Genomic DNA, 144179 nt, shown 5'->3' with positions numbered 1-144179 from the left:
GGCATAAAAAGTTGCCATCCATGCATGCTATGGAAGTTACATGAGAACTGACAGACTGTGTCACATCTCCACTACATCTGTCATGTTACTGTGGTCCTTTTAAAAGTCCATAAACATGTGTGGAAAGTGTACACTTTTGTTTCACTTTAGATTTGTTTAATCCCACCAAGAAACACCTGATTTATCCAACAGCATTAATTAATAAGATGGGTAGACAATGAATCTGTTTAAGTCATAAGTAAAGACCATTCATTAAGAGGCTGTCATGATTGACTGTGGCACATATTTAACACGTATTACTTGTTACAGAAGAATACTGTTGTACATTGAATATCCATTCATCCCTGTCACACCTTTATGTGTTGGCTCTCCATGTCTGTACATAGTGTGAAATGAGTTTCCCTAAAGTTATTGCACCCTAAACCTGAATCTGAAATTACCTTTAGGATCTATCTACTTTGGGGTTCTAATCTCATGTTGAAAGCTTGAAATGTACACAATGCGAAGGGACCTTGCTTCTAACACCCCATGCGGAGACACACACACACACACACACACACACACACACACACACACACACACACACACACACACACACACACACACACACACACACACACACACACACACACACACACAAACAATCCCCCTCCCAGACATCCCTGCCTATAGACAACAACCCTAAGGGCAATAACATAGGGGGTGTGGGGCCATTCTCTTTCAAATGTTCAAACACAGACCCCCCAGTTCAACCAGGTCCCTACACATCAGTCATCATGACAACTTCAAAGGAATATGCATCATTTCACACACCCTCTAAGGCGTGAGACCAGGAACAGGATGTCCTGACCGGATGCCCAAATATGGGCATGCACACGTCAGCCTGACATAGGGTCATAAATCATACGTTTGACGTGTGCCGTCTACTTTATTCTCTCTAACATGTAGTCTCTTCTCCTGCTGCTCTCTGACTCATTCTGACCTATGGTAGGCTGGATGAGTCTGGCTAAGCAGTGATTTGTCTGCTCTGATGGAGGGTTGACCACACATGCACCTAAGCAATGCACACACTCCGGGAGGTTGCCTCAACACTTCAACACAACTATACAGATCATGTGATATTGTCAACAAACAGCTTGCTTTGTCATGTGTGACAACTTGGCGGAAATAGAGCATAAACCATCCAGGCCTTAGTTAGACCCTCACATGGTGCTCAGCTGAGTCTGACTCAGTGACAGCTGACACAATGGACAGCCTGACTGCAGGCTACATTCTCTCTCCAGTACTCTGCACGAAGATGCTATCGCCAGATAGCACAGTACAGTACTGTGCGCTCAGTCAATATGACGGTGTGTAGCATCATAGAGCTCTACCTCAATTTGAATCAAAGAAAAATAGAGAAGTCTCAACCAAATCTCCTCATAGCATACCCAGAAAGATTATCCGTTATACGTAAGACCAGTGATAAATACCAGGTTTTGAAAAGGGCAGTGGTGCACACATCCAACATGATGTTGAAGATGGCTTGACTTCAAGAACACCCTGACCTGTGTTTGACCCTGCACTGCTGGGACCTGCGTCACGCCAAACACACTCTCAGACTCAGGACCCTCAGCTCTCAGGCCCTAAACTTGTCCGCATGGAGCAGGGATTATCCACTGCTGTCTGGTGGCCTCTCAAACACTAATGAAGTGCTCCCCTTAGTTCCCCTGAACACACACACGCACGCACACACACACACACACACACACACACACACACACACACACACACACACACACACACACACACACACACACACACACACACACACACACACACACACACACACACACACACACACACACACAACCTCAAGGGAAACCCAGGGGAGGCTCCTGGATAGGTGCTATATAAATGCAAATGTGGCAGGACACATTGCTCCTCCATTTGCTCTTCATTGAGGGAGGAGAGAACAAGAGAAGGTAGGAAGAAAGCCCTGTACTGACACTGCCATTACATAAAAATAAACCTTTAATTTTCCATGGACTTGTAAAGATTGCAGCCCTTCAAGGTTGCTGCCCTACACAGTCATCTCTGGGGGAGAGTGTAAGGATCCTTTATTAAAGCAGTCAGACACTAACAAACGACTGCTATACACTTCACTCCACACTGCATGAATTCATCAGAGGAAAAGGTCTCTTTGTGCCCTCTTTGTCTCTGCCAGAGTAGAGGAAAGGCTCATTAAAGATTCGAAGTGAGGAACACCTTGTTTATGATTCTCTGTTGGGCTCTGAAAGGAATCCACAGAGAGCTACTTGCCACACTGGTATACTGTACCAATTGATATCTCTTTGTTCAAATGCGGGAGCTGTCCTCCTGTAAGTAGCAGTTACAGCTAAAAAAAGTTTGAGATGAACGTACCCTACCTGATTCGAATGTTAACCATTAGGTGTTCCACATGGTAACTGTACCTAGTCAGCATGCTTTGCGTCTGGTGAGGGCATACATCAGACAAAAATAACTGGTTTAGTCTAATGGTGTGCTGGATCATATCACAGAGAAGGGAAATAAATAATTGGAATTATAAATGGCAATCAGGTTTACTGTTTTTACTGTTTTATTGACCTTTTTTACTGTTTCATTTACTGTTTTTACTGCCCCATTTACTGTTTTTACTGCCCCATTTATTGTTTTTACTGCCCCATTTACTGTTTTTACTGCCCCATTTACTGTTTTTACTGCCCCATTTACTGTTTTTACTGAACCATTTACTGTTTTTACTGCCCCATTTACTGTTTTTACTGACCCATTTACTGTTTTTACTGCCACATTTACTGTTTTTACTGCCACATTTACTGTTTTTACTGCCCCATTTACTGTTTTTACTGCCCCATTTACTGTTTTTACTGCTTCATTTACTGTTTTTACTGCCCCATTAACTGTTTTTACTGCCCATTTACTGTTTTTATTGCCCCATTTACTGTTTTTACTGTTTTATTTATAGATTTTACTGTTTCGTTTACTGTTTTTACTGCCCCATTTACTGATTTTACTGCCCCATTTACTGTTTTTACTGCCTTCATTTACTGTTTTTACTGTTTTATTTACTGTTTTTACTGCTTCATTTACTGTTTTTACTGCTTCATTTACTGTTTTTACTATTTTATTTACTGGTTTTACTGATTCATTTACTGTTTTTACTGTTTTATTTGACTGTTTTACTGTTTTTACTGTTCAGAAGACAAATCATATAGACACTACAGGTGACTAATTGACAACCATTGTCACGACTTCTACCGAAGTCGATGCCTCTCCTTGTTCGGGGGCGTTGGCGGTCGACGTCGCCGGTTTTCTAGCCATCGTCGATCCATTTTTCATTTTCCATTTATATTGTTTCGTTTTCCTACACACCTGGATTTCATTACTAGTCATGATTTAACCCTCTGTTTCCCCCATGTTTTTGTGTGTGATTGTTTATTGTTAAGGTCGGTAAGTTTCCGGCTGTTTTTTTCTGGGTGCTTTGTGGCAACCATTATTGGAATTTGTTTACCTTAGTGCTATTGTCTTCAGTAAATTGTGTTGTTCACTCATCTCTGCTCTCCTGCGCCTGACTTCATGCATCAGCTACACCCACCGCCTGACAGAATCACACACCACTATTGTCATGGAATCAGCAGGACCAGGTACCCCTGTTATTGGGGTCGAGGAGCGCATCCAGGAGCAAGCAGCGATGCTCCATCATCTCGGCGCCACCATGGCGCCCCACAGACTATAGATCTCGGCGCCACCATTGCGCCCTACAGACTATGGATTGTTGGCAGAGAAATGGAAGTCCTCCAGCGCCTCCGCCAGCGCAACCAAGGTCTCCACTACTCACCCCTCTTTCACCCGGTCCCAGTGGGATTCGTCTGGACCTCCCTAGGGAGTATGATGGGACGGTTGCACAATGTCAGGGTTTCCTATTACAACTGGAGCTCTACCTAGCAACCCTTCACCCGGCGCCTTCGGACTGAGAGAGGGTGTTCGCCCTCGTCTCATGCCTCTCACGGAGAGTCTGGACTTCCGGAGCCTGGCCGCTGGCGTGGGATGGAACGACAGGGCCCTGATCGACCACTATCGTTGCAGTTTGCGCAAGGACATCTGTCGGGAAATGGCCTGCAGGGACACCACCCTCACTTTCGATCATCTGGAGGACTTTTGGTCCATTTGGTTGGATAACCTGCTGGCTACCCATGGACGTCCAGATCAGGGTCTGTCGGTTCCATTCCCCAGCACCACCGCTCCGACGCCCATGGAGCTGGGAGGTGTTGCCCTTAGGGAGACCAGAGGAGGTTCCGTTTCATGCACTATCTGTGGCCGCAGAGGGCACACTGCCAGTCGGTGCTGGGAGGTTCTTCTGGGAGTCGAGGCAGCAGGCAGGGCACTCTCGCGTCACCCCAGATGAGCTGGCACCATGCTAACCCAGAGCTCTCTGTTGCCCACGTGTTTTTGAACGTTACTTTTCCTGAGTTTTCATTTACATTTACATTTACATTTAAGTCATTTAGCAGACGCTCTTATCCCCGCATTCCCAACATAAGGCACTCGTCGATTCAGGCGCAGCTGGGATTTTCATTGACAGATCATTTGCCCATAGATTAGGGATCCCCATTGTTCCTAGACAGTCAACCATTAGGTCCGGGTTGATTAGGGAAGCCACTGCGCCCCTGGGCATGGTGAGGAAGGAGGGTCATAAGGAGAGAATCAGTCTCTTCCTTATTGATTCTCCTGCGTTTCCTGTGGTTCTAGGCCTACCCTGGTTAGTCTGTCATGATCCCACTGTTTCATGGCAACGGAGGGCTCTCACGGGGTGGTCACGGGAGTGCTCAGGGAGGTTTTTAGGGGTTTCTGTTGGTGCTACTATGGTGGAAATTCAAGACCAGGTCTCCACCATGCGCGTTCCCCCTGAATATGTCGATTTGGCTCTCGTCTTCTCGAAGAAGAAGGTGACTCAATTACCACCCCATCGATAGGGGGATTGTGTGATACATCTCCTGGTAGACGCCGCACTTCCCAGTAGTCACGTGTATCCCCTGTCACAAGCGGAGATGGCGGCTATGGAGCAATATGTCTCCGAATCCCTGCGTCAGGGGTACATTCGGTCTTCCACTTCACCCGCCTCCTTATTTTTTGTGAAGAAGAAGGAGGGAGGTCTGTGCCCGTGTATTGACTATCGAGGTCTAAATCAAATCACTGTGAGGTAAAGTTACCCACTACCTCTCATTGCCACAGCGATTGAGTCAATGCACAGGGCGTGTTTCTTCACGAAACTAGATCTCAGGAGCGCGTACAACCTGGTGCGTATTCAGGAGGGAGACGAGTGGAAGACAGCGTTCAGTATCACCTCAAGGCATTATGAGTACCTCGTCATGCCTTACGGGTTGATGAATGCTCCATCAGTTTTCCTAGCCTTTGTAGATGAGATTTTCACCCTGCACGGGCAGGGTGTAGTGGTGTATATTGATGACATTCTGATATACTCCGCTACATGTGCCAAGCATGTGTCCCTGGCTCGCAGGGTGCTTGGACAATTGTTGGAGCATGACCTGTATGTCAAGCCAGCGAAATGCCTGTTCTTTCAGCAGGCCATCTCCTTTGCAGGGTAACCCATTTCCACATCAGGGGTGGAGATGGAGAGTGACCACATTTCAGCCGTGCATAATTGGCGGTACCACGGTAAAGGAGGTGCAGCAAGTTCTAGGGTTTGCCAATTACTACCGGAGGTTTATCCATTTGGCCAGGTGGTGGCTCCCATTACCTCACTGCTGAAGGGGGGACCTGTACGTTTGCAGTGGTCGGCTGAGGCAGACAGGGCTTTTGGTAACCTAAGGGCTCTGTTTACCTTGGCTCTAGTGCTGGCCCATCGGGATCCTTCTTTGGCATTCATAGTGGAGGTGGACGCATCCGAGGCTGGGATCGGAGCTTTGCTCTCATGATTTTTACCCATGGTCGGACAGTGCATTGTCTTAGTGGGAAGTACTGGTGGCTGACTTTGGCTAAGGACATGAGGGTTGTTGATTCCTCCTGCTCGGTGTGGGCCCGGTGCAAGGGTTCTAGGCACCAGCCCAGAGGTAAGTTACAACCCTTACCCGTTCCACAACGGCCATGGTTGCACCTGTCGGTAGATTTCATGACCAATCTTCCTCCCTCACAGGGTAACACCACGATCCTGTTCGTTGTGGATCATTTTTCTAAGTCCTGTCGTCTCCTCCCTTTGCCCGGTCTCCCTACGGCCCCAGACTACGCAGGCCTTGTTTACACACGTCTTCCGGCACTGCGGGGTGTCTGGGGATATAGTGTCTGATCAGGGTCCCCAGTTCAAGTCGAGGGTCTGGAGGGCATTCATGGAACATCTGGGGGTCTCAGACAGCCTTACCTCAGGTTTTCACCCTGAGAGTAACGGGCAGGTGGAGAGAGTTAACCAGGATGTGGTTAGGTTTCTGAGGTCCTATTGCCAGGACAGGCCTGGGGAGTGGGCAGCGTTCGGGCCCTGGGCAGAGATGGCCCAGAACTCGCTCAGCCACTCCTCCACTAACCTCTCCCCCTTCCAGTGTGTATTGGGGTATCAGCCGGTTCTGGCTCCTTTGCATCAGAGTCAGACCGAGGCTCCTGCGGTGGACGACTGGTTCCGGCACACGGAGGAAACATGGGACGCCCTCAGCGTGCCGTGCTGTGCCAGAATGTTGCCGCAGACCGTGACCGCAGTGAGGCCCTGGTGTTCACACCAAGGGACCAGGTCTGGCTCTCAACCCGAAACCTGCCCCTCCGCCTGCCCTGTCGGAAGCTTGATCCGCAGTGTGTGGGGCCATTTAAAGTCCTGAGGAGAGTGAACAAGGTTTGTTACAGGTTACAGCTTCCCCCCGATTACCGCATTAACCCCTCGTTCCATGTGTCTCTCATCAGGCCGGTGGTTGCTGGCCCACTCCAGGAGTCTGAGGAACGAGAGGTTCCTCCGCCCCCTCTGGACATCGAGGGGGCCCTGGCGTACTCCGTTCGTTCCATATTGGATTCGAGACATCGGACGGGGGACCTTCAGTACCTTGTGGACTGGGAGGGGTATGGTCCGGTGGAAAGATGCTAGGTTCCGGTGTAGGACATGTTGGATCCTTCAATGCTGCAAGAGTTCCACCGTCTCCATCCGGATCGCCCTGCACCTCGCCCTCCGAGTCATCCCCGAGGCCGGTGTCGATGTGCTGCTGGAGCCGCGCGTCAGGCGGGGGAGGTACTGTCACGACTTCTGTCGTAGTTGATGCCTCTCCTTGTCCGGGCAGTGTTCGGCGGTCAACGTTGCCGGTCTTCTAGCCATCGCCGATCCATTTTTCATTTTTGTCTTGTTTTCCCACACACCTGGTTTTTATTTCATTTTCTTTAGTAAAGTACGTTGTTCACACATCTCTGCTCTCCTGCGCCTGACTTCATGCACCAGCTACACAACGCCTGACAACCATCCTTAACCTCTCTGGCCCACCCGACACGCTAGCGTCCCACCTTGCCAACAATAAATGCAAATGCGCTACGCCAAATGCTAATAGCACTCGTTAAAACTCAAACGTTCATTAAAACTCACATGCAGGGTACTCAATTCAAGCTACACTCATTGTGAATCTACCCAACGAGTCAGATTTGTAAAATGCTTTACGGCGAAAGCATGAGAAGCTATTATCTGATAGCATGCAACACCCCGAAATACCAGAAGGGGACGTAAACAAAAGAATTAGCGTAGCCGGCGCTACACAAAACGCAGAAATAAAATATAAAACATTCATTACCTTTGACGAGCTTCTTTGTTGGCACTCCTATATGTCCCATAAACATCACAATTGGGTCTTTTTGTCGATTAAATCGGTCCTTGTATACCCAAAATGTCCATTTATGAAGACCGTAAGATCCAGGAAAAACACCGTTTTTAAACGCAACTTTATTTTTTTAAATTAAAAAAGTTGCCTATAAACTTTGACAAAACACTAGGTATTAGTAAACGTTAATAAATGATCAAATTGATCACGGAGCGATCTGTATTCAATAGGCACAAGTTTGGAAAACGTAGCCAACTTTTCCGGTTCCATTTCCACAGCTGTGGACCTGAAAACCGGATGTGGCATTTACTCAGATGACCAAGGATTTAGTTGAATCGAAATCACAACACTGGCAACATCGTGTGGAAGCTGTAGGAACTGTAATCCCATCCTTAAGTATTTTTCCTTCCAATAGACAATACAGAGACTGGCGGATTGATTTTTTCTCAGTCGATTTCCTTGCGATTTTGACCAAGGAACTCGTTCTGTTATAGTCACAGACACCATTGAACCAGTTCTAGAAACTTCAGAGTGAGAGAACTATGAGAGAACTATGGTGTTGAACGCTGAGCTGTAGTCAATGAATAGCATTCTCACATAGGTGTTCCTTTTGTCTTGGTGGGAAAGGGCAGTGTGGAGTGCAATAGAGACTGCATCATCTGTGGATCTGTTGGAGCAGTATGCAAATTGGAGTGGGTCAAAGGTTTGTGGGATGATGTGAGCCATGACCAGCCTTTCAAAGCACTTCATGGCTACAGACGTGAGTGCTGCGGGTCGGTAGTCATTTAGGCAGGTTACCTTAGTGTTCTTGGGCACAGGCTCTATGGTGGTCTGCTTAACCTGTTGCGTCGCGCAATCCCGGATCCGGGATTCTATTTATAGCCTCAAGCTCATTAGCATAACGCAACGTTAACTATTCATGAAAATCGCAAATGAAATGAAATAAATATATTTGCTCTCAAGCTTAGACTTTTGTTAACAACACTGTAATCTCAGATTTTCAAAATATGCTTTTGAACCATCGCTATTCACTAATTTGTGTAAGAGTATGCTAAACTAGCTTAGCATTTTGAGTAGCATTTAGCACGCAACATTTTCACAAAAACCAGATAACCAAATAAATAAAATCATTTACCTTTGAAGAGCTTCGGATGTTTTCAATGAGGAGACTCTCAGTTAGATAGCAAATGTTCAGTTTTTCAAAAAAATATTATTTGTGTAGGACAAATCGCTCCGTTTTGTTCACGTTTGGCTATGAAAAAAACCTGTATACAGTTATAGCCTCAAGCTCATTAGCATAATGTAACGTTAACGATTTCTGAAAATCGCAAATAAAATGAAAATAATGCGCCTGCTCTAAAGCTTAGCCTTTTCTTTACAACACTGTCATCTCAGATTTTCAAAATATGCTTTTGAACCATCGCTATTCACTAATTTGTGTAAGAGTATGCTAAGCTAGCTTAGCATTTTGAGTAGCATTTAGCACGCAACATTTTCACAAAAACCAGATAACCAAATAAATAAAATCATTTACCTTTGAAGAGCTTCGGATGTTTTCAATGAGGAGACTCTCAGTAACATAGCAAATGTTCAGTTTTTCCTGATAGTATCTTTGTGTAGGAGAAATTGCTCCGTTTTGTACATCACATTTGGCTACCGAAACTAACCGAAAATTCAGTCACCAACACGTCAAACTTTTTCCGAATTAACTCCATAATATCGACCGAAACATGGCAAACGTTGTTTGGAATCAATCCTCAAGGTGTTTTTTCACATATCTCTTCATTGATATATCGTTCGTGGAAGCCTGCTTTCTTCTCTGAATTCCATGGAAAAATACTTGCAGCTGAGGTTTGCGCACCAATTTCGGCGCAGGACACCGGGCGGACACTTGGTAAATGTGGTCTCTTATGGTCAATCTTCCAATGATATGCCTACAAATACGTCACAATGCTGCAGACACCTTGGGGAAACGACAGAAAGGGCAGACTCATTCCTCTCGCATTCACAGCCATATAAGGAGACAATGGAAAACGGAGCCTCAAAAATCCTGCTCATTTCCTGGATGCCGTTTCATCTTGGTTTTGCCTGTAGCTCACGTTCTAGAGCACACACAGAAAATATCTTTGCAGTTCTGGAAACGTCAGAGTGTTTTCTTTCCAAAGCTACCAATTATATGCATAGTCGAGCATCTTTTTGTGACAAAATATTGTGCTTAAAACGGGCACGTCTTTTTATCCAAAAATGATATAGCGCCCCTAGAGTTTCAAGAGGTTAAAACATGTTGCTAATACAGACTCGGACAAGGGAGAGGTTATAAATGTCAGTGAAGACACTTGCTAGTTGGTCACCGCATGCTCGCAGTACACGTCCTGGTAATCCGTCTGCGGCCCTGCGGCCTTGTGGAATGTTGACCTGTTTAAAGGTCTTACTCACGGCTGCGGAGAGCGTGATCACACAGTCTTCCGGAACAGCTGGTGCTCTCATGCATGTTTCAATGTTATTTGCCTCGAAGCGAGCATAGAAGTCATTTAGCTCGTCCGGTAGGCTCGTGTCACTGGGCAGCTCTCGGCTGTACTTTCCTTTGTCGTCTGTAATGGTTTTCAAGCCTTGCCTCATCCAAGGAGTGTCAGAGCCAGTGTAGTACGACTCTTAGTCCTGTATTGATGCTTTGCCTGGTTCATCGGAGGGCATAGCGGGATTTCTTATAAGCTTCCGGGTTAGAGTCCCGCTCCTTGAATTCGGCAGCTCTAGCCTTTAGCTCAGTATGGATGTTGCCTGTAATCCATGGCTTCTGGTTAGGGTATGTACGTATGGTCATTGTGAGGAAGACGTCGCCGATGCACTTATTGATGAAGCCAATGACAGATGTGGTGTACTCCTCAATGCCATTGGAGGAATCCCGGAACATATTTCAGTCTGTTCTAACAAAACAGTCCTGTAGCTTAGCATCTGCTTCATCTGACCACTGTCATTGATACTATTCTTGCGTCATGTGTTAATCTAATTTCATTCACCCAAAACTTTGCCTCACAGAAAAACACATGTTCAGTAGTAATGACCACAACAAATTAAGAAATGCTATGACATTTTCTTGTTGATGTCTATAAGTACAGATCTAATAGATTATTTTTAAGTTCCTCTTTTTTGGGAAACTGACTATACACGTATACTCAGCGAAATGACGTTTCCCCGAGCAGCACCGGAGATATTGAGATAAGCAAGATGCAAAACTTCGCTCTCACAAAGGCACACACATTATCTGCGCATGCACACAGGTTCGCTTCACACTGTGTACAGCGTGGTAGCCAGGGCATCAACACAGCAGAAAAATTGAGCATTGCGCTTCAACGCAAGTTGTTGTGGAAATTGACCAACTATGCTGTTTACTGTCTACATCTACGTCACATCGCTGAGTCTACCTTTAAAGCTTTGGTATACCACCTTGGTGTCAGAAGAAGGGAAGGAAAAAAGTAGTTGAGTGTCATCCGCATAGCAATGATAGTAGAGACCATGTGACAATATGACTGTGACAAGTGATTTGGTGTATAGAGAGAAGAGGGTCTAGGACTGGGCCCTGGAAGCACCAGTAGGGAAAGTACGTGGTGCAGACACAGATCCTCTCCAAGCCACCTAGAAGGAGCGGCCTGCCAGGTAGGATGCAGAGCGTGAGATGCTCAGCCCCGAGTGTGTGGAGAGGAGAATCTGATGGTTAACGGTGTCGAAGGCAGAAGATGGATCTAGTAGGATGAGAACAGAGGTGAAAGAGTCAGCTTTGGAAGTGCAGTGAACCTCCGTGACACAGAGGAGAGCAGTCTCGGTTGAGTGTCCCGTCTTGAAGCCTGACTGGTTAGGGTCAATAAGATTGATCTGAGAGAGATAGCGAGAGAGTTGTTTTGGAAAGAAAAGAAAGAAGGGACACCGGTCTGTAGTTTTTGAGTCGACTGATGGTTTCTTGTGGAGGGGAGCGACTCAGGAAGTGAAGAATTGGAGAAGGTCTCCAGAGATGGTCTGGAGAAGGGAAGAGGGGGTGGGGTCGAGTGGGCAGGTTATGGGCGGCCGGAGAAAAGGGGAGAAAGAGATCACAATGTAGGGTAGTTCTGTGTGAGTGGGACCAGTGGACTCAATAGGCTGAGTGAATGAGGAGCAGATGTCGTCAGCCTTCTTTTCAAAGTGGATAAGGCCCTCTCACCGTGACTGATATGGAGAAGTTAACGACCTGTAGGAGGGTGGAGGGCGAACGGTGGATAGGCTGTCTCCTGAACTGGAAGCATGACAGACGTCTACAAATGAGACATGTTCTCCACATGTTCTCGTTTTTAAACAATCACAGACAGTGTATATGGCAAGGAAGGGGAACTGGACTGCTCACTTTTCTCCATTGCTGCCTCAGTGGTTATTTTAAGTCTTTTTTATCAACCAGGTGATTCATCAAGACTGTTCCCTGGATAGACAACCATAGATTCAACCAAGTCATCATCATTTATGTACATGTATTGTAGGCCTACAAGATCTTCTGTGAAGTGGTCTATGACTCATGGATTCCTGTAGTCTTCCTCTGAATGTAGGCCCATGTTCAAACAATCACCACTGTCTCTTTAACTGTATTTATGTTATGCAGGTGCATAGTGTGTTGTGAGAATGTTCTAGAGCCCTCTGGGAAATAACCAAATCCAGGGACTAAAAGGTGACCAGTAGTGTTAAGTACATATCACCACAGCACAGGAGATACAGGAGGCACTGTGGGTCACTCAAACCAAAATATTCCAAGATTTCATTTTAGTGAGAAACATGGTCTGAGCATTTTGTATTATGTAAATTCTGGACACTATTTAGTATGTTTTGGTACAGGGTATGTTATTATGGTACAGGGCAGGTTTCAGACATAGGTGGTTGCTTAGGGCTCCCGGCCACTACGCGGCCCTTGACTGAAAAAATTACAATAAATAGAATACACCAGGTGCAATTGTAAAATTGGGTTGTGTATTATTAGTTTATGTTATTATGTCAGTCACTGACAGTCACTCAATTAGCCATGTCAGCTAACAAACACTGAATGTCAAGCTGACAGGCACATCTTCCCCTTCCTGGAATAGAAACACCTCATTGTGCAAAAACTGGTTAAATCAACATTGTTTCCATGTCATTTCAACCCACAAAAATCTATGTGATGGAAAATTCATTGGATTTAGAAAGATTCATTAACATACTGGAAATATAATTTTTTTCAACCCACTTTTAACCAAAATCCCTGGACATGGTGAAATTCACACTCAACCAAATGTAAATCAAAACTAGACGTTGAACTGATGTCTGTTGTAACGGCTGTTTGAAGAAGAGGACCAAGGTGCAGCGTGATAAGTGGTCATAATTTATTAATAGAACTGAACACTGAATAACAAAAACAACAAAGAGAATGAACGAAACCGAAACAGTTCTGTCTGGTGCAGACACAAAAACCGAAAACAACAACCCACAAACCACAGGTGGGAAAAGGCTACCTAAGTATGGTTCTCAGAGACAACGATAGACAGCTGCCTCTCCGCGGCTCTGGTGCGGGAATTGGACCCCTTAGGCTTGGCCCACTTAGGTGGCACCTCTGGAGCGGGGAGCCTTGCTGCGGGCTCCGGACAGGAGGGCGACTCTGGCAGCGCCGGACAGGAGGGCGACTCTGGCAGCGCCGGACAGGAGGGCGACTCTGGCAGCGCCGGACAGGAGGGCGACTCTGGCAGCGCCGGACAGGAGGGCGACTCTGGCAGCGCCGGACAGGAGGGCGACTCTGGCAGCCCCGGACAGGAGGGCGACTCTGGCAGCGCCGGATAGGAGGGCGACTCTGGCAGCGCCGGACAGGAGGGCGACACTGGCAGCGCCGGACAGGAGGGCGACTCTGGCAGCGCCGGACAGGAGGGCGACTCTGGCAGCGCCGGACAGGAGGGCGACTCTGGCAGCGCCGGACAGGAGGGCGACTCTGGCAGCCCCGGACAGGAGGGCGACTCTGTGAATGCTCGGCCGACACAGTGTGCATCACCCCATTGCACGGGGCCTGACCAGTCACATGCTCGCCCTGGTAAGCGGGCTCAGTTCTCCAATCTAACTCCGCCACACTCCCAATGTGCCCCCCAAAATATTTTTGGGGCTGCCTCTCGGGCTTCCTTGCTAGCCGTGTTCCCTCATACCACTGGTTTCTTTCTCCTGCTGCCTCCGCTCTCCTGCCTGCCTCCACCTGTTCCCATGGGAGCCGATCCCTTCCAGCCAGGATCACCTCCCATCTGTAGGATCCCTTGCCGTCCAGAATGTCCTCCCATGTCCAGTCCTCTCTTCCACGCTGCTTGGTCCTTTGGCAGTGGGTAGTTCTGTAATGGCTGGTTGAATAAGAGGACCAAGGTGCTGCGTGGTCAGTGGTCATGATTTATTAATAGAACTGAACACTGAATAACAAAAACAACAAAGAGAATGAACGAAACCGAAACAGTGCTGTCTGGTGCAGACACAAAAACAGAATATAACTACCCACAAACCACAGGTGGGAAAAGGCTACCTAAGTATGTTTCTCAATCAGAGACAATAATAGACAGTTCTCTGATTGAGAACCACACACACACACACACACACACGGCCAAACACACAGAAATAGAAAACATAGAACCCAAAACATAGAATGCCCACCCCAACTCACGCCCTGACCAAACCAAAATAAAGACATAAAAAGGATCTCTAAGGTCAGGGCGTGACATCTGTGTCCAGTGGGACTTCTCATAATCTCTGTAGCTACATGCTGTATTTTGCTGAAGGACTAGACTACTGAAAGTGTGTCAATATAGCAGCAGACTAATTGCACAGTTAAGTCAGGCCAGAAATGAGTATCTTCAAGGGAAGAAAATTATCCAACAGAAATGAGAGGTGCAAGCTGATAGTTTTCAAGTAAACAGGTGAAGAATTCATCACAGACTTGGTGGCAATGGTACATTGGAATTCAATGCTGTTCTTATACAAGAAGTTAACATCATTTTCACAATTATAGATCTTTGCCTTAGTTGGGCTCTTATCAAAAGCCAAGGGCAGTCAGTCTCATTACCCTTCTGGTATTTAGCTGCTATGGTCCAACTATTTTGTAATAACATGGGGAACACAACGGCTTTTGAATTACTGAACAAAAGACATCTCAAGTGTCTCAAGCCATGCTGCCTCAATATACTGAAGGGTAATTTAGCGTCTCAATTGAACTAATGAATCAAATGCTGGCTTTAAATATACCACGTCTTTGAAACCCGCTGCATTTTCAAAGCACACATTAATAAAGAAAGGGAAGTATGCAACAGAAAGCTTTTACTAGCAGGACAGAGTGACACTAAGCTTAATGTGGAGACATAAAGAAAGAAATAACCTTTTTTAGTTGACGAAAATCCTACAGGAACAGTTGTGTGATCCAAGGAGAGGGAGGATCCTGAAAGCTCCCCAGAGGATTTGTGTTGCATGGTCTTTAAATGGGCGGCAGGTAGCCCAGTGGTTAAGAGCATTGGATCAGTTAACGGAAGGTTGCTGATTTGATTCCCCGAGCCGACTAACTGATTAAAAAAAATGTATTGTCCGATGTGCCCTTGAGCAAGGCATTTAACCATAACTGCTCCTATAAGTCGACTCAAATGTAATGTACTGTATATCAAGATCATTCATTGTGCTTTCCCATTGCATCTGCACAGGAGTTCTTATCTTGCCTCATTTACCCATCAATATCTGTTTGATCAGCATCATGTATGCAACTTAAAAGTGCTTTTGAGGCCACAGAACTAGGGAACATTTTTAAGCACATAAGACTATTCGTCATTACCCTTTTCATTCCATCTAATTAGTTAACTGGAAAGACATGTGTGAAGCATCTAGAACACATTTGTGTTCCCAATTGGATTCTGTGTGTTGCTAGTGCCATGTCAATTGCTTCCAGCCTCGTTTGAGCAATTAGAAGGAATACTATTTTGCCGTACCTCTATTTTCATTCTGTGTGTGATTCGTCAGCCGTGCTCACTCAATCTTTAATGACAAACTGTCAGGGAGTTATCCTCATCTCTCGTGAACAGAAATAAATGTTGCTACAGTGTCTTGACATTGAGAATTCACCAGGCTTGTGTACACTTAAACAGTCCAGGCAGGTAGTGTATACCACAACCAATACAATATCTAATTGTGGCTTTTACTTTTCCTACCCACAGTGAATCATTTCACCCCTCCCGCTCCTGTTCGCATTTTAATACCTCAAAGTATTTCATATGGATTTTGTCATAAGCTCCAATCAATACCCCTACACTGATTTGTGGCTACTGTTTAAGTCGAACAACAGGCCCAGCTGACAGTAAGAACATGCAGTAGGACTGCAGGGATACATGATGAATTACTAATATTTTGTTAGTTAAGCTTACAGTCCCAGTCAAAAGTTTGAACACATCTACTCATTCAAGGGGTTTCCTTTATTTGAAATATTTTCAACATTCTAGAATAATAGTGAAGACATCAAAACTATGAAATAAAACATTTGGAATCATGCAGTAACCAAAAAATCTAAATGTATTTTATATTTGAGATTCTTCAAAGTGACCTTCCTTTGCCTTGATGACAGCTTTGCACACTCTTGGCATTCTCTCAACCAGCTTAACCTGGAATGCTTTTCTAACAGTCTTGAAGAAGTTCCCACATATGCTGACTGCTTTTCCTTCACTCTGCGGTCCAACTCATCCCAAACCATCTCAATTAGTTTGAGGTCGGGTGATTGTGGAGGACAGGTGCTGCAGCACTTCATCGCAGGTAGCCTAGGTGTTAGAGCATTGGGCCAGTAAATGAAAGGTTGCTGTATCGAATCCCAGAGCTGACAAGATGAAAATCTGTCATGCCCCTGAGCAAGGCAGTTAACCCACTGTTCCCTGGGCGCCGAAGACGCTCCCTGCATCTCTCTGATTCAGAGGTTGGGTTAAATGTGGAAGACACATTTCAGTTGAGGGCATTCAGTTGTACAACTGACTAATTTTCCAGTTTTCCATCACTCTTCTTCTTGGTGAAGTAGCCCTTACACAGCCTGGAGGTGTGCTGGGTCCTGTTGAAAAAAACACATATATTTCCAATAAGCACAAAGCTGATGGGATGGGGTATTGTTGAACAATGCTGTGGTTGCCATGCTGGTTAAGTGTGCCTGGAATTCTAAAGAAACCACTAAGAGTGTCACCAGCAAAGCACCCCCATACCATCACACCTCCTCCTCCATGCTTCACAGTGGGAACCACACATGCGGAGATCATCCGTTCACCTACTCAGCGTCTTACAAAGACAAGGCGGTTGGAACCAAAAATCTAAAAATTTGGTCTCATCAGATCAAAGGACAGATTTCCACCTGTGTAATTTTCACCTGTGTAATTTCCACCATTGCCCGTGTTCATTGGACCAAGAAAGTCTCTTCTTCTTATTGGTGCCCTTTAGTATTGGTTTCTTTTCAGTAATTCGACCATGAAGGCCCGATTCACACAGTCTCCTCTGAACAGTTGATGTTGAGATGTGTCTGTTACTTGAGCTCTGTGAAGCATTTATTTGGGCTACAATTTCTGAGACTGGTAACTCTAATGAATGTATCCTCTGCAGCACAGGTATCTCTGGGTCTTCCTTTCCTGTGGCGGTCCTCATGAGAGCCAGTTTCATCATAGCGCTTGACGTTTTTTACGACTGCGCTTGCAGTCTCTGCCTGGCCGGTTCCCCTTATTCCACGGTGATTCTCTGCCTCTAACCCTATTACAGGGGCTGAGTCACTGGCTTACTAGGGCTCTTTCATACCGTCTCTAGGAGGTGTGCGTCACTTGAGTGGGTTGAGTCACTGATGTGATCTTTCTGTCTGGGTTGGCAACACCAATTGGGTTGTGCCGTGGCTAAGATCTTTGTGGGCTATACTCGGCCTTGTTTCAGGGTGGTAAGTTGGTGGTTGAAGATATCCCTCTCGTGGTGTGGGGCTGTGCTTTGGCAAAGTGGGTGGGGTTATATCCTTCCTGTTTGGCCCTGTCCGGGGGTGTCCTCGGATGGGGCCACAATGTCTCCTAACCCCTCCTGTCTCAGCCTCCAGTATTTATGCTGCAGTAGTTTATGTGTCAGGGGGCTAGGCTCAGTTTGTTATATCTGGAGTACTTCTCCTGTCCTATCCTGTGTCCTGTGTGAATTTAAGTATGCTCTGTCTAATAATCTCTTTCTCTCTTTCTTTCTCTCTCTCGGAGGACCTGAGCCCTAGGACCACGCCTCAGGACTACCTGACATGATGACTCCTTGCTGTCCCCAGTCCACCTGGCCGTGCTGCTGTTCCAGTTTCAACTGTTCTGCCTGTGATTATTATTATTTGACCATGCTGGTCATTTATGAACATTTGAACCTCTTGGCCATTTCTGTTACAATCTCCACCCGGCACAGCCAGAAGAGGACTGGCCACCCCACATAGCCTGCTTCCTCTCTAGGTTTCTTCCTAGGTTTTGGCCTTTCTAGGGAGTTTTTCCTAGCCACCGTGCTTCTACACCTGCATTGCTTGCTGTTTGGGGTTTTAGGCTGGGTTTCTGTACTTTGAGATATCAGCTGATGCACAAAGGGCTATATAAATACATTTGATTTGATTTGATGGTGGCTACTTAAGGAATCTTAAATATAACATACATTTTTATTTGTTTAACACTTGTTTGGTTACTGCATGATTCCATATGTGTTATTTCATGGTTTTGATTTATTCATTATTATTCTACAATGTAGAAAAGAGTAAACATAAAGAAAAACCCTTGAATGAGAAGGTGTGTTCAAACTTATGACTGGTACTGTATATCTGATGGCTGTTAGCCAGTATGTTAACCCCTCGAGGCCCTTGCGGGGTGAAAAAACTCATTAATTTCACGTGAATACATTTGAAGTGTTCCAAAAACATGTTTCCATGTGATCACGTCATCTTATTTGAACATAAAACTACACATTAAATTCACATGAAAACGTGAAAACGTGAAGTATTTCAAAAATATGTTTTCAAGTGAAATTTCATGTGAAATCATGTGATTTTCCACATGTGAAAGCATGTGTTTTTTCTGTAAGGGGGAAACAATGCTCAAGAAAGCATATGAATTTAATGTAAAGATGTGTATCTTTTTGTTCTGTTTGCCTACTAAGTCCTGTGACAGTAAATCACATAATTTCTATCACCTGAATACATTGTGCAGTAGGGTTAAAATACATATATCGTCAGGTTCGTATTTAAAACTATTTATTCTCTATACCAGAGCTCTGTCGAGAATGTTAGTATTTCTCAGAAGCAATCAGGGGTAGCTAGGAAATGCATTGTGGGAGAAAGTGACACCCCAATTACCTGCTGGAGGCTATAGGGGCAGCTCTTCGATGCGTCCTTTTAGCTCCCCTCAGATTTACTGGAATCAGTGGTTGCTGCTGAGCAGGGCACTTTATAAATACATCTCCTCTCAATTACTGTGTCCGTCTGCCCTGGGCGGCCAAGTGGAGCCGGGATGGCTTCATCCCCTGGGACTCGGTGCTATAGATCAGCCCCCCGAATGGCTACCTAACCCCTTCAATCTCCGTTATCGCCCACGCAAGGGACACACAAGACATGTTCCCATCTAATCAGCGCAGTGCCGATCACTGGGCGGTAGCAACACAGAAACAAATGCTTTTTATCCCTTGCTTTCAGGTTGATGAGCAGTACAGGGGAAAGTGGATCTGGTATTTTATTGTATTTTTTTATTTAAAAAAGGTAATGTAATCATATAATCCACTGAAATGAAAGATATCTAATACATGTTAGCTTAGTTAGTACTTATAGCATGCACATAGATCTGTTATTAGCATGCATTCAGACTTTATAAACATGCATGCAGCCTTTAAACGCATGCAATGTCACACCCTGATCTGTTTCTCCTCTCTTTGTGATTGTCTCCACCTCCCTCCAGGTGTAGCCCATCTTCCCAATTATCCCCTGGGTATTTATGTCTATGTTCTCTGTTTGTCTGTTGCCAGTTCGTCAAGTTAACAAGTGTTTTTGTTCTCATCTCCTGCTTTTACCAGTCTTACCGTCATACCTGATAGTATGAACTGGTCATGACTCAGCAGACCCTGGCCAGCTGTGGGGTTACCACCCGCGGAATTGCTCCAGCAGCATGTCCAGCACCCGCTCATGGCGCTCTGCCAACGTTTGGACCCCTCCATAAGACCAAGAAGCAATTCCTCGTGCCAAGCAATGGAGGCTCCTTCAGAGGAGATGGCACAGACCGCCCCTCAGTACCTCAACGGTTAGCAGCGCTGCCCCACCGGCCACTCCACCTTCCTGGGAGCCCCGGTTACCTCCTCTGAAACACTTTCATGGAGAGCCGAGCACCTGTCGGGTGTATTTAGCTCAGTGTGCTCTCATTTTTGAGATTCAGCCCTCCTCCTCCCCTCAGATCGCTCCAATATAGCCTACCACTTCACGCTGATGTCTGAGAGGGCTATCACCTGGGCTACCGCCGAATGGGATCACTGGCGGCCATGTGGGTGAGTCTGGAAGGGTTTGTGGGATAGGTGAGGAAGGTTTTTGATATCCCATTCTCCGGGAGATAAGCTGCCTGGAAGCTAATTCAGGTCCGGCAGGATTTCCGCAGAGTGGCCGACTATGCGGTTGATTTCTGCACGTTGGCAGCGCAGAGGGCATGGAACCAGGAAACACTGTTTGACATGGTCCTGCACGGCGTCTCGGAGGTGATGAAGGACAAACTTGCTGCTTGGGAGTTACGCATGGATCTTGACTCCCTCATCGCTTTCACCATCAGCATCGATGGGCGATTGCGGAAATGACGGCTGGACAGGAAATTTGATTTCGCTTGCATGTCCAGGGATTCCACCTCGCTTCTGGGTCATCCCGGAAGTCCTCGACGGTTCTATTGCCGAGATTACCCGAGGTTTCCCGAACATCCTCGAGAGTCACTGAAGATGGCCGAGGCACTGTTTCCTGAGCCCATGCAACTAGACAGAGCTGGTCTGAATGGAAACACAGGATTAACACAAGGAGCTGTCTGTATTGTGGGACTTTTGGTCATTTTGTGTCCTCTTGCCTAGTAAAAGACCAGGCTCACCAGTAGGAGCGAGCACTCTGGTGGGCCATATGGACAACTTTTCGGTTTCCCTTACTCACACCCCTTTTCATCTCATTCTGCGATGGGTAAACCAGTCCAAATTTCTCCAGGACCTCATTGACTCTGGGGCCGATGAGAGCTGAACATCCCCACTCAGCCCCTCTCCATTCCCATGGATGTTAGAGCGCTGGACGGGTGCTTCATAGTTCGGGTCACACATAACACCACTCCCATCAACCTACACAGCGAGATTTAATTCCTGCTCATTTTATTCCTGCTCATCAAGTCCCCCAGAATCCCGTGGTTTTGAGATTCTCCTGGCTCCAGCAACACAATCACCTCATCAACAGGTCTATGGGTGCTGTCATGGGATGCAGTCCGTTCTGCCACGCCCATTGTCAGGAAGTTGGCGCAACCTGCCCGGGGAGGTCTTCCTGGGGGCTCGAAAGTTGCTCCGTACCTCTCCAACACCCCGGGGATGACAGCACTCTCTGTCGGGACCAAAGACCAAGGCTATGGAGACCTACATTTGGGATTCCCTAGCTACAGGATTTATCCGTCCCTTTTCCTCTCCCGCAGGTGCAGGGTTTTTTTTCGTGTGGAAAAAGGACAAGACCCTGCACCCGTGCATTGACTACCGGGGACTCATTGACATTACTGTGATGAACCGTTATCCACTATCACTCATTTCCTCGGCCTTCTTGCTGCTCCAGGGGGCCACTGTTTTCTCTAAGCTGGATCTACGAAATGCCTACCACCTGGTGCGGATACGAGAGGGGGACTAGTAGAAGACCGCCTTCAACACGGCCAGCGGACACTGCAAATATCTGGTCATGCCATTTGGCCTCACTAACACCCCTGCCGTGTTCCAGGCTCTGGTGAATGACGTTTTCCGTGAGATGTTGAACCGGTTCATCTTCATCTACATTGATAAAATCCTCGTCTTTCCCCGCTCCCCCCAAGAAGACGTGCTCCACGTCCGACAGGTTCTCCATCGCCTTCTGGGGAACCAGTTGTTTGTTAAGGCAGATAAAGTGTGACTTCTATTGCTCCACCATTCCCTTTCTGGGCTGCATAATCTCTGCTGGGAGTGTCCAGATGGATCCCTAGAAGATGAGCATGGTGATGGATTGGCCTCAGCCTACGTCCAGGGTGCAGCTGCAACGCTTCCTGGGGTTCGACAACTTTATCACCGCTTTAACCGGGGTTACAGCACCATTGCCCCGCACCTGTCTGCACCCACCTCTACCAAGGTTCCGTTCACGTGGTCCTCTGCCACTGACCGGGCATTCTGGGACCTGACCCTTCCCGTCAGTTTGTGGTGGAGGCCGATGCTTTGTATTTTGGAGTGGTGGCTGTCCTGTCCCAACGTTCTGCCCTGGAGCTTAAACTGCATCCCTGAACCTTCTTCTCCCACTGCCTCAATGCTATAGAAAGGAACTACGATGTGGGGAATCGGGAGCTTCTCCTTGAGAAGATGGCATTGGAGGAATGGAGACACTGGCTAGAGGGGGCAGAACATCCGTTCATTGTGTGGACCGACCACAAAAACCTGGAGTGTCTCCACATCGCCAAGCTCCTCAACCGGCAAGCGAGATTGGCCCTGCTGTTTACCCGGTTCAACTTTTCCCTCCTTCCAGCCGGAGTCCAAGAACGTCGAGCCAGTTGCCCTGTCTCACCGCTATAACCCCACGGTTAACTCCCCGGGGCTCGAGACCGTCCTTCCCACCTCGTGGGACCAGATGTTTGTGCCTGACGCTGTCCACTTCGCAGTCCTGGAGTGGTCCCATTTCTCCAGGCCTGCCTATCACCCGGGCTCTCAACGCTTTTGGTGGCCTACTATGGTTCCGGATGTCGCCGCGTTTGTTGCCGCCTGCATGGTCTGCACACAGAACAAGACTCCACGGCAAGCTCCGGCTGGTTTTCTCCAACCAACTGGTATGGGTTGAATACGCCCGCAACACCCTTCCTTGCTCTGCCACGGGTCTCTCGCCCATTGAGTGTTCCTTGGGATAACTGACTCCGCTCTTCTCCGAGCAAGAGGAGGAAGTCAGCAATCCCTCGGCCCAGACGGTCATCCGCCACTGTAGCCGTAACTGAAAGAGAGCCCGGGCCGCTCTGTTGAAGACCACTTCCAGGTATTGGCAACAAGCGGATCGCCACCGGACCACTGCTCCACTCTATCGGCTCGTGCAGAGGATACGGCTCTCCACCCGGGACCTGCCCCTCCGGGTGGAATCCCGTAAACTTTCCCCTCATTTCATTGGCCCATTCCCATCTCTAGAGTCATTAGCCCCACTGCTGTTCATCTTTTGTTATCCCATACCATCCATTTTCACCCTACTTTCCATGCATGTGTCTAGGATTAAGCCTGTGTTTCACAGCCCTTTGTCTTCTGTTTCCAGGTCCACCCTTCCTCCCCATGTCATCGATGGCCATCCGGCATACACGGTGAGACACGTCCTGAGTGTTTGACCATGGGGCAGGGATTTCCAGTACCTGGTTGACTGGGAGGGTTATGACGCAGAGGAGAGGTGCTGGGTCCCCGCTAGAGAGATCCTGGACCCAGCCCTCATCGAGACTTCCACCACAGGCATCCCAGTCAACTAGGTATGCACCCAGGTAGGACGCCAGGTGGCGCCCCTAGAGGGGGGGTACTGTCACACCCTGATCTGTTTCACCTGTCTTTGAGATTGCCTCCACCCCCCTCCGGGTGTCGCCCATCTTCCACATTGTCCCCTGGATATGTATACCTGTGTTCTATGTTTGACCTGTCTTTTGTCTGCCCCTGTTGGATTATTAAACCGTTGTTAATTCGACGTGTCTGCATCTGGGTCTTACTTTCATACCTGATATGCATACAGCCTTAATACGACGTTAGAAAGTGCCCCGTTTATGGGATCTGCATGTTTCTGGAATCATTGCGACCAAAAGTTCTCCTGCAACAGTGTGATCAAATTAAGATCCTACATCTGTAATGGTTAAAATGTGATATGATGATGATGATAATTGAACTGGTTATGCCTGTATGACTGAAACCATGTGTTGCTTGACATCACTGAAGCCAGTGAACCGATAGCAGCATAAAGAGCATGCAAGGTGTATTCATGTTACCACAGTATGATCTCATTTATGATTTCCAAATTGATTTTGTCAGCTGCTCTGTGTTTCTCATTAACCTCTATGTTGTGTCAACTATTAACCTGAAAGGTTTTCAACAAGAAACCCTGTACACACAGCTTAGGAAAGTTTTTCAAACTGCATTGCACTCTATGCATAGTTGGGGAACATGTATTTGAAGATTAAACTCTTCAACTTTACATCATTCATCACACAACCTTACCTCCTCCCAGGAACCCAGAGCTGGAATATCTCATCTTTGACAACTCAGGGGAGATAGTTCAAACTAAATCAAAAACATGCGTACATCTAGTATGTGTAACAACGGGGGATCTAGTTGATTTCCTGTCCATTCCCATACAGTTGTAGAACAATCTCTTTGCAGTGAATCATTTTTGGGGAAATTATTATAATCCCAATATCCTTGCACAGCGACACAATGTGTGCATAACAGGTTGGTCTATGTAGCATACTTTAGGAGCAGGTCAGATTCTAAGGTGTGGATATAGCTACTGTACACACAAGCTTATTTCTTTCTTTCAGTTCTAAAGGCCTCTCTCTATATCCTAACCATGCTAGCATCCATGTTGTTATACTTTCAAATTTATGATAATCGCATTTCTTGGTTTTGTTTTGATGAGTGCTCAGTGTTGTGACTAATTCATTTGACTCCATAGCCTGTAATGTTATTAAGTGCTTTGGAATTGCTTGTGCTTTTAGAGACAATCCACATTTGAGTTAGAAAATGTTTTGTCTTTCAAAATGGCCCCAATTAAGTTAATTGAAGGATACTGGAAAAAAAATGAAAAGGTATTGTATCCATTCATCACAAATTTGTGTCATGATTCTCCAATGTTGGTATATATATTTATATCATAGCAAATTATTGATTATGCCACTAAATCAGCATAATTCCTGAATGTCTCAACCATTGTAGAACACACTTGGTTTAAACTTCTCTCTCCATTTTTCATTCAAATCGTTCTTGGAACACTGGTGAGAAAAAAAAGGATAGCATACAAACGCCCTAGATGGCAGATGGGAGGTTTACAACAGCAACACAACAGCAGCACACAGGGGAGTCACAGACACACACATTACCATACAATACTAAGCCAACCCACCATGGTAGCCCTTGACTCCCATTGGAGATGTGACAGCACATAGGGTCCCAAATGGCCACCACTATCCTGCAGGCATATGTTGCCATGGTTTCAGGTGGTTCTCTTCAGCATTCTTAAGCCAGGGCATGTTGGACATAATGTTGCCTCGAGCAAATGTTAACTATTTAATTGTTACTTCCTTATTTTTAAGTGTGTATCTCCTTTAGAATAACATTTCTTAAAGGTAGGGAAGTAGCGTACGCAACACCTTTTGTTCATGGAAAATGGTATATTGTGAGGCTGATCTGTAAATTAATTATGATGCGTTTTGCATTATATGATGACGTGGCAAGAGACACTTTGCTTCTTGAAAATCCTAGACCTTAAACTTCACTGCTGACATACAAAACATTTCGGGACTGTATTAACAGTGGATTGAGTAAAATGAAAATAAAAACATCATTTTTAGAGTGGATGTTTTCTTTAAAGCCATAGCATCAATAAAACAGGATAAGACATACTCTTTAACATGTTATGGTGCCCAAATGCTGTACATTGTCTACACAGAGGAAAATAATTGTCGCCTGAGGATGAAATCCTAACAATGACAGAAAGCATCTCTCTCACACACGCGCACACACACACACACACACACACACACACACACACACACACAGAGAGAAACAATATACAAATACACAACACACACGCACACACACCTTGCTACGTGTATAATGTTAAGGAAGCATTGCTGAACCCTGTCGCTGTATATGTTACCTATCCACCCGTAGGCGATTTTGATGGAGCAATTACGCTGTCACCTGCTGCGCTAACAATATGTTTAAACAGTGAGCCACTGATATCTCAAACAGGGCATGCTGTTTTGTAGACCTTCGGTGCCTGCAGCATTTCCACTTCCATTTGTGCAATCCACACAGAGCTTTCAGAGGTGAGAACAATAGTGCTACCAGGAGGTTGCATTCAGTGCTGAACTTCACCACCGTAGGACAGAGGGGGAAGGTTCCCAATTTATGCTCTGAATATAAAGTCCAGTGACCTCAAAGCATGACACCTAAAGCTTTACATCTGAATGGTCACCCTGACCCCTGACACAGTTGTTGTTGTGTTTTTGTTTTGTTTGTGGTGAGAACAAATTATCACTTTGACCAGAAAAGAGGGTCTTCTCCTGATAATGCATGTTCTCCTTTTGCAACCAAACTGCCTGTCCAACGTTTACTAATGTGATTAATGGAATTTCACTGAAATGAACTGAAATGGCACTTTTAATATAAACGTGCGAGAGCAGCACAGAAGGTTGGTGGCACTGTAATTGGGGAGGACAGGCTGGTGGTCATGGCTGGAGCGGAATAAGTGGAATGGTATCAAATGCATCAAAAACATGGGTCCCTTGTGTTTGATGTCATTCCATTAGCTTCTTTCCAGCCATTGTTATGAGCCGTCCTCCACTCAGCATTCTCTACTGGAGAGAAGACAGATAAAACATTTTGTAAAGGTAATTGTATTGATAAAAAACACCATACAGTCATCATGATGCACACACTAATAACTGCAGCAAGGTAACTCCACATGGGGGAAAGTCACAAAGAGAATATACAGTGTCATTAAATGTGTAGCATGTCATTTCTCATCGATTTGTGACTAATACACTTGTTTGGTTTCTGATTGCATGGGGCTATAGTTCATTTGCTGTTCACTTCAGGTATTGAGGGAAACAGAAACTAAACTAATATGAAACATTTTGTTACATTAGAGTCTTTTTTGTTACATTAGAGTCTTATTCTGAAATGGATTAAATAATGTTTCCCTCATTAATCTACACACAATACTCCATAATGACAAAGCAAAAACTAAAATGTTAAATAATAAAACTGAAATATCACATTTACATAAGTATTCAGACCCTTTACTCAGTACTTTGTTGAAGCACCTTTGGCAGGAATTACAGCCTTGAGTCTTCTTGGGTATGACTCTACAAGCTTGGCACACCTGTTTTTGGGGAGTTTCTCCTATTCTTCTCTGCAGATCCTCTCAAGCTCTGTCAGGTTGGATGCGGAGCGTCGCTGCACACTATTTTCAGGTCTCTCCAGATATGTTCGATCGGGTTCAAGTCAGGGCTCTGGCTGGGCCTCTCAAGGTTATTCAGAGACTTGTACTGTTGGAAGGTGAACCTTCACCCCAGGCTTAGTACTCTGGAACAGGTTTTCATCAAGGATCTCCTTGTACTTTGCTCCATTCATCTTTCCCTTGATCCTGACAAGTCTCCCAGGCCCTGCCACTGAAAACATCCCCACAGCATGATGCTGCCACCACCATGCTTCACTGTAGGGAAGGTGCCAGGTTTCCTCCAGACGTGATGCTTGGTATTCAGGCCAAAATGTTCAGTCTTGGTTTCATCAGACCAGAAAATATAATTGCTCATGATCTGAGAGTCTTTAGGTGCCTTTTGGCAAACTCCAAGCGGGCTGTCATGTGCCTTTTACTAAGGTGTGGCTTCCGTCTGGCCACTCTACCAAAAAGGCCTGATTGGTGGAGTGTGGATGTCTGAGATGGTTGTCCTTCTGGAAGATTCTCCCATCTCCACAGAGGAACTCTGGAGCTCTGTCAAAGTGACCATTAGGTTCTTGGTCACCTCCCTGACCAAGGCTCTTCTCCCCCAATTTCTTAGTTTGGCTGGGGGCCAGCTCTAGGATGAGTATTGGTGGTTCCAAATGTCTTCCATTTAAGAATGATAGAGGCCACTGTGTTCTTGGGGACTTTCGATGCTTCAGACATGTTTGGTACCCTTCCCCAGATCTGTGCCTCGACACAATCCTGTATCAGAGCTCAATGACCTCATGGCTTGGTTTTTGCTCTGACATGCACTGTCAACTGTGGGACCTTATATAGACAGGTATATGCCTTGCCAAATCATGCCCATTCAATTGGATTTACCACAGGTGGACTCCAATTAAGTTGTAGAAACATCTCAAGGATGACCAATGGAAACAGGATGCAACTGAGCTCTATTTCGAGTCTCATAGCAAAGTGTTTGAACATGTAAGTCTGAATACTTATGTAAATTAGGTATTTCTGTTTTGTTTTTTTCTAAAGTAAAAAAAATTCAACGTTTTCATTTTGTCACTGGGGTATTGTGTTGAGATTGATGGGGAACATTTTTTATTTAATCCATTTTAGAATAAGGCTGTAACGTAGCAAAATGTGGAAAAAGAGAAGGGGTCTGAATACTTTCTGAATGCAATGTATTTCCCTTATATAATGGACAAACCAGGGATTATATACATATTATTGCTCAGTTGTGTTGTTGTCTCCAACAGAAATGTGAAGGCCCATATAGAAATCGGTTCGCAATCAGTTGGTTGTAAAAATTCTAATTTCAGTTTAAGTGACAAAACATAGTGTAGAGAATCATTGTACCATCAAAACCACTGAGAAATTTATTCTCAATAACCATAAAGTACGTTATCGTATTTCCAGCTGTTTGAAGCTAGTGTGCATAACCGATACTAAAATTACGCACAAAGGGAGAAAATGAGAGAAAATAGACCCCATAGAATGGATCTAGTGCTTATCAGATTTGCGTTCAATGAGGACAGCTCTATAACTCCCATTTCTTTGTGAACTGTCGGGATGCGGACTCTGGCTCCACTCAATATTTATTTTCCAATACAATAATAAATACTGTAATGCAACCTGTTGACAACATTTGCTCTTTTGTCAACCTACATTGCTGCTCACATACACATAGCTGCAGGAAGTAGGGGTGCTGAGGGTGCTGCAGCACCCCCTGAAGAATCCAAATGATCAGCACCCCAACCCTAAAACATCTTCCCGCTGCCATGCATATGCAGCAGAAATGTTATATTTTTTTTCACTCCCGGATCTGTTTCACCTGTTGTTGTGCTTGTCTCCACCCCCTTCAGGTGTCGCTTATTATCCCCAGTGTATTTATCCCTGTGTTTCCTGTCTTTCTGTGCCAGTTAGTCTATGCCAGTTAGTTTTGCTATGTCGACCAGTTTCCCTAACTCCTTTTTTCTTTTGTCTCTGTTTTTTGCTAGCACTCCTGGTTTTGACACTTGCCTGTCCTGACGCTGAACCCCCCTGCCGCCGAACCCACCTGCCTGACCATTCTGCCTGTTCTGACCTCGAGCCTGCCTATCCCCTTGTACTGTTTGGACTCGGATCTGATCACTGAACCCCTACCTGTCCTGACCGCGAGCCTCCGTATCGCCTGGTACTGTTTGGACTCTGACCTTGTTTATGAACTCTCGGCTGTACCTGACCTGCCTTTTGCCTAACCCTTTTGTTATAATAAATATCAGAGCTCAACCATCTGTCTCCTCTGTCTGCATTTGGGTCTCGCCTTGTGCCCTTATTGTATGAAATGGCCACGACAGACCCAGCAGACTTGTACCAGCTCCGTCACATTGTTTACCTGTAGGGAGCCACCATTGGGAGGCACGAGGAGTAACTTCGGGACCTATTGGAAGGGCTTCGTTCCCTGACAGAACGCCACGACCAAGGGTTCAAGGCTATAATGGAGCAAATCCGTGAGTTAGCTCATAGGCAGCATGGCACATTTGAGACCTCCCAACCACCCAGTAACCTTTCTACTACAAGTGGATTTGTTCCACATAACCCAACTCCCCGAGAATCCCACTTACCTCCTCTGGAGCATTATGCAGGCGATCCTGGTACTTGCCCGGGAGTTCCTTTCCCATTGATCCCTCATTTTCGAACTCCAGCCCTCTTCGTTCCCGTCGGACCGATCGAAGATAGCGTATTTAATCACGCCAATGTCCAGAAGGGCGCTCTCCTGGGCAATGGCTGTGCGAGAGCAGCAATCTGCTGTGTGCCTTAACCTGGAGGAATTCATGGTAGAAGTGAGTAAGGTTTATGATTCTCCGGTGCCCAGGAGCGAGGCGGCTCCATCTACTGCAGGTACATCAGAACTACTGTTGTGTGGCAGACTATGCAGTAGATTTTCGCACATTGCCTGCCAAGAATTCCTGGAATCCGGAGGCTCTGTTTGACACCTTCCTCCATAGACTATCTGTGGGGATAAAGGACGAGTACGCAGCTCGGGAAATACCATGGGACCTCAATTCCCTCATCGCCCTGGTGATTAGAATTGAGAGGAATTTGGGTCTCAGGAAAACCCCCTGATTTCCCATGGAATTATGGGTGAGTTGGATGCTCCTGAGCCCAGGCAACTGGGAAGAGCTAGGTTATCGGTTGGGGAACGCTCAAGTAGGTAGAATTCTAACTGATGTCTGTACTGTGGAGGGGCGGGACATTATATTGCCACTTGCCCTGTTAATAAGAAAACCTTTTCTTTAGTGTGTACAAGTACTCTGGTGAGCCAGACTGGGAGTCCCCTAATTTCCATCACCCGGCCACCTTTTTTTGTGATTCTGCTTTGGGGAGACCAGTCGAATTCTCTCCGGGTACTCATTGACTCTGGGGCTGATGAACGTTTTATGGATGCTACCATGGTTTCTGAATTAGGTACTTACATTCAACTTCTCTCCGTCTCCATGGATGCAAGTGCTATTGGAAGAGTTACCGATAGCACAGTGCCCCTTCATATACAGGTATCAGGAAACCACAGTGAGACGATCCTGGTACCTGGGTCCTCATCGATTCCCCCCATGTTCCTGTAGTTTTGGGATTTTCTTGGCTCCAGAACCACAATCCTGTTATTGACTGGCCCACAAGCTCCATCCTCGGTTTAAGCCCATTTTGTCATTCTTAATTCCTTAAAGCGGCACAGCTGTCCTTGAGACATCCCCCTCAGGACGTTAACAAAGCCTTGGATGTCTCTGCCATTTCCCACTGAGTACCATGACCACCTGGAGGTCTTCAGCAAGGCACGTGCTACTTCTCTTCCCCCGCATCATTCTGATGATTGTGCCATTGATCTCCTCCCAGGCACCACACCATCTTGTGGCCGGCTATATTCTCTATCCGGCCCGGAGATCAAGGCCAAGGAGGAGTACATTGAGGATTCTCTGGCTACTGGAGGCATCCGTCCGTCTGCATCTCCTGCTGGCACATGGTTTTTCTTTGTGGAGAAGAAGGACACGACCCTGCGTCCATGTATTAACTACCGAGGTCTGAATGATTTAATGATCAAGAATCATTACCCCTACCACTCTTTTGAACCTCTCTAGGGGGCCACCATTTTTTCCAAGATGGACCTTCAGAATGCCTACCACCTGGTTCGGATACGTGAAGGAGATGAGTGGAAGACAGCATTTAACACAGCCAGCGGACATTATGAGTACCAGGTCATGCCGTTTGGACTCACCTACTGTCTTCCAGGCTCTGGTAAACGATGTGCTCTGGGACATGCTAAACCGTTTTTTGTTTGTCTACCTTGACGACATCCTGTTTTTTTCCCTGGTCTGCCGAAGAACACATTCTTCATGTCAGGAAGAAGTCCTTCTTCGCCTCCAGTCCTTCAGCGCCTCAGTGAAAGATGAGAAGTGTGAGTTCCACCACTCTACAATCTCCTTTCTGGGATATGTCATCGCTGATGGAAATGTCCAAATGGATGCTGAAAAAGTGAAAGCAGTGGTATAATTGACCTCAACCTACGTCCAGGGTGCAGTTACAATGTTTCCTGGGGTTCGCATATTTCTACTATCATTTCATTCAGGGGTACAGCACCCTGGTGGACCCCCTCTCAGCACTAACCTCGCCCAAGTACCGTTCACATGGTCTCCAGCTGTCGACAGAGCCTTCGTGGACCTGAATTATCAGTTCTCCACAGCCCCCATCCTCGTTCATCGGGATCCTTCCTGTCAATTTGTGGTAGGTTGATGCTTCTGATGTTGGAGTGGGGTCCATACTGTTCCAGCGATCTGCCCAGGACCAAAAACTACATCCCTGTTCTTTCCTGTCCCATCGTCTCAATCCTGCAGAGAGGAACTACGACATTGGCAACCGAGAACTACTGGCTGTCAAGGTGGTGCTGGAAGAGTGGAGGCACTGGCTGGAAGGAGCAGAGCAGCCACTCTTGGTTTGGACCGACCATAAAAATGTTGAATATCTCCATATAGCCAAGCGCCTTAAGTGCAGGCAGGCCCGGTGGGCTTTACAAAATTCAACTTCATAATTTCCTACCACCTAGGGTACAAAAATGCCTGATGCCCTCTCCCGCCTATACATTTTCTCTGCCACACCCTCGGTCTCTGAAACCATTCTCCCTATCTCATGCCTTGCGGCTTTAGTGGGTTAGGGTATTGAAACCTTGGTCCACAAGGTACAACGTTCCCAGCCTGAACCTGAAGGGAGCCTGGCTAACCGGTTGTTTGTCCCTAACTCAGTCCTGTTCCGGGTTCTGGAATGGGCTCATTCCTCCAGGCTGACCTGTCATCCAGGTTCCCGTAATACCCTAGTCTTCCTCTGACAACGTTTCTGGTGGCCCACAATGGTTCCTGACGTCTCTGCCTTCGTCGCTGTGGGAACTGTGTGTGCTCAGAAGTAGACTCCTCGGAAAGCTCCTTTTGGCCTTCTTCAGCCACTACCTGTCTCTCATCGTCCCTGGTCCCATATCACTCTGGACTTTGTCACTGGGCTCCCTCCGTCTGATGGCAACACTGTCATTCTGAAGATAGTGGATTGGTTCTCCATGGCTGCCCCTTTCATCCCTCCCCCTAAACTACCCTTTGCCAAATAGAAGGCCCAGCTTATGGTGCAGCACGTCTTCTGGATCCATGGATTCCTGGTGGACATGGTCTCCAACCGGGATCCTCAGTTCTCGTCTCAGTTCTGGAAGATGTTCTGCACCCTTATTGGGTTGTCGGCCAGCCTGATCTCCGGATTACATCCCCAATCCTACGGTGAGTCGGAGCGAGCTAAACAGGACCTGGAAACCACCCTAAGATGCCTGGTCTCAACCAAACCCACTACCTGGAGTTGACAACTGGTATGCCCAGGAAAACCCTTCCCTGTTCAGCCACAGGACCCTTTTGAGTGCTCTATGGGGTATCAGCCTCCGCTCTTCCCAGAACAAGAGCAGGAAGTCAATGTACTTTCGGCCCAGATGTTTGTCCGCAGCTGTCGACGTACATGGAGAAGAGCTCGGGTGGCACTTCTCAAGACCAACTCCACGTATCATCAACAAGCGGACCGCCACCGAACTCCAGCTCCCCGCTACCACATTGGGCAGAAGGTATGGCTTTCCACACGGACCTACCCCGTCGGTTGGAGTCCCGCAAACTGTCCCACCGTTTCATTATTCCTTTTCCCATCACTAGAGTCCTTAGTTCCACTGCTGTCTGTCTTTTGTTATCCCATACCCTCCATATTCACCCTACTTTCCATATGTCTATGATTAAGCCCGTGTCTCACAGCCCTTTGTCTTCTGTCTCCAGGCCCACCTCCCCTCCCCGTGTCATCGATTGATATCCAGCTTACACAGTGAAATGTCTCCTGGGTGTTCGACCACGGGGCAGGGGTTTCCAGTACCTGGTTGACTTGGAGGTTTACGGCCCAGAGAGGGGGTGCTGGGTTCCCACTAGAGACATCCTGGATCCAGCACTTGTCACCAACTTCCACCGCCGACACCCCTGTCAACTAGGTATGTGCACAAGTACGACGCCAGGTGGCACCCCGAGAGGGGGGTACTGTCACACCCTGATCTGTTTCACCTGTTATTGTACTTGTCTCCACCCCCTCCAGGTGTCGCTTATTATCCCCAGTGTATTTATCCCTGTGTTTCCTGTCTCCCTGTGCCAGTTGGTCTCTGACCTGGTTTATGAATTCTCGCCTGTGCCCTTATAATGTTAACAGAATGAGTCAGGAGTATAAAAGGTTAATTCTGCAATAATGCTTACTGTGAGATACTGTGGTTGCTAGAGGCTTGTACTAGATGACTCACACCTGGCTGTTGGACAAAGTGATGGATCCCACTGGTCAGTGTGTGGGCTGAGGGAACCAGGATCCTACTGGTCAGTGTGTGGGCTGAGGGAACCAGGATACTACTTGTCAGTGTTTGGGCTGAGGGAACCAGGATCCTACTAGTCAGTGCGTGGGCTGACGGAACCAGGATCCTACTGGTCAACATGTGGGCTGAGGGAACCAGTTTATGCCAGCTTCAGCTGTAGTGTGGAAGGAGAGAGGGGAACTCAGCTCTAGAGATGCTATACCAATGGGCTTGCTTTTAGCTATAGAGGAAAGAAAGGAAGAATGATATCAGTTGAGCACTGTTCAAAACATGGTTAGAATAAGAGCAGAACGGAGGTCTTTGCAGTGACTCAGTCATTGTGGTGCATTGACTGAAGTCCATTGCACACAAGATCTGAGTGTGTGGCTTAGTAGATTTCTCCCACTGAGTATCTCTGTGGCACCAGAAGGTAAATGGGAAGATGGGCCAGCACCATATTAGTAATTTCCTCTTTGACTTTTAGAAAACTACAGCAACAAAGCAGCATTAGTGACTTCTTCAACAAACATCCCACAGGCTAAATATAGTCACAGACAGAACATTAAGTTAAATCTAAGTGATAGGGGAAAAGATCACAGAATTCATGCAATGTTTATGATTAACCAATGTTATATCAAGATGTCAGGAATGGATGATTAATAAATCATCAAAATATTAACACGGTTTATCATCAAGGGAAGTGAATGACAATAGTACCTCTTACTGGAAATCCTCCAAAATAAGTCTCTCACGTTATGCGCCAGTACAGCCTCGAATGATGTGTGTTTTGTTTCACACGGACGTTTGTTCAATGTATCCATCTCTGTGTGGCTTGTGTTGGAAAATGTCAGTTTTAAGCGAAGGAATCCATCTTTTTGTCGCCGTGGGGATAAGTGATGCACATATTTTTAAGTCCTCCAATGAAGGGCGTGTGGATCTTTCTCATCATCTGTCTGCATGACACATTCTCAGTAAGCATCCCCATAGGCTGCCAGGACGACAACAGCAGTAGAATACAAATCTGACCTCTGATACTTCAGGTAAGATAGCATATAAAAAAAGACTTCATTGTTTTCATCAATCCATCAATCAAAGCTTAAAAAAGGTGGTACTGACTGAACCTCTCTGTGTAAGTTTATGTGCTATTTTAACCAGTGAGTCTACAAATCCAATTCAATAACGGTGCACTGTGTTATGGAGCTTTGCTCCCAGACTTCCATTGGCATGTGAGTCACAGCTCTCCATTTGTCCCGCTAACCAAGGTCGTATACTGCCAATGACCAGGTAGAGATTATAGGAAAATGTAACGTTTTCATTCATCTCATATCTAGGCTCCCTTAAAAATCAAGTGACATTGATTTTTGCTTTTAGTGCACTGAAATAGCCTCAATATTGTTGTTGATCTCACAGGGCCAGCACACCGCGATTGACATAAGACAGGTGACGGAGCAATCTAATTCTATGGGACGACAGAGTAAACCTAAGGACAGCACATTCACATCACATTTTATTACACAAAAAGAAAAGGGAAAGGAATCAAGTGAGGGTTGAAAACAACCAAGCCTGTTAAGCTTTGACAGCTATCCTGGCGGCTGCACGGGCCCCAGAACCCATTCAATAACCTAGACGGGAACACTTCCAGTTCTTTGTCTTTCACAGAGAATCCATTAAAAGGTTCTCTCTCTCTGGGTTTACAATGCATTCGCCTTGTACCCTATAAATCATTCCCAGACTTGGCCCCTCTGCCTACTGTGCTCTCCCATTTGTCCTGTTTAAACATCCAAACACCCATCCAGACAGCATTGAGAGTTTACTCATTTGGAGAATGTTTAGAATGTTAACACATGGCGAGATGCCAGGTCATATAGAATCCGATGGGTTCTGACATATTGTCAATATAGTTAACCTCTAGCGTCGAGCAATCCCGTATCCGGGAGCGTAATCATAGCCTCAAGCTCATTAGCAAAACGCAACGTTAACTATTCATGAAAATCGCAAATGAAATTAAATAAATATATTGGCTCACAAGCTTAGCCTTTTGTTAACAACACTGTCATCTCATATTTTCAAAATATGCTTTTCAACCATAGCTACACAAGAATTTGTGTAAGAGTATTGATAGCTAGCATAGCATTAAGCCTAGCATTCAGCAGGCAACATTTTCAAAAAAACAAGAAAAGCATTCAAATAAAATCATTTACCGTTGAAGAACTTTGGATGTTTTCAATGAGGAGACTCTCAGTTAGATAGCAAATGTTCAGTTTTTCCAAAAATATTATTTGTGTAGGAGAAATCGCTCCGTTTTGTTCATCACGTTTGGCTAAGAAAAAACCCAGAAAATTCAGTCATTACAACGCCAAACTTTTTTCCAAATTAACTCCATAATATCGACAGAAACATGGCAAACGTTGTTTAGAATCAATCCTCAAGGTGTTTTTCACATATCTATTCGATGATAAATCATTCGTGGCAGTTGCCTTTCTCCTCTGAACCAAATGAAAAGTGGATGCAGCTGTTACGCAATAATTACGCAATAATTTTGACGGAGGACACCAAGCGGACACCTGGTAAATGTAGTCTCTTATGGTCAATCTTCCAATGATATGCCTACAAATACGTCACAATGCTGCAGACACCTTGGGGAAACGACAGAAAGTGTAGGCTCATTCCTGGCACATTCACAGCCATATAAGGAGACATTGGAACACAGCGCATTCAAAATCTGGGGCATTTCCTGTATGAAATTTCATCTTGGTTTCGCCTGTAGCATCAGTTCTGTGGCAATCACAGATAATATCTTTGCAGTTTTGGAAACGTCAGAGTGTTTTCTTTCCAAAGCTGTCAATTACATGCATCGTCGAGCATCTTTTCGTGACAAAATATCTTGTTTAAAATGGGAAAAAAAAAATATCCAAAAATTAAAAGAGCGCCCCCTATATCAAAGAAGTTAATGCACATATGGGTTACTATCCATTGGTTTATTTGTGTCTTGCTGTCTTGTCAATGAGGAGTTTACAAGGTACATATTAAGTTACGATGAGAGTTTTTCAATGCAGTATTTAACAAGTCCAATATGAAGGTGCAGTGAGACACCATATGGGTTGGAAAATTATTTTCTTGTCAATCATCTTGAAAAAACATATACTTAAAAAGTGGAAATCAACCAATCCTCCATTGTTAGCACATGGAGAGGTCAAATGCTTCATTATCTAAAAGTTTAAATTGTGTGGGTGACAGAGAGAAACAAAATGGGGCAGTTTCAGGCCATGTGGTGGAGACTGATGCGGGAGCAGAAGATGGGGTGTGAGCAGGTGGGTCTGGGCAGGGGTGATGTTGTGGATGTTTGTGTGTTTGTCTATATGCTGTCATTTACATGTGGATGTTTTGAACAAAAAAATCATCATTATCTATAACAAAATTACACACCAAAATAGAGTTCTATTAAGATATATTGAATTGTTTTAAAGAAGGTAATTCCAAGGATAATTTAGCCATTTGATTTAGAATCATAAGATCACTTGAAGTATCAAGAAAATATATTTAAAACATATATGATGAAAAAAGATTTTTGGCCTTTGTCAGTGTAGTGTGTATAAGTGGCAGGGAAAATAAGGAAAAAGGAAAGGAAAAGGAAAAATAAGTCAGGTGCAGGAGAGTCAAAATGAAGTGTAAATGGAGTCTTTTAATAAACGTCAACAGAACATGCTCAATAACACTTAAAAGGTACAGACATGAAAAAACATGGGTACGAGGACCCGTCTCGCACCAACACAACAAAATAACAACACTGACAATAAAACAATCTCTGACAAAGACTTGAGGGGAAACAGAGGGTTAAATACACAACAGGTAATGAATGGGACTGAAAACAGATGTGTGGGAAGACAAGACAAAACCAATGGAAAATGAAAAATGGATCAATGATGGCTAGAAGACCAGTGACGTCGAACGCCGAGCACCGCCCGAACAAGGAGAGGAGTGACAGCCTTACTGCTACCATCCCATATAGACGTATTGAATGACAGATTCACTGCAGAGAACAAGAAATAGTCCCCCCCCAAAAAATCTAAAGGAAGTTATATCAGAGAGATACAATGCATTCCAAAGTATTCAGACCCCTTGACTTTTTCCACATTTTGCTACATTACAGCCTTATTCTAAAATGGATTAAATAAATAAAAATCCACATCAATCTACAAACAATACCCCATAACGACGAAGTGAAAAGAGGTTTTTAGACATTTCTGCAAATTTTAACCTCTTGGAACTCTAGGGGCGCAATTTCATTTTTGGATGAAAAACGTTCCCGTTTTAAACAAGATATTTTGTCACAAAAAGATGCTCGACTATGCATATAATTGATAGCTTTCGAAAAAAAACACTCTGACATGTCCAGAACTGCAAAGATATTTTCTGTGCGTGCCCTAGAACGTGAGCTTCAGGCAAAACCAAGATGAGACGGCACCCAGGAAATGAGCAGGATTTTTGAGGCTCTGTTTTCCATTGTTTTACATTTACATTTAAGTCATTTAGCAGACGCTCTTATCCAGAGCGACTTACAAATTGGTGAATTCACATTCTGACATCCAGTGGAACAGCCACTTTACAATAGTGCATCTAAATCATTAAGGGGGGGTGAGAAGGATTACTTATCCTATCCTAGGTATTCCTTGAAGAGGTGGGGTTTCAGGTGTCTCCGGAAGGTGGTGATTGACTCCGCTGTCCTGGCATCGTGAGGGAGTTTGTTCCACCATTGGGGGGCCAGAGCAGCGAACAGTTTTGACTGGGCTGAGCGGGAACTGTACTTCCTCAGTGGTAGGGAGGCGAGCAGGCCAGAGGTGGATGAACGCAGTGCCCTTGTTTGGGTGTAGGGCCTGATCAGAGCCTGGAGGTACTGCGGTGCCGTTCCCCTCACAGCTCCGTAGGCAAGCACCATGGTCTTGTAGCGGATGCGAGCTTCAACTGGAAGCCAGTGGAGAGAGCGGAGGAGCGGGGTGACGTTTACAGAACTTGGGAAGGTTGAACACCAGACGGGCTGCGGCGTTCTGGATGAGTTGTAGGGGTTTAATGGCACAGGCAGGGAGCCCAGCCAACAGCGAGTTGCAGTAATCCAGACGGGGGATGACAAGTGCCTGGATTAGGACCTGCGCCGCTTCCTGTGTGAGGCAGGGTCGTACTCTGCGGATGTTGTAGAGCATGAACCTACAGGAACGGGCCACCGCCATGATGTTGGTTGAGAACGACAGGGTGTTGTCCAGGATCACGCCAAGGTTCTTAGCGCTCTGGGAGGAGGACACAATGGAGTTGTCAACCGTGATGGCGAGATCATGGAACGGGCAGTCCTTCCCCGGGAGGAAGAGCAGCTCCGTCTTGCCGAGGTTCAGCATGAGGTGGTGATCCGTCATCCACACTGATATGTCTGCCAGACATGCAGAGATGCGATTCGCCACCTGGTCATCAGAAGGGGGAAAGGAGAAGATTAATTGTGTGTCGTCTGCATAGCAATGATAGGAGAGACCATGTGAGGTTATGACAGAGCCAAGTGACTTGGTGTATAGCGAGAATAGGAGAGGGCCTAGAACAGAGCCCTGGGGGACACCAGTGGTGAGAGCGCGTGGCGAGGAGACAGATTCTCGCCACGCCACCTGGTAGGAGCGACCTGTCAGGTAGGACGCAATCCAAGCGTGGGCCGCGCCGGAGATGCCCAACTCGGAGAGGGTGGAGAGGAGGATCTGATGGTTCACAGTATCGAAGGCAGCCGATAGGTCTAGAAGGATGAGAGCAGAGGAGAGAGAGTTAGCTTTAGCAGTGCGGAGCGCCTCCGTGATACAGAGAAGAGCAGTCTCAGTTGAATGACTAGTCTTGAAACCTGACTGATTTGGATCAAGAAGGTCATTCTGAGAGAGATAGCGGGAGAGCTGGCCAAGGACGGCACGTTCAAGAGTTTTGGAGAGAAAAGAAAGAAGGGATACTGGTCTGTAGTTGTTGACATCGGAGGGATCGAGTGTAGGTTTTTTCAGAAGGGGTGCAACTCTCACTCTCTTGAAGACGGAAGGGACGTAGCCAGCGGTCAGGGATGAGTTGATGAGCGAGGTGAGGTAAGGGAGAAGGTCTCTGGAAATGGTCTGGAGAAGAGAGGAGGGGATAGGGTCAAGCGGGCAGGTTGTTGGGCGGCCGGCCGTCACAAGAAGCGAGATTTCATCTGGAGAGAGAGGGGAGAAAGAGGTCAGAGCACAGAGTAGGGCAGTGTGAGCAGAACCAGCGGTGTCGTTTGACTTAGCATACGAGGATCGGATGTCGTCGACCTTCTTTTCAAAATGGTTGACGAAGTCATCTGCAGAGAGGGAGGAGGGGGGAGGATTCAGGAGGGAGGAGAAGGTGGCAAAGAGCTTCCTAGGGTTAGAGGCAGATGCTTGGAATTTAGAGTGGTAGAAAGTGGCTTTAGCAGCAGAGACAGAGGAGGAAAATGTAGAGAGGAGGGAGTGAAAGGATGCCAGGTCCGCAGGAGGCAAGTTTTCCTCCATTTCCGCTCGGCTGCCCGGAGCTCTGTTCTGTGAGCTCGCAATGAGTCGTCGAGCCACGGAGCGGGAGGGGAGGACCGAGCCGGCCTGGAGGATAGGGGACATAGAGAGTCAAAGGATGCAGAAAGGGAAGAGAGGAAGGTTGAGGAGGCAGAATCAGGAGATAGGTTGGAGAAGGTATGAGCAGAGGGAAGAGATGATAGGATGGAAGAGGAGAGAGTAGCGGGGGAGAGAGAGCGAAGGTTGGGACGGCGCAATACCATCCGAGTAGGGGCAGTGTGGGAAGTGTTGGATGAGAGCGAGAGGGAAAAGGATACAAGGTAGTGGTCGGAGACTTGGAGGGAGTTGCAATGAGGTTAGTGGAAGAACAGCATCTAGTAAAGATGAGGTCGAGCGTATTGCCTGCCTTGTGAGTAGGGGGAAGGTGAGAGGGTGAGGTCAAACGAGGAGAGGAGTGGAAAGAAGGAGGCAGAGAGGAATGAGTCAAAGGTAGACGTGGGGAGGTTAAAGTCGCCCAGGACTGTGAGAGGTGAGCCGTCCTCAGGAAAGGAGCTTATCAAGGCATCAAGCTCATTGATGAACTCTCCGAGGGAACCTGGAGGGCGATAAATGATAAGGATGTTAAGCTTGAAAGGGCTGGCAACTGTGACAGCATGGAATTCAAAGGAGGCGATAGACAGATGGGTAAGGGGAGAGAGAGAGAATGACCACTTGGGAGAGATGAGGATCCCGGTGCCACCACCCCGCTGACCAGAAGCTCTCGGGGTGTGCGAGAACACGTGGGCGGACGAAGAGAGAGCAGTAGGAGTAGCAGTGTTATCTGTGGTGATCCATGTTTCCGTCAGTGCCAAGAAGTCGAGGGACTGGAGGGAGGCATAGGCTGAGATGAACTCTGCCTTGTTGGCCGCAGATCGGCAGTTCCAGAGGCTACCGGAGACCTGGAACTCCACGTGGGTCGTGCGCGCTGGGACCACCAGATTAGGGTGGCCGCGGCCACGCGGTGTGGAGCGTTTGTATGGTCTGTGCAGAGAGGAGAGAACAGGGATAGATAGACACATAGTTGACAGGCTACAGAAGAGGCTACGCTAATGCAAAGGAGATTGGAATGACAAGTGGACTACACGTCTCGAATGTTCAGAAAGTTAAGCTTACGTAGCAAGAATCTTATTGACTAAAATAATTGAAATGATACAGTACTGCTGGAGTTGGCTAGCTGGCAGCGGCTGCGTTGTTGACTTTGTAGGCTAGCTGGTAGTGGCTGCGATGTTGACACTACACTAATCAAGTCGTTCCGTCGAGTGTAATAGTTTCTACAGTGCTGCTATTCGGGGGCTAGCTGGCATTGTCTCCTTATATGGCTGTGAATGCGAGAGGAGTAAGTCTGCCCTTTCTGTCGTTTCCCCAAGGTGTCTGCAGCATTGTGACGTATTTGTAGGCATATCATTGGAAGATTGACCATAAGAGACCACATTTACCAGGTGTCCGCCCGGTGTCCTGCGCCGAAATTGGTGCGCAAAAGTCAGCTACAAGTATTTTTCCATGGAATTTAGAGAAGAATACAGGCTTCCACGAACGATATATCAATGAAGAGATATGTGGAAAAACACCTTGAGGATTGATTCCAAACAACGTTTGCCATGTTTCGGTCGATATTATGGAGTTAATTCGGAAAAAGTTTGACGTTGTAGGTGACTGAATTTTCGGTTCGTTTCGGTAGCCAAATGCGATGTACAAAACGGAGCGATTTCTCCTACACACAGCCGCTTTCAGGAAACACTGCGCTTTTGGTATGTAACAGAGTCTCCTCATTGAAAACATCCGAAGCTCTTCAAAGGTAAATGATTTTATTTATTTGGTTATCTGGTTTTTGTGAAAATGTTGCGTGCTAAATGCTACTCAAAATGCTAAGCTAGCTTAGCATACTCTTACATACCTTAAGGGAACATTTCGACATTTCCCGTATGGTTAGTGAGAAAGTCCATATTGGAAATGTACCGTCCCTTACTAAACGTCCGAAAACATTTTTAAAATTCGGGGACGGCGTCGGGCCGAGCGGCAGGGCCAGACCTACCGGGAAGTCATCAAATGAACTTTGTCGGACATTCGGTTTTCGTTTTATAAAATAATCAAATTTTGGTCCATTTTTCCACTATGCCGGAAAATCCCACAATAGGGCATAAGCAATCATATTGCAATTTGACAAAACATCACGAATCACGACGGGCCATATCTCGAAAACTGAAAATATTTCGAAGCCGAAACTTGGTGAGCATAGGTTTGGCATAATGGGCAGTTGGCCCCGAACAAGATGGCGTCTAGGCCTCAACGTTTTTTGAGTTATGGCCATTTTTCTGGGATTAAAGGTCCAAAATGAAAATAGAGAAATTATTTTTTCACTTCACGTCAAAGTCAAGGAGCCTCCGGTGTCAATAAAAAAAATCAGCCATTTATCTATCGTCATTTAAGAGAAATCGTACGATGACAGATTTGTGATGTTCAAATATAGGTGTTTTTTTTCAACGGTTACAGATCCAGTTGCAGGGTGTTCATACGAATATTTTTAAAGTGTGCTGCGGAGCTCTGCGACATTTCTGTGATTTTCTATGATTTTCTGAAATAACACACACTCACTAAACCCTGCGTGAATAACTCAGTTCTTAACGTAAAGACTTAAAACTCAGGATTCTGTAAAGGCATACCCCAATGAGGATATGAGTTTATTTATAGCCTTAAATGGTGTCATAGTGGCTGTATCCAAGGGTTAAAAAGGTCAGATCTTTTCAAAACTTCATATGTGATTAGGCAACCCTCCTGAACTGTAAAATCAGTCATTGCTCCCAACAGATGTCAAAGAAAAGCTCTCACACACACACACAGCAAGGATGGAGTGACAAAGCGCTGTGTTTAAAGACACAGAGAGCAGGCAATGGCATAAACATAATCCCAAGGCCGTGCCGAGTTCAACGAGATATCCCGCTTGACCGTAGCTCGCTCGGTCTAAGCGCAGCGACCATGAGAAAAGTAGGCCCAATATGAAGCCTGCACCAGAACGTCATTTGATTTTGGGTGACAGCGGCGGAACCATTAGGTTTAGAAGGACAATTCAAACACAGGACTGTTCCTAAGGTCCTCCCGATCTGTGCAAGCCTAACCTTGACCGTGTGACATTAACCCTTCACAGGTAAAAGAAGGTGTTTACATAAAAACAGTTTGCATTGACTTCTCTCCCCATAGGAATACATTGCCTGCTCCCCTAAATACAACCTGGAGTCTATATGGGTTATGAATGCTGTATGAACCTGTCTTCGGTACCAGTCCATCAGGCCACTATAAGGTCTACCTGTGTCGATTCTAGGCTTCCTGGGCCAACCGGAAGTGCTTAAAATCACCCTAAAAGTGTATATCCATACACTGCCTGCAATTTGATGGACATAGTGCATTGAACCCTGTGTAAATCAGTCAATTCTTAACGTAAAGACTTAAAACTCAGGATTCTGTAAAAGCATAGCCCAATGAGGATATGTCTCGACTTATATCTTCCTGTGTCAACCGGAAGTGCCATAATTGGTGTCTCAGGGGCTGTTTGGAAGGGTTAAAAAAATCAGATCTGTCCAAAACTTCATATGTGTGATTAGGCAACCCCCATGAACTGTAAATCAGTCATTTTTCCCATAAAAATTAAAAGGAAAACTAAATTACACAGATACACAACTTGGATGGAGGGACGTATTGGGGTGTGTAGAGACTGACAGTGCCTCCAATAGTTAGCTTTGTTCGAGCTAAAAAAGAACCGTCAGACCTAGAGTTCCGAAACTTTAGAAACCTGTTCTAGACCTCAGGTCGATAGTGCGTGGTGAGTTACGGCGCTCTAGAAGGTTCTCGGTCCGAGAAACAGCCTCGAACATTTGCAATGACTTCAATTCATTTTGACCATTACGAAAATGGCGACATTTAGAAAAGTCTCAGAGACAAAAGACTAGGTGCATTGAAACCGGCTCGGCCCATAGACACGGACCCCAATGTTTCTGTCCGATAGCTCATTCAAGGACCCCATAGCAAGGCATGGAAAAAAGTGGATTTTCAGCACCAATTAGGCTTTTACTCGGACACCAAATGACCTATCGAGCCGAAACTCGGGATTCAGGGTCGCCTCACATAGGACTACACATAATGTCCGAACTGGCCCCGCAGCTAGAAAGTAACTATGTGTTTTATGTTTTTTTTATGGTTTGAACCGAAGGCGTTGTGAATTTTGGGCCAGCTCTGAAGTATGTGATACTTGGCTCCTAAACGAGTTGGGAAAAGTGGGTTTGGTGTCAATTTGTATCAGTTTGGTGTCAGAATGATATCAAATTGACTGATGGACGGTGACTTGCAGGTGACTCTTGTCCATTTGCAATATGTTTAAGCGGTGAGGTACCATCACCAAAAGCGACATTCTGAAATCAACCCTAACGAGCGATGGAGAGGTACCAGTATGACTGCCCAGCCATCCCGAGTTCATCGGGCCAGTCAATTTGGCATTCCTGCATGATTTTTATAGCATGACAAATTGGTGATGGTGAATGCCCAGTTAACCATATTGCAAATGCACAGTGACTTTGCAAGAGTGAGAAACATCACCAAATGGACATTCTGGAATCAACCCTAACGAGCGATGGAGAGGTACCAGAATCACTGCCCAGCCATCCCGAGTTCATCGGGCCAGTCAATTTGGCATTCCTGCACGAATTTTCAGTGACTTTGCAAAAGTGAGAAAACATTTGCAATATGTTTTAACAATGAGGTACCATCACCAAAGAGTGACATTCTGAAATCAACCCAAACGAGCGATGGAGAGGTACCAGAATCACTGCCCAGCCATCCCGAGTTCATCGGGCCAGTCAATTTGGCATTCCTGCACGATTTTTATAGCATGACAAATTGGTGATGGTGAATGCCCAGTTAACCATATTGCAAATGCACAGTGACTTTGCAAAAGTGAGAAAACATAAACAAATGGACATGATGAAATCAACACCACGAGTGATTGAAAGGAACAACAATCACTGCCCGGCCATCCCGAGTTCATCAGGCCAGTCAATTTTGCATTTCTGCAGGATTTTTGAGCATGTCAAATTTCTTATGACATTTGGCCCCCACAAAACATATGCCTTATGCACAAGTAAAAAAAGAAATATGACTAAAGTATGTTGATACAGTTCTTATACGTGTGTAATTGACACAAAATTCTAAAGAATTTCGAAAAACGGTCCAGAAAGCACTTTTTTAGGGGTGTGTGAAGTTTTTTATGAAATTTTGCAATTTTTGACTTTTGACTTCTTATGAAATCATGTTCCAAATGGAGAAAACATATGCCTAATGCACAAGTAAAAAAAATAAAAAATGATGATAATAAAATATGACTAAAGTATGTTGATACAGTTCTAATACGTGTGTAATTGACACAAAATTCGAAAGAATTTCGAAAAACTGTCCAGAAAGCACTTTTTTAGGGGTGTGTGAAGTTTTTTATGAAATTTTGCAATTATTGACTTTTGACTTCTGACTTCCTATGAAATCATAATGCAAATGGAGAAAACACATGCAATAATGCGCAAGTAAAAAAAAAAAATTATGATAATAAAATTGGACAAAAGTATATTCTCTCAGTTCTTACACATGTGTAATTGACAAAAAAAGCGAAAGAATTTCGAAAAACGGTCCAGAAAGCACTTTTTTAAGGGGTGATAAGTTTTTGACAAAAAAATCCATTTTTTCAAAATTTGGCTTTTGGATGTTGACTTGGAGTCCATTTTCAATATGAAAAACCACGGTGGAGCGCACACGCCACCTGTTGGATTTTTAAAGTGTTACAACTGGCAATAGCCATATGGCTTTTGAAGTACATTTTGCATGAATCAACGCCGATTTCTGTGGTATTGGCCATTGTGTACATGGTTTGTACTATGCCAATGGTTTGCCATTCATTTTTTGTCCAATACAGGGGGGTATTCCCTTACACAAATGAGTCCATTGCTATGGTTCAAAAGCATATTTTGAAAATCTGAGATGACAGTGTTGTTAAGAAAAGGCTAAGCTTGAGAGCAGGCACATTATTTTCATTTTATTTGCGATTTTCAGAAATCGTTAACGTTGCGTTATGCTAATGAGCCTGAGGCTTTAGTCACGATCCCGGATCAGGGATGGGGAGATTCAAGAGGTTTAATATCAAAAAGAATACAGAAATGCCTTATTTAAATATGTATTCAGACCCTTTGCTATGAGACTCGAAATTGAGCTCATTTGCATCCTGTTTCTATTGATCATTCTTGAGATGTTTCTACAAACTAATTGGAATCCACCTGTGGTAAATTCTATTGAATGGACATGATTTGGAGGCACACACATGTCTGTATAAGGTTTCAAAGTGCATGTCAGAGCAAAAACCAAGCCATGAGGTTGAAGGAATTGTCTGTTGAGCTCCGAAACAGGATTGTGTCAAAGCACAGATCTGGGGAAGGGTACTAAAATAATTCAGCAGCATTGAAGACCCCCAAGAACACAGTTGCCTCTATCATTCTTAAATGGAAGGCATTTGGAACCACGAAGATTCCTCCTAGAGCTGGCCACTCGGCCAAACTGGGGGTCTTGGTAGTTCCAAACATCTTCCATTTAACCATCTCTGCAGCACTCCACCAATCAGGCGTTTATGGTCGAGTGGCCAGACGGAAGCAACTCCTCTGTAAAAGACAGTGTCAGGAACTGGGAGACTAGTCTGGATCGAGTGATAGATGAAAGGAGCAAAGTACAGAGAGTTCCTTGATGAAAACCTGCTCCAGACAACTCAGGACCTCAGACTGGGGCAAAGGTTCACCTTCCAACAGGACGACCCTAAGCACACAGCCAAGACAACACAGGAGTGGCTTCGGAACAGGTCTCTGAATGTCCTTGTGTGGCTCAGCCAGAGCTCGGACCTGAACCCGATCAAACCTCTATGGAGAGACCTGAAAATAACTGACTTTTTCAACATTTTGTTACTGTCACACCCTGACTTTAGAGAGCCTTTTTATGTCTCTATTTGGTTTGGTCAGTGCGTGATTTGGGTGGGCATTCTATGTGTTGTATTTTTTTGTGTTTGGCCCGAGTGTGGTTCCCAATCAGAGGCAGCTGTCTATCGTTGTCTCTGATTGGGAATCATACTTAGATAGCCTTTTTCCCACTTATGTTGTGGTATCTTGTCCTTGTATTGTTGCTATTGAGCCCTACAAGGCTGCACATTTCGTTGGTTATCTCATTCTTGTTTTTGTGGTTATCATTAAAAAATATGATTAACCTACCCCACGCTGCATCTTGGTCTAATTCCACCAACCACGATTGTTACAGTTACGTTACAGCCTTATTCTAAAATGGATTACATTGTTTTTTTTCCCCTCATCAATCTACACACAATACCCCATAATGTCAAATCATGAAAAAAATATTTGTTGATTTATTCCATTCCAAACATTACAATGAGGTCGTCCTCCAATATCTCCTCCCACCAGCCACCACTATTAGCTAGTCTGTATAATGTGGCTGCTAAGGGTAAATAGAGTTAAATACATACAAATTGGAAAGCCACCGAATCAATATGAACATAAAGCAAGGCTCATCACAGCGATTTTGCGGGTTATAATATTCCAAACTGATCTATAAAATGTGAATATTTGATTAGAGGTAAGTTTGATTATTTCTATAAACTCCTTTCGATTCAAACAAGCCTCACAAGAGTTGTCTGAAGGCAGACTGTTGGTTTTATCAAATTAATATCAGTATATATGTAAGTGAAAAAAAGGGGTTAAATGATAAAACAAATCGGAGAAAACTTTCCATATTACGACAGATGTCCAACAATTTCATATTTAATCGTTTAACCTTTAGGGATGCCTAAAGTGGGATGCAGCCACTGTAGTGAGTTCTTTGGGGGATTTCACGTGATTCTGAAATTGGGATACTCACTCATCCAACTCCCTTTTTGCTGTGCATAGATTGTGTGTGTGTGCGCACACTGCTTTTGTGTGTGTGTGTTTGTGTGTGTGTGTGTCTCTGCGTGTGTGTCTTTGTTAAGTATGTATTGTCACTGCATACGTTATTGAATGTAAATTTTAAAACATTGGTAATTGTTACAGAGTGTTATCTAGAGGCAAATGCACACCTATTTTAGGCGAGGTGCTGGCAAGCGGAGTAGAACACTTGAAAAATAATGGAGAGCCGCACACTCTAGGAGCTCAGATGCAATAATTTAATAACCAACATTTCGACAGACAAGCCGTCTTCATCAGGGTATAATGACAAACACTGCAGGTCACTAGTTTATATAGTGTCAAAGGACACACACAGGTGTCTGTAATCCTGGCTGTGTGTGGCCTGATGTCATTGGTTAATCTTCAGATATAAAAATAACATACCAAAGCATGGACACATACGATCATAGATGTATGATCGTGTGCTATCCAAGTTTTTGGTATGTTATTTTTTATATCTGAAGATTAACCAATGACATCAGGCCACACACAGCCAGGATTACAGACACCTCTGTTTGTCATTACACCCTGATGAAGAAAGCTTGTCTGTCGAAACGTTGGTTATTAAGGACAACAAAGTCAAGGTATTGGAGTGGCCATCGCAAAGCTCTGAACTAAAATCCTATAGAAAATGTGCATGTGCGTGCAAGGAGGCCTACAAACCTGACTCAGTTACACCGGATCTGTCAGGAGGAACGGGCCAAAATTCACCCAACGTATTGTGGGATGCTTGTGGAATGTTACACAAAATGTTTCACCCAAGTTAAATAATTTAAAGCAATGCTTCCAAATACTAATCGAGTGTATGTAAACTTCTGACCCACTGGGAATGTGATGATAGAAATAAAAGCTGAAATTAATAAATTTACTATTATTCTGACATTTCACATTCTTAAAATAATGTGGTGATCCTAACTGACCTAAAACAGGGAATTTTTACTTGGATTAAATGTCAGGAATTGTGAAACACTGAGTTTAAATGTATGTGGCTAAGGTGTATGCAAACGGTGTATTCCGATTTCAACTGTATACTGGAGTTGCTTAGCAAGAAGACAGTGAATGTTCCTGAGTTGCAGAGTTACAGTTTTGACTTAAATCTATTTGAAAATGGCAAGAACTGAAAATGGTTGTCTAACAATGATCAACCAATTTGACATAGCTTGAATCATTTGGACAAGAATAATGGGCAAATGTTGTGTTTTCCACACAATCCAGGTGTGGAAAGCTCTTAGAGACTTACCCAGAAAGACAGCTGTCATCATTGATAGGTGCTTATACAAAGTATTGACTCAGGGGTGTGAATACTTAAGTTAGATTTTTTTGTATTTCATTTTCAATAAATTAGCAAAAAAAAATCTAAAATCATGTTTTCACTTTGTCATAATGGGGTATTGTGTGTAAATCCATGTTTTATTTAGGCTGTAACACAAACAAATGTCTTATAAGTCAAGGGGTATGAATACTTTCTGAAGGCAATGTATCTATTTAATTTTTGGAGAATTGCAAACCATTACCCGGAACATTTCATATTCCATACTTTTATCTCCTTATTACGCTCCATAAAGTCTAGCAGCTTGTTTTACCTTGCGGGGAATGTACGTCAGAACAATGATGAATTAGCAGTGCAATGCACTGCAGACTCTGCTATCTTATCTTTTCATGGGCTATTTGAAACTTGTAGGTTCCTTATGCATCCAAATAAATCATTTCTTATCAAGGCACATAAAACATAGTATGTGCTCAAAGCAGGACCATAGTCAATGGGGTCTTCTTGCAAATAATGTATGAACGAGCCACTTTGCCCCCCGCTCAGAAAATAAAATAAAATAACTGGGCCGGAGTGCATCAGAAACAACACAAACAACTGCATTATGTAATGGTGTGGAGTTAACTATAATGTTACTTAGATCTATATTAATGTGGATCTTAGATCTATATCTATACTTAGATCTATACTTAGATCTATATTAATGTGGATTACTGTAAATGTATGGTGTAACCCGTATCACTGCAATTCACAAATCCCATATCTAGACACTGATGTTTTGACATTCTGGTCACTATGATTTTGACTTTGTGTCGGAGCGTACGCGGTTTGAGCTTACATTTCTCTCAACTTTATAGGGGTGAAAAACAGTTTGAAGTTGATTACTTGATGAATGTCTCGCTAACTGTGTTTTTATACATTTATATTTACTTCTGTGCTGAGGCCTTCTTTCCAGATGCATCGCTCTGCACATCCATCATGTAGCATTAACACCCTGATTCATCTGCTCTCTTCCTCTTCTCTGCGGACTCCAGTGCATTGACCTTCCCCTCAGCATCCGGGGTAAAATGCTGCGAGAGCTCCAATTGAGCACATCCTCCGCAGCCCGTTCAAGACTCCCTGAGGTGGTGTGTTTTTGAGAAGCAATTAATCGCCTTCGACATCCCTGACACTTTCATGTCAATCAGACAGAGAGACTCTAAACGGCTCCCACTAGAGCAAAGGAAAGGAGTGGGAATCAGGAAAGAAATAAGCTTTTCCTTTTAGATTCATCTCCACATTCCTCAAGAAATTTCAACCTGGACCTGCTCAAAAGCCTGTCTTCAGCATTTCTAAGGTCTAGAGAGATGGAGGGATATTTATTTATTTAACTAGGCAAGTCAGTTAAGAACAAATTCTTATTTACAATGACAGCCTAGGAACAGTGGGTTAACTGCCTGTTCAGGGGCAGATTTGTACCTTGTCAGCTCGGGGGTTTGAACTTGCAACCTTCCGGTTGCTAGTCCAACGCTCTACCCACTAGGCCACCCTGCCGCCCCCTGATATAAAAATGGAGGGATGGTTTATGGGGGTAGGGAAGCTAAATCAGGAAGCAAACGCTCTATCACACCAGGAATCCCCCAAGATCACAATCAAAAGCAATTCTATCAATGTCACAGCATGATTTATGACAGAAAAAATAACACAGATGAATTCTCTGTATTGTGGACTGATTAAAGACAAGGAACTGTTCATAGGCTGTCACTCGGAGTAGGATGTAGCAAGTTAGATGGATTTCTGTAGTTCTGTGGAAAGTCATTTTACAATGCTTTGTGCAGACAGAGAAGCACAGTTGGGTTGTGGATTTACACTACGTGATGTAAAGTACAGTGGGGGAAAAAAGTATTTAGTCAGCCACCAATTGTGCAAGTTCTCCCACTTAAAAAGATTTCATTTTAATTAATTTTAATTTTCATCATAGGTACACTTCAACTATGACAGACAAAATGAGGAAAAAAAATCCAGAAAATCACATTGTTGGATTTTTTATGAATTTATTTGCAAATTATGGTGGAAAATAAGTGTTTACCACTTTACAGTTGGCACTATGCAATGGGGCAGGTAGCGTTATCCTGGCATAACCCAGATTCGTCCGTCTGACTGCCAGATGGTGAAGTGTGATTCATCACTTCAGAAAACTGTAACGACACAGGGCGAGACCCAGATGCAGACACAGGAGGCAGATGGTTCAAGTCGCTGATATTTATTAAAATACAAGGGGCAGGCAATAGGCAGTTTGAGGATAGGCAGAAGTTCATTAACCAGGTCATAATCCAAAAGGTACAGGGCGGCAGGTGGGCTCAGTGTCAGGGAAGGCTGAATGGTCAGGCAGGTGGGCTCAGTGTCAGGGAAGGCTGAATGGTCAGGCAGGTGGGCTCAGTGTCAGGGCAGGCTGAATGGTCAGGCAGGTGGGCTCCATGTCAGGGAAGGCTGAATGGTCAGGCAGGTGGGCTCCATGTCAGGGAAGGCTGAATGGTCAGGCAGGTGGGCTCCATGTCAGGGAAGGCTGAATGGTCAGGCAGGTGGGCTCCATGTCAGGGAAGGCTGAATGGTCAGGCAGGTGGGCTATTGATCTGGGCAATCGTTTTATATGGCTGTTATGTGTAGAATATGGATGTTATTATCTGCAGTGTGTGAACAACATATTGTATATCTGCGGGGGTCTCTGGTCTCTGAAACCTTGACCAAGCTACTGGACCACTACTGTTTCAAAATGACCTTTTCAAACAAACAGCTATTTTATTAACGGGTGTTTCGAAGGGGATGTCATTTTCTTAAATATACTGTAGGGAAATGTCACAAGAGCCACACTGAACAGCAAAGTGCTGTAAAATACAGCACTCTGGTTGGAAGATGCATTATATGATTTTTGAGTGGAACATTAATCTGCCAATTACCTGGTGATTGTTTTTCACCTCGTTGAGCCTTTCTCACTAATGGGAAATTATCAGCAAAGATTGCATGGTTGGTTTCAGTAAGTTATATTAACAAAATAGTCTCCAGCACACCTTCAGAGCAAGAGAATGGGAGAATTTCTTCAACATGATATGGCAACGCGGGAGATAGACGTGAGTAACATCACTTTGAGTAGTAGATGGAGTGTATCAATGAAACACATAATATGTTCACAGTACAGTCTATTTGCTCCATAAACGCTGCCTCAAATTAAAATGACTACATTGTAATGTCAACAATACCAAACAGTTATTCCCAGCAGTGTTACAAAGTCTATTTTTACTGAAGCCGTGTTTGTATATGAAACAAACAAGAGCCAATAGCCAGTTATTACCTCAGAATAAAGATCATTAGTTGAATGATTACTGCTTGTGTATAGATGTGTTTAGGAGATACAGATGATCCTTCGTAGTAACATTTCATTCAGATATTATCTCGGCTTAAGCTTCTCACTCACGCTTTGTGAGTTCGCTCTGTCACACACTTTTGTCACTGCTGTGTGGCTGTTCAAAAGCATTTAAAACAATGTTTCTAACAGATGTAAGACAAAATCAGTTATAGAAAGTGCCAATACATTTTTTAAACAGATAACCCACTGTAGTGATGTCAAATGATCGCTTAGTGGCGTTAAAACCTATATCCAGCATATTCATCACATCTGCACACAGACAAGCACACACAACACACACACATTTCTTTCTAGCAGACTGTCACTGTTGAAACAGAGTGTGAGGGCTGGATTTATTATTCAAAACATAGTTATTCGCAGGCTTGAAGGCAGATAGGCTGTCTTGGTTTGTTTACCTCCAAAATATCCCCAGAAGCTGTCACTGAGCACCCACCTGGGGAAGTAGTCAACCTGCTGCTGCCTCCCCACAAAGGCCCTGGGAGTGTGGGGTAAAGCCAACCCGCTGGGTCCCCACATCATCCGCTAGAGTGGAGGTCCCTGTGATATGGGGGGTATGGGGGGGGGGGTATAGGGAGGACGGGGTATAGGAAGGACGGGATATAGGGAGGAGGTATAGGGCCCAGAGTTTTTCCTAGTCCGGTCATGTGGTCAGTAAAAACACTTGGCTGGCCCTTTTTTTAAATTTTTTGTACCTTTTTTTAACCAGGCAAGTCAGTTAAGAACAAATTCTTATTTTCAATGACACCCTGGGAACAGTGGGTTAACTGCCTGTTCAGGGGCAGAACGCCAGATTTGTACCTTGTCAGCTCGGGGGTTTGAACTCGCAACCTTCCAGTTACTAGTCCAACGCTCTAACCACTAGGCTACCCTGTCGCCCCTAGTGATGTTGGGTAAAATATAACCTCTGTAGAGATTTAAGAGTTCCTTTTGTAGGGTTTTCGGGAACTGTGATTTTGTAATGCTTGTTTGTAATGCTTGTTTTTAATGTTTGTTTTATACTCAGACGTTAAAGATAAGCGAGACTTTCTATCATACTGTCACTGTTTAAAAAGAGTATGAGGGGGTATAGGAAGGAGATATAGGGAGGGTGTATAGGGAGGACAAGTTATAGGAAGGGGGGTACATGGGGGAGGGATATAGGAAGGGGGGTATAGGAAGGCTATATAGGCAGGGGGTATAGGGAGGGGGGTATAAGGCAGGGGCTATAGGGCGGGGGTATAGGGCCCAGAGTTTTTCCTAATCAGGTCATGTGGTCAGCAAAAACACTTGGCTGGCCCTACTGATGTTGGGTAAAATGTAACCTTTATAGAGATTTACGAGTTCCTTTTGTAGGAGCTGTGAGGGGAACGGCACCGCAGTACCTCCACCGCAGTACCTCCAGGCTCTGATCAGGCCCTACACCCAAACAAGGGCACTGCGTTCATCCACCTCTGGCCTGCTCGCCTCCCTACCACTGAGGAAGTACAGTTCCCGCTCAGCCCAGTCAAAACTGTTCGCTGCTCTGGCCCCCCAATGGTGGAACAAACTCCCTCACGACGCCAGGACAGCGGAGTCAATCACCACCTTCCGGAGACACCTGAAACCCCACCTCTTCAAGGAATACCTAGGATAGGATAAGTAATCCTTCTCACCCCCCCCCCTTAATGATTTAGATGCACTATTGTAAAGTGGCTGTTCCACTGGATGTCAGAAGGTGAATTCACCAATTTGTAAGTCGCTCTGGATAAGAGCGTCTGCTAAATGACTTAAATGTGATGTAAATGTAGGGTTTTTGAGAACTGTGATGTTTTAATGCTTGTTCATAATGCTTGTTTTTAATGCTTAGTTTTAATGCCGATGTTAAAGATAAGCTATTTATTCTGAACGTTGTAGAGTGCCATGCTGTTTTATCTATCTTGGAAAAAAGGGCAGTATTTCAGCATGGCAATAAATGGTATGAGTAACTCCTTAGTGGGATGATGTAGACTAGAGCAATAGCATCGTGAAGATGGAGGGAGGGTGAAGACGGAGGGAGGAGGGAGGGAGAAGAAGGAGGGAGGAGGGAGGGTGAAGACAGAGGGATGGTGTCTTTGATATAGTTTGTGTACGTTTGCATCCCTGGGTTAGTAGTGTTCATGCTTGTGTGTACAGTATCCATTTAATTGCAAGAAAGTGTTAGTGTGTTTCTGTGTGTGTTTCTGTTTGTTTATCTTTATTGTTTAAGGGGTTTGGGGTCTGTCTGCAGTGTGGGCTTTTAAATTACATTTGTAACAAATCAGAAGTTTATATAGAAGTCTGTGGACAGAGTAACACAAGCTTCCTTTGATGTATCGCTCGGGGTGTTCCGCATTATTGCCTCTATTTACACAAACTATTGAGTCATTCAAAACACACAAACAATAACCAAATGTTTCAGAGTACATCCCATGCCTGCAAAACCAGAACAAAAATGATCTAAATAATGATGGTTTCAACTTCAAACAATTTCAAGCCTGTTTTTCTGAGAATGAAACATAATATAAAGGTAACAATAATGAGAAATAAAACCTGGTCATGCTTCAGTTGGTTCTACTATTGACACAGATTAAATGCATTTGAATCCATTTCATTTATCTTTTTTCTGAATACATTTTCAAGCAGTATTTCTTTAATTAAACACTATTGTCCCAGCTAGGAGTAAAGTGATAGTCGCAAAATATATGACACCTTTTTAAAAAACATTTAAGCTTCGCTACAGACTGCAGGCATTTTTTTTTGCAATGAAAAAGTAATTGTTCTGCACCTTTGCCATGTGGGATTTTCTTAAAGGTTTATGCTTGTAGAGAACAGCCTGTACACAACCACCACGTCTCAGGGAAAGAGGATGTAAATGAATGCAAAAAGGAAACACTATTGTCTCATTTATGAGAAGCAAAGTTTCTGGGCAAGTCTGAAGAATCATTATACTGCTCTGTCACAGTGCACTAAGAGACTGTCATGGACAAATCTGAAAATCTGACAGTGTATTTGCCCACAACAAATACAACTTTACGAACACTGGCGGAGATTCAAACCATAGAAAGATGATCAAAGTTGTCACTCCAATTGACTCTTATAGGTGATTTATGTTTGAGGCGGCATCCACAGCAATTTTGGCAAGCACAATATCAACGAACGTCTGGTAAATTACCTTTAAAAATGTACTTCATCAGTGCAAAGGTTGTTCATTTGCATTGGTTTTAATCGTGGCTATACGCATCCGACCAGCATGATGAATATCTCCATATAGAGTGGAGATACCTTTTATGAATCATACTTTATGAATCATACTTTGTTAAAGGCCAGTTTTTACAATATTTCACTGCTATTTATCATACAGTATTCTGTACCTACTTCTGAACCTTACCCTGAAAGTAAGTAACCTTGCACAAGTTTTGGCTTGTGTGCCAGAACGACTCATAGGAGCAGGAGCCCATATCCTGTTTCTGTAGCGTGAGGTAGCTTGACAGGACGTTAGTCTATGGCAGGGCCTTACCCCCAATATATCTCCTTAATGCAGAGTGTGAAGGAGAGATGCATTGAGTCACATTTTTACAGTCTTTGGTATGACTCGGCCGGGGATCAGGGCTGACACTCTAACCACATGGCCACTGAGTTGGTCTTAAACGTGTGCATGTTAAACTGTTGGGGGTGATGTACATTGATCTAGTACACAGGTGACTGTGACACATAAGTGAGCAGCCATGTTGTGAGATTCACAATATTAGGTGACTTCTTTCAATGTTGTCAACAAATCAAGAAGCCACATTTAAGTGTGCTTTGGATCTATGTGTCGATTTGCAATTAATTTAGCATATCTATAGTTTACAATCCAATGAGGCCTCTCCTGTATCCAACCCCCCCACCCCCCACCCCCAACCCCATTTTGTAACCTCTCCATCTTTTGTTCACTTACCATCGATGACAGATGTGTTCAAAGCCACACACAAACTCAAATCCATTACTATGTGTACAAACAAGTGGCAGAAGAAGACAAAGGAGGGCTGAAAAAGCAGCAGCCATCCTTCACTTCTTCGAACAACACGTTTCCCCAGAGCTCCTTTCCTAGTCTTTCTCCCTCCTGTTCCCTTGGGGTGACCTGGGAAGAATTCGTCAAGCTATTTTTCCGCGTCACAGCCTCCGAGAGCTATAATTTGCCTCGACACGAGCCGCACTCCATCGAGCTCGTATATCCTTCATGTGTCGAGCATTGCCGTTGGGCCGGGTCTCTGCGATCAGCAGTGAAATGCTTGGTCACTCAGCACACAGGGTATTGGGCCCTGAGAAATTGCCTGGCAAGTTCCACCCCACGCTCAGCGGTAGACCGAGGGGGCTCATATGAGAACACCTGTCAAAACAGCTCACAGTTCACCTGGCTGCCAATCTCACAGTATGTGTCTGCTTTACCACCTTGAGGCTCTAGATATGGTGTAACGCAAGGCAAGGTCCACTGACATCTCTCTCTGAGCATAGTGGCCAAAACTTTCGGTTAGACTTTGGTCAATATATCAGTGTAATTCTTGTGGCTCAACCCATTTCTCCACAATATATACATCCTTGATTTATGTTGTTGTGAAACAACTGCTCAGCAACAAGAGTAATGCAGTATGTTGACTGCAAATTTGAATATATCTAAAATTGTACAGAAGCATTGACACCATATGCTAGTGCGTGTAGGATCACACAATATTCGTCATACATATTATTACAATACATCTAAGTTATATAAGCGCATGCAGAATCACACACACACACACACACACACACACACACACACACCCCACCACCACCACCAAAACACGAAACAGAGAGAGATAGCTAGGCATCATTCTGTCAGATGGTGTCTTTTAATCAGATCTGCCTTGGACACCAATGTCTTGCTCCCAGACAAGCTAAACACCTTCACCTGCTTTGAGGATAACACAGTGCTACCAATGATGCCCGCTCCCAAGGACTGTGGGCTCTCGTTCCCCCGTGGTCGACGTGAGTAACACATTTAAACGTGTTAATCCTCACAAGGCTGCCGGTCCAGACGGCATACCTAGCGGCGTTCTCAGAGCATGCGCAGACCAGATGGCTGGAGTGTTTGCGGACATGTTCAATCTCTCCCTATCCCAGTTTGCTGTCCCCACTTGCTTCAAGATGTCCACCATTGTTTGTGTACCCAAGAAAGCAAAGGTAACTGAACTAAATGACTACCGCCCTGTAGCACTCACTTCTGTCATCAAGAAGGCTAGTTAAGGATCCTATCACCTCTACCTGAGGTCCTGGACTTCCTGTCGGGCCGACCCCCAGGTGGTGTAGGTAGGAAACAAAACCTCCACTTTGCTGAACCTCAACACAGGGCCCCCACAAAGGTGCATGCTCAGCCCCCTCCTGTACTCACTGTTCACCCATGACTGCGTGGCCACACACGCCTCCAACTCAATCGTCAAGTTTGCAGATGACACAACAGTAGTAGGCCTGACTATCAACAATGATGAGAAAGCCTACAGGGAGGAGGTGAGGGCCCTGCTGGACTGGTGCCAGGGAAATAACCTCTCCCTCAACGTCAACAAAACAACGGAGCTGATCGTGAACTTCAGGAAACAGCAGAGGAAACAGCAGAGGGAGCCCCTATCCACAGTGACGGGACCGCAGTGGAGAAGGTGGAAAGCTTAAAGATCCTCGGTGTACATATCACTGACAATTTGAAATGGTCCACCCACACAGACAGTGTGGTGAAGAAGGCACAACAGCGCCTCTTCAACCTCAGGAGGCTGAAAAATTCAGCGTGGCCCTTAAGACCCTCAGAAACTTTTACAGATGCACATTTGAGAGCATCCTGTCGGGCTGTATCACCACCTGGTATGGCAATTGCACCCTCTCCAGAGGGTGGTGTGGTCTGCCCAACGTATCATCAGGGGCACACTGCCTGCCCTCCAGGACACTTACAACACCTGATATCACAGGAAGGCTAAAAAGATCATCAAGGACTTTAACCAACCGAGCCACGGCCTGTTCACCCCGCTATCATCCAGAAGGCGAGGTCAGTATAGGTGCATCAAAGCTGGGACTGAGAGACTGAAAAACAGCTTCTATCTCAAGGCCTTCAGACTGTTAAATAGCTATCCCTAGCTGGCTACTACCCGGTTACTCAACCCTGCACCTGAGAGGCTGCTGCCCTATATACATAGACATGGAATCACTGGCCACTTTAATAATGTTTACATACTGCTTTACTCATCTCATATGTATATACTGTATTCTATTCTACTGTGTTTATTCAATGCCACTCCGACATTGCTCGTCCTAATATTTATGTTTAAGAAATTAAATTATTTCTTAATTCCGTCCTTTTACTTTTAGATTGCTGTGTGATTTGTTAGATACTACTGCACAGTTGGAGCAAGAAACACAAGTGTTTTGCTACACCTGTTAAATATGTGTATTTATTTATTTAACTAGGCAAGTCAATTAAGAACAAAATCTTATTTACAATGACGGCCTACCCCGGCCAAACCCGGACAACGCTGGGCCAGTTGTGTGCCACCCTATGGGACTCCCAATCGCGGCCGGATGTAAAACAGCCTGGATTCAAACCAGGGACTGTAGTGAGACTTCTTGCACTGATATGCAGTGCCTTGGACTGCTGTGCCACTCGAGAGCCCAATATATTTGATTTGATTTACAAAAGAGCCAAATAGTTTAACCAGTCAAAGTAATAAAAAAAAAGTAAAAAGTAAAAGTAAAAAGAAAAAGACAATTTGTCAAAAGCTGATTCCTCAAAGGTAAACGGAACTGTTAGCCCTGGCATTTCTTTTGATGGATTATGAGCTTTGCTTTATCAGTAGATTAGGACACCTGGAGCAGCAGAATTCTAATGAAGCTGGCAGAGAGTGTGTGGTAGAGGGAGAGGAGAGCGAAGCTGCAGCTCAAGGCTCCCTTCCCTCCACTGGATATATCTGTCAGGCTTAACTCCGCTGAACACTCGCAGGCATGCTTAACCCTGAAGTTATTTTGGAGGTTATGATTATCTGTGATATTTGAGCCTTACTGATAGGATGCTTTATAAGTCAAATGAAAACAATCACTGAGTTGTTTCACTACTTTTCATTACCAATCAGAAGTACAGAGCAACAAAGCACTATGCCTAGCATCCAGGGTCGGACACACAATGGTGTCAAAAGGGACTGAAATAGTCTACAAGCCAATTTTCATAGGAATTTAATATAATGGTCCAACATTAACAAGCACCCTGGTTCATAAAAACTCTGCTTGGCACAATGCTTGGCACAATGCCTCTAAGATGGCCGGGTTCCATCAAACTCAGCTTATTTGACACATACAAAGGTGAGACTCCACTATTTTCCCTCCGTTTGTGTTTAACATTTGAAAAGGAGCAATCCCACAGCGGCGAACAAAGGGCGGGCCTGCCAGCACAGTGCAAGACCCTCCGCCTGGTTCGCGCGATGACTGACGACCAGGTCTCTCTGCAGCAGCAATGCTATGAAGCCTCTGGCAGATCGATCAAGCCTCTCGTCGCAATGCTGACATGCTACTGTTCCAAATGCCCATGAAAAGAGATGGATTCTTCCACCATGCTCTCTATTTCAATGATGAATTGATCCCTGGCAGCATTTTCCCCTGCATTCCTTATTTTGGCACTTTTCTTTAGTTACATTTAGGTCAAGACACACACCTCTAACTGGGCACAGATATCATTTCAACGTCTAGTTTAGATTACATGTTGGTTTAGTTGTCAACTAACAAATTAAAGTGGGAACTTAACAAGGAATGTCACCATGTCATTGGATTCCGGTTATGTATAGGTTATACTATATCTTTCTGAAAATCCAATCAGTTTTCAACATTCATTCAATGACATTCAATGGTTTTTTTGTTGTTGTAATGATGTGAAAACAATGTTGATTCAACCCGTTTTTTACCCAGTTGGCTGTAACTGGTTGAGAGTGTGAATGATAAATCCATAGACGCATTGCAATGTGAGTGGATTTATGTGGCTAAAACCTGTGGTTGTGTTGCTTTTGTTGTGTGATATTGTTTGGTTGTGTGCTGAGACTTATGAAGCACAGTCTGTCTGCTCAACACAAGAGACCTCTGAAGGATTTAAAGCTTGCAAAGTGTAAAAGCTTGGAATAAGTCATGAAAATAAGTCATGAAAATAATGTAGCACAGATGAAAATCCACAATGGACTGTGTCTAGCACCAGCTGGAAAATGTCTACTCCTTTTTTTATTTGAAATAATGGCAATACACACATACTACACATCTAAGAAGTAATCCCAGAACAACAGATAGAGAATAAAATATGTGAAAGGTCAAAAGTGAATGCAAAAACACAATACCCATACAGCATCTGTTACAAATCCGCATAAAGAGCCTTTCTCTCGTGTCAGACAGAGCTTATCGTACACATGTAAGATGCATGCCTAGACAGACTGGATCCTTTTAAGGACGTGTTCAGTTGTGATCCATGTAAGAATGGAAGTCAATAACTATGGAAGGTGGGTCACTGTGCTCTTAGAAGAAGTACATGGTTTGCCGAGCAGCATATCCTGGATGGAGGGAGTTGACACTCAATTTAAGAATCAACAATCCGGATGACTTGTCAGCCAGGTTTTTAAATCAGAAAAGAACAGGTCATGGCACAGGACTGCTGATTATAGAATCAAGTATTAACTCCACTCCACATACTTCAGAGAAGGCATTGTGGGCAATGCAACAATTCATTTCTATGCCCACTCTCCCATACACACAATTACACTGTTACAGACCATATTCTTAGGTTTTGTCTTTTCATTTACAGGATGTAATGGGCCATAATGGGCCAGTCAGCTTGTTTACTCAGAAATGGTTAGTGATGCCACAGAAAGCACAAAGGAGCTCACTAAAAAGCAAACATCTAGGCTTGAAAAGAAATGTCCCTCCAGTCTAAGTTAGAGATGGTCAGGTACAGACCATCTGTGAATCACAGCAGATGCAAAAATAAAAAGTGCACCTCACAATGGTGTTATCTGCATTTAATAAAACTTAGCAATTGAATAATAATTCTGAAAATGGGAACTCTGGGTTTGACAGTTATGGATTGTTACCCATCAGTGTACTGCAGTCTCTCCTACAGGACTACAAAGACAGTTGACAGACTGAGAAATTGACGGACTCCAAAGAGAGCTCGGGCCTATCAATCAAGGAAATTACGTCTCACATCGTCTCCTAGACTCCTTCGGAGTATGTCCTTTAACTTATGATAGCATCATTTTAGAGTCTGGGTACATACGACTTTCCAAACCCAGTCCAATACCTTTCTAAACCCTTTCCAAACCCAGCCCAATACCTTTCTAAACCCTTTCCAAACCCAGCCCAATACCTTTCCAAACCCAGTCCAATACCTTTCCAAACCCTTTCCAAACCCAGCCCAGTACCTTTCCAAACCCAGTCCAATACCTTTCCAAACCCAGTCCAATACCTTTCCAAACCCAGCCCAATACCTTTCCAAACCCAGCCCAATACCTTTCTAAACCCAGCCCAATACCTTTCCAAACCCAGTCCAATACCTTTCCAAACCCAGTCCAATACCTTTCCAAACCCAGTCCAATACCTTTCCAAACCCAGTCCAATACCTTTCCAAACCCAGCCCAATACCTTTCCAAACCCAGCCCAATACCTTTCCAAACCCAGCCCAATACCTTTCCAAACCCAGCCCAATACCTTTCTAAACCCAGCCCAATACCTTTCTAAACCCAGCCCAATACCTTTCTAAACCCTTTCCAAACCCAGCCCAATACCTTTCCAAACCCAGCCCAAAACCTTTCCAAACCCAGCCCAATACCTTTCTAAACCCAGCCCAATACCTTTCTAAACCCAGCCCAATACCTTTCTAAACCCTTTCCAAACCCAGTCCAATACCTTTCTATACCCTTTCCAAACCCAGTCCAATACCTTTCTAAACCCTTTCCAAACCCAGCCCAATACCTTTCCAAACCCAGCCCAAAACCTTTCCAAACCCAGCCCAATACCTTTCCAAACCCAGCCCAAAACCTTATCAAACCCAGCCCAATACCTTTCTAAACACTTTCCAAACCCAGCCCATTACATTTCCAAACCCAGCCCAAAACCTTTCCAAACCCAGCCCAAAACCTTTCCAAACCCTGCCCAAGACCTTTCCAAACCCAGCCCAATACCTTTCCAAACCCAGCCCAAAACCTTTCCAAACCCAGCCCAATACCTTTCCAAACCCAGCCCAATACCTTTCCAAACCCAGCCCAATACCTTTCCAAACCCAGCCCAATACCTTTCCAAACCCAGCCCAATACCTTTCCAAACCCAGCCCAATACCTTTCCAAACCCAGCCCAATACATTTCCAAACCCAGCCCAATACATTTCCAAACCCAGCCCAAAACCTTTCCAAACCCAGCCCAATACCTTTCCAAACCCAGCCCAATACATTTCCAAACCCAGCCCAATACCTTTCCAAACCCAGCCCAATACCTTTCCAAACCCAGCCCAATACCTTTCCAAACCCAGCCCAATACCTTTCCGAACCCAGCCCAAACCTTTCCCCAGCCCAATACCTTTCCGAACCCAGCCCAAAACCTTTCCGAACCCAGCCCAATACCTTTCCAAACCCAGCCCAATACCTTTCCAAACCCAGCCCAAAACCTTTCCAAACCCAGCACAAAACCTTTCCAAACCCAACCCAATACCTTTCCAAACCCAGCCCATTACCTTTCCAAACCCTTTCCAAACCCAGCCCAATACCTTTCCAAACCCAGCCCAATACCTTTCCAAACCCTTTCCAAACCCAGCCCAATAACTTTCCAAACCCAGCCCAATACCTTTCCAAACCCACCCCAAAACCTTTCCAAACCCAGCCCAATACCTTTCCAAACCCAGCCCAATACCTTTCTAAACCCAGCCCAATACCTTTCTAAACCCAGCCCAATACCTTTCTAAACCCTTTCCAAACCCAGTCCAATACCTTTCTATACCCTTTCCAAACCCAGTCCAATACCTTTCTAAACCCTTTCCAAACCCAGCCCAATACCTTTCCAAACCCAGCCCAAAACCTTTCCAAACCCAGCCCAATACCTTTCCAAACCCAGCCCAAAACCTTATCAAACCCAGCCCAATACCTTTCTAAACACTTTCCAAACCCAGCCCATTACATTTCCAAACCCAGCCCAAAACCTTTCCAAACCCAGCCCAAAACCTTTCCAAACCCAGCCCAAGACCTTTCCAAACCCAGTCCAAAACCTTTCCAAACCCAGTCCAAAACCTTTTCAAACCCAGCCCAATACCTTTCCGAACCCAGCCCAAAACCTTTCCGAACCCAGCCCAATACCTTTCCAAACCCAGCCCAATACCTTTCCAAACCCAGCCCAATACCTTTCCAAACCCAGCCCAATACCTTTCCAAACCCAGCCCAATACCTTTCCAAACCCAGCCCAATACATTTCCAAACCCAGCCCAATACATTTCCAAACCCAGCCCAAAACCTTTCCAAACCCAGCCCAATACCTTTCCAAACCCAGCCCAATACCTTTCCGAACCCAGCCCAAAACCTTTCCGAACCCAGCCCAATACCTTTCCGAAACCAGTCCAAAACCTTTTCGAACCCAGCCCAATACCTTTCCGAACCCAGCCCAAAACCTTTTCGAACCCAGCCCAATACCTTTTCGAACCCAGCCCAATACCTTTCCAAACCCAGCCCAAAACCTTTCCAAACCCAGCCCAAAACCTTTCCAAACCCAACCCAATACCTTTCCAAACCCAGCCCATTACCTTTCCAAACCCTTTCCAAACCCAGCCCAATACCTTTCCAAACCCAGCCCAATACCTTTCCAAACCCTTTCCAAACCCAGCCCAATAACTTTCCAAACCCAGCCCAATACCTTTCCAAACCCACCCCAAAACCTTTCCAAACCCAGCCCAATACCTTTCCAACACCCGCCAAAACCTTTCCAAACCCAGCCCAAAACCTTTCCAAACCCAGCCCATTACATTTCCAAACCCAGCCCAAAACCTTTCCAAACCCAGCCCAAAACCTTTCCAAACCCTGCCCAAGACCTTTCCAAACCCAGTCCAAAACCTTTCCAAACCCAGTCCAAAACCTTTTCAAACCCAGCCCAATACCTTTCCGAACCCAGCCCAAAACCTTTCCAAACCCAGCCCAATACCTTTCCAAACCCAGCCCAATACCTTTCCAAACCCAGCCCAATACCTTTCCAAACCCAGCCCAATACCTTTCCAAACCCAGCCCAATACCTTTCCAAACCCAGCCCAATACATTTCCAAACCCAGCCCAATACATTTCCAAACCCAGCCCAAAACCTTTCCAAACCCAGCCCAATACCTTTCCAAACCCAGCCCAATACATTTCCAAACCCAGCCCAATACCTTTCCAAACCCAGCCCAATACCTTTCCAAACCCAGCCCAATACCTTTCCGAACCCAGCCCAAAACCTTTCCGAACCCAGCCCAATACCTTTCCGAACCCAGCCCAAAACCTTTCCGAACCCAGCCCAATACCTTTCCAAACCCAGCCCAATACCTTTCCAAACCCAGCCCAAAACCTTTCCAAACCCAGCCCAAAACCTTTCCAAACCCAACCCAATACCTTTCCAAACCCAGCCCATTACCTTTCCAAACCCTTTCCAAACCCAGCCCAATACCTTTCCAAACCCAGCCCAATACCTTTCCAAACCCTTTCCAAACCCAGCCCAATAACTTTCCAAACCCAGCCCAATACCTTTCCAAACCCACCCCAAAACCTTTCCAAACCCAGCCCAATACCTTTCCAAACCCAGCCCAATACCTTTCTAAACCCAGCCCAATACCTTTCTAAACCCAGCCCAATACCTTTCTAAACCCTTTCCAAACCCAGTCCAATACCTTTCTATACCCTTTCCAAACCCAGTCCAATACCTTTCTAAACCCTTTCCAAACCCAGCCCAATACCTTTCCAAACCCAGCCCAAAACCTTTCCAAACCCAGCCCAATACCTTTCCAAACCCAGCCCAAAACCTTATCAAACCCAGCCCAATACCTTTCTAAACACTTTCCAAACCCAGCCCATTACATTTCCAAACCCAGCCCAAAACCTTTCCAAACCCAGCCCAAAACCTTTCCAAACCCTGCCCAAGACCTTTCCAAACCCAGTCCAAAACCTTTCCAAACCCAGTCCAAAACCTTTTCAAACCCAGCCCAATACCTTTCCAACCCAGCCCAAAACCTTTCCGAACCCAGCCCAATACCTTTCCAAACCCAGCCCAATACCTTTCCAAACCCAGCCCAATACCTTTCCAAACCCAGCCCAATACCTTTCCAAACCCAGCCCAATACCTTTCCAAACCCAGCCCAATACATTTCCAAACCCAGCCCAATACATTTCCAAACCCAGCCCAAAACCTTTCCAAACCCAGCCCAATACCTTTCCAAACCCAGCCCAATACCTTTCCAAACCCAGCCCAATACCTTTCCAAACCCAGCCCAATACCTTTCCGAACCCAGCCCAAAACCTTTCCGAACCCAGCCCAATACCTTTCCGAACCCAGCCCAAAACCTTTCCAAACCCAGCCCAATACCTTTCCAAACCCAGCCCAATACCTTTCCAAACCCAGCCCAAAACCTTTCCAAACCCAGCCCAAAACCTTTCCAAACCCAGCCCAAAACCTTTCCAAACCCAGCCCATTACCTTTCCAAACCCTTTCCAAACCCAGCCCAATACCTTTCCAAACCCAGCCCAATACCTTTCCAAACCCTTTCCAAACCCAGCCCAATAACTTTCCAAACCCAGCCCAATACCTTTCCAAACCCACCCCAAAACCTTTCCAAACCCAGCCCAATACCTTTCCAACACCCGCCAAAACCTTTCCAAACCCAGCCCAAAACCTTTCCAAACCCAGCCCAAAACCTTTCCAAACCCAGCCCAAAACCTTTCCAAACCCTTCCCAAAACCTTTCCAAACCAAGCCCAATCCCTTTCCAAACCCAGCCCAAAACCTTTTCAAACCCAGCCCAATACATTTCCAAACCCAGTCTCCATGCACAACATACTAGTAAACAAATATTATATCTGTCATATGAAAGAGAACAATAAAGAAAGTGAGTAAAAAAGAGATACGCCATCACCATTAGCCATGTCCAACCCAGCTGGTGCTGAATAGACTAATACTGGCTCCCACAGTGTTGAGAGGGACCTATCATGTATTGCAGTGAAACAGTGGTAATCCCACATGACCTCGGACTCCATTTTCCATGGCTGAAGGCAGCAGGCAAACCTCCTGCTGTCCATACTCATCCTGCCTTTGATTTATTGGTTGGACCACTGCAACGCCCGTACAGACAGATCATAGCCACGCCACACACTCCCATGCACACCTGCAGCTTAAAAGGTCAAAGGTCAGGAGCAGATCTAACAGTGCAAGATCAATATCCCGTTCCTCGGGGGAGGAAGTCATCCTTGCAAGGTTAATTTAGCTGCCTCAGAATACATGAAATGAGTGATTATGATCTTGCTGAGTTTCGATGGAGGTTGAATATAATCGAAACCTTGCATTGTAAGTATAGCAAAATATAATAATAGTACATTACCGCTATTATCAATCTGAATATGGGCAAAGCAGCGACACGACTCAATTTAACATTGTTTGCCGCAATTTAGTCATGGAGGTGCATTTGATGAATCTTAGTTGCACCACAGTGCCTTCTGAAAATGTTGATGCATGTACTTTTAGTAAATAGTAAATATTTTCACTGTGTGAAGACTAAGATGTAAATACAAGCCAGAAAACAAGTTAGAAAAGCAGTGAATTTGGACTGCGTGAGCGTGTCTGGCTCGTGGACTGAGGCAAGTAGCGGCTGGTCATAAAAAGTCCGTTGAGCCTTTGCCTGATGTTTAACTAATGGAGGCTCGATCCAACCAACAACGCCATCAAACCACATTCCAAAAACATCTACCAAAGAAAATAAAAACAGAATCAACAAAACCCTTGGGCAGCCAGTCATGCATAAACAAGCCTGTAATAAATGATGCACTATTCATGAATAATTAAAGCGTAACTGAATTGAAGGGGAGGCCAAAAGCGAGTTGTAAAAATAATAGTAATGAAAGTAAGTAAAAGGAATGGCTTTATTCCCAGTCTTGGCCAGCACAGCCAACACCTGAATGAACCTTTATTGGCGCACACATTATTGTCTGCCACGGCAAGCCAACCACATGGCATGGATCAGGTTCAAATTTATCTCCAAGCCTGCACACCCACAGATCCACAGTTCTTTAGTGTGAATACACAGAAGCGAGACCTTGAGCCTGTGGCAAACAAACGGCAGAAGGGCTGAATAAACATTTGAGAATTATAAAAATAACACATGATGGGGATCAAATTGTCGAATGATGTTGCACCTAAATTAAACAAAATAACGCTTCAAATGAAATTAGTCATTGTGAGTATGAAAACACTTTTTCAGACCATGAGTCCCACCTTTTATACGGTTAATATTGCTATTTCTATCTAACGTCAAACTTTCAAATGTTTGAGAACTGCCAAAAACAGCATTCTTCAGATTTCAAGTTTGGACCTATGGGAGTGGATGGGGAAGAAAACAAAACATGTTCTGATTGAGAGAGAGAAGAGAAGTGGAGGGTATACTCAGGAGTATGTGCCTGAAGGGCAATGCATGAACCACTCTCCAGGTATTATATACCTGGGCTCTTCACAGACAAGTCCAGCTTCTTGCTTCAGGGCAACTTAAGACACCTGCTTGCATAGAAATGGTTTTGCTGCTGTTGATTTATGTTTTATTGAGAGATGTCTTTGCTCACTAAAGATCAATCAATGATAGACCTCAGATTATGCCCAGTTTGTATGTGTGAGAACATACATGTCTTATAAGTTCATGTTTGAGAGTATGCGGAAAATACCTTACTCTAAACTGAACCAATAGCTGTGCATATTAGTTTTTTGTGTGTGTCTGTTGTAGTACAGCACTTCTTGCTGAGGGAGGTCTGATAATTACATTACAGCATATCATTACTTCAATCATCCGAACAATTTCACAATCAAGTTCCACATCAATAAAACGCAAATCAATAAAACTGAGAAAGTGGGGAATGACTATTTAACCTGAAGGCATTCACTCAACATGCACCACTGCAGAACTCCTTCATAACAGCTGTCCTATCTTGGAATACATCATGTGTGCCAATGGTTCAACTGGTGTTACAAGCTTTGCTTTTTTCATTTAGGTTTTGAGGTTGACCACATAGTTCGTTAGCAAGTAGGGTGTCACTTCGTTAATCAGTATGTGCTACACCTGTGCTGGTTGCCATCTCGTTAGTGGGAAAGTTTTTCACCTGTACTGGCCCAGGTGCTATTTAAGAGTGGCTGGTCCAGTGCTCCAGTTGTCCTGACAGATCTGGAGGGTTAACACCTTTAGTTGGCGCTCCCTATTTAGAGGTCTAGACAAGCAATCCTTTATCTGATGTAATTTTGTTCCACCATTTTGGTTTTCTTCCTGTCTTTAAGTTGTGGGTTTTTCTTTTGTTTGCATCTTAGTGGGACAATTTTGTGGGCGCTCATGGTGGGTGTCTTTTAGGACCCAGTTGTTGATGCTATGCAACTTTCAGGGACACCCTGTCACACTCTGACCATAGTTTGCTTTGTATGTTTCTATGTTTTGGTTGGTCAGGGTGTGATCTGAGTGGGCATTCTATGTTGTGTGTCTAGTTTGTCTGTTTCTGTGTTTGGCCTGATATGGTTCTCAATCATAGGCAGGTGTTAGTCATTGTCTCTGATTGGGAACCATATTTAGGTAGCCTGTTTGGTGTTGGGGTTTGTGGGTGATTGTTCCTGTTTGTGTTTGCACCAGATAGTGCTGTTGTGGTTTTTCACATTTCTTGGTTTTGTTAGTCTATTCATGTATAGTTTCTTTATTAAAGAACCATGAATAATAACCACGCTGCGTTTTGGTCCGCCTCTCCTTCGACACAAGAATCCCGTTACACACCCCAAACAGTTTATTTTAGAACCCTTCCTAAATCACTATCTGTTTAGTTTGGGTTGTTGTCAGTGACTCTTTGTTAGTTCCCCCTTCTGTTTGGGGAATGTAACAGTGGGTAATTACAATGGATATGCTGTATCTTGTAGTCATGACGATGGACATCATGTATTACATTTTGAAAAAGAAAGCCAGAGTAAATCAGTTCAATGATTATCATAGAGCCTGCTAGCCTATTAATCATTCCGATGTTTCATTGAGTTACGGCATGGAAATAGAGATTGACACAAGGAAAGGGGGATACCTAGTCAGTTGTACAACTGAACTGTGTCTTTGGCATTTAACCCAACCCCTCTGAATCAGAAAGGTGTGGGGGCTACCTTAAATTGTCATCTCCGTCTTAGGTGTGGGTTACTGCCTTGCACAGGGGCAGAATGACCGATATTTGCCTTGTCAGCTTGGAGATTCGATCCAGCAACCTTTCAAGAGAGAAGGTGGTGGAGGAGGGGAGGAAGAACGGCTCAAATAGATAAGCGAGGGGAAGAAGGGCTCAAATAGAGAAGCGGGGGGAAGTGGGCTCAAATAGAGAACGGGAGAAAGGCTCAAATAGAGAAGCGGGGGGAAGTGGGCTCAAATAGAGAACGGGAGAAAGGCTCAAATAGAGAAGTGAGGGGAAGAAGGGCTCAAATAGAGAACGGGAGAAAGGTTCAAATAGAGAAGTGAGGGGAAGAAGGGCTCAAATAGAGAGGGGGCTCAAATAGAGAAGCGAGGGGAAGAAGGGCTCAAATAGAGAAGAGGGGAGTAAGAAGGGCTCAAATAGAGAAGAGGGGGAAGAAGGGCTCAAATAGAGAAGCGAGGGGAAGAAGGGCTCAAATAGAGAAGAGGGGGGAAGAAAGGCTCAAATAGAGAAGAGGTGGGAAGAAGGGCTCAAATAGAGAAGGAGGGGGCTCAAATAGAAAAGCAAGGGGAAAAATGGCTCAAATAGAGAAGCGAGGGGAAGAATGGCTCAAATAGAGAAGAGGTTGGGAAGAAGGGCTCAAATAGAGAAGAGGTTGGGAAGAAGGTCTTAAATAGAGAAGAGGTGGGGAAGATGGGCTCAAATAGAGAAGAGGGGCGAAGAAGGGAAAAAATAGAGAAGAGGTGGGAAGAAGTGCTCAAATAGAGAAGAGGTGGGAAGAAGGTGGGGAAGAAGGGGTCAAATAGAGAAGGGAGGAGGAAGAAGGGCTCAAATAGAGAAGAGGGGAGGAAGAAGGGCTCAAATAGAGAAGAGGTGGGGAAGAAGGGCTCAAATATAGAAGAGGGGAGGAAGAAGGGTTCAAATAGAGAAGAGGTGGGAAGAATGTGGGGAAGAAGGGCTCAAATAGAGAAGGGAGGAGGAAGAAGGGATCAAATAGAGAAGAGGGGAGTAAGAAGGGCTCAAATAGAGAAGGAGGGGTCTAAAATAGATAAGCGAGGGGAAGAAGGGCTCAAATAGAGAAGAGGTGGGGAAGAAGGGCTCAAATAGAGAAGGGAGGAGGAAGAAGGGCTCAAATAGAGAAGGGAGGAGGAAGAAGGGCTCAAATAGAGAAGAGGTGGGAAGAAGGGCTCAAATAGAGAAGAGGTGGGGAAGAAGGGCTCAAATAGAGAAGAGGGGGAAGAAGGGCTCAAATAGAGAAGAGGTGGAGAAGAAGGGCTCAAATAGAGAAGAGGTGGGGAAGAAGGGCTCAAATAGAGAAGAGGTTGGGAAGAAGGGCTCAAATAGAGAAGAGGTTGGGAAGAAGGGCTCAAATAGAGAAGATGTTGGGAAGAAGGGCTCAAATAGAGAAGAGGTTGGGAAGAAGGGCTCAAATAGAGAAGAGGTTGGGAAGAAGGGCTCAAATAGAGAAGAGGTGGGGAAGAAGGGCTCAAATAGAGAAGAGGTGGGAAGAAGGGCTCAAATAGAGAAGAGGTGGGAAGAAGGGCTCAAATAGAGAAGAGGTGCGGAAGAAGGGCTCAAATAGAGAAGAGGTGGGAAGAAGTGCTCAAATAGAGCGGAGGTGGGAAGAAGGTGGGGAAGAAGGGCTCAAATAGAGAAGGGAGCAGGAAGAAGGGCTCAAATAGAGAAGAGAGGAGGAAGAAGGGCTAAAATAGAGAAGAGGGTAGGAAGAAGGGCTCAAATAGAGAAGAAAGGAGGAAGAAGGTCTCAAATAGAGAAGGAGGGGGCTCAAAAAGAGAAGCGAGGGGAGGAAGGGCTCAAATAGAGAAGAGGGGCGAAGAAGGGCTCAAAAAGAGAAGACGTGGGGAATAAGGGCTCAAATAGAGAAGAGGTGGGAAAGAAGGGCTCAAATAGAGAAGAGGTGGGGAAGAAGGGCTCAAATAGAGAAGAGGTGGGAAGAAGGGCTCAAATAGAGAAGTGGGGAAGAAGGGCTCAAATAGAGAAGAGGTGGGGGAGAAGGGCTCAAATAGAGAAGAGGTGGGGAAGAAGGGCTCAAATAGAGAAGAGGTGGGGAAGAAGGGCTCAAATAGAGAAGAGGTGGGAAGAAGGGCTCAAATAGAGAAGAGGGGGGAAGAAGGGCTCAAATAGAGAAGTGGGGAAGAAGGGCTCAAATAGAGAAGAGGTGGGGAAGAAGGGCTCAAATAGAGAAGAGGTGGGGAAGAAGGGCTCAAATAGAGAAGAGGTGGGAAGAAGGGCTCAAATAGAGAAGTGGGGAAGAAGGGCTCAAATAGAGAAGAGGTGGGGGAGAAGGGCTCAAATAGAGAAGAGGTGGGGAAGAAGGGCTCAAATAGAGAAGAGGTGGGAAGAAGGGCTCAAATAGAGAAGATGGGGGAAGAAGAGCTCAAATAGAGAAGAGGTGGGAAGAAGGGCTCAAATAGAGAAGGAGGGGGCTCAAATAGAGAAGGACGGGGCTCAAATAGAGAAGCGAGGGGAAGAAGGGCTCAAATAGAGAAGAGGGGGGAGAAAGGCACAAATAGAGAAGAGGGGGGAAGAAGGGCTCAAATAGAGAAGAGGGGGGAAGAAGGGCTCAAATAGAGAAGAGGTGGGAAGAACGGCTCAAATAGAGAAGAGGTGGGAAGAAGGGCTCAAATAGAGAAGGAGGCGGCTCAAATAGAGAAGAGGTGGGGAAGAAGGGCTCAAATAGAGAAGAGGTGGGGAAGAAGGGCTCAAATAGAGAAGCCGTGGGGAAGAAGGGCTCAAATAGAGAAGAGGTGGGAAGAAGGTGGGGAAGAAGGGCTCAAATAGAGAAGGGAGTAGGAAGAATGGCTCAAATAGAGAAGAGGGGAGGAAGCATGGCTCAAATAGAGAAGAGGGGAGGAAGAATGGCTCAAATAGAGAAGTGAGGGGAAGAAGGGCTCAAATAGAGAAGAGGGGAGGAAGAAGGGCTCAAATAGAGAAGGAGGGGCTCAAATAGAGAAGCGAGGGGAAGAAGGGCTCAAATAGAGAAGAGGTGGGGGAGAAGGGCTCAAATAGAGAAGAGGTGGAGAAGAAGGGCCCAAATAGAGAAGAAGTTGGGAAGAAGGGCTCAAATAGAGAAGAAGTTGGGAAGAAGGGCTCAAATAGAGAAGGGAGGAGGAAGAAGGGCTCAAATAGAGAAGGGAGGAGGAAGAAGGGCTCAAATAGAGCAGAGGAGGAAGAAGGTCTCAGATGGAGAAGTGGGGGGAAGAAGGTCTCAGATGGAGAAGTTTGGGGAAGAAGGTCTCAGTTGGAGAAGTGGGGGGAAGAAGGTCTCAGATGGAGAATTGGGGGTAAGAAGGTCTCAGATGGAGAAGTGGGGGGAAGAAGGTCTCAGATGCAGAAGTGGGGGGAATAAGGTCTCAGATTGAGAAGTGGGAGGAAGAAGGTCTCAGATGGAGAAGTGGGGGGAAGAAGGTCTCAGATGGGGAAGAAGGTCTCAGATGGAGAAGTGGGGGGAAGAAGGTCTCCGATGGAGAAGTGGCGTGACGAAGGTCTCAGATGGAGAAGTGGGGGGGAAGAAGGTCTCAGATGGAGAAGTGGGGGGAAGAAGGTCTCAGATGGACAAGTGGGGGGAAGAAGGTCTCAGATGGAGAAGTGGGGGGAAGAAGGTCTCAGATGGACAAGTGGGGGGAAGAAGGTCTCAGATGGAGAAGTGGGGGGAAGAAGGTCTCAGATGGAGAAGTGGGGGGAAGAAGGTCTCAGATGGAGAAGTGGGGGGAAGAAGGTCTCAGATGGAGATGTGGGGGGAAGAAGGTCTCAGATGGAGATGTGGGGGAAGATGGTCTCAGGTGGAGAAGTGGGGGGAAGAAGGTCTCAGATGGAGATGTGGGGGGAAGAAGGTCTCAGATGGAGAAGTGGGGGGAAGAAGGTCTCAGATGGAGAAGTGGGGGGAAGAAGGGTTTAGATAGAGAAGTGGGGGGAAAGAAAGGCTGAAAAAGAGTAGATGGGGGAGAAGGGCTCAGATAGAGAAGCGTGGGGAAGAAGGGCTCAGGTAGAGGAGAGGGAAAAGGGGACATAGTCAAATATTTGAGGTGAGTGAAGGAATAACTGAGTGAGCTTTTCTGATTTTGAGCTGAGGAGTTTGCTCTTTACAGGGGCCTGATATCAAATCACTCATTTCACCTCTTTCCACTCACATCTGTCAGAGAGTCCATCTCGGTTGGACACATCGATGCAGAGTGAATTAATCTCTTCAGAATATACCGCACACTATAATTATAGGTTGCCACCATCGGCCCTATCCATTCAAGTGACTGGTGTAATTGGTTGGAGAGAATCCAAAGAGGACAACTTCTCAACTTGAGGGGTATGGTAGGTGCTATCCTTTGGCGGGCTACGTGAAAGGAATAATAAGCTCTTGACAATGACTTTTCTGTGAATTTATTCAGCTTTAAAAAGCATATGCTCCTTTTTATCTTCTGTGTGAGATGACTGAAGAAAGAGGACAACCATCAGTGACATTTAAAACTACATTTGTTGCATTTCACTTTGAATGAGGGTTTCAACCCTGCAAATGAACACCATCACTAGCACGGATTTAGTTCATGCTTCAGTAAAAAGACTTAATTATGCAAAATGCCCAAACACATTATTAATATGGGTTGAAACTTTGATAAAGTCAAACCAAATGTTATTTGTCACATGCACCGAATACAACAGGTAGACCTTACAGTGAAACGCTTACTTACAAGCCCTTAACTAACAATGCATTTTTAAGAAAAAAAAAGTGTTAAAATATTTCCCAAAATTAACTGAAGTAAAAAATACATGAAAAATAAATTTAAAAGTAATAATTAAGGAGCAACAATAAAATAACAGTAGTGAGGCTATATACAGCGGGTACTAGTACACAGTCAATGTGCAGGGGGACAGGTTAGTTGAGGTAGTGAAGACCATTTGTGCATGAAGGTAGAGGTAAAGTGACTATGCATGGATAATAAACAGAGAGTAGTAGCAGCAGTGGGGGCTGGGGACAATGCAAACAGCCCGGGTGGCCATTTAATTAGCTGTTCAGGAGTCTTATGGCTTGTGGGGTAAAAGCTGCTAAGAAGCCTTTTGGACCTAGACTTGGCACTCTGGTATCGCTTGCCGTGCGGTAGCAGAGAGAACAGTCTATGACTGGGTGGGCCTTTTGAGCATTCTTCTGACACAACCTGGTATAGAGGTCCTGGATGATGGGAAACTTGGCCCCAATGATGTACTGGGCCGTACACACTTCCCTCTGTAGTGCCTTGCGGTTGTAGGCCGAGCAGTTGCCACACCAGGCGGTGATGCAACCAGTCAGGATGCTCTCGATGGTGTAGCTGTAGAACTTTGAGGATCTGAGGACCAATGCCAAATCTTTTCAGTCTCCTGAGGGGGAATAGGCGTTGTCGTGCCCTCTTCAAGACTGTTTTGATGTGTTTCGACCATGAAAGTGGACACCAAGGAACTTGAAGCTCTCAACCTGCTACACTACAGTTGATGAGAACGAGTGTCCTCCTATTTCTGTAGTCCACAATCATCTCCTTTGTCTTGATCAAGTTGAGGTTGTTATCCTGGCACCACACTGCCAGGTCTCTGACCTCCTCCCTGTAGGCTGTCTCATCATTGTCGGTAATCAGGACTACCACTGCTGTGTCGTCTGCCAACTTAATGATGGTGAAGGAGTCTTGCTTGGCCATGCAGTCATGGGTGAACAGGAGCGGACGCACCCTTGAACGGATGAACCCATGAAGGGCCCCTGTGTTGAGGATAGAGATTGCATCATCTGTGGATCTGTTGGGGCGGTATGAGATTTAGAGTGGGTTTAGGGTTTCTGGGATAATGGTGATGATGTGAGCCATGACCAGCACTTCATGGCTACAGACGTGAATGCTATGAGTCGGTAGTCATTTAGGCAGGTTACTTTGGTGCTCTTGGGCACAGGGACTATGGTGGTCTGCTTGAAACATGTTAGTATTACAAACTCGGTCAGGGAGAGGTTGAAAATGTCAGTGAAGACACTTGCTAGTTGGTCAGCGCATGCTCACGTCTTGGTAATCCATCTGGCCCTGCAGCCTTGTGAATGTTGACCTGTTTAAAGGTCTTACTCACATCGGTTACGGAGAGCGTGATCACACAGTCCTCTGGAACAGCAGGAATTCATATAAGCATCCGGGTCCTGCTCCTTGAAAGCTGCAGCTCTACCCTTTAGCTCAGTGCCTGTAATCCATGGCTTCTGGTTGGGGTGTATACTGTATGTACCGTGTATGTGTGGATGGCATCATCAACGCACTTATTGATGAAGCCAGTGACTGATGTGGTGTACTCCTCAATGCCTTCGGAAGAATCCTGGAATATATTAGAGCCTGTGCTAGCAAAACAGTCGTGTAGCTTAGCATTTGCATTATCTGAACACCTCCTTATTGAGCGAGTCACTGGTACTTCCTGCTTTAGTTTTTGCTTGTTAGCAGGAATCAGGAGGATAGAATTATGGTCAGATTGGCCAAATGGAGGGCGAGGGAGAGCTTTGTACGCGTCTCTGTGTGTGAAGTAAAGGTGGTCTAGAGTTGTTTAATATTCTGGTTGTAACATGCTGGTAGAAATAAGGTAAAACGGATTTGTTTCCCTGCGTTAAAGTCCACTAGGAGCGTTGACTCTGGATGAGCAGTTTCTTGTTTGCTTATGGCCTTGTACAGCTTGTTGCGTTCCGTCTTAGTGCCAGCATCAGTTTGTGGTGGTAAATAGACAGCTACGAAAAAATGGATGAAAACTTAGTCAGTAGTACACCAATGATTCACACATCTGTCAATCAAATAATCCTTACACAATAATGTTCTTATCTCTTGAATAAGATAGAGGGTATGCTCCTTGATACACTGCATGGCATTCGTCGAACATGACGTTCGTCGAACATCTCATTACAAAATCATGGGCATTAATATGGAGTTGGTAACCCCTTTGATGTTATAACAAGAGTTGGTCCCCCCTTTGCTGCTATAACAGCCTCCAGTCTTCTGGGAAGCCTTTCCACTAGATGTTGGAACATTTCTGTGGGTGTCACGACTTCCGTCGAAGTTGGCTCCCCTGCCTGTTTGGGCGGTGCTCGGCGGTCGTCGTCACCGTCCTACTAACCACTAATCTGTTGGTTTTGTCTTATTAGTTTCACCTGTGTATTTTAGTTTAATTAGCATCCTTATATTTAGTAGGTTGTCCCGCCCCTGTTTTGTGCGGGATTGTTTTGTATTCCTGTTATTTGGTGGTGTTCATGTGTTTATTTCTCCGGACCCTTTTGGTCCTGCGGTGGATTATTCACCCTGTGTGTTGAGTTGACCGTCGTTTTGTGCGCCGGAGAATAAACTGTCTAAAAACTGAAACCTGCTCTCTGCGCCTGATTCCACCCACCTTGGTAATTCGTGACAGTGGGGACTTGTTTCTATTCAGCCATAACAGCATTCGTGAGGTCGGGCACTGATGTTGGATGATTAGGCCTGGCTCGCAGTCGGCATTCCAATTCATCCCAAAGCCCGAACCATGAAAAACAACCCCAACCCATTACTCGTCCTCCAAACATTACCGTTGGAACTATGCATTCGGATAGGTAGCGTTCTCCTGGCATCCGCCAAACCCAGACTCATCCTTAGGACAGCCAGATGGGGAAGTGTGATTCATTACTCCAGAGGGTGCGTTCAACTGATCCAGAGTCCAATGGTGGTGAGCTTTACACCACTCAAGCCGACGCTTGGCATTGCTCATGGTGATCTTAGTCTTGTGTGCGGATGCTCGGCCATGGAAACCCATTTCATGAAGCTCCCAACGAACAATTATTGTGCTGATGTTGCTTCCAGAGGCAATTTGGAACTTGGTAGTGAGTGTTGCAAACGAGGACAGACGTTTTTAATGCGCTATGCTCTTCAGCACTCGGCGGTCCGTTCTGTGAGAATGTGTGGCTGACCACTTCGCAGCTGAGCTGTTGTTGTTCATAGACGTTTTCATTTCACAATAACAGGTGCAGCTCTAGCAGGGCAGAAATTTGACGAACTGACTTGTTGGAAAGGTGGCATCCTATGACTGTGCCACATTGAAAGTCACTGATCTCTTCTGTAAGGCCATTCTACTACCAATATTTGTCTATGGAGATTGCAATGCTTTGTGCTCGATGTTATACACCTGTCAGCAACGGCTGTGGCTGAAATATCCCAATCAACTAATTTAAAGGGGTGTCAGAATACTTTTGTTTATATACAGTGCATTTGGAAGGTATTCACACCCCTTGACTTTTTCCACATTTTGTTACGTTACAGCCTTATTCTAAAATGGATTAAATTGTTTTAGTTTTTTTCTCATCAATCTAAACATAATATCCCATATTGACAAAATGAAAACAGGTTTTTATCAATGTGTATTATTTTACATATTTATAAAAAAAATGTTTATAAAAAAGAAAGAAAAAATGTTTTTTTATATATACAGTGCCTTGCGAAAGTATTCGGCCCCCTTGAACTTTGCGACCTTTTGCCACATTTCAGGCTTCAAACATAAAGATATAAAACTGTATTTTTTTGTGAAGAATCAACAACAAGTGGGACACAATCATGAAGTGGAACGACATTTATTGGATATTTCAAACTTTTTAACAAATCAAAAACGGAAAAATTGGGCGTGCAAAATTATTCAGCCCCCTTAAGTTAATACTTTGTAGTGCCACCCTTTCGTAAAAAGGCACCAAAAGGACTCTCAGACCATGAGAAACCAGATTCTCCGGTCTGATGAAACCAAGAGTGAACTCTTTGGCCTGAATGCTAAGCTTTACGTCTGGAGGAAACTTGGCATGGGGATGTTTTTCAGCGTCAGGGACTGGGAGACTAGTCAGGATCGAGGGAAAGATGAATGGAGCAAAGTACAGAGAGATCCTTTATGAAAACCTGCTCCAGAGCACTCAGGGCCTTAGACTGGGTTGAAGGTTCACCTTCCTAACAGGACAGCGACCCTAAGCAGACATCCAAGACAACGCAGGAGCCGCTTAGGAACAAGTCTCTGCATTGCCTTGAGTGGCCCAGCCAGAGCCCGGACTTGAACACGATTGATAATTTCTGTTGAGACCTGACAATAGCTGTGCTTCTCATCTAACCGGACATAGCTTGAGAGGATCTGCAGAGATGAATGGGAGAAATACAAGTGTGCCAAGCTTGTAGTGTTATAACCAAGAATACTTATTTGGCTCTTTGGCTGTAATTGCAGCCAAAGCAGCTTCAACAAAGTACTGAGTAAAGGGTATGAATACTTATTTAAATGTGATCTTTTTTGCGTGGTTTTATTTTGCCATTATGGGGTATTGTGTGCAGATTGATTTTAGAATAAGTCTGTAATGTAACAAAATGTGGAAAAAGTGAAGGGGTCTGAATACTTTCTGAATGCACTGCATTGTGTATATCTCAGTGTCGACGAGAAGTGGTTCCGTAGACCATGAGTGTGCCGTTTTTCTTATCATCAATATTACTGATGCATGAATGTCTGAATGCTGTTTTTGGTTCTTGATTGATTTCTCAATCCAGAAACAGTCAACATGAAATCTAATTACATTTCTGTTCCGTACACCTGTTGAAGCGAGGCGTTCCCCTCAGGGAACTCCACCTCCCCCGTTCAGCTGAAACGGTGGCGCAGGGAATGCAAAAATATTCTTAGAAATATTTAACCTCCACACATTAACAAGTTCAATAGCTCAAATGAAAGATAAACACCTTGTTCATCTACCCAGCGTGTCAGATTTTTTAAATGTTTTACGGTGAAAACATAGCACATATTTATGTTAGACCACCACCAAAACAAAGACATAAGGCAGCCATTTTGTACCACAAATGATAAAATGACAAAAAGCAAGATTAAAAAATGTATAATTCACTAACCTCTTGAAAATCTTCATCAGATGACAGTCATATGACATGTTACACAGTACATTTATGTTTTGTTCAATAATATGCATTTTATATCCATAAATCTCGGTTTACATTGACGCCATGTTCAGAAAATTCTCCAAAATGTCCGGAGAAATTATAGAAATCTAAGCCAGATAACAGAAATACTCATCATAAACTTTACCTAAAGATACATGTTCTACATATAATTAAAAAGATACACTGGTTCTTAATGCAACCGCTGTGTCACATTTTTTTTTTAACGTTACGGAATTAGCCTACCATGCAATAACCTGAGACGGCGCTCAGACGTAACAATATTTCTCCGCTATGTTGGAGTCAACAGAAATACAAAATTACAACATAAATATTCCCTTACCTTTGATGGTCTTCGATCAGAATGTAGTGGAAGGAGTCCTACTTCAACAATAAATTGTTTTGTTTCATAATGTTCAATTCTAGTGTCCATGTAGTAGCATCTGCTACCACTTTCAGCTCAAATGCCCAAAAAATAACTTCTGGTCCAGAATAATTGCGCATCAAAACTTCCAAATTACATATTACAGGTCGACGAAACTGGTCAAACTAAGTGCAGAATCAATCTTCAGGATGTTATAATCATACAGATCGAATATCATTCCAACCGGGACATCCATGTTCATCTGAGGCTGATTGGAACAAAGGAAGCACTCTTTCCCAAGCGCGCCTTCACGCACATGAAAATCTTTGCGACACAACTTTTCATCCCATTAGGTCAAAGTTCACAGCATATGTTCGATTACACTTTCTACTGAATGAGGACATCTAGTGGAAGACATAGGAAGTGTTTCCAGATCCATAACTTGTTGGGAAGGGAGGGGGCGACGACGTCAAATTTCCCCCAACTTTCAGGATTCCAAAACTAGTTTGGAAGATTGCCTGCCCTGTGAGTTCTGTTATACTCACAGACACAATTCAAACGGTTTTAGAAGCTTCAGAGTGTTTTCCATCCAATAATAATAATAATATGCATATATTAGCAATTTAGGACAGATTTTGATGCAGTTCACTATGGGCACGCAATTCATCCAAAGGGGAAATACTGCCCCCTACCCTGAAGAGGTTTTAAACATATTGTAGCAACATTATGATGCTGGTAACAAGTTAGTTGTCTGAAAATGTGCTATATTGTTTCAACTAATGTCTGAATGAATGAGGCCAGTTTTAAACTGTTAAAGCTTGACTCCTTATTTGAAACAATAAGAAAGCGGGCACCCCACCTCTGTTTTGGTAAAAAGGTGAGGGCTGGGCCTGGAGAAATGTAACCACTCTCAAAATCATAGACAGAGCTAATGAGACAAGGACTGAGCATCCATGATATCAACATTAGAAGTTTTAAGGCTACACAGTATTTGTTTACGTTTACATTCTTTACAAACAGAGTGAAACAAGCTTATATTTTGTCCTCCGATGGGGTACGGCAGTTGAACTAAGCTCGTGAGGAATTTATAAGTTATATTCTTCAGGAATCAATGGGCATATAATCAATGAATCATTAATATGTCATTAAAAAAGTCAAACTCAATGTAGCAACCAAGGATTCTAGCTTTAAAGATGATAGCTAGGCAAAGGTCGCCATATAAGTGAAATAAGGTTTCTCACTTTGCTTCTTTTCCTCGAGGCAGAGCACACTGTCCTTGTGCAAGAATATTATGATTTCTTCAGATATCCTGTTGGGTTGGAGCTCTCTGTGGAGATAGACAAAAGGTTTGCTGACAATAAAGGTTTTCAATGTGAGTCACATGACAGGCTTCAGTTGTTTCCTTTGAACAATGTCCTTCTCATGCAAAGAAAAATAATGTACAGTGAGCTGAAAGTATTGGGAAAGTGACACATGTTCTATTGTTTTGGCTGAGTACTCCAGCACTTTGAATTTTAAATGATACAATGACGATGAGGTTAAGTTGCAGACTGTCAGTTTTAACTTGAGGGTATATTTATCCAAATCAGGTGAAATGTTTCGAAATTACTGCACTTTTTGCACAAAGTCTCTCCATTTCAGGGTATCAAAAGTATGTACATAAAGTGTTATAATTACTAAACGGTTCACTCAATATGGATGAAAATACCCGCAAATTAAAGCTGACAGTCTGCACAAAAGTATGTGGACACCTCTTCAAATTACTGGATTCGGCTATTTCTGCCACACCCGTTGCTGACAGATGTATAAAATCGAGCACAAAGTCATGGAATCTCCATAGACAAACATTGGCTAAAGAATGGCACATACTGGAGAGCTTAGTGACTTTCAACGTGGCAACGTCATAGGATGACATCTTTCCAACAAGTCACTTAGTCAAATGTTTGCCCTGCTAGCTCTGCCCTGGTCAACTGTAAGTGCTGTTCTTGTGAAATGGAGACGTCTAGGAGCAACAACGACTCAGCCGTGAAGTGGTACTCCACGTAAGCTCACAGAATGGGACCAACGAGTGCTGAAGCCTATAGTGCATTAAAATTGTCTGTCCTCGATTGCAACACTCACTACCGAGTTCCAAACTGCCTCTTGAAGCCACATCAGCACAATAACTGTTAGGGAGGCCAGAAGAATGCTAATTGCGTGATTGCATAGTGCCAACTGTAAAGTTTGGTGGAGGAAGAATAATGGTCTGGGGCTGTTTTTCATGGTTCATGCTAGGCCCCTTAGTTCCAGTTAAGGGAAATCGTAACGCTGCAGCATACAATGACATTGTAGAAGATTCTGTGCTTCCTGTTTCAGCATGACAATGCTTCCATGCACAAAGGTCCATACAGAAATGGTTTGTTGAGATCGGTGTGGAAGAACTTGACCGGCCTGCACAGAGCCCTGACTTTGGGATGAATTGGAACACCAACTTCTGGAAATCCATGCCAGAAGAGTGGAGGCTGTTATAGCAGCAAAGGTGGGACAAACTCCATATTAATGCCCATGATTTTGGAATTAAATTTTGACAAAGAGGTGTCCACATACTTTTGGTCATGTATTGTAATAGTCGCTGTATCATTTAAAATCCAAAGTGCTGGAGTACAGAGCCAAAACAACAACAAAAATCTGTCACTGTCCAAATACTTTTGGAGCTCGCTGTATTTCCTGCACTAAACATTTTGTGCATAACCTAATGGATTTGTGAAGTAAAGGTGGTCTAGAGTTTTTTAATATTCTGGTTGTAACATGCTGGCAGAAATGACCTAATGGATTTGTCAGATTTAATAATACCAGGGTCAATGTCAATAGAATGACCTCAAAGTACTCTTGTCCAATCAAAAATAATTTGAAGTACGTCATAATATTGGGATACAGGAGAACAATGACGTTAGTATTCAGAAGAACATTTATTTTCTTTTTTTTAATCTCAATTACATGAATCATAGACAGTGGATGTAAAAAGGACATTCACAATTTTTTAGATGTGCATCTGCTCTCTCCTTTTTAAAACTTTTTTGTGTAAGGGTGAAATGGTAAGATCAGTACAAAATAATAAGCTTCCCTTGCTTTCCAACAACGTGCATTAAAATGAAGCAAACTGAAAATATACAGCAGCTCTTAGAGGACAATATGCATTTATTAGCAAAACAAATACACCAATACTTTAACCTCAGTAGAATATGATAAGACAATGTGCCAAAATGCATTGGTTTTAACAATAAAAACATACACTGAGTATACAAAACATTAAGAACACCTGTTCTGTTCAAATCATAGACTGACCAGTTGAATCCAGCTGAAAGCTATGATCCTTTATTGATTTAACTTGTTAAATCCACCAATCAGTGTAGATGAATTGGAGGAGACAGGTTAAAGAAGGATTTTTAAGCCTTGAGACATGGATTCTGTATGTTTGCCATTCAGAGTGTGAAGACACAAGATTTAAGTTAATGGGGTATGATAGTAGGTGCCAGGAGCACTGGTTTCCGTGTGTCAAGAACTGCAACGCTGTTGGGTTTTTCAAGCTCAACAGTTTCCCGTGTGTATCAAGAATGATCCACCACCCAAAGGACATGTCCTAAAGTTTGGTATACTCAGTGTATTCTTGAAGCCCACCTCTATTGTCCTCCAAGACACCATTTTAGGCTGGCATTAACGACATTACGGTACACGCTCCCCAAGTGCACCCCCCCAAGCTCAACTCAACTCAATATTTAACCTCCACACATTAACAAGTCCAATAGCTCAAATGAAAGATAAACACATTGTTCATCTACCCAGCGAGTCAGATTTCTAAAATGTTTTACGGCGAAAACATAGCACATTTGTATATCAAACCACCACTAGGACACATACAATATGTAGCCATATTGTCAAGCAAAAAACACAATCACAAACGCAGGATTAAAAGAAAAATAATTCACTAACCTTTTGAAAATCTTCATCAGATGACAGTAATAGGACATATGTTACACAGTACATTTATGTTTTTTTCAATAATATGCAATTTATATCCATAAATCTCAGTTTACATTGAGCATGTTCAAAAAATGCTACAAAAATGTCCTGAGAAATTATACATAGCTCCGCCAGATAACGCCAGATAACAGCAATACACATCATAAACTTTGACTAAATATACATGTTCTACATATAGTTAGAAAGATATACTGCTTCTTAACTTCTTGAAACTCCCCACCCCGGATCCGGGTTTGTGACTAAAGCCTCAGGCTCATTAGCATAACGCAACGTTAACGATTTCTGAAAATCGCAAATAAAATGAAAATAATGCATCTGCTCTCAAGCTTAGCCTTTTCTTAACAACACTGTCATCTCAGATTTTCAAAATATGCTTTTGAACCATAGAAATTGACTAATTTGTGTAAGAGTATGCAAAGCTAGCATAGCATTTTGAGTAGCATTTAGCACGCAACATTTTCACAAAAACCAGATAACCAAATAAATAAAATCATTTACCTTTGAAGAGCTTCTGATGTTTTCAATGAGGAGACTCTCAGTTACATACCAAATGCGCAGTTTTTCCTGAAAGCGTCTGTGTGTAGGAGAAATCGTTCCGTTTTCTACATTGCGTCTGGCTACCGAAACGAACCGAAAATTCAGTCACCTACAACGTAAAACTTTTTCCGGATTAACTACATAATATCGACCGAAACATCATGGCAAACGTTGTTTGGAATCAATCCTCAAGGTGTTTTTTCACATATCTCTTCATTGATATGCAGTTCGTGGAAGCTTGCTTTCCTCTCTGTATCCCATGGAAAAATACTGGCAGGTGACTTTTGCGCACCAATTTCGGCGCAGGACACCGGGCGGACACCTGGTAAATGTGGTCTCTTATGGTCAATCTTCCAATGATCTGCCTACAAATACGTCACAATGCTGCAGACACCTTGCGGAAACGACAGAAAGGGCAGGCTCATTCCTCTCACATTCACAGCCATATAAGGAGACAATGGAAAACAGAGCCTCAAAAATCCTGCTCATTTCCTGGATGCCATCTCATCTTGGTTTTGCCTGAAGCTCACGTTCTAGGGCACGCACAGAGAATATCTTGGTAGTTTTGGACACGTCAGAGTGTTTTCTTTCGAAAGCTATCAATTATATGCATAGTCGAGCATCTTTTTGTGACAAAATATCTTGTTTAAAACGGGAACGTTTTTCATCCAAAAATGAAATAGCGCCCCCATAGATGTAAGAGGTTAATGCAACCGCTGTGTTACATTTATTTTTAACGTTACAGAATTCGTTCACTAGGCACTAATCTGAGACGGCGCTCAGACATAAGCAAAATTGCAACATAAATATTCCCTTACCTTTGATGGTCTTCGATCAGAATGTAGTGGAAGGAGTCATACTTACCCAAAACATCGTTTGGTTTCAATTCGTGTGTCTTTGTATTAGCATATGCTGCAAGTTCCAGCTGAAATGCTACCAAAAATTACTTCTGGTCACGAACAGTTGCGCATCAAAACTTCAAAATTACATGTTATATGTCGACTAAACTGGTCAAACTAAGTGCAGAATCAAGCTTTAGGATGTTCTAAGCATACAAAACAATTGGCGATCCGACCGAATGAACGCAACTCTTCTCAAATGAAATGGAACAAAAGAATAGGCTGTATATAATTGCGCCAGGACGCACAGATATTTTCCAGTGACACGTCACTATTTTGCCCGCCAACCAGTCAAAGCTCGAGGGATTCTTTCCATTACTCGCCCCATTGAAAGAACACAGCACGCTGAACACACAGAAACTGTTCCCAGATCCGTAGCTGGTTGGGAAGGGTGAGGGCGATGACGTCAAAGTTGGGGTAACTTTCATGATGAGAGAGAGAGTTTGGGAGAATGGCTGCTTTGTGAGTTCTGCTTTACATACAGACATATAGACTTCTTCCATTTAAGAATGATGAGCCACTGTGTACTTGGGGACCTTCAATGCGCAAAACTGTTTTCGTACCCTTCCCAAGATCAGTGCCTGGACACAATCCTGTCTCGGAGATCTATGTACAATTCCTTCGACCTTATTGGCTTAGTCTTCGCTCTGACATGCACTGTTGACTGTGTGACCTTGTACTTATATAGACAGGTGTGTGCCTTTCCAAATCATGTATTAATTATTGAATTTACCACAGGTGGTCTCAATTCAAGTTGTAGAAACATCTCAAGGACGATCAATGGAAACAGAATGCACCTGAGCTCAATTTCGAGTCTCATAGCAAAGGGTCTGAATACTTATGTAAATAAGTTATTTTTTTATTATTTTTTATTATCATGTGATAACATTTCTAAACCTGTTTTGACTTCTCAATTCATTTTGGTTTGTCCTTTCCAATGCATTCCCGAAGTAGTCAAGACGATCGATAATGGGTTTGGCTTGTGAGACAGCTTTGAAATAAATCTTCATCACCAAAGCTGTAATTCACTTTTTATGGCTGCAGGGGCAGTATTGAGTAGCTTGGATGAAAAGGTGCCCATTGTAAACGGCCAGCTCCTCACTCAGTTGCTAATATATGCATATTATTATCAGTATTGGATAGAAAACACTCTGAAGTTTCTAAAACTGTTTGAATTATATCTGTGAGTAGAACAGAACTCATATAGCAGGCAAATACCTGAGAAATTCCACTTCCTGTTTTTTTTCAGGTGGGTGGCAGATCTTCAACCAAGCTCTCATTGAAATTACAGGGAGATATGGATAAGTTTTCGCTTCCTACGCCTTCCACTAGATGTCAGCAGTCAATAAAACTTTGTCTGATGAATGGGGGTCGAATGACCCAGGAAATAGTCCCCACTGCCACGAGTTGACCATGCATTCACTATGCACGTTCACAGGGGAAGGACCTGCGTTCCACCGCTCATTTGAAATCGTTCTAATTCTCCGGTTGGAACGTTATTCAAGATATATGTAAACAACATTCTAAAGATTGATTCAGTACATCGTTTGACATGTTTCTACTGACTGTTATGGAACTTTTGGACATTTTGTCAGGTTATATTGGACGCGCTTGGTGACTTTGGAATTGTTTACCAAACGCGCTAACCCAAGTAGCTAATTGGACATAAATAACGGACATTTTTGAACAAATCAAGCATCTATTGTGGGCCTGGGATTCCTAGGACTGCATTCTGATGAAGTTCATCAAAGGTAAGGATAAATTATTTATGCATTTTCTGGTTTCTGTTGACTCCAACATGGCGGCTAATTTGGCTTCTGTTCTGAGCGCCGTCTCAGATTATTGCATGTGTTGCTTTTTCCGTAAACTTTTTTTGAAATCTGACACAGTGGTTGCATAAAGGAGAGGTATATCTATAATTCCATGTGTATAACTTGTATTAACATCTACATTTATGCTGAGTATTTCTGTTGAAATGATGTGGCTATGCAAAATCACTTGATGTTTTTGGAACTAGTGAATCTAAATAGCCTATGTAAACTCAGATTCTTTTATATAAATATGAACTTTATCAAACAAAACATGCATGTATTGTGTAACATGAAGTCCTATGAGTGTCATCTGATGAAGATAATTCAAGGTTAGTGATTATTATTTATTTTTGTTTCTGGTTTTTGTGAATGCTATATTTCGCTGGAAAATGGCTGTGCTTATTGTGGTTTGGTGGAGACCTAACATAATCATTTGTAGTGCTTTCGCTGAAAAACCTATTTGAAATCGGACACTTTGGTGGGATTAACAACAAGATCACCTTTAAAATGATAGAAGACACATGTATGTTTTAGGAATTGTAATTATGAGATTTCTGTAGTTTGAACTTGGCGCCCTCTATTTTCACTGGTAGTTGTCATATCGATCCCGATATTGGGATTGCAGCCATAACAAGTTAAAATGTCAAGTTTTATCTTTATGCCTACATTATTTTAGTCAGCTCCTTTGATTATTTTAGATGTGCGTAAAACCCCTCTAAGCTACATGGAGACATGAAACAATGCCGGTGACCCTATTTAGAAACAAGTTATTTTCATGTAACAATTGCTTGATTTCCATTTCACGTGATTAAAAAACAAGCCGTCAGTTGGCTACCCTTACCCTTCTATAACGAAAGCTGTTTCAACAGCAATGCATCAGGTGTTTTTCTTATCCTGCTCATGCATTAGCCAAGGAAGCTATCCATGAAAGGTTTCTAAATGGTGTCCTTCTGAAGATTTTGCCAATTCACATAGGCCTACCTGCAGTGAATTTTCCACTCAGCTTGTATCCATCCAGCAACTCTTGTCTAGTTACCAAATACACACTCCAAACATATTGAAGCATTCAATCCTGTAATGCCATATTAACGGTAGGCCGAGACAATGTCTTGCTTATTGAGAACAGGACTACACATACAAAACTATTTCCGTTAACATGGTCTTTTTATTTGAGGAGAAGAGTGATGTGTGAAGACGTGTATGCTATACTTGTTGAAGCCAATTTCAACAATGTTCATTGTAAAAACTAAACATATTGAGCAAACACTGCATTTTTTTACTAGTTTCTGTAGCCTATGATATTTAATAAACTGTAGTATAAATCCACAAAGACTAAATTGAGAATAGTCTGTACCCCCAGATAAAGTGAATATGAGGAAAATGCAAAAACAGTCAATCTACAGAACTTGAGACAACGGCATGCAGTCTTATGCCATGAAACGTGTTGATCGTCACACCTCCAATGTATTAATCAAAACCCATCCTTTCACGCCACCATTTCACTCATAGTTCCCTTTCACGCCACCATTTCACTCATAGTTCCCTTTCACACCACCATTTCAATCATAGTTCCCTTTCACACCACCATTTCAATCATAGTTCCCTTTCACGCCACCATTCCACTCATAGTTCCCTTTCACGCCACCATTCCACTCATAGTTCCCTTTCACGCCACCATTTCACTCATAGCTCCCTTTCACGCCACCATTCCACTCATAGTTCCCTTTCACGCCACCATTCCACTCATAGTTCCCTTTCACGCCACCACCAGCTATTCTACTCATAGTTCCCTTTCACGCCACCATTCCACTCATAGTTCCCTTTCACGCCACCACCAGCTATTCCACTCATAGTTCCCTTTCACACCACCACCAGCTATTTCACTCATAGTTCCCTTTCACGCCACCATTTCACTCATAGTTCCCTTTCACGCCACCATTTCACTCATAGTTCCCTTTCACGCCACCATTTCACTCATAATTCCCTTTCACGCCACCATTTCACTCATAGTTCCCTTTCACGCCACCATTTCACTCATAGTTCCCTTTCACGCCACCATTTCACTCATAGTTCCCTTTCACGCCACCATTTCACTCATAGTTCCCTTTCACGCCACTATTTAACTCCTAGTTCCCTTTCACGCCATCATTTCACTCATAGTTCCCGCTGTGAAAATGGCACAAATTATTCTGACAGACACCTGGAGGCAAGATTTACCATTGGATTAGATTTGTTAAAATAAATACACAATTGTTAAAGTAACTGCCCTGTGACAATCTAACTTTCCAAAGTTAATATTCTGTTAACTCATACACTTCAAAAAACCCATCTCAAACTTGTATCTCAAACAGGCAGTTTTAAAAATGCTTGCCGTTTCCTCATAGATGATGTCATCCTCCTGCAGGGGATGAGCTGGCCAATCAGCAGTCTACTTACATGATGTGGTTTGGGTACGCTCACACCATTCTAACACAGAAGCTGCTTTTGTTTCCTTTTTTGGAATGACAACTATTTAATTGTAATTATAGGTCACACTGGACAGTTACCTCAACATCAGAAGATCAACAGAGCAGGTATGATGGTACAGAGATAGCGTTGACTGTGGGCTTCCTCTGTAGTTGACAATTTTTTCTCTAGTTAATGAATTAAGCAGTTGATTCACACAAACAGTGAGAACTGCCTTCTCATTTTTAAGATCACTTTCACCTATTCTCCTCTGGCATTTTTCATATTTATACGAGTTGAGATAAGCTGAAAATGGATAGTTAACAAAGGATCATCTTATACATGTTATGTAAGTAAGGGGGAGAATGAAACATGACTTCTCTCCTCTGGAAGCATGATTAGATACCGCTTCCTAAAATGAATACTGTTCTACAAGGTGTTCTTATTATTTTTGGGGATAACTGCAGCTAATTTTGTTATCTGAAATAACAGAAAGTTGTAACTTGATCCAGATGCACAATTTGCAGCAGGTCTCTTGGTGTGTAAACTCTCATTTAAGGTCATACTGAAAGTGGAGAAGATTATCCCAGTGTTGGAGGCAGAAGCTTGAAATTTAGAGTGATAGAAAGCAGCTTTAGCAGCAGATACTGAGGAAGAGAAAGTAGAGAGGAAGGAGTGGAAGGATGATATGTCCTCTGGAAGTTGACTTTTCCTCCATTTCCACTCAGCTGCCTGCAGCCCGGTTCGTTTAGCACACAGTGAGAGTGAGGTCAAAAGAGTGAAGAAATGAATTGAAGTCACTCAGTACGATGAGTGGTGAGCCATTGTTGTGAAATTAACTTATCAAGGTGTCAAGCTCATTAAGGAACTCTCCAAGGGAACCTGGTGGGCTATAGATGACAACAATGTTAAGCTTGGAATTCCAATGAGGATATATACAGGTGAGAGAGGGGGAAAGAGAAACTACATTAAGGAGAAATTAATAGCCCTGTGCCACCACCGTGACGACCATATGCTCTCGGACTACGAGAGAACATATAGTCAGATGACAAGAGAGCAGCTGGAATAGCGGTGTTCTCTGGGGTAATCCATGTCTCCATCAGGGCCAAAAAGTGTAGGGACTGAAGGGCAATATAGGCTGAGATGTACTCAGCATTATTAACCGCAGACCTGCAGTTCTAAACGCTGCCGGAGACCCGGAATTCCACATGGGTTGTGCACGCAGGGTGCTGTAAATTAGAAGGGGTTTCATCGACGGGTGGGGAGCGTCTGTAACACTACAGGGAGTGGAGGGAACTGGGACAGAAAACACACACATACTTGCCAAAGCCACAAAATAACCAAATTAAATCAGCAGAAAATAAATAGGTAAGATACTCAAGTGAGAGAGTGGTGTGGAGTCTTCCTCAAATAACTTGGCAGAACGGCGACCACACCGCTGCTTGACAATACTGCCGTTGACAAGACATGGGAGACTGAAGTACTTGCACTAATTCCCAAGCAGAGATGAAAGACAAAACCTCCCAGCACTGATTGCTGATTGCATGGCAGAGGTGAAGAAAACACACTCACAAATTAGCAAGACTGTTACACAAATAGGCCTGAAACTAATCTAAGTCCACAACAGGTCCACAACAGGTACTGAACAACCAGACAGTTGAAACAGCAATGATAAAGTGGTCTATTAGGTAAAAGACAGCACTTAGATTCAATTGCTCTAGCAAGACAGTACAAACAGCTACTTATTGAGTCAAAAAATATACTTGCTACTTTTGTGGGAGCTGACTATAGATTATGTTAGATAGGGAGTTAATGTAACCCCACATTAAGTGAGCTATTAGCACTATTAGCACCATCCGAACCATACCATTTACCTGTCAAACTGTTGCTTAAACTCAGAGGACTTAACAACTGCCATTGAATTAATCTACCTGGACAACACTCTACTGAAAAACAACCCTTTGATGTCACATTGACAGCAGCACAAATGTGTAAAACCCTTCAAATCCACTGTCGCTCAATGTGAACCGTTTCGCCCGGTGTGTCCCTGAGTGACCTTGCTTTGAGGTGATTCTGTCAAGGAGGGCTGTGATGTTTAGTGAGAGGAACTCGACAGTTGTCTAGTCTAGAGGGATATCTGTTCTCCTTTCTGGATCTCTTCGACAGAAGTGGCTCTCAGGGAGCCGGCAGCACTCAGCGGATGCCCAGCGTTGTGGAGTGTGTGGAGATTGATCGCTCGGTAGGACACTGGCTTGTGCAGATGGTGTCCCTGTGGCATCTGATGATGGACTAGCCAATCCCTCCCCCCTGGTTATCCATGTGAGTGTGATAAGCTGCAATGGGCCTCGTTAAAGAGACTGGGAAATGCCACTCTAAAAGTGATGGACTCTGAGTGCTGGAGATGCTGGCTAACATTGTGGCCAAAGAGAGAGGGGGTGAATGCATCAAGAGACAAGCATTGTACTTATAATATACCCACCTGCACTCATTTGATAAATAAAATACTTTAAAATATACAACTTTGATGTTATCCTCTTGAACTTGTTAAAAGTTAAAATACAAACAGCCAATACCTTATTCATCTGAATTCCTGAGATTGCTTGTGATGGTGCTGTGTGAATACTGAAGCCCTAGACAATTGTACTTTATAACAAAAATATCATACAATCCATTCAATTTTAATTGTGCTTTCTATCCAATCATATTATTTAAAAAATATTACTTTTTGTGGAAAGTGTGGAAAAGTTTTTTTGAAAGTACACATTTTCATATTGTATTTATGGCTTTGCATTTTTTTAGGCCATGTTTACAGGGACATATTGATTTCAGACAGACACATTTATCATTGGTGTTTATGTCCAATCTATCGAGGAAGCTTTCCCTCTCTCCCTAGTGCATTTGCAGGAACATTACGCTGAACAAAAACATAAACGCAACATGTAAAGTGTTGGTCCCATGTTTCATGAGCTGAAATGAAAGATCCCATAATAAAATATTATTTCTCTAAAATGTTGTGCATGAATTTGTTTACATCCATGTTAGTGAGCATTTCTTTGCCAAGTACCTGACAGTTGTGGCATATCAAGAAGCATATTAATAAACAGCATGATCAATACACAGGTGCACCTTGTGCTGGGTACTCAAAATGTGCAGTTTTGTCACATAACATAATGCCACAGATGTCTCATGTTTTGACAGAGTGTGCAATTGGCATGCTGACTGCAGGAAAGTCCACCAGAGCTGTTGCCAGATAATTGAATGTTAATTTCGCTACACTCGCATTAACATCTGCCAACCATGTGTATGTGACAAATATGTGTATGTGACAAATAAAATTGGATTTGATTTGATGTTGTTTTAGAGAATTTGACAGTACATCCAACCAGTCTCACAACTGCAGTACGACCGCAGTACGTCCAACCGGTCTCACAACTGCAGACCAGGTGTAACCACACCAGCCTAGGACCTCCACATCTGGCTTCTTCACCTGTGAGATCGTCTGAGACCAGGACAGCTGACGAAACTGATGAGTCCCACCTGAGAAATGAATGGATGCGCTAGTGACATTTCCAAGACCCGTTTTAGTGGTAATGGTGTAATTTGGAATTGATAAATAGTCCTGGGATTAAATGGACCAAAAATCAGGTCAGAAACAACTTGTGCATCATTAACCATCCTCACTGCTTTATTGTCACACATGATTTGTACTTGATAAATGATAGAATGTCACTACACTGCCTGTTTGATTAGACACCACTTCAGGGAAGACACAGAGGATTGGAAATCATGTGTCTGTTCAAGATATGGTTTACATTAGAGGGGGATTGACAATACCACATAATCAATTTAGCCGTACTGTGTTAGGTTAGCATGTATTCATATGAAACACATTTAATTAATACAGAAGCAATTGAAGATGACATTGCCAAAAGTATTAGATTACATTGCTTATTCTGTGTGTCGCTAAATTGTTGGTTATGCTACTACGCGATCCTGACTGATTGTAGGTAGTAGAACAATCAACCTGGTTTGAAAATGTAATATTTTTTTTTTTCAAAAGTGGTTTAATATTCAGAAATGCTACATTTACATATTTATTGTGTATTATCTTTTTTTTATCCACTCTTCCATTATCTCTTTCATCATGGTTTTGAAACAACACACAGTAAACAATGAATATACTGCCTGTGTACTGGATGTAGTGATAAAACGTTCCTTTCCTGTTTGCTCTCATGTTCTACGTGATTACTCTGAATCAAAAAGTTCATTCAGAAATCAAATATGTTGGATGAGCTTAGTAGGATGAAAGGGGAGGCACATTCTGCCCTGGTCCAAGGCAGTTAATCCCCAAAACATCCGGGTGCCGATGACGTTGATTAAGGCGGCCCTCCGCACCTCCCTGATTCAGAGGGGTTGGGATAAATGCGTAAGACACATTTCAGTTGAATGCATTCAGTTGTGCAACTGACTAGGTATCCCCTCACCCTAGCAAAGCTTGCATTCTGTCATTGAATCTTCAACGTAATTGAAACACAAATACATGCAGTCAATCCAGAAACAAATATAGTATACTATATTTGTTTCCAGCTAAATGTTGAAGGACACAAACGTCATTACACCACATTCACTAATATGGACTGGATTGATTTGTGTGTTGATCATGTGTAAACAAGATTAAGTGACATTTAAAGACTCAAAACAAAAACAACAAATACATCTGTTTATATTTTGAGTCTCTCTCTAAAGTGCAAATTTGCCTTTTATAATTTAAAAAGTAATACTATTCACTTTCTCACTGCTATGACAATAATTTAATTTGGGCTGTTTTTGCCCTGTTGGATTCATTGGATTCATTTTGTTATTTCTGAGAAGAACAGTAAAAGCAAGATGGAGGTCCTTAAAAGGGAATTTAAGTTTAAGGTAGTTCAAAAGTTACCATTTCAAAAAAATGCACATTGAAGTATATCACATTCTGCAACAGATGAGATTATCTGCTTCCTTTATTTCTCATTTAGAGCGTGTCTTCTTTTATTGCGAAGAACAACGCTGTGATTGAAACATCTGGAAAAAATGGTCGATTTGAGGACCAGATATGAGCAATCACAAAAGGGAGGACATCATTTTCATCACAAAGACAGGGGGAAAATGGGGGGGAATCACTATACATCTACAGTACACTGAGAGTGAATCAAATGTCTTATGTCTAAATAATTGTCAAGTTATAAGGTTTAATCATCATGCATGTAACAGTTTTCCTCCTCTTCTGAGGCGGAGTAGGAAAGATCGGACCAATGCGCAGCATAGTAAGTGTCCATATTTTAATGAAATATAACCGAACACTGAATACAAAAGAACAAGAGAAATAAATGAAAGCCGAAACTGTTCTCTATGGTAAAACACAGACACAGAAAACAACTACCCACACACCATAGTGGGAAAACAGGCTTATGTCTCTGTTTTAGTTCGGTCAGGGCGTGATTTGGGGTGGGCATTCTGTGTTGTGTATTCTAGGTTTTGTATTTCTGTGTTTGGCCTGGTATGGTTCTCAATCAGAGACAATAATCGACAGCTGCCTCTGATTGTTAACCATACCAGGCCAAACACAGAAATACAAAACCTAGAATACACAACACAGAATGCCCACCCCAAATCACGCCCTGACCGAACTAAAACAGAGACATAAAAAAGGAACTAAGGTCAGGACGTGACATTGCATCAGTCACTCTTTCTCAGAGGAAACTCTAAGAAAAGGTATCTCCTGGTCCATGTTACTTTCAGTTATCTTATGTGAGAATGTGTGTACTATACAGTTTTGTCAAATGTGCTCTTTGATTATGCATTGGACTCTGGCTCATCATATCATTAAATAGCCTAATCAGATACAAGTGGTTGTATTGAGTGTCCATAACAATCTCATTACAACCTAAGCAAATACCAATTGAGCAATATGGTACTAATGAACACTGAATCCATGTGATCACAGTAATGTATTTAGGATAGTCAATTACATTTCCAAATACTGAATAATCCCTGAGCCAATTAATTTAAATGGGATTGTGAGGATTATATTGGAAATAAAGAAGGGAATTAAATGCATTATGTACAGATTAGTGTAAACCCCATAATCTGTTTGTCCTAAAACGACTTTGTCTGGGGGAAGCCTCAGTCCACCTGTCTATAGAGGACATTGCGTCACTGTGTCTCAATGCCCCCATCTTTCTCCCTGTATATTTTACTCTGAAAAGATGAGAACATGAAAGCTATTGGACAATCCTTAAAAAACGTTTTGTCAAACGTTTTTACATCTTGCATATCTTTCCTAAAATAGTCGTTTCCACGTCCCACTGGATATCCAAAAAACCTGCAGTCTTGATTCCCATAAAACATGTGCTTCCTGTTATTAGCTGTGTTGCTGTGAAACCTGACCGTATTCCTGCCAGAACGGCCCCAACTACCACAAAAAATCATAGACATTCCAAATGTAGGGGATAGGATACCTTGTCAGTTATCAGCTAAGTGCACACAACTAGTCTGATCCAGTATAATGTTTTGCATTTACTTTGGCAATGATCAACATCCCATCCCATGAGCATAAACATTTGAGAATACTAAAAATTAAACAATTCCCTATCCCAACTTGCTAAATATCTGTTCCTCAATCAATATTTTTGAAAGTGAGGAGTCCGGCTGTTTTGAAAGCCACCCAAAGATGATTGGTTTAGGAGCAACATCATCAAATGAAGCAGAGTGATTGGTTGTCACCTCCAGCTAATCTTGTACGTTTGTTTATGTGTAACTCTGTGTTGTTGTTTTTGTCGCACTACTTTGCTTTATCCTGGCCAGGTCGCAGTTGTAAATGAGAACTTGTTCTCAACTGGCCTACCTGGTTAAAAAAAGGTGATTTTTTTTCAGAAAAAATAGCTGTGGACCCATGACATGAAGGATCTAATCAGCCCACTTACATAATCAGTCTAATAATACATTTAAAAGCTCATAAAGAGTGATTTATAAAAGCCAGAAATAACCACAGGCCTTAATCTATTGCACAATCTCTCACTTCCTGTCTACATCCATTCACTTGAATGGGGATATTAATGGCATGTTTTAAGTATTCATAATAAAACATTTCCTTTCAACTCTGTGGCCATGATTTAGCCAGTTAGAGACTTTCTTGTGATGGGTTTTGTTGTGGCAAGGACACAGACCTATTTCTGTGAGTTTTTCTTAACTGTGTTTTTTTTGTTGAAATCTGCAATATGAGAGTAATATTTTCAGATTTGAGTCAACAAAATGGGCTCTATTTAGATAGATGGTACCCAAATCCATTGGGTTGGAGTTTTGTAATCAAAAGCTCCTCTAAGTGTTCTCGCAGAACACAGTGACATGAAATGCAATAAGAAATGCAATAATCTCCACATCGGGAAAATATATACTTTAGTAAGAGAGATTCAATGTTGGCAATGAATGTGATAACACTCAAACACTGTGTGTGTCCATGTGGCCGTGTGTGTGTATGTGTAGACTGTCGAACCCTGTGGAGAAACACCATTAACTTTTAGCAGCTCCTCAGCAGGGTTGAAGGTTCAAGGAGATGAGAGGGGGCTGCAAAAAGGCTAATGGTTCATCTAACATTACAATGTTATCATGTATGAGGGCACAGTTGGCACATTTCCCTGCCGCCTCTTCTCCACTCAGCCAGATACAACACAAAGATTCTTCTCTTCGTGAATTTTTCCCATCCACCAAGCTTCAATGCAACCAAACACAGTGGGAGAGACAGCAATAAAGAGACAGCGAAAGCAAAAGAGAGAGAATAGGGAGATGGAGAGAGAAGAAGAAAGTAACAAACCTAGTACAGCTGGACATTCACTAATGGTTCTGTTTCCCTCGAGTTGGTTCTAGCTTTGCTTGCAGTAAAGCGTATTCATTCAGCACTTTAACTTATGAATTACTTAGTTTTAATCAGAAATTACATTTCCTTATTGCCTTCCTTCGGCTTCCGTTATTGGATATATAAATTGTAGCTGTATCAGTTTAAATATGAATGTGTACTCCAGAAAATTAGAATTTCTTGGAGAAATAAATCATGCTTGTCAGAGAACTATTAATTACATATTGATTTTTACCAAAACATATTATTGTGAATATTGCTGATTGGTTTTCAGTTTTTGCACTCTGAGTTAAGAAGCCGACGTAGGAAATGGAGAAAGTTTAAAAATATTTAACATTTGATCGCAGTTCGAGGGGCTTGAGTCATTAACCTCATCCATACTTTGGATGAGATAAATATGAACAGTCAATCTACATATTCTGACTTGAACCTCCACTACAGTTCAGGTTACTGTTTTCTACCTCTGCTGTAGAAGAGCATGGGACAGAGTTGAAACAAAAATAGACAAAATTATGAAAAAGTGAAAAACCCTTGTCTGATGTAAAGATTAATGCAGTCATATATGTAGAGTAAGAAGATTACTCATTTAAATAACCTTGCTTAAAATAGTGGAAAGCTTCATTAATCTTCATGTCACTCCCAGGGGTACACGGGACAAGTAATTAGAGCTAATAGGAAATTCATATTTTTTCCCCATTTCACAGAGTTATTCTTCAGAGCTACAGTATCTGTTCTAATGGGAAATAGTGGGACAGAACTAGTCCCTGCTACCTAGGTGGCATAGTTGATGGAGATAGCATTTTGTTCATGAAAATGTTCCCATTGAGTTTGAATGTATTTTAGATTTTAAAATCTTCACAGTAGCCATTCTCTCGACTAGCTTCACCTGGAATGCTTTTCCAACAGTCTTGAAGGAGTTCCCACATATGCTAAGCACTTGTTGGCTGCTTTTCCTTCACTCTGCGGTCCAACTCATCCCAAACATTCTCAACTGGGTTGAGGTCGAGTGATTGTGGAGGCCAGGTCATCTAATGCAGCACTCCATCAATCTCTTTCTTGGTCAAATAGCCCTTACACAGTGTGTTGGGTCATTGTCCTGTTGAAAAACAAATGATAGTCCCACTAAGCCCAAACCAGATGGGATGGTGTATTGCTGCAGAATGCTGTGGTAGACGTGTTGCTTAAATTTGCCTTGAATTCTAAATAAATCACTAATAGTGTCACCAGCAAAGCAACCAAACAACATCACACCTCCTCCATGATTCATGGTGGGAACCACACAAATCAAATCAAATTTTATTTGTCACATACACATAGTTAGCAGATGTTAATGCAAATGTAGCGAAATGCTTGTGCTTCTAGTTCCGACAATGCAGTAATAACCAACAAGTAATTTAACCTAAGAATTCCACAACAACTACATATACACACAAGTGTAAAGTGATGAAGAATATGTACATAAAAATATATGAATGAGTGATGGTACAGAACGGCATAGGCAAGATGTAGTAGATGGTATAGAGTGCAGTATATACATATGAGTTAAGTAATGTAGGATATGTAAACATATAAAAGTGTCATTGTTTAAAGTGGCTAGTGAAACATGTATTACATAAAGATGGCAAGATGCAGTAGATGGAATAGAGTACAGTATATACATATGAGATGAGTAATGTAGGGTATGTAAAGAACATATAAAGTGGCATTGTTTAAAGTGGCTTGTGATACATTTTTACATCAATTTTCCATTATTAAAGTGGCTGCTTTGATGCACCTGTACTGACCTCGCCTTCTAGATGATAGCGGGGTGAACAGGCTGTGGCTCGGGTGGTTGTTGTCCTCGATGATCTTTATGGACTTCATGTGACATCGGATGCGTTGTGCATCACTACCCTCTCACTACCCTCTGGAAACCTTTTGGTTGTGGGCGGAGCAGTTGCCGTACCAGGCGGTGATACAGCCCGACAGGATGCTCTCGATTGTGCATCTGTAAAAGTTTGTGAGTGCTTTTGGTGACAAGCCTAATTTCTACAGCCTCCTGAGGTTGAAGAAGCGATACTGCGCCTTCTTCACCACGCTGTCTGTGTGGGTGGACCAATTCAGTTTGTCTGTGATGTGTACGTCGAGGAACTTAAAACTTACTACCCTCTCCACTACTGTCCCATCGATGTGTCTGCTTGGGGGGGAATAGATTATAATCTAAGAGAATTCTCTTGGTAGATAGTGCGGTCGCCATTTGATTGTGAGGAATTCTAAGTCAGGTGAACAAAAGGACTTGAGTTCCTGTATGTTGTTTTCATCACACCACATATTGTTAATCATAAGGCATACGCCCCCGCCCCTCTTCTTACCAGAAAGATGCTTGTTTCTGTCGGCGCAATGCATGAAGAAACCAGCTGGCTGTACCGACTCCGATAGCGTGTCTCAAGTGAGCCATGTTTCCGTGAAGCAAAGAACGTTACAGTCTCTTATGTCTCCCTGGAATGCTACCCTTGCTCGGATTTCATCAACCTTGTTGTCAAGAGACTGGACATTGGTGAGTAGTATGCTCGGGAGCGGTGCGCGATGTGCCCGTCTCCGGAGCCTGACCAGAAGTTTGCTTCGTCTGCCCCTTTTACGGCGACGTTGTTTTGGTTCACCGGCTGGAATCCGATCCATTGTCCTGGATGGTGGGCAAAACAGGGGATCCGCTTCGGGAAAGTCGTATTCCTGGTCGTAATGATAGTGAGCTGACGTTGCTCTTATATTGAGTAGTTCCTCCCGACTGAATGTAATAAAACCTACGATTACCTGGGGTACAAATGAAAGAAATAGCACGGCCATCTCTGTCGGCGCCGGAAGTAATCACATGCGGAGATAATACGGAGATAATCCGTTCACCTGCATCTCAAAAAGACACGGCAGTTGGAACCAAAAGTCTCAAATTTGGACTCATTAGACCAAAACACAGATTTCCACTGGCCTAATGTCCATTGCTTGTGTTTCTTGGCCCAAGCAAGTCTCTTCTTCTTATTGGTGTCCTTTTGTAGTGTTATTTGGGACAATTTGACCATGAAGGCCTGATTCATGCAGTCTCCTCTGGTCAATTCAAATCAAATCAAAGTTTATTTTTCACTTGCGCCGAATACAACAGGTGTAGACCTTACATTGAAATGCTTACTTACAGGCTCTAACCAATAGTGCAAATTAGGTGAACAATAGGTAAGTAAAGATATAAAAACAACAGTAAAAAGACAGTGAAAAACAGTAGCAAGGCTATAAAAGTAGCGAGGCCACATACAGAAACCGGTTAGTTAGGCTGATTGAGGTAGTATGTACATGTAGATATGGTTAAAGTGACTATGCATATATGATGAACAGAGAGTAGCAGTAGCGTAAAGAGGGGTTGATGGGTGGTGGGTGGCGGGACACAATGCAGATAGCCCGGTTAGCCAATGTGCGGGAGCACTAGTTGGTTGGGCGAATAGAGGTAGTATGTACATACAGTATGTACATGAATGTATAGTTAAAGTGACTGTGCATACATGATAAACAGAGAGTAGCAGCAGCGTAAAAGAGGGGTTGGGGGGCACACAATACAATTAGTCCAGGTAGCCATTTGATTACCTGTTCAGGAGTCTTATGGCTTGGGGGTAAAAACTGTTGAGAAGCGTTTTTGTCCAAGACTTGGCACTCCAGTTCTGCTTGCCATGCGGTAGTAGAGAGAGCAATCTATGACTGGGGTGGCTTGGGTCTTTGACAATGTTTATGGCCTTCCTCTGACACCGCCTGGTGTAGAGGTCCTGGATGGCAGGCAGCTTAGCCCCAGTGATGTAATGGGCCGTATGCACTACTCTCTGTAGTGCCTCGAGGTCAGCCTGAGCAATTGCCGCACCAGGCAGTGATGCAACCAGTCAGGATGCACTCGATGTTGCAGTTGTAGAACCTTTTGAGGATCTCAGGACCCATGCCAAATCTTTTTAGTTTCCTGAGGGAGAATAGGCTTTGTCGTGCCCTCTTCATGACTGTCTTGGTGTGTTTGGACCATTCTAGTTTGTTGGTGATGTGGACACCAAGGGACTTGAAGCTACACTACAGCCCCGTTGATGAGAATGGGGGCATACTCGGTCCTCCTTTTCCTGTAGTCCACAATCCTCTCCTTAGTCTTGGTTACGTTGAGGAATAGGTTGTTATTCTGGCACCACCCTGCCAGGTCTATGACCTCCTCCCAATAGATTGTCTCAACAGTTGATATTGAGATGTGTCTGTTACTTGAACTCTGTGAAGCATTTATTTGGGCTGCAATTTCTGATAAACGTATCCTTTCCTGTGGTGGTCCTCATGAGAGCCAGTTTCATCACACATGATTTTTGCGACTGCACTTTATGAAATGATCAAAGATCTAGAAATTTTCTGGATTGACTGACCTTCATTTCTTAATGTAATGATGGACTGTCATTTCTCTTTGCTTATTTGAGCTGTTCTTGCCATAATATGAAATTGGTCTTTTATCAAATAGGGCTTCTGTATACCACCCTACCTTGTCACAACACAACTGATAGGCTAAAATGCATTAAGAAGGAAAGAAATTCAACAAGAACTGTCAACAAGGCACACCTGTTAATAACATTCATGAAGCTGGTTAAGAGAATGCCAAGAGTGTGCAAAGCTGTCATCAAGGGAAAGGGTAGCTACTTTGAAGAATCTCATATATAAAATGTATTTTGACTTGTTTAACACTTTTTTGGTTACAACATGATTCCATATGTGTTATTTCATACTTTTGATGTCTTCACAAAAGACAGTAGTGGTAGTGTAGGTAGTGTTTTGTAAAAAATAAAGGAAAACCCAGGATTTTTTTTTAAGTAGGCAAATCAGTTAAGAAGAACTTCTCATTTACAATGACGGCCTACTGGGGACAGTGTGTTAACTCTCTTGTTCAGGGGCAGAATGACATATTTTTACCTTGTCAGCTCAGGGACTCAATCCAGCAACCTTTCAGTTACTGGCCTAACACTCTAACCACTAGGCTACCTGCCACCCCTGAATGAGTAGGTGTGTCCAAACCTTTGACTGGTACTGTACATTTGGGAATCAGATTCAGTAGTAGGCCATACAAGGCACAGAAACGCATGTTTTTGATTCTTACTAATATCAATAAAACATCTCAAATGACCTACTCGCTTTAACATAAACATAATTGTTTCTCTTGTTGTCAGTTCGACCACACACCATTTACACATTAATTTGTGGCGCCCAAAGTAAAAATAAATTACAGTTAGAACTCCACAGCAGAAAAACATGATTATTGTTGCTAGGCTACCATTTCAGCACTTTGACCTAGCGGTTTCAGTGTGCCTTTATTGCAGAAGGAATACAAAAATTAGAGCCAGTGTTTCAAAGAATGATAAGGATTTATATTTGTAAAATTGTTGATAATGTCTTCAAAACTCAAATAAGCATCAGCCATTGCCTTTGATTAGCATGCAAAATGCATATGAAGATCATGAAATGGAACTCAGTCAAGAGCATATGCAAGGTATGTGCTGAGAAAATACACTACACTAGACTGACCAAAAGGATGTGGACACCTGCTCACCAAACATCTCATTCCAAAATCATGGGCATTAATATGGAGTTGGTCCTCCCTTTGCTGCTATAACAGATTCCACTATTCTGGAAAGGCTTTCCACTAGATGTTGGAAAATTGCTGCGGGGACTTCCATTCAACCACAAGAGCATTAGTGACTTCGGGCACTGATGTTTGGCAATTAGGCCTGGCTCGTGGGTCAGCGTTCTATTTCATCCCTAAGGTGTTCGACGTCATTGTATGCTGTAGTGCTAAGCTTTCCCTTTACTAGAACTAAGAGGCCTTGCCCGAACCATGAACAACAGCACCCAGACCATTATTCTTCCTCCACCAAACTTTACAGTTGGCACTATGCATTCGGGCAGGTAGTGTTTTGTTTCGCATCTGCCAAACCCAGATTCGTCCGTCAGACTACCAGATGGTAAAGTGTGATTCATCACGCATTTCCACTGCTCCAGAGTCCAGGGGAGGCGAGCATTACAACCCTCCAGTCGACGCTTGGCATTGCGCATTGTGATATTAGGCTTGTGTGCGGCCACTTGGCAGTGGAATGAGGCTCACAAAAATGTTTGTGCTGATGTTGTTTCTAGAGAGAGTTTGGAATTCAATAGTGAGTGTTGCAACTGGGGACAGACGATTTTTACATTCTACGCGCTTCAGCACTCGGCGGTCCCTTTCTGTGAGCTTGTGTGGCCAAACACTTCGTGTCTGAGCTGTTGTTGCTCTTAGACGTTTCGACTTCACAATAACAGCACTTACAGTTGATCAGGACAGCTCTAGCAGGGCCGAAATTTGGAATGGTGGCATCCTATGACGATGCTACATTGAAAGTCACTGAGCTCTTCAGTAAGGCCATTCTACTGCCAATGTTCATCTATGGAGATATTATTGGCTGTGTGCTCAATTTTATAGATGGAATTGTTTTAAGAAGGCTATACCAAGGATAATTTAGTTTTTTATTTTGAATTTTAAGACTCCTAGAAGTATTAAAAAAGTATAGAAAAAATATATTTGATGAACATTTGTTGGGGCCTTACTGCTATCATCCCATACAAATGCATTGCATATACATATTAATTAAATGGAACAACAGATAGTCCCCCCAAAATATCTAAAGGAAGTTTGTTCTGAAGTGTCTGTCCTATATCTGAGAGATATAAGAAAGATCAGGAAATAAATGTATTTGTTAATGTATTTAACCCCTTATTATTTGCACTTAACAGTCTCCATATAGAGTACACTGTACTTCCATATTTTTTTAGAGCAAAACAATCCAACATTCACATATTTGTGAGAGTCTCACCTTTCCACAGTGGGGTCATATTAGTGTGTAGCCCAAACAGACAGAAGTTGGCAGATCGACTATACCGACTTCAGATTGTGGAGGTTGTGGAGCGAAATGGAGAACACTCTTTCAGGGAGTGATCATAATAGTTTGTAGGCCAAACCATTCGGATGCAACAGAGGATTTTGAAAGAAGACCGATTTTCAGGATGTCTGACAAACACTGCTCAAACTCTGTCATGGCAGATGTGAAATCCACGGATGCGGTGGATTGAGGTGCATCCAATGCAAATAGATATCTAGCATAATAGGGGTAATAGGGGTTATGACAATGGCAGCGGATAGTTTCAGAAATAGAGGGTCCAGATTGTCAAGCCTAGCTGATTTGTACGGGGGGGGGGGCTGTTGGCCGAGGTTGGAGTAGCCAGGAAGAAGGCGTGGCCAGCCGTTGAGAAATGCTTGTTGAAGTTTTCGATTATCATGGATTTATCGGTGGTGACCGTGTTACCTAGCCTCAGTGCAGTGGGCAGCGGGGAGGAGGTGCACCTGTTCTCCATGGTCTTTACAGTGTCCCAGAACTTTGGGGAGTTAGAGCTACAGGATGCACATTTCTGCTTGAAAAAGCTGGCCTTTGCTTTCCTGACTGACTGCATGTATTGGTTCCTGACTTCCCTGAACAGTTGCATATCGCGGGGACTATTCGATGCTATTGCAGTCCGCCACAGTATGTTTTTGTGCCTGTCAAGGGCAGTCAGGTCTGGAGTGAACCAAGGGCTATATCTGTTCTTAGTTCTGCATTTTTTGAACGGTGCATGCTTATCTAAGATGGTGAGGAAGTTACTTTTAAAGAATGACCAGGCATCCTCAACTGACGGGATGAGGTCAATATCCTTCCAGGATACCCGGGCCAGGTTGATTAGAAAGGCCTGCTCGCAGAACTGTTTTAGGGAGCGTTTGACAGTGATGAGGGGTTGTCGTTTGACTGCGGACCTGTAGCGGATACAGGCAATGAGGCAGTGATCACTGAGATCCTGGTTGAAGACAGCGGAGGTGTATTTGGAGGGCCAGTTGGTCAGGATAACGTCTATGAGGGTGCCCTTGTTTACAGATTTAGGGTTGTACCTGGTGGGTTCCTTGATGATTTGTGTGAGATTGAGGGCATCTAGCTTAGATTGTAGGACTGCCGGGGTGTTAAGCATATCCCAGTTTAGGTCACCTAACAGAACAAACTCTGAAGCTAGATGGGGGGCGATTAATTCACAAATGGTGTCCAGGGCACAGCTGGGAGCTGAGGGGGGTCGGTAACAGGCGGCAACAGTGAGAGACTTATTTCTGGAGAGAGTAATTTTTAAAATTAGTTGTTCGAACTGTTTGGGTATGGACCTGGAAAGTATGACATTACCTTGCAGGCTGTCTCTGCAGTAGACTGCAACTCCTCCCCCTTTGGCAGTTCTATCTTGACGGAAAATGTTATAGTTGGGTATGGAAATCTCCAAATTTTTGGTGGCCTTCCTAAGTCAGGATTCAGACACGGCAAGGACATCAGGGTTGGCAGAGTGTGCTAAAGCAGTGAGTTAAACAAACTTAGGGAGGAGGCTTCTGATGTTGACATGCATGAAACCAAGGCTTTTTTGATCACAAAAGTCAACAAATGAGGGTGCCCGGGGACATGCATGGCTTGGGTTTACCTCCACATCACCCGCGGAACAGAGGAGGAGTAGTATGAGGGTGCGGCTAAAGGCTATCAAAACTGGTCGCCTAGAGCATTGGGGACAAAGAATAAAAGGAGCAGATTTCTGGGCATGGTAGAATATATTCAGGGCATAATGCGCAGACAGGGGTATGGTGGGGTGCGGGCAGGTACAGCGGAGGTAAGCCCAGGCACTGGGTAATGATAAGAGAGGTTGTATTTCTGGACATGCTGGTTGTGATGGGTGAGGTCACCGTATGTGTGGGAGGTGGGACAAAGGAGGTATCAGAGGTATGAAGAGTGGAACTAGGGGCGCCATTGTAAACTAAAACAATGATAACTAACCTGAACAACAGTATACAAGGCATATTGACATTTGAGAGAGACATACAGCGAGGCATAAAGTAATCGCAGGTGTTGATTGGTAGAGCTAGCTACAACAACAGGTGAGACAACAACAGCTAATCAGCTAACACAACAACAGCAGGTAAAATGGTGATGACTAGGCAGAGAGGGTCAGATTAACTACACACAGAGCCCGAGTTCGCGGCTGGGGCCGACAGATAAAAAATAAATAAACAGAATGGAGTACCGTGATTAATGGACAGTCCAGCAGGCATTAGCTATGTAGCCAAGTGATCATAGTGTCCAGGGGGCAGCAGTAGATGGAACAGGGAACCCGCCACTACGCTAGCAGGCGTAGATATAAGAAAGATCAGGAAGCAAATGATTTATTTTGACTTATATTTAACCTCTTATTTTAAGCACTGAACTATCTCCATATGTACAGTTGAAGTCGGAAGTTTACATACACCTTAGCCAAATACATTTAAAACTTGTTTGGGATAGGGTGCAGCATTTTCACTTTTGGATGAATAGCGTGCCCAGAGTGAACTGCTTCCTACTCAGTCCCAGATGCTAATATATGCATATTATTAGTAGTATTGGATAGAAAACACTCTGAAGTTTCTAAAACTGTTTGAATGATGTTTGTGAGTATTAGAGAACGCATATGGCAGGCAAAAACATGAGAAGAAAATCCAAACAGGAAGTGGGAAATCTGAGGTTTGTAGTTTTTGAACTCACCCCTATTGAATACACAGTAGGATATGGGTTATGATGTCAACCATCTGTAGAACGTTGTTTCAGGCTGCTTATGTGAAGGGGGGCCAGATGGGAGCTGTTTAACTAAGGGGTCTGCCTACAGCCTTGTTCTCAGTCAAGCGCTTTCACTTGAGAGGGAGCTCTTGTTCCATTGCTTTTCTACAGACAATGGAATTCTCCAGTTGGAACATTATTGCACTTTTATGATAAAAACATCCTAAAGATTGATTCTATACTTAGTTTGACAAGTTTCTTCGATCTGTAATATAACTTTTTGAACGTTTCGTCCAAATGTACCAGATCGCGCTTTTGGATTTGTTTACCAAACGCCCTAACAAAAGAAGCTATTGCACATAAATGGACATAAATGATGGACATTATCGAACAAAACAAGCATTTATTGTGGAAATGCAATTCCTGGGAGTACATTCTGATGAAGATCATCAAAGGTAAGTGAATATTTATAATGCTATTTATGAATAATGTTGACTACCCAACATGGCAGATATTTCTCTGGCTGGTTTAGGCTCTGAGCACCGTTCTCAGACTTTGGTTTTCCGTAAAGTTTTTTTGAAATCTGACACAGCGGTTGCATTAAGAAGAAGTGTATCTAAAGTTCCATGTATAATAGTTTAATTTTCATCGACATTTATACAGTAATAAGTATTTCTGTGAATTCATGTGGCTTTCTGCAATATCACTGCATGTTTTGGAACTAATGAACGTATATAAATATGATCTTTACCATACAAAACATACATGTATTGTGTAACATGAAGTCCTATGAGTGTCATTTGATGAAGATCATCACAGGTTAATGATTAATTTTATCTCTATTTGTGCTTTTTGTGACTCATCTCTCTTTGGCTGGAAAAATGGCTGGGTTTTTCTGTGAGTTGGTGGTGACCGAGCACAATCATTTGTGGAGATTTCGCTGTAAAGCATTTTTGAAATCAAACACTGTGGCTGGATGAACGAGAATTGCATCTTTAAAATGGTGCCTAATACTTGTATGTTTGAGAAATTTGATTTATGAGATTTCTGTTGATTTTTATTTGGCGACCCTGCAATTTCATTGGCAGTTGGCGAAGGGTTCCACTAGCGGAACGGGGTTCCGTCAGTCCTAGACAGGTTAAACTTAGTTTTTCACAATTCCTGACATTTAATCCTCTTAAAATTCTATGTATTAGGCAGTTAGGATCAAAATCAAATCAAATCAAATCAAATTTATTTATATAGCCCTTCGTACATCAGCTGATATCTCAAAGTGCTGTACAGAAACCCAGCCTAAAACCCCAAACAGCAAGCAATGCAGGTGTAGAAGCACGGTGGCTAGGAAAAACTCCCTAGAAAAGCCAAAACCTAGGAAGAAACCTAGAGAGGAACCAGGCTATGTGGGGTGGCCAGTCCTCTTCTGGCTGTGCCGGGTAGAGATTATAACAGAACATGGCCAAGATGTTCAAATGTTCATAAATGACCAGCATGGTCGAATAATAATAAGGCAGAACAGTTGAAACTGGAGCAGCAGCACGGCCAGGTGGACTGGGGACAGCAAGGAGTCATCATGTCAAGTAGTCCTGGGGCATGGATCACCACTTTATTTTAAGAATGTGAAATGTCAGAATAATAGTCGAGACAATTACTTATTTCAGCTTTTATTTCTGTCATCACATTCCCAGTGGGTCAGAAGTTTACATACACTCAATTAGTATTTGGTAACATACAAGTTGGGTGAATTTTGGCCCATACACCAGAGCTGGTGTAACTAAGTCAGGTTTGTAGGCCTCCTTGCTAGCACAAGCTTTTTCAGTTCTGCCCACACATTTTCTGTGGGATTGAGGTCAGGGCTTTGTGATGGCCACTTCAATACATTGACTTTGTTGTTCTTATGCCATTTTCCACAACTTTGGAAGTGTGCTTGGGGTCATTGTCCATTTGGAAGACCAATTTGTGACCAAGCTTTAACTTCATGACTGATGTCTTGAGATGTTGCTTCAATTTATCCACATCATTTTCCTTCCTCATGTGAAGTGCACCAGTCTCTCCTGCAGCAAAGCACCCCCACAACATGATGCTACCACCCCCGTGCTTCACGGTTGGTGACATTTCTCCAAAAAGTACAAACTTTGTCCCTATGCACAGTTGCAAACCATAATAGTCTTGCTTTTTTATGGTGGTTTTGGAGCAGTGGCTTCTTCCCTCTTGAGCGGCCTTTCAGGTTTTGTCGATATAGGACTCGTTTTACTGTGGATATATACTTTTGTATCTGTTTCCTCCAGCCTCTTCACAAGGTCCTTTGCTGTTGTTCTGGGATTGGGTTTCGCTTTCGCACCAAAGTACTTTCATCTCTAGGAGACAGAACGCTTCTCCTTCTTGAGCGTTATGACAGGTGCGTGGTTCCCATGTTGTTTATACTTGCGTACTATTGTTTGTAAAGATGAACGTGGTACCTTTAGGCATTTGGAAATTGCTCCCAAGGAGGAACCAGACTTGTGGAGATCTTGGCTGATTTCTTTTTATTTTCCGATGATGTCAAATCAAATCAAATCAAAACAAATTATATAGCCCTTCGTACATCAGCTGATATCTCAAAGTGCTGTACAGAAACCCAGCCTAAAACCCCAAACAGCAAGCAATGCAGGTGTAGAAGCACGGTGGTTTGGAAAAATTCCCTAGAAAGGCCAAAACCTACCAAGAAACCTAGAGAGGAAACAGGCTATGTGGGGTGGCCAGTCCTCTTCTGGCTGTGCCGGGTGGAGATTATAACAGAACATGGCCAAGATGTTCAAATGTTCATAAATGACCAGCATGGTCGAATAATAATAAGGCAGAACAGTTGAAACTGGAGCAGCAGCACGGCCAGGTGGACTGGGGACAGCAAGGAGTCATCATGTCAGGTAATCCTGAGGCATGGTCCTAGGGCTCAGGTCCTCCGAGAGAGAGAAAGAAAGAGAATTAGAGAGAGCATATGTGGGGTGGCCAGTCCTCTTCTGGCTGTGCCGGGTGGAGATTTTAACAGAACATGGCCAAGATGTTCAAATGTTCATAAATGACCAGCATGGTCGAATAATAATAAGGCAGAACAGTTGAAACTGGAGCAGCAGCACGGCCAGGTGGACTGGGGACAGCAAGGAGTCATCGTGTCAGGTAGTCCTGGGGCATGGTCCTAGGGCTCAGGTCCTCCGAGAGAGAGAAAGAGAGAGAGAAGGAGAGAATTAGAGAACGTACACTTAGATTCACACAGGACACCGAATTGGACAAAAGTACTCCAGATATAACAAACTGACCCAGCCCCCCGACACATAAACTACTGCAGCATAAATACTGGAGGCTGAGACAGGAGGGGTCAGGAGACACTGTGGCCCCATCCGAGGACACCCCCGGACAGGTCCAAACAGGCAAAGAGGCACTGAGTTTGAAGGTGGGCCTTGAAATAACTGTCTCTACGTTTATCCACAAGCTGTATTCCTACTATAGTGTGCATTCGGACTAACAACCGGCAGTAAATACTGTAGGTCCAAAATAACCAGGATGGAGAGTCTGAGCTCAGAGTTTGTTGCCACTGAGGTATTTGCTCGAATCCTTTCCTCCACTTGCACCCCAGGAATCCACTTATTATCCAAAGTTTTTTGCTAACCTTAATGTGCATAAGCTGCTTTGAACTGTGCCCGGAAGCTGCCTTAGACCCAAGCACGCCTCAGCAGTTTTCCCTCTCGCAATGCCTGAGCCACTTTTCCCACTCTGTGACAATGACCACGGTCACGTTTTCACTCAGGAAAGAATATGGAGTGGGAATCACACCTACACATGTCTTGGGAACCTGAGAACTGAAATTACTTAGATGTCAAAACATCCCTCGTCCCATTGATGTTTTATCTTGTAAATTGTAAAGCGGAGTAGAAAAAAACACACAAGCATCCAGTGAGCCAAACATGTATTATTTGATAATTTACCCCCTTTTTCTCCCCAATTTTGTGATATCCATTTTGTCTCATCGCTGCAACTCCCCAATGGGCACAGGAGAGGCGATGGTCAAGTCACCAGCCTATGGGACTCCCCTTCACGGCTGGATGTGACACAGCCTGGGATCGAACCCGGGCCTGTAGTGACGCCTCAAGCACTGGGATGCCACCACTCGGGATGCCCTATACATGTATTTTTTCAATCAATTATCCATTGCAGCCTTTACAATGAGCCCCTGCTGCTATCCCCAGTCCACCTATATCTCACTAGCCTTCTCTGGTGACGTAACAGGTTTGGGAAAACATGAGCACATCTAAATTCATGAACAATGCTACACTTTCTTGTGTTTGATTGCCATTTTGTGTTTGCTTGATTTTGTGTACTTTTGTGTGTGTGTGTGTGTGTGTGTGTGTGTGTGTGTGTGTGTGTGTGTGTGTGTGTGTGTGTGTGTGTGTGTGTGTGTGCGTGTGCGTGTGCGTGTGCGTGTGCGTGTGCGTGTGAGTGTGCGTGTGAGTGTGCGTGTGAGTGTGCGTGTGAGTGCGTACAAGAGCTCTAGACAGTTTCATAGTTGATGGAGTTATTTTTTGCACACTGCAATATGCTGATGCAGTTGTTACAACCTGCCCCCAAAACTACACATTGAGATCACACTTTACAGCTGACTTTGAAGTGCTAGGAGCACATGATGATGCTCATCCTGGTTAAGCTCTTCAGAGGAATAAAGAAATAAGGTTACAGGAATAAAGTATAGTACAAGGAAAGAACAGCGACGCAGGATCATCCTGAATGTCTCCTTATCACAGTTCTCTAATTCTCCTCTATCTATCTATGTTTACCCTCCCGGAGGACCTGAGCCCTAGGACCATGCCTCAGGACTACCTGGCCTGATGATTCCTGGCTGTGCCCGTCCCCAGTCCACCTGGTCGTACTGCTGATCCAGTTTCTGCTGTTCTGCCTGCGGCTACGGAACCCTGACATGTTTTCCTGCCTTTCTTGGGAGTTTTTCCTAGCCACTGTGCTTCTGCGAGTTGAATTGCTTGCTCTTTGGGGTCTTAAGCTGGGTATCGGAAAAGCACTTTGTGAGACCCTCTGATGTAAAAAGGGCTTTCTTAAAATACATTGATTGAAATGTGATACTGCTACTGGTTGAAAACTGAACTACTAAAACCATATTTCAGCAAAAGTACAACATAGTCAGAGAAACAGAATTTGGGTAAGTGTTAAATGTTGGAGGGCTGCTACAGTGAATTTACCGTATTGAAGTTTTTCTACTCAGACTATAAACAGACCATGACCAGACCAGATCAATGTTCTACACTGTAGAATAGAATACCAGAGCCAACAACCCTAAATCTGTGATAACTTCTGAATACGTAGGATTATTGGGTGAAATATTGGTCCAGAATGCATTTGTTGTGGATGTGTATGTTTACTGAGTTCATAACCTAAGAAACACAAACACTGCTGTCTATCTTACATTAAAATTAACTGTTATCTGACAGTAGACAGTGTCCTAGTCATTGTGTGTGCTGTTGTTTCACTTAAAAGCATTTACAGATTTATTTTTACATCATGATCACATAGGCCTTTATAATATGTACATATTCGTGTTGATTGAGTGTTGATTTACAGTTTAACCTGTAAAGCTTAAGATGGAAGTATACAATAAATCCCTTTGGTAAATATGGGATTTTAATAGCCTAAGAACGCAATTTTTTTTTTTCAGTCCATACAGAAATAAACTTACTTGGGTTGTTCCACCAATTAAGTGCCTTTTGAGAAGTTTAACATGACGTAATGAATAGCAAACGTTCAACTTCATAAAAAATCTCACAAATGAAAAATGTCTATGGGAAGTGCCAATTAAGTGGAAAATAACGTCATCGGGTTGATGATTTCTTCTTAAGTCAGCCATAAATCCCCTTGTGACAGGGGGAATTAAAGCTTGTTGGTTACAACAGAGAGTGGCAATTGAATGCAGGCATCACAAAAAAAGGAAAATGTTAAGACATTTCTAGCCTGTCTGTGGGTAACAGGGTTGACTTTGATATGTGTGACCCGCTCAGTTTTCCACCATGAAACACCAGAAAAAGTCAGAAAAGAGTCAAACCAGTTCACCTGCTTTTACTCTATGATTTGACTATTTGATGTTCAATGTTTCTTTTGAATAAAATATTTTAAAATAAATAGTTTCACCATATTAAAACGAGAGTTTTGTTCACATTACAGGGTTGACTTTAAAATCAGGGACAGACGTAAATGAATTACTTAAATAAATAATGATCTTCAGATATGACTGTCAAAGCAAGAATATGACTATGGATGTTGGTACTTACAGATTTATTGAATTATTATTAATATAACAGGCTTTTAAAATGAAATATTGGTGCACAAACTTTAAAAAACAAAGAGATGCAAAAGGCACTCGTTGCTCATTGCGTTATCCTCATTCCCTTGGTGGCTGTGGTCTTTTTTTTCTAACAACCATATTTTTCAAGTAAATACTGAAATATATCACTGCAGATTTTCATCTTCCTACAAGCTGCGGGTGGTGCTGTCATTTCATTTGCTATGCATATATTTACATGCCATGTTGTGGAAATTTGGGCAAACACTGTATTTTAAGGTGGGAGGTCTTTCAAAAGGATATGTTTCTCAGTAACGTTGTAGGATTTATTTACGAAGAATATTGTTTCAATAATGTAAAAGTGACCCACGACCTGGATTCGGTCCTGTAGAAAAATGTCTAATTATGTTTTTTTTTACATTGGATAAAAGTTGAGACTAAGAGCTTGACTGCAGTTGAATAATGGGAAGGTAATTATACTTTGAAAGTTGATAAACTTGTAACCACACATTTGGGAAAATGGCCCTTGAATGTTTTGGTACACCTACTGGAGAGCATCTGTATGTCAACACCCATACAGCATCATTCACACCCTCTTTCAGTGGATTGCGAAAGTATTCACCCCCTTGGCATGTTTCTTAATTTTTTTGCCTTACAACCTGGAATTGAATTTGTTTTGGGGGGGTTTGTATCATTTGATTTACCCAACATGCCTACCAGTTTGAAGATGCAAAATATATTTTCTCGTGATACGGAAAATAAAACAAAAAAATGAAAACTTGAGCGTGCGTAACTATTCACCCCCCAAAGTCAATACTTTGTAGAGCCACCTTTTGCAGTAATTACAGCTGCAAGTCTCTTGGGGTATGTCTCTGTAAGCTTGGCACATCTACCCACTGAGATTTTTGCCTATTCTTCAAGGCAAAACTGCTCCAGCTCCTTAAAGTTGGATGGATTCTGCTGGTGTACAGCAATCTTTAAGTCAAACCACAGATTCTCAATTGGATTGAGGTTTGGGCTTTGAATAGGCCATTCCAATACATGTAAATGTTTCCCCTTAAACCACCTGAGTGTTGCTTTAACAGTATGCTTAGGGTCATTATCCTGCTGGAAGGTGAACCTCCATCCCATTCTCAAATCTCTGGAAGACTGAAACAGGTTTCCCTCAAGAATTTCCCTGTATTTTGTGCCATCCATCATTCCTTCAATTGTGACCAGTTTCCCAGTACCTGCTGATGAAAAACATCCTCACAGCATGATGCTGCCACCACCATATTTCACTGTGGGGATGGTGTTCTCGGGGTGATGAGAGGTGTTGGGTTTGCGCCAGACATAGTGTTTTCTATGATGGAAAAAAAACTAAATTTAAGTCTCATCTGATCGGAGTACCTTCTTCCATATGTTTGGGGAGTCTCCCACATGCTTTTTGGCGGAGACCAAACATGTTTTCTTATTTTTTTATTTGAACAATTGCTTTTTTTTGGCCTCTCTTCTGTAAAGACCAGCTCTGTGGAGTGTACAGCTTAAAGTGGTCCTACGGACATATACTCCAATCTCCGCTGTTGCAGCTCCTTCAGGGTTATCTTTGGTAGCTTTGTTGCCTCTCTGATTAATGCCCTACTGGTACGTGGGTTTTGCTGGGCGACCCTCTCTTGGCAGGTTTGTTCTGGTGCCATATTCTTTACATTTTTTAAATAATGGATTTAATGGTACTCCGTGGGATGTTCAAAGTCTCTGATATTTGTTTTAGAACCCAACCCTGATCTGTACTTCTCCACAAATTTGTCTCTGACCTGTTTGGAGAGCTCCTTGATCTTCATGGTGCCGCTTGCTTGGTGGTGCCCCTTGCTTAGTGGTGTTGCAGACTCTGGGGCCTTTCAGAACAGGTGTATATATACTGAAATCATGTGACAGGTCATGTGACAATTAAATAATGTCCAGCTGTGTGCATTCTAACTAATTATGTGACATATGAAGGTAATTGGTTGCACCAGATCTTATTTAGGGGCTTCATAGCAAAGGGGGTGAATACATATGCACACACCACTTTTCCGTTTTTAATTTATTTTATTTTATTTTATTTTTTTCATTTCACTTCACCAATTTGGACTATTTTGTGTATATCCATGACATGAAATCCAAATACAAATCTATTTAAATTACAGGTTGTAATGCAACAAAATAGGAAAAACACCAAGGGGGATGAATACTTTTGCAAGGCACTTCTGAGACCATATGCTAAACAGCGGGAGTAGCGTAGTAAACAGATTTATTGACTAAAAGTGATAAAAGTAGTACCCTACAATAATGAACAATTCCAGGTAAAAATAAACTTTATCTTGTCCTTGGCCTATAGTTTATTTGGAAGCTATTCAGATAATGAATTTTTCCACATTTTTCTATGTTACAGCCTTGTTTTAAAATGGATTAAATAAATAAAAGCTCATCAGCAATCTTCACACAATACAACATAATGACATGTTTTGCAAATGTATTACAATTCAACACAGGAATACCTTTTTTACATACGTTTTCGGACACATTGCTATAAGACCCAAAATTGAGCTCAGGTGCATCTTGTTTCCATTCATCATCCTTGAGATGTTTCTACAACTTGATTGGAGTCCACCTGTGGTAAATTCAATATATTGGACATGATTTGGAAAGGCACACAACTGTCTATATGCAAAAACCAAGCCATAAGGTCGAAGGAATTGTACGTAGAACTCCAAGACAGGATTGTGTTGAGGCACAAATCTGGGAAAGGGTACCAAAACATTTCTGCAGCATTGAAGGTCCCAAGAACACATTGGCCTCCATCATTCTTAAATTGAAGAAGTTTGGAACCAGCAAGACTCTTCCTAGAGCTGGCAGCCCGGCCGAACTGAGCATCCGGGGGAGAAAGGCCTTGGTCAGGGAGGTGACCAAGAACCTGGTGGTCACTCTGACAGAGCTCTATAGTTCCTCTGTGGAGATGGGAGAACCTTCTAGAAGAACAACCATCTCTGTAGCACTCCACAAATCAGGCCTTTTTGGTAAAGTCGCCAGACGGAAGCCACTCCTTAGTAAAAGGCACATGACAGCCCGCTTGGAGTTTGTCAAAAGGTACCTAAGCACTCTCAGACCATGAGAAATAAGATTGATGGTCTGATGAAACCAAGATTGAACTCTTTGGCCTGAATGCCAAGTGTCATGTCTGGAGGAAACCTGGCACCATCACTACAGTGAAGCATGGTGGTGGCAGCATGGTGGTGGGGATATTTTTTTATCCATAATGGGTATGTTTTTCAGCGGCAGGGACTGGTAGACGAGCCAGGATCGAGGCAAAGATGAACGAATCAAAGTACAGAGAGATCCTTGATGAAAACCTGCTCCAGCGCGCACAGGACCTGAGACTGGGGTAAAGGTTCACCTTCAAACAGGACAAAGACCCTAAGCACACAGCCAAGACAATGCAGGAGTGGCTTTGGGACAAGTCTCTGAATGTCTTTGAGTGGCCCAGCCTGAACCCGGTCTTGAATCTCTAAAGAGACCTGAAAATAGCTGTGCAGCAACGCTCCCCGTCCAATCTGACAGAGCTTGAGAGGATCTGCAGAGAAGAGTTGGAGAACTACCCAAATACAGGTGTGGCAAGCTTGTAGCGTCGTATCCAAGAAGACGTGAGGCTGGAATTGCCGCCAAAGGTGCTTCAACAAAGTACTGAGTAAAGGGTCTGAGAACATTTAGAAAAACCTGTTTTTGCTTTGTCATTATGGGGTATTGTGTATAGCTTTCTAAGGGAAAACATTTTTTTAATACATTTTAGAATAAGGATGTAACATAGCATAATGTGGAAAAAGCCAAGGGGTCTGAATACTTTCCGAAGGCACCGTATATCCATTGGTGCAGGTCATGTTGTTATTCACATTACCGTCTATCACGACTTCTGCAGAAGTCAGTCCCTCTCCTTCGGACGGTGTTTGGCGGTCGACGTCACCAATCTTCTAGCCATCACTGATCCATTTTTCATTTTCCATTGGTTTTGTCTTTTCTAACCTTCACACCTGGTTCCAATCTCATCAATTACATGTTGTGCATTTAACCCTCTGTTTCCCCTCATGTCCTTATTGGAGATTGTTTGATTGTATATTATTCCTAGTATGTGTTGGTGCGCGACGGGTTTTGTACCCATTTTATATATATTTTTGGCATATTTTGGATTTTGGAGTTTGTTTTGTGAGTTCTTATTAAAAACTCAATTTCTACCAAGTTTGCTCTCCTGCACCTGACTTCCCTGCCACCAGCACGCACACCTTACACCGTCCTGGAAAACACACACCATATGAAATAAAATCAAAGTTGATTTGTCACATGCACAGGATACAGAAGGTGTAAAAGTTACTTGCATATTTGCATAGTAGCAATAACAAAAACAAAGTGTCTACAACGTAGAAAATAGTAAAAATAAAGAAAAACCCTTGAATGAGTAGGTGTTCAAACTTTTGACTGGTCCATGTTCATACACCTCTCTTGTGAAGTAGTGACGTGCGACATACGCCAAGCTTCCTTAATTAACAGGGTCACAAATATGACTTCCTCAATACTGTACATAGACTTAATCCAATCAAATGTTTACATGTGCGGATGTAGGATCTTAATTTGCTACAGCAGGAATTACAATCCTGCAACTACACAAAATGTGAATAATACTTTTTTTTTAAATTACTATAATTATTTTATTTTTTTAATTCAAATACACTACAAGTTTGCATTCCCTGCTGTGAGCCTCATTGCAAAATGTGTAGAATAGCATTGGGACTAGACATAAAACTGCCCCCAAAAAATCTGGCCCATGGCAATATGTGTAGATTTGAAGGAAATTAGCTTTAAAACAGCAACATTTTCATTCAGCCTCATTGCAAAATGTGTAAAATAGCATGAGATAGCTGTAAAAGTGCACATTTTTCTCTTTGCCCCATGGAAAAATGTGTAGAATTGTTGGTTTGGGGGGGTGGGTGCTTGCTCAGACCTTGTCGGCTGGGCCCCGCAAAACTGTGGCATGCCACTGTTTGTGACACACAAACAACATTTGGCAAACACACTAATTGTAACTGCTGTGAGACAACAGAAAACCTTGGCTCACAACATTGTTCTCCATCTTAAGACCAAATAATGCATTCTCATTTAAATTAGCAAGATTACTGTGTTCCGATTTTTCACATCTATGCCAAGAATATTCCCCCTATTACATTTATCAGCTTAGAGCTCTGGAAGAAAAATAAGACTTCTTAAAACAGAACACCCAAGTCTGCATGAAGAAACCCTGAAAACCTGAATCAATTATGTGAATTCCTTCTTTTCCCCCTGAAACATGACCTAATTCTTTATACCTAAGGGACCCCATCTGAAATCCCCTTTCCTGTTTCCTATGTGTGTAGTGAAAATGGTTATAAATGCAGCAACAGAAGATAAAAGGAGGGCTGTACCACTGTGAGTCAGGGTGGGTTGGAAGAGGACCAGATACTGACTACTATTAGCAGCAATGCGCTGAGGTGACATCTTCTAGGTCAAAGTAAATCACCTCTGTATCATTGCTCTTTTTATGTCTCTCCTTGAAGTCAATACGGTTTGAAAATATGTTCTATTCCCGTTGATGCATGATTTACTCCATGATAATATTGGTAGCAGAAGAAATCATATTAGATGTTAATTACTATATTATTACTATTTGTCTAATTGCCCTCAAGTGAATTGGCCTTAAAAAGGACAAAAGCATAAACATGAACCCTTTAGATTGGTCAACCTCTCATATGGTTGACCACTCATTAGTATGTGTATTAAAATGAATGGGATGCTTCTCAAACAATACCTCATATCATTACAAGGAGAAGATGAGGAGCCCACTGCACCACTATGAAGAAGTGTTAGGGTCAGATATAGACCACACCTCCTTCTAAACACAGCCTGTGGTGTACACCAAAACGCATGGCTCCTTACACAAGCATAGGTATTGTCACGCCCTGGTCTAAGTATTTTGTGTTTTTCTTCATGTATTGGGTCAGGCCAGGGTATGGCATGGAGTTTTTGTATTGTGGTGTGTTTTGTCTTGGGGTTTTGGTGTGTATGTATTTGGGATTGTAGCTAGTGGGGTTATCTAGCAAAGTCTATGGCTGTCTGGAGTGGTTCTCAATCAGAGGCAGGTGCTTATCGTTGTCTCTGATTGGGAACCATATTTAGGCAGCCATATTCTTTGAGTTTGTCGTGGGTGATTGTCCTTAGTGTCTTGATGTCCTTGTGCTGTGTTAGTTGACACCAGTTTAGGCTGTTTCGGTTTTCATTTTCGTTTATTTGTTTTGTAGTGTTTTGTATTGTTTCGTGTTACGTTTGTTTTATTAAACATGGATCACAATAGACACGCTGCAGTTTGGTCCGACTCTCCTTCACCATATGAAAACCGTGACAGAATCACCCACCACACACGGACCGAGCAGCGAAGGGAGGACGTTATGGACAGCAGAGGATTGGAGTATACGACGTGGGAAGAAATAGACAGGTGGACGGCCGACCCTGAGAGAGTGCCGGAGCCCGCCTGGGATTCGCTGGAGCAGTGCGAAGAGGGCTATAGGAGAATGGAGTCGAAAAGAAAGACACGGCGGCGCAGAGCGAAACCCGGGAATCAGTCCCAAAAATTTCTTGGGGGGGGGGCTATCAGGGAGTATGGCTACGCCAGGTAGGAGACCTGCGCAAACTCCCTGTGCTTACCGGGGGGCTAGAGAGACCGGGCAGGCACCGTGTTATGCAGTGGTGCGCACGGTGTCCCCAGTGCGGGTGCATAGCCCGGTGCGGTATATTTCAGCTCCACGTATCGGCCGGGCTAGATTGAGCGTGGAGCCAAATGCCATGAATCCGGCTCTACGCATCTGGTCCCCAGTGCGTCTCCTTGGGCCGGCTTACATGGCACCAGCCTTGCGCTCGGTGTCTCCGTTTCGCCTACATAGCCCAGTGCGGGCTATTCCACCTCGCAGCACTGGCAGGGCAACCAAGAGTATTCAACCAGGTAAGGTTGGGCAGGCTCGGTGCTCAAGAGCTCCAGTGCGCCTGCACGGTCCGGTCTATCCAGTACCACCTCCACACCCCAGCCCTCCGGTAGCAGCTCCCCGCACCAGGCTTCCTGTGCGTGTCCTCGGCCCAATACCACCAGTGCCAGCACCACGCATCAGCACCACGCCTGGCTGGGCGTCATCTCGGTACTGGGCTTCCTCTCAGCCCCGGGCTGCCCCTCAGTCCCGGGCTGCCCCTCAGTCCCGAGCTGCCCCTCAGTCCCGAGCTGCCCCTCAGTCCCGAGCTGCCCCTCAGTCACGAGCTGCTCCTCAGTTCAGTGGGGTTCTGGGTGAGGACTATTCGGCCATGGTCGGCGGCGAGGGTGGATCATCCCAGGACGCGAAGGGGAGGAACTATGACATTTATGGAGTGGGGTCCACGTCCCGAGCCGGAACCGCCACCATAGACAGACGCCCACCCGGACCCTCCCTATGGTTTTGAGGTGCGTCCGGGAGTCCGCACCTTAGGGGGGGGGGGTTCTGTCACGCCTTGGTCTTAGTATTTTGTGTTTTAGTTAATTAGTTGGTCAGGCCAGGGTGTGACATGGGTTTATGTTTGTTGTATTTCTTAGTGGGGTTTTTTAGTTATTGGGATTGTGGCTGATTAGGGGTGTGTGTTGCATTGGTTTGGCTGCCTGAGGCGGTTCTCAATCACAGTCAGGTGATTCTCGTTGTCTCTGATTGGGAACCGTATTTAGGTAGCCTGGGTTTCACTTTGTATTTCGTGGGTGATTGTTCCTGTCTCTGTGTTAGTGTTCACCAGACAGGCTGTATAGGTTTTTCACGTTCCGTTTGTTGTTTTTTTGTAGTTATAAGTTTTTTTGTGTATCGTCATTTGTTCCATTAAAAACATGAGTAACCAACACGCTGCATTTCGGTCCGACTCTCTTTCGACAAACGAAGAACGTCGTTACAGGTATGGCATATTCTAGGATTTCCTGATTGATGTGGCGATGAAACAATAGGATATCATGCTTTTGTGATGAATCATTATATAGTTCTCTGTAAAAGTTCTACTTGGCAAGTGCAGTGTGCAGGAGTTTATTTTCTTGGATGTTCTCTGTAATAACCGATGCACCATCTACATAACACTGACTACAGCAGCTATTAGTGGTAAGAAAATAAAACGATCATCCCCATTTCATTTCTATTATTTTTGTATACTCTGGGACATCAATGAAACAAACCAGAAAACTGTGAGGTAGTGTAATAAAAAGAAGGGGGAAAATGAAGGATATGATTGATTCTAAGTACAGTCATTAGACCATGCCCAACCCTGAGCTGGAGTTGATAAGGCATAATACCAGGCTTAGGATTTGAAGTGAACACTGGCTTCTTCTTCATACATGCGCATCCCAATCCCTAAACTTCAAACCAGACTGGAGGGTGTATTGACGCTTAGCTTGATATGGAAAAGAGCGTGGCAAGGCAACAGCAATAAGCAATAAACATGCTAATTTAAGAGAGTGTGTAGCAACAACTTATGTGTGACCCCCCCACCCAAAAAAGTGTCACATCAAAAAGGCTTAACATTCTGTAAAGCTCAGGAACAGAAAGAGTGGGCATGGCGCAGGTTGGGCCACATAGTTTGTTTTCTCTTTTCCACCCGTAACTTATGAAATATTAAAGGGTGTTTTGATAGGAATAAAATAATCATCACTCCTGACATTTACATATAAAGTACTATGCATTCAATGGAATAATGCCTGTGCTCAAGGCCAGGATAATACTGTTTATGAAAGTGTAGAGCTCTATTTCTCCAAGCCTTCAGTTTAGACTGAGTTAATGTGTAAGAGAGAGAGAATGAGAGAGACAGAGACGGAGAGAAGGAGAAAGAGCGAGACGGAGAGAGAGGGAGAGCGCGAGAGAGAGAAAGGGAGAGAGATACAGACAGACATACAGACAGACATACAGAAAGACAGACAGGAAGACAGAGAGAAAGAAATGGGTAAGAACTTTCTTTCCCCTCCTTGTCTCTTTTGATCTCACCCTTTCCCAGGCTCCTCCCATTCACAAAGCTGGCAATACGCTTAACCACATCTTTACTCGAGGCTGCTTAGCTACTAATCTCACCGCAACCCCCTCCAGGTCTCTGATCACTACTTTGTTTCGTTTTCTGTCTTCCTCTCCTCCAACCCTACCCACGCAGCCCCTGCCAAGATGGTCATGTGCCATTGCAATCTTCTCTCTCCCCCACTACTCTTTCCTCTTCTATCCTATCATCTCTCTCTTATGATAAGTCCCTCTCAAATCAAATCAAAATCAAATCAAATTTATTTATATAGCCCTTCGTACATCAGCTGATATCTCAAAGTGCTGTATAGAAACCCAGCCTAAAACCCCAAACAGCAAGCAATGCAGGTGTAGAAGCACGGTGGCTAGGAAAAACTCTAGGAAGAAACCTAGAGAGGAACCAGGCTATGTGGGGTGGCCAGTCCTCTTCTGGCTGTGCCGGGTGGAGATAATAACAGAACATGGCCAAGATGTTCAAATGTTCATAAATGACCAGCATGGTCGAATAATAATAAGGCAGAACAGTTGAAACTGGAGCAGCAGCACGGTCAGGTGGACTGGGGACAGCAAGGAGTCATCATGTCAGGTAGTCCTGGGGCATGGTCCTAGGGCTCAGGTCCTCCGAGAGAGAGAAAGAAAGAGAGAATTAGAGAGAGCATATAAGGGGTGGTCAGTCCTCTTCTGGCTGTGCCGGGTGGAGATTATAACAGAACATGGCCAAGATGTTCAAATGTTCATAAATGACCAGCATGGTCGAATAATAATAAGGCAGAAGAGTTGAAACTGGAGCAGCAGCACGGCCAGGTGGACAGGGGACAGCAAGGAGTCATCATGTCAGGTAGTCCTGGGGCATGGTCCTAGGGCTCAGGTCCTCCGAGAGAGAGAAAGAAAGAGAGAAGGAGAGAATTAGAGAACACACACTTAGATTCACACAGGACACCGAATAGGACAGGAGAAGCGCTCCAGATTTAACAAACTGACCCTAGCCCCCCGACACATAAACTACTGCAGCATAAATACTGGAGGCTGAGACAGGAGGGGTGAGGAGACACTGTGGCCCCATCCGAGGACACCCCCAGACAGGGCCAAACAGGCAGGATATAACCCCACCCACTTTACCACAGCACAGCCCCCACACCACTAGAGGGATATCTTCAACCACCAACTTACCATCCTGAGACAAGGCTGAGTATAGCCCACAACGATCTCCGCCACGGCACAACCCAAGGGGGGGGGGGGGTGGGGGCGTCAACCCAGACAGGATGACCACATCAGTGAATCAACCCACTCAGGTGACGCACCCCTTCCAGGGACGGTATGAGAGAGCCCCAGTAAGCCAGTGACTCAGCCCCTGTAATAGGGTTAGAGGCAGAGAATCCCAGTGGAAAGAGGGGAACCGGCCAGGCAGAGACAGCAAGGGCGGTTCGTTGCTCCATAGCCTTTCCGTTCACCTTCCCACTCCTGGGCCAGACTACACTCAATCATATGACCCACTGAAGAGATGAGTCTACAGTAAAGACTTAAAGGTTGAGACCGAGTTTACGTCTCTGATATGGGTAGGCAGACCGTTCCAAAAAAATGGAGCTCTATAGGAGAAAGCCCAGCCTCCAGCTGTTTGCTTAGAAATTCTAGGGACAATTAGGAGGCCTGTGTCTTGTGACCGTAGCGTACGTGTAGGTATGTACGGCAGGACCAAATCAGAGAGATAGGTAGGAGCAAGCCCATGTAATGCTTTGTAGGTTAGCAGTAAAACCTTGAAATCAGCCGTTGCTTTGACAGGAAGCCAGTGTAGGGAGGCTAGCACTGTGGTAATATGATACATTTTTTTGGTTCTCGTCAGGATTCTAGCAGCCGTATTTAGCACTAACTGAAGTTTATTTAGTGCTCTTTCTGGGTAGCCGGAAAGTAGAGCATTGCAGTAGTCTAACCTAGAAGTGACAAAAGCATGGATTAATTTTTCTGCATCATTTTTGGACAGAAAGTTTCTGATTTTTGCAATATTACGTAGATGGAATAAAGCTGTCCTTGAAATGGTCTTGATATGTTCTTCAAAAGAGAGATCAGGGTCCAGAGTAATGCCGAGGTCCTTCACAGTTTTATTTGAGACGACTGTACAACCATTAAGATTAATTGTCAGATTCAACAGAAGATTTCTTTGTTTCTTGGGACCTAGAACAAGCATCTCTGTTTTGTCCGAGTTTAAAAGTAGAACTCCTGTCTTCTGATTCTGCCTCTTCAACCCTACTCTCCTCCATTTTCTGTATGACTCACAATGTCCCCTTTCCTTCCGGTCGCCTCAGCCCTCCCCTCCTTGGCTGAATGACTCATTGCAAACTTGCAGAACAGGGCTGCGGGTAGCTGAGCAAAAATTTAGGAAAACAAAGCTTCCGGAGGACCTATCATGCTTTCACTCATTCCACTCTAGCGTCTCTTCCTCTGTATCTGCTGCTCAAGCCACTTTCTATCACTCTCAGAACGATATTCTTGACCCTAACCAGTCAGGCTTCAAGATGGGTCAATCAAACAAGACTGCTCTCCTCTGTGTCAAGGAGGCTCACTGCACTGCCAAAGCTGACTTTCTCTGCTCTGTTCTCATCCTCCAAGATCTATCTGCTGCCTTCGACACTGTGAACAATCAGATCCTCCTCTCCATCCTCTCAGGGCTGGGCGTAATAGGCTCTATCAGATCCTCCTCTCCATCTTCTCAGGACTGGGCGTAATAGGCTCCATCAGATCCTCCTCTCCACCCTCTCAGGGCTGGGCATAATAGGCTCTGCATATTCTTGGATTGCATCTTACCTGGCAGCCTGCTCCTATCAGGTGACATGGAGAGGATCTGTGTCTATACCATGGACTTTCACTACTGGTGTCGCTACCGCACACAGGAAGTGGCACATTTCCTAATCCAGGCACTTGTCATCTCCAGTCTAGACTCCCTGCCTGTGTCATAAAACCCCTGGAGCCTATCCAGAATGCTGGAGCCCGGGAGGTGTACAATTTTCCCAATGTCACCCCACTCCTCAACACATTCTGCAGGCTTCCAGTTGATGCTTGCATCCACAACAAGACCATGGTACTTGCAGAGCAGCAAGAGGAATATGCTCTCCCCTACCTTCAGGCTATGCTCAAACCCTACACCCCAACCCGAGTACTCCTCTGGTCTCTTAGCCCTCCCACCCCTATGGGAAGGCAGCTCCCACTCATCCCAGTCAAAGCTCTTCTCTGTCCTGGCACCCCAATGGTGGAACCAGCTTCCCCCTGAAGCTAGGACAGCAGATTCACAACCCATCTTCCCCAAAACATCTGAAACCCTATCTCTTCAAAGAGTGTCTTAAATAATTCCAGAACACCCCTCCCAAACACCATAAAGAAATCCAAAAATAAAAATCCTTTAGTTAACTGCAATGTTGACGGTATTGATTACAAATTCAATCCTAACCTCTATTGTTATATATGGCTCTCCACATACTGTAGTGCCTTATTGACTTGAGGTCACAGGAGGTTGGTGGCACCTTAATTGGGGAGGGTGGGCTTGTGGTAATGCCTGGAGCGGAATGAGTGGAATCGTATCAAACAGCATCGTAACTATCAGCCACATTCTTTGACTCCTTCCTGTAAAAGATGGACAGTGTCTATACTTGAGAAGGAATGCACTTCTACTCTTATTCCTCAGTTATATGTATATATATCTACCCCAATGCCCCTGCACATTCCCTCTTTATTGGTACCCCTTGTACTGTATGAAGCCAATATATCATTATGCATTGTCTATCTATTATTACTTGTGTTATTACGTGTTTTACTTTTCTATTACTTCTCTATGTTCTTTGTCTGTGTATTGTTGGGAAGTGCCCATAAGCACGCATTTTACTGTTATTCCACACGCGTAGTTTATGAAGCATAACATTTGATTTGTTTTTAGTGACACATTCCTACTGTATGGTTGATGGATGGTTGATGAGTGCTTTGTATTTATATTAAGTAATCATGTTGTACAACATGAGTAAGATCAATAACCCCTACAGTTCAGTCAGTTAATGCATTACCTTGTAGAGTGCATTTCAGGGGGGTTCACGACTCTCATGGCTTCTACCCCACCTTGAGCGCAGGGCTTCAAATGAACATCATTAGGTCCAGGTGTAACGGTCATAAACCCTTGTGAGACAATCACCATTTTTAAAAAGACACATGTACAGAGACATTCCAGCCATTAGATTAGATTAGAGCCCCATGCTTCTTTATTGCCAAATGTTTAAAAACATTTCAAATGGATATTGAATTCACTCCCCTGGAGATTGTTTATGAAAGAATCTTAGCTAGAAATCAAAGCACTTGTCAAATAGTTTCCATGGTTGGCAGCAGCTCAGAAATTAGTTTAGGGCTGACCTCATGGATTCCTGTACCTCCACCACAACTGGCTGACTGAGAGAAAGAGAGGCAGGCAGGCAGGCAGGCAGGCAGGCAGGCAGGCAGGCAGGCAGGCAGGCAGGCAGGCAGGCAGGCAGGCAGGCAGGCAGGCAGGCAGGCAGGCTGACTGACTGACTGACTGACTGACTGACTGACTGACTGACTGACTGACTGACTGACTGACTGACTGTAGGAACCAGGAGTAAGAGAGTTAAAAGAGAAAGAGAGCATTCATCAGTTGATTGGAGGAAACTAAAAAGGAGAGAGAGAGCAACTTGCGGATGCTTTAATGAGATTCCCCTCTCACCTGTGTGTGTGTGTGTAATACAGCGGCAAGGAGTATATTATGAGTGAATCTGTTTTTTTGTTGTTGATAATCTCACAAAACACAAATCAAAATGAGAAGCTTTCCAAAGTGTATGCAATTGTATGCTTGTTGTTTTATCACAATGCTGTGTATTCAATGGTTACCAAACATAGAATTGGTGACACGTTCCCACCATATCAAATGTAGGTAGAGTATAAATCTCAACTTGGAGAAAGAGAGGAGACAGAAAGAGAAAGAGAGAGAGAGAGAGAGAGAGAGAGAGAAAGTACGGCTGCAGGGAGTTTTCCCCCGATATAGTGGCGAAGGTAAGAGGTCAAAGCAGACTGTCTCTGAAGTTGGGGAACACTAAACGTATTTTATGCTGCAAGCTCACTGCCCCACAAGAGTGTGAGAGGAGTTCAAACGGATTTCATTCCTCTTTTACCAGGCCTCCTCCCTCCCAACTCCATTCCCCTCCTCCCTCATTCTTCTAGTGGACTGAGAGCTCCGGAGCCCTCTGAGCCATTCCTCCAACTGAAAAGAAGACTAATACAGTTTCAGAGTCTCTCAGGGCTTGGCTTTCATTTCACACATGTCCAAAGCAGCTGACTCTGGGTCAGTCTGACATGTTTAAAGCACATAAAAAATACAAACTGTTGGAACCCTCAGGACGACCCACATCAGTCACCTCTAAATGACTGAAGTGGATAACACACTCCATAGTGAACCTAGCACTTGAAAGAGCTTTAATTGAAATACAAGCACACACATTAGATTTACTGTATATCTGCCACACAGTACAGTATATTGGAGTACAGTTCAGTGTATGGGTTTTGTGCATATCTTGTTAGGCTCCATTACTCATACCCTTTCTGACATATTGTCAATTGGTCTAACCACTAGATCGCCAATTATTATGAGACTCTACTTCTCTGGTGGGATATCACAAGAGGTTATGGACTAGAGGTCATGAACTGTTGACGCCATTTCATTCCAAGGCATAATACAAAGATTCAGACACCACACTATGTGACTGTATTACACACAGTTTTTTTGTCATTAATATGATCTGATTAAAAACAAAAAAGTGAGAAGTAAGGATTGGTCTGAAGCAGAAAAAGAAAGCAAATTTACGAGCACCAGAATGCCTACTTCACCCATGCTCTACCAAGGTTTTTCCAGCACACTGCTCTGACCTTCTGCAGTAGTTATGTTAGTCTACTTTCAACAATGTGTAGGCAGGTCGCTTGGGATTCAAACCTCCCATAATAATGTGATGTGTACCACATACAAGGTAATGTATTCCATTCGTCCCACCCCACACTAAGACATTACCCCTTTCCACTAACTTCTCAAGCTGATTTAAGTAGATTTAACATGTGACATCACCTGGATTTACCTGGTTAGTCTGTCATGAAAAGAGCAGGTGTTCTTAAAACTCACCCTATATATACATTATTTTAATAGCAGAACACTGTAAAGTCCATTATACATCTGAAAAGTATGAATTAGACTGTTTGATTAGGTTTTAATCCTCAGCAACTTGCACACACATTGTTGGAAGTACAACAGACCGACATGGCTACTGTAGTAGGTCAGACCTTTGCGCTTTCTTTTTCTGCTGTGTCTACTCACTTAAAACACGTGTTTTTGTCTTTAATTTCCATGCTTTTTACACCGGAAGGTGATTATACAACATTATTATACAGCGTTATAATACAGCAAAACACAACAATAAAAGTAAAAGTACACAATAATAAAATATGGCAACAGAAATAATGTAGTTATTAGTATTTATTTAATTTTAACAGCTGATTTTCCAGAGGGAAGTGAAAAATCTGAAACCCATTTCAGCCAATGTGGAGTAAACTGAAAATATTATCCCTGATCTCTTTTAACAAGACAATCGGGAAAGCTCCTGGAAAATACACAAATAATCAATATTATTTGCATGAAAATGTACTTTAAAGTTTCCTGAAGAAAGACCCTAGTACTACATTATCTGTAAAAAAAAAATAGTGAGTTTATGTAAAAAAAAATCTCTTTTAGTCATTCTCAGTAACGGTGGGACGGATCATGACGAGAGTGTCTCAATCTCAAGTTGATTTGCAAATGTTTATTGACATTGGTGTCATTTTGGCTTATATGTGATGGTAGGGAGATCTGATTTTAATGTTGATCTTCAACCAATGCACATAATTATGAAGCTTTAAGGATGGATACACCAACAGTGTGTTCAAAGATGCTTTAAGAGATTAATAATATCCCTCTGTGAAAGGGGAGCTGTAACATGTTGAGCAGGAAATCCAAGGTCAGGGTGAAAGCCATTGACTGCATTAATGTTTCCACTTAAACTCTCCAATGCATCGAATTTAAGCTTTTAGGTTTGCATTGATTACATGCTGCGCTTGGACTTGGAGGCTCTCTAAGGCAACACACTGCGCTCCATTAACTAGCAAGTGGTGGTACTCAGCCACCAGAGATGATACATTGAGGAACAGCAAAACAGAGCTGATTGCGGTGCATTCATGTATGTCCATTTTCGCTGCAGCCCTATGTTGTTTATATGGATTCATTTTCGTCCAAGTAATTAGGTTTGAACAATTAAAAGTAAATGTCACACTGGAAACAAACTTTGTCAGATGTTATCATACCTTGGGTGTGTGCTGAAGTCAAGCTGTTTCCATGTCTCACTGCATTTATTCCATAAATACACTATAGATACAAAAGTATCTGGATTAGTGGATTCGGCTATTTCAGCCACACCCGTTGCTGACAGGTGAATAAAATTGAGCACACAGCCATGCAATCTCCATAGACAAACATTTGCAGTAGAATGGCCTTAATGAAGATCTCAGTGAATTTCAACATGGCACCGTCACAGGATGCCACCTTTCCAACATGTCTGTTTGTCAAATTTCTGCCCTGCTAGAGCTGCCCTGGTCAACTGCAAGTGTTGCTATTGTGAAGTGAAATGTCTAGGAGCTACACAGATCTGCCGCGAAGTGGTACACACAGATGCTCACAGAATGGGAACGCCGAGCGCTGAAGCGCGTAGCGCGTAAAAATCTTCTGTCCTCGGTTGCAACACTCACTACCAAGTTCGAACTTGCTTCTGGAAGCAACGTCAGCACAAGAACTGTGCAACATGAAATGGGTTTCCATGGCCGAGCAGCCGCACACCATCCACAATGCATAGCTGGAGTGTTGTAAAGCTCCCTGCCATTGGACTCTGGAGCAATGGAAATGCGTTCTCCGGTGTGATGAATCACGCTTCACCATCTGGCAGTCCAATGGAAGAATCTGGGTTTGGCGGATGCCAAGAAAACGCTACTTGCCGAATGCATAGTGCCAACTGTAAAGTTTGGTGGAGGAGGAATAATAGCCTGGGGCTGTTTTTCATGGTTCGGGCTTGGCCCCTTACTTCCAGTGAAGTTAAATTTTCATGCTGCAGCATACAATGCAATTCTAGACAATTCTGTGCTTCCAACTTTGTGGCTACAGTTAGTCCACATACGTTTGGTCATGTAGTGTATGTTTTATATGTAATGATCCCTAGAAGAAATGGGAAAACAAAATTAGCACCGGCTAATTATAGCACAATTGTCCAAGAAAAAGCTGTTATCAAATAATAGCTTGAGAGGTAAACTCCTAAGCTAGCTGTACATGTCTTGTTCTCCATACCTAAATTCATATATCATGCCTTCATAAATTATCCACACTCCTTTACTTTTTCCTAATTTTGTTGTGTTTCAGCCTGATTTTATAATTGACTAAATTGAGATTTGTCACTGGCCTACACACAGTACTCCATACTGTCAATTTTTTTTTTTTAAAGCTGAAAAAAAAAGTCATTAAGTTTTCAACGCCTTTGTTAGGGCAATCCTAAATCAGTTCCGGAGTTCTATTTGTTTAAAAAGTCACATAATAAGTTGCATTATCTGTGCAATAATAGAGTTTAATGTGATTTTTCAATTACTTTGTCTCTGTACCCAACACATACAATTATCTTTAAGGTCCCTCAGTCGAGCAGTGAATTTCAAACACAGATTCAACCACAAAGACCAGGGAGGTTTTCCAATAAATATCCCTTTGAGCATGGTGAAGTTATTAATTACACTTTGGATGGTGTGTCAATGGGGAGTTTTTCACAATAAAAAGAAACGTAATGGAGCTAAGCACAGGCGAAATCCTAGAGTAAAACATGGTTCAGTCTGCTTTCCATCAGACACTGGGAGATTAATTCACCTTTCAGCAGGGCAATAACCTAAAACACAAGGCCAGATCTACACTGGAATTGCTTACTAAGACACTGAAACTTTGTGAGTGGCTGAGTTACAGTAACCCTTGTGTGGTGTTCGGGTCTGTGGGACCCATTGTCAATGTTTACGAGTTGAAAAATTATACAATTAATTATTTTGCCTACCTGAGACTCATTGGCCTTGGCTCATTTTCTGTGAAGAACATGTAGAATAACACATTTTCATTGTGTGCACACTGTGCACCCCTCCTACACATTTGTATCACATACAGTATGTCAAAAAATTGTGAAATTGAATGGTCTTCTTGCACATGGAACGAGCCACCCCACATGGCTGCCATTATTTCCAGGATTATCCACTTCAATAACCAAGACACCACCAGCTTTTATAACCCTGGGCCCAACATTACTGATGATGAGCAGCTTATGCAATTTAGTGGCCACTTTTTTTAACCTTTATTTAACTAGGCAGGTCAGATTAAGAGCAAATTCTTATTTACAATGACAGCCTGCCGGAGAACAGTGGGTTAACTGCCTTGTTCAGGGGCAGAACGACAGATTTTCACCTTGTCAGCTCAGGCAACCATTTGGCTACTTGCCCAACACTCTAACCACTAGGCTACCTGCCACCGCATAGCATCTAAACCAGCAAAATATAGAATCTAGATCTGGGCTGCTTCATCATATGTGTGGGACTCACAAGTGTATACAGGGAAGCCAGGTAGAGGAGCCCTTGATAGGAACCAAGGGATATGGGTTGTCCTGGACGTGACACAGGGACTCTGTGGCCACAACGTCATATGCAATAACTTTTTTACAACACACAAGCCGGGACAGGTGCTCCTCACGATGAAGCTTACGATGGTAGGAACAGTTTGAAAAAATCAAGCCAGAACTCCCACCTGAGCCGTTGAATACAAAGAACAGGCCTATAAATTCCTCAAAGTTTGTGTTCACTGCCGACACGTCGCCACTGTCCTTCGTGCCAAAGAAGGCTGCATAGGATGGGAGAATCTGTAGCCAGGAACATCAAAAACCAGCAAACAAAATCGATTACAAATCCACAAAATGAGGGGTGGACAATTTAGACATGCTTGTGAGTGGCTACAGCTGCAATAGAAGAACCCTACGCTGGCCACTTGTGGTATTCTTCAACATCTTGGACATCTCATCGTACAATGCATTTGTCATCTGGATGGCGTTGAACTCAGATTGAAACAGAGGGAAGCTCCAGAGGAGACGGCTCTTTCTCGAGGAGCTGGGCAAGGCATTGGTAAGACCTCAAATCCAGAGGAGGAAACATATCCCAAGGACCCCATCTTCTGCAGCCATTGTGAGGGGGATTCAGGAGGAGGATGCTGGTGCCCCATCCGCCCGACCCACAGAACCAACAACTCCAAAACCAAAAGTAAATGTGGGTGATGTGGTTGCATGTGTGTGTGTCTGACTCTCCTACCCTGGCCTGCTGTAACTACTGTATATAACCTCAGCAAAGAAAGAAACGTCCCTTTTTCAGGAACCTGTCTTTCAAAGATAATTCGTAAAGATCCAAATAGCTTCACAGATCTTAATTGTAAAGGGTTTAAACACTGTTTCCAATGCTTGTTCAATGAACCATAAACAGTGAATGAACATGCACCTGTGGAACGGTCGTTAAGACACTAACAGCTTACAGACGGTAGGCAATTAAGGTCACAGTTAAGAAAACTTAGGACACTGAAGAGGCCTTTCTAAAAAGAAAGATGGCATTCTGCAAGGAGGCATGAGGACTGCAGATGTGGCCAGGGCAAGAGATTTTAATGTCCGTACTGTGAGACACCTAAGACAGCACTACAGGGAGGAAGGACGGACAACTGATCATCCTCACAGTGGAAGACCACGTGTAACAACACCTGCACAGGATCGGTACATCTGAACATCGGTACATCCGAAAATGACACCTGCGGGACAGGCACAGGATGGCAACAACAACTGCCCGAGTTACACAAGGAACCCATTGATTTGAAGGTGAAGGGTCCATCATGGTCTGGGGCAGTGTGTCACAGCATCATCGAACTGACCTTGTTGTCATTGCAGGCAATCTCAACGCTGTGCGTTACAGGGAAGACATCCTCCTCCCTCATGTGGTACCCTTCCTGCAGGCTCATCCTGACATGACCCTCCAGCATGACAATGCCACCAGCCATACTGGTCTTTCTGTGCGTGATTTCCTGCAAGACATGAATGTCAGTGATCTGCCATGGCCAGCAAAGAGCCCGGATCTCAATAACATTGAGGACGTCTGGGACCTGTTGGATCGGAGGATGATGACTAGTGCCATTCCCCCCAGAAATGTCTGGGAACTTGCAGCTGCCTTGGTGGAAGAGGGGGGTAACATCTCACAACAAGAACAGGCAAATCTGGTGCAGTCTAGGAGGATGAGATGCACTGCAGTACTTGATGAAGCTGGTGGCCACACCAGATACTGACTGTTACTTTTGATTTTGACCCCCTCTTTTTTCACATTATTCCATTTCTGTTAGTCACATGTCTATGGAACTTGTTCAGTTTATGTCTCAATTGTTGAATCTTATGTTCATACAAATATGTACACATGTTAAATTTGCTGAACATAAACGCAGTTGACAGTGAGAGGACGTTTATGTTTTTTGCTGAGTTTATGTGAGTGAGTGAGGTGAGTGAGCTGTTAGTAAAATTCCTGAAGTGTTTTCATCATTCTAGATTGCAGCTGGTAGCAGCAAGAAGAAGCGCTGCGATGAAGGAAAGGGAGACACTGTACACATACATCAAGTGCAAGAAATACATTTGCAACACACACACAGTAAAACTTTGTCCCTCATGTGGCGTGTAGACCGGCCTTAATTTGTGTTCAATGGGGCTCATTTATCATTTCCATAAAAAACGGTATGTAAAATTTTTTCCCATCCAATTTGTTCAAAGCAATAAACATCTATAATGATGAAAACCTTGTTTAATTTATATTTGTTCAAGATAAACATAAGTTATTCCTCCCATATCTTGATTATAATTTATTTTTGTTGAGAAAAATCACATTTGATAAAAAATAAAAACAATTGCGCTTGAAAATGGTTGTCTAGCAATGATCAATAAAACAAGAGAGAACCATCACGCACTCCCAGAAGCTCGGCTGGTGCGTAACACCCACTAATTCAGACAAACAAAGATGTGTAATGGGTTCACACTAAAAACATATGTTGCATGAAGCTTACTTCATTATTCAACATTGTTTACTGCATCAGGGACCGTGCACACAGATGTTTTGGCTTTACAGCCTTCTTCAGTGTGTAGGTACAACTTCCTTTAATTCAAAACAGCATTTGTGAAGAACTACAGATGAACAGCAGGTGCTTCTAATCAGGGTTGCCACTCATCTGCCAATCATGAGATAGGCCATGAATTGATGTGATGTATTTAGGTGATTTGTGCATTGCCCTTTGTGCCCGCTCCCATAACCTATAATTCAATATCTCTTTGTAACTAATTTGTATACAGGTAGACCAGAAAAACCACATCCCTGATTGGCAGACGAGTGGCAACACTGATTAGAAGCACCTGCTGCTCCTCTGATGTATCGACACACTGAAGAATGCTGTAATCCCAAAACGTCTGTGTACGCTATCCCTGATGCAGTAAAAAAAATGCTAGCAATGACCAACAACCACTTTGACAGAGCTTGAATAATTTTGAAAAGAATAATGGGCAAATGTTTCACAATCCAGGTGTGGAAAGCTCTTAGAGACTTCCCCAGAATGACTCAGCTCTAATCCCTACCAAAGTTGATTCTAACGTGTTGACTCAGGTAGTTGAATACTTATCTAAGGTAAGTATTATTTAAGAAAAGTAAGTGTTTTATTTTTTATGATTTTTTTTTCTCCAAATGTTAGATTTTGTTTTCCAATTTGAAATTACAGTATGTTGTGTAGATTGTTGACAGGAAAATTGCAATTAAATCAATTTTAATCCCACTTTGTAACATCACAACATTTTGTAAGATCAATGGGTGTGAATACTTTCCAATGTATCACTTGTGATGTGTTATCAAGAACATGTTCATACTAGGTTTTGGTTAATGTGTATGTGTCTGCACCTGTTTGAGTAGCATCGTATCGTGTATTGAAAGGGAAATCTGTTGTTTGCAGAGATTACTGGAGCATTGTATAATTTCCTTCCAAGTTCCGGGATGTCTACTTAATATAGATCTGAGTGAAATGTAGTTGTACAGTAAATGTTGAAATTAATGAGGCACTCTTAAGTGTAAAGGTGACACAACCGGACCCATTTAGTAGCCAGGGAGCCAAAGAAACATAACCTGGCCTTGCTAACTAACAGGACATCTCCAGTTGTTGAACGATATCTTCTCTCATTTTCAGACATCTCATTATCAATAAGACATAGAGCCAATTAGTAGTAACATTTTATGAAACCTGGTTCATATACTGAAGCGACATATTCACAATCCAATTTACTTACCATGTCAAATGTAATGGCATACTGTAGATGCCCTTGAGTATACAGCAGGTTAACATTTTATATTGTAAGACACTCAGAGAGTAATTCAGTTTGGCTTTAAATTACACAATTTGCAATGACCAAATATACATGTTAAATATTTTCCAGTCTCAAAAAAAGCTAAACAATTTTAGGCAGGGAAATATAAACTCTTCAATTTTGTATAGTTATCACAGCTAAAATCATTTTTAAGTAAGTAATAATGTGAATCTGGCTGCTACAGTATATCTGTGAAAAGAGAGATTGCGGTGAAGATTACATCCATTTTCAACTCTTACTCTGTTCCTGCGAGAGATGCAAGTCACAAAATGAATTAAGATCATTCAGGGATATGGATAAAATGAACCTCTTCACTCTATCCCACCATCCACTTTGTGTGACGTTCAAAATAGATAGCCCACTCACAATCTACAAATTGGACCGAACCCAAACTTTCGCACCACAGCCTTCAAACTTTGAAATCTCCGACTGACATCAATGATTTACATAAAAGTTCTGCATGTCGTGCATGTGAGGCTTGGGTCATTGGTACTGTCTTAGGACTAAACAGTGACTGGGCACTGGGTTGGTCTTCCCATGCTACTGGCAGACAGTCTATTTGCCGGGAGGCAAAGCCAATGCAAAATACCTTTGACATGTTAAGCCAAGGGAATGCATGAATAAACCATAAATGAACAAACGTTGGCTGTTCACATTTATCTTCAGAACTGCTCCAGCATTTCATTTTTACTTTCTAACTGTGTAGTTTATATAGACAAAGTTCTGCCTGATTTCTAAGTAGCATTGTATATGCTCTCACATGATCATTATCAATCTATCAAGATCCGTATGAGATCGAGTCAAGCAGTCTGCTATGATGAGGGAATGAACCGCAGAAGCCCAAGGTTCAGGGATTTCAAAATGTCCAGACCTAACCAACACTGACTGATCCAACTATTTTCAATTCTTTTCACTGCAGACATAAAGAAAAATCGACATAGTCCTTTGAAAAATATGATTTCTCAAACGTAGCCTCTGGTGAGAGTTCATTGGGTGAAGAATGCTGTCTGAATTAGTTTTATTCAAGATCAGCAAATACATGTTCTGTCTGCAGTCTTCTTCTTTCTGAAATATTTCTAACATTTCTATTATCTCATGGTATTAGGCAAATCCTGCCACACACAAATGTTTCAGTTAGCATCCCTGGTAACCTTCTAATACGTTGCATTAACTGTATTGCCTTGGCAGTTCGCCTAACTCTCTCTCCCTGTATCGTGCATCTGTTTCAACCACAAGCTTCTGTTGGTCTCACCAGTCTGCCCAAGCAAAGCCCCATAAATCCAAGCCACTGGATCCTTTTAAAGCCGCTGGCGTCCCCATGAATTACTAGAAACTCAGCTGAATTAATCAATACCCCCAGCCATGTGACGATTATGTGCCGACTGAGAGAGCTGTGATGCACTGAGGGTCACTGACTGTTCTCTACGGGTGTCAGGCAGGCAGACAGGCACAGACAGACAGACAGACAGACAGACAGACAGACAGACAGACAGACAGACAGACAGACAGACAGACAGACAGACAGACAGACAGACAGACAGACAGACAGACAGACAGAGCAAATCAACTCGTACATACTTAATGAAGCTGAGACTGACTTTCCATACCAGAAATAAAGACAGACAGACAGACAGACAGACAGACAGACAGAGCAAATCAACTCGTACATACTTAATGAAGCTGAGACTGACTTTCCATACCAGAAATAAAATCTGAGAGAGTGGTTGAAGCTTCTGTTCAGTCACATCAAGGTTTTCACTTTAAACTGCAAAAGTGTATTTCTAACACACATAGCAAAATGGTAATAATACAATAATAACCTATGAATATCAATTTTAGTTGCTATTCAAGTACCACCAGGCACCATTTGGTAGGTAGTTACCAATTATGTCAAACTCTGTTAGAAGAATATGGGAATTTATCCATTCTTCACTTACACATTCCATAGCGGTCATGTTAGACTGGCATGGAAAATGACTGCCTGTATGTTGAGTGGCATAATAGTCCAGCAGTCTAACCACTAGGCTACCCTGCCGCCCCTTATATAGATATGCATGTAGAGTGAATCTGGTTATTTTCAAGTCTGTTTGTAGCTTGCTTCTTAACCATTGATGTGTTTGGAATGATGTGTTATTAATAATGAAATTATAAATCTGGTCCACAGGGATCATTGATTCAGTTGAGCCCCTATCAGCGCATTACTTATTTGTTCAACGCCTAGCGAGCAATGCACCTTTACAGTAAATGCCTGAGCTATACATAGAGATGACAAGGTGTATCATTGTCAGGCAGACAAGGCAAGTGGCCCCCATTCAAAAGTATGCAACGCTTCAGTGATTTCGACATATCTATTATAAATTGTGAGATCCTTTCTGCTTTTCTTTGATAGAACCCACCAGATGTGTCCCTCTGAGAGTTAATTCCCAGTGTAACACACTTGCATGAGCAAATGTTCACCAGGGACCCTTCTACCCCCGCATCCCCATCCTAGACATGGAGATTCTCCCCATGTGATAACCGACTGGTGGAAAAAGACCAAAGAGTTGCGTCATATGCATATCCTATATCTCATGTTTACACAGCAACCATTTATCGTTTGAGAGAACTATATGGATGATTTTTCCTTTGGTCGCAATATTAATCAAGACAAAATCAAATATGAAAAAAAGTAAATCATAAACATGTTAATACGGGGGAAGCTTCTCGTCTGAGTGGAGCCACATGTCTTGAGTAAATATCGCATGCAAATAAACTGTAAGTGTAAGCAGAAAAGGTAAGGGAGAGAGCCCAGTTTGCAAAAAGGAGGTTTGTCACACTCAGCACTTTGGCCTGCAGTAATGTTTAGATTATACACAGTGGTTGGTTTTAGGGACATCTAGATACACTATATATACAAAAGTATGTGGACACCCCTTCAAATGAGTTATTTCAGCCACACCCGTTGCTGACAGGTGTATAAAATCGAGCACACAGCCATGCAATCTCCGTAGACAAGCATTAGCAGTAGAATAGCCTTACTGAACAGCTCAATGACTTTCCATGTAGCACTGTCATAGGATGCCACTTTTCCAACGAGTCAGCTTGTGAAATTTATACCCTGCTAGGGTTGACCCGGTCAACTGTAAGTGCTGTTATTGTGAAGTGGAACTGTCTAAGAGCAACAACGGCTCAGATGTTAAGTGGTAGGCCACAAAAGCTCACAGAATGGGACCGCTGAAGCGCGTAGTGAGTAAAAATCATCTGTTCTCAGAACACTAGCGAGTTCCAAACTGCCTCAAGGAGCAACGTCAGCACAAAAACTGTTAGTCCAGAGCTTAATGAAATGGGTTTCAATGGCCGAGCAGCCGCACACAAGCTTAAGATTACCGTGCGCAATGCCAAGTGTCAGCTGGAGCTGTGTAAAGATTTCTGGCATTGGAGTGATGAATCACGTTCCCCATCTGGCAGCCCGACAAACAAATCTGGGTCTGGAGGATGCCATTAGAACGCTACTTGCACGAATGCATAGTGCAAACTGTAAAGTTTAGTGGAAGAGGATTAATGCTCTGTTTTTCATGGTTCGGGCTTGGCCCTTTAGTTCCAGTGAAGGGAAATCTTCACACTACAGCTTACAATGACATTTTCAACGATTATGCTCTTCCAACTTTGTGGCACCAGTTTGGGGAAGGACCTTTCCTGTTTCAGCATGACAATGCCCCTGTGCACAAAGCGAGGTACATACAGAAAGGGTTTGTTGAGATCGGTGTGGAAGAATTTGACTGGCCTGCAAAGAGCCCTGACCTCAACTCCATCGAACAACTTTGGGATGAATTGGAAGCCGACTGCGAGCCAGGTCTAATCGTCCAATATCAGTGCCTGACCTCACTAATGCTTCTGTGGCTGAATGGAAGAAAGTCCCTGCAGCAATGTTCCAACATTTATTGGAAAGCCTTCCCAGAAGAGTGGATGCTGTTATTGGAGCAAAGGGGGAACCAACTCCATATTAATGTCCATAATTTTGGAATGAGATGTTTGACAAGCAGGTGTCCACATTAAGTACTTTTGATCATGTAGTGTATGTCAAAGTAATTGATAGATCCCTTGTGAGGACATCGGAATATACAGTTACATGGTAATACAGAGGTCATACAATGAGTTTTGTAGTGATTCCTATGTTATTGATGTTTGTTGGTCCGTGGTGTGTGATGAGGAAACAGACACTGCACTTGACACATTTGTGAAATTGCTTATTCAAATTACTCATAAGCATGCACCCATCAAGGAAATGTCTGTAAATACTGTTAAATCCCTGTGGATTGATGAAAAATTGAAAAATTTCATGGTTGAGAAGGAAACTGATTGGCAAACATATTGCAAATAGAGAATTCATGTGACTAAAATGAATAAAAAGAAGACGAAACTATACTATGAAACAAAGATAAATGACATAAATAATGATAGTAAAAAGCTTTGGAGAACCTTTAACTTTACGGGAAAAAGGCAAACTCAGCTCCATCATTCATTGAATCAGATGGCTCATTCATCACAAAACCAACTGATATTGCCAACTACTTTCATAATTTTTTTATTGGCAAGATTAGAAAACTAATGCACGACATACCAGCAACAAATGCTGACACTACACATCCAAATATATCTGACCAATTTATGAAAGACGAGCATTGAAATGTAGAATTCCGTAAAGGGAGTGTGGAAGAAAACATTTTTTGTTGTCTATCGACAATGACAGGCCACCGGGGTCTGACAACTTGGATGGAAAATTACTATAATAATAATAGCGGACAATATTGCCTCTCCAATTTTCCATATTTTCAATTTAAACTTACTAGAAAGTGTGTGCCCCCAGACTTGGAGTGAAGCAAAAGTCATTCTGCTACCTAAGAATAGTAAAACCACCTTTACTGGCTCAAATAGCAAACCAATCAGCCTGTTACATACAAACCTTGAGTAAATATTTGGAAGAAATTGTGTTTGACCAGATACAATGCTATTTTACAGTAAACAAATTGACAACAAAATCTAGGGAAGGACATTGAACAAGCACGGCACTTGCATACATGACTGATGATTGGCTGAGAGAAATAAATGATAAACAGATTGTGGGGACCGTTGGCTCAGAACAGGGCAGCATGGTTGGCCCTTGTATGTACACAGAGAGCTAATATTAATAATATGCATGTCAATCTCTCCTGGCTCAAAGTGGAGGAGAGATTGACTTCATCACTACTTGTATTTATGAGAGGTATTGACATGTTAAATGCACTGACATGTCTGTTTGAACTACTGGTGCACAGCTCAGACACCCATGCATACCCCACGAGGGTATGCACGAGGTCTCTTCACAGTCCCCAGGTCCAGAACATGTGTGGCGCACAGTACTACATCGAGCCATGACTACATGAAACTCTATTCCACATCAAGTACCTGATGCAAGCAGTAGAATTAGATTTAAAAACAGATACAAATAGACCTTATGGAACAGCAGGGACTGTGAAACATCAGAAACATAGACAGAGACACATGCATACACACAATAACAATAACATATACACTATACACACACGTTGACATGGATTTTGTATTGTAGTATAGTGGTAGTGGTGTAATAGGGGACTGAGGGCACACAGTGTTGTGAATTCTTTGAATGTATAGCATTGTTTTAAAATTGTATAAACTGCCTTAATTTTTCTGGACGCCAGTAAGAGTAGCTGATGTCTCGGCAGCAGCTAATGGGGATCCATAAAATATAAAAATACAACACATCATCCTCAGTTGGACAAGATCACTGTATATGTGTGTTTGTGCATTTTTTTATAAATAAATGTATTTTATCATCTTAATGTTAGATAAAACCCTAACTAGAACTTAATGGGAATCTTAGCTAATGTTCTGGGAATGTTCCCAGTTTGCTGGGTTATTTTAAGGTACAGCAGTTTATAGATTACTACAGCCAAATCAGACATTGTTTTTCCATAGAGTCTGTGCATCCCCTCCAGATTATCAAATATTTTAACTCTGAAAATACTCACATAACACACAAACCAGCATGCACAAACAAAAGCACACACAAACCAGCGTGGTGTTTACGCATTCTCTGAAGAGCAAAAAGCAGTGGAGGAGTGGGAGAGGCAAAACACATCACCATGAGGATGTCGCAAGTGACACTTTGCTTCTTGAAAATCCTATATCTTGAAAACTTGACTGCAGACATTAAAATATTTTGAGACCTTATTAAGAGTGGACTAATGAAAAAATACCAACATATAGTTGTTTTTTTCTTTAATGTAGTACATACACCTACTGGCCTGCTACACCGGACCCATAACCTTTGCAGAGCGTGAGCAGGCCTTGAAACCTGGGCTTAAGTGTAACAGCTCTGGGAGAGGCTTGCACTCCTCAGCATAAAATTATGTTCTCTTTCTTTTTTCAAGATTTTGACACGCAGCTCACACCCGCGAAAAATAAGATGAATTGGCTTGCACTCTGCTCAAACTGGCAAAAGGTTATGCTTCCAGTGTAGCAGGTAAAAACCTACTGTTTTCTCTATGCCCCAGTGTAGTTCCTATGTTTTTTTGTTGTTGTTTTTTTAAAACCTGGATAATACTCGCAAGTCTAGCTTCCCTGCCCCATCCACCGCTGCCCCCTGGACACTGATCACTTGGCTACATAGCTGATGCATGCTGGACTGTCCATTAATCATGGTACTCCATTCTGCTTGTTTATGTTTTATCTGTCGGCCCCAGCCGCACTCAAGCTCTGTGTGTAGTTAATCCGACCCTCCCTGCCTCGTCAACGCCATTTTACCTGCTGTTGTTGTGCTAGCTGATTAGCTGTTGTTGTCTCACCTACCGTTTTAGCTAGCTCTCCCAATTCAACACCTGTGATTACTGTATGCCTCTCTCAAATGTCAATATGCCTTGTATACTGTTGTTCAGGTTAGTTATCATTGTTTTAGTT

Source organism: Oncorhynchus masou, chromosome 1 (genome assembly GCF_036934945.1).
Source record: "Oncorhynchus masou masou isolate Uvic2021 chromosome 1, UVic_Omas_1.1, whole genome shotgun sequence".
Taxonomy (NCBI): domain Eukaryota; kingdom Metazoa; phylum Chordata; class Actinopteri; order Salmoniformes; family Salmonidae; genus Oncorhynchus; species Oncorhynchus masou.
The sequence above is the reverse complement of the archived record's forward strand: the minus strand, read 5'-3'. Positions refer to the sequence as shown.